Genomic DNA, 144,179 nt, shown 5'->3' with positions numbered 1-144,179 from the left:
CCTAAAAACAGATGAAAGTGAGGTGAAAGCAGCACTGCAAGACAAATTAAATATGGAAAAATAGTAATGTATGTAACATAAATTACCAAAGTGCGCTAAACAATATAATGAGAACAAAAGTTCATAGGTGATGTTTGTGATGACACCAATTAAACATATACATTCAATTCCAAAAGGTGCAAAACTGTAAAAAAGTCTTTCAATTCAAAAGATGGAGTGAAGGTTAGGGAGTGTTGAGAAGTGGGTGGGGCCTCGTCCCAAAATAGTGATCCAAAGTGATTCTCAATAACCTTGTATACACATGTGAACACCCAGTGATAGGAGTGGACTCTTACCACAATGTGGAGAGATGTGAGCATGTACTGTGTTTTGTCCAGAGGTCCCAACTGATAGGCTGGAAGAGATGGTTCTCGGAATAGACCGGATCAATCAGCTGCTTCCAAAGTGGGGGGGGATCTATAGGCTTCCAATCAGGGGATAATGCAGAAAAGAGATCGTACCCAAAGAAGAGGAGAGGACTATAGTGTATTACCTTCGGTTTATTTATGAATTAGGTGAAGAAACACTTACACAATCCAGACTAAAAAACAGCATGTACAGGGTGGTCGCGGATGTCTGCAGTACGATCCGGGACCTATGACAGCACGGCTAGCTCCCCCCGACGCGTTTCCACTGATAAGTCGGCTTCTGGGACTGGAGCTCTCCTCTTCTTTGGGTACAATCTCTTTTCGGCATTATCCCCTGATTGGAAGCCTATAGATCCCCCCCACTTTGGAAGCAGCTGATTGATCCGGTCTATTCCGAGAACCATCTCTTCCAGCCTATCAGTTGGGACCTCTGGACAAAACACAGTACATGCTCACATCTCTCCACATTGTGGTAAGAGTCCACTCCTATCACTGGGTGTTCACATGTGTATACAAGGTTATTGAGAATCACTTTGGATCACTATTTTGGGACGAGGCCCCACCCACCTCTCAACACTCCCTAACCTTCACTCCATCTTTTGAATTGAAAGACTTTTTTTACAGTTTTGCACCTTTTGGAATTGAATGTATATGTTTAATTGGTGTCATCACAAACATCACCTATGAACTTTCGTTCTCATTATATTGTTTAGCGCACTTTGGTAATTTATGTTACATACATTACTATTTTCCCATATGTGAAGGTTTACAACCACTTTAAGAACAAAACAGAACACCGGCTTCTGTGGAAACAATTGCAAATATTAGGTGCCCAGCTGCATCACACTGCCACGGAGACAATATGAAACTAACTGCTGATGCCTTCTAATTGATAAAACACCGCTACAAGAGGACTGCACTAAATAGAGGCCGCCATAAGGAAGATCAGTCCCTGACAGTTTCACATCACCTTCAAAGAACCCAAGCCACTCATCATCACCTATGACTTCTTTTACAGCAACATCAATAGCATAGGGCAGGTGTGTAGGAGGCTCTCTTGGCATTTTCAGTGTAGGTAGGTGCCTACAATGAGGGTTCTGTTTAAGTAAGTTAGTTAGCCTGCCCAGGCTGGGAAGGGGTTAATTGGGTTTGAACTCCTTTTCTGTACATTTTGTGTCATGCCTTTCTTCCCAGGGCATATTTAAATAGGGGAAGGCCAGGTCCTGAGAGCCACCACACATGGGATGCTAAGAATGGGCTGCTACGCCATATAGTCCCACAGAGCTTCAGAAGAATCTCCCAGGCTTTGGAGGACACCAGTCATGGATTTACACCTATTTAAGTATGCCTGGGCAGTCTCAGTTTAGTCAGTTAGCAATGGACTGTATTCCATTTGTATGAACATTGCCACAAGAGTTTACAGTAAAGTTTTTTAAAACATTCTAAGCATGGTCTGAATTTTTTAAAGCACACAGGGGTTATGAAGCAAGGCATCTATAAAAAAGGTTGCTACAGGTAACCATGAACTCGCAGGACGTGTATAGCAGCCCACAACCTGATATAGTCAGCAGGATACGCCGCATACACCCTACATGCAGATCTTCAGTTAGACCAGCCTCACTCCTCATGGACCACCCCTAGAGCTCCTCCCAGCCAGCCTACAACCACCAATCAGGTCAGTGGCCTTACTTTAAGCTATTTATACATCATTAACCTCTCAGATATCTTGCTCCCCTTCACACCAAATCATGTAGGTCCTGTTCTTATTCGATTGCTTTCTTTATTTCCAGGCCTATCTTTTTTCCTAGCTGGCTGGTTCTCATCCATGTACTGTGGTGTAGTGTGAAAAAGAGAGGCACATTTTATGTGTGAATCCAGCCTCTATTAATTGTTGGCTAGTTTGTGACATGCACCTCAAACATTAAACATAAAACCTAATCCACCGCACTTCCTGTCTTTGAGTGACAACATTTACTTTCAATGCCCTGCAGCAGTGGCAGCATGGCCACCCCAATCCTGTAGTGTTCTACACAAGCAGCACTGGCATGTCCAGTTTCATTCGTGGCAGACAACTGCAAGCTCCTTCCTCCAGTAGGTCCGCCTGAGAGAATCTCTAAGGTTGAATCACCACTGTCTCAGTTTGGACAGGAAGGAACATTATAGGGCTTGTAGTCCCTAAGTAGGTTGTCTCCAGCCATTTATTTTGCTGCTGCTGTGCAGGCTCTAGTGTTACATGAGGAGAGCCAAGCCTCAAATCCTAAATTCCATATTATAATTAAGGCAGATCATAAGCCCCCACAAGTTGTTCTATAGTAAGCAATGGCAGTGTAAAATTAATACAGACTGTGCCCCCCCCCCCGATTATCACTAGTGTAGAAAAGCTGTGGTGTACACGAGGTATCTTTTATTCCAGCAGAGAACTGGCAGTAAATAAATGGAGTATTGAATCTGTAGAAGACAATACCAGAGAGGATGGTTTCAAAAGTCCTGGACAGTGAAAAAGAATAAGTGAATGATAAGTGATGTATTGCTTTAACTGTAACAAATTAATTTTTACATTTTCAAGCTACATCTTCTGGCCATCAGTCTGAAAGTAGTTAGAGATCTGTTAAAAGCATAAAGCCATAAAACTGCCATATCAGCTGTGTGTTGGAATATAATGCTTCCTGGTATACTACCTTTATTTTAAAAATATTCAGTTCTGACATACTCAAAAAATGAAATGCTCACATATTTTTTTTTTCTCATAGATGTTTAATTTTATTGTAACTACTTTAGGCCATATGCCATATGAGCTGAAAGTAAATACAAGGTTTAGTAAAGTCCGAAAACTGTATGGTCCGTTTGCATTATTAAAATGCCAGCTGACAACAATCTCCATCTCTTGCAAAAAGCTGGATCAACCACAGTAGTTCAAGTGAGGACGATTAATGTACAGATTTTTTTCTTTAGGATGAAGACTGTTATTTTGTTCTTGCTCCTCCAATAACAATATAGATATCTTTGATATCTGGTAAAGTATTCAATTTAACTTCAAACAACAGCTCATAAGAAACAGCGTGACAAAACAGACAAAAACTGTGTAATGAAAGAAATCAGACTCATATTTGTTTCCTGCTATATTATTCTTTATGTGATTGCCTCAATGTGTGCTCATATTTGTATGCTGACATATCAACTCTCTTACAGATGTCTGTGCAACTTAAATAATATGCTGTTGATGGGTAATAGCAAGGGATGAGCCAACCAGGCAAAGTTTGGTTTGCAGGATGTTCGGCAAACCTGGAGAAAAGTCTGCAAACCCCAAACATAGTGCCAAACCCTAATGGAGTTTATAGGAGGGTACATTTTAAAGATGTGGGGGTTTGGGGAATTTATTGGAATTTGGAAACCCTACTTAATAAAGGGGTCCCAGATAACTGACTGGTTCACTCTAGGGGAATGAGTACAAGGTCAAACAAAATGGCCCCTGCCCTTACCTATAACTGGTCTTCACGGCAAGGATCACATAGAAGGGCAACGCATGCAAGAAAAAAACAGAAAAATTCTCAGCTCAACTCACCAACCAGTCTGCTTACCAACCAAATTACCTGACAGCATGCATTAATAACACAGGTTTAGTTAGCACACATTCACAAACGAATGCGTAAGCAGGGCCACTTCACGGCACCCTGTATTACCTTCAGTCCTAACTCCTGTAAATCTATGAGAGTCTCCACAGTGAAAACACATGCATTCTAATGGATAGATAAGGGGCAGGTGGGCCTGGAGGTAGCCCAACCTTCCCTAAAGGCACAGGGGCACAATGGATGCCCAGCACATTGCACATGGGCAGCAGAGTCCAGTGTGTCCCCTCACCAGTATATCAATAACAAACAAAATGGCCCCTGCCCCCACCTATAACTGGCCTTCACAGCAAGGAGCACATGGAAGGGCAACGGGATTTATGGGAGTTAGGACTGCAGATAATACAGTGTGCCGTGAAGTGGCCCTGCAGCTTATGCATGTGTTTGCAAATGCGTGCTAACTAAACCCCAGTTTTTAACACATACGGTTAGACAGGTTAATTTGGTTGGTAAGCAGACTGGTTGGTGAGTTGAGCTGGGAATTTTTCTAGTTTTGTCTTGCATGTGTTGCCCTTCCATGTGCTTCTTGCTGTGAAGGCCAGTTATAGGTGGGGGCAGGGGCCATTTTGTTTGTTATGGATGTATACTGGTGAGGGGGCACACTGGACGCCTTTGCTGCTCTTGTGCTATGTGTTGGGCGCCCATTGTGCCCCTGTGCCTTTAAGGAGGGTTTGGCCACCTCCAGGCCCACCTGCCCCCATCTATCCATTAGAATACATGTGCTTCCACTGTGGAGACTCTCATAGGTTTACAGGAGTTAGGATTGCAGGTAATACAGGGTGCCGTGAAGTGGCCCTGCAGCTTACGTATGTGTTTGCAAATGTGTGCTAACTAAACCCCTGTTTTTAACGCATACTGTTAGACAGGTTAATTCAGTTGGTAAGCAGACTGGTTGGTTAGTTGAGTTGGGAACTTTTCTGGTTTTGTCTTGAATAAGTACAAGGTATCTGACTACCCCTTGTTACTGTGGCCCCCCAAAATTTCAAACACACAGATCATGATAAAGTCCTTTGCTGCAAATTAAAAAAATAAACAATATCCCTCAGTACATATCCATCATCAATCATGTTGTCCAGTGGTGCACATCTGGCAGCAATCACAATGATCCAGCCACCACAAAAAGGACCTGCTACCTAAGGAAGTTGCCCCAGGACGATGATAATAGGCCACCTAATGATGTTGCCCTGACACACTACCACTACAAAATGACAGATCCCTCAGTTGGCTTTTGTCTGTAAACAAATCAGTCAGGGATCCTGGGTAACCTCATTGAGAAAATGTGGTCATGACCATATTCAGTCAATGACTTCACCCAGAAACCCCAGGCCGGTTTCTTTAAAAGCATAAGATTTCTAGGGTTCTGTTGTTGAAGTAGAGCTGTCGCCTCAGAATGAGGGATCCCTAATTGAATTGCTTACAGATAGTAGTCTGGGATTCACCTTGGTGAACTGTCCAAATATGGCCAGTTGGTTCAGTGGTTTGTCCAACTGGGAACATGTTGTATTTGACCCAAGCCCAAAGCTCATCTTTAGTAATAGCAAAGTATCTAAAACGTTGTCCTTTTTTTGAACATTAAACTGTCCATATGCATCTCAGTTGGTCATACAGTATTCTCAATAAAAGTGTGCTGTTCTTTTATATATCGAGCATACCAAATAAAATGAATATCTAAAAGTTATATCAATCAAAAAATATTTCATTTTATTTTTTTGATTGACATAACTTTTAGATATTAATTTTATTTGGTTTGCTCTCTATATAAAGGGACAGTGCACTTTTTTATTGAGAGTATTGTTTACCTCCAGTATTCAGGATTAATAAGTTGCAGCAGTCTGATACTCAATAACTTAGTGTGCGTTTTTTTTGCATTGTATTTGGTCATACAGTATATAGTCAAATTTGTATTGTATTTTGTGGCTGATTTATTAGGTACAGTAAAGTTGCTCATAAATGGTTTATTCCTTTTTTTCAGCCAGGGTGCTGAATAAAAAAAAAAAAAAATGAACAGGCATCATCTTCGGGGATTCTCTTCTTCCTTGTCTTTTTTTCTCTTCTTCTTTCTTTATCTTCTTTTCAGCCTGAGTCTTACCTCTCACATTCAACATCTGCTCCATTGATGAGCCTGAGTTCCATTAAAAGGCTTACTCCAATTTTACATATACTAAGGCCCATTGTCTCATTGTACCCTTTCAAGTATGACCCCGTAAACTCCGAGCTGTTGATTCAAAAATGACCAGTGGTATACAGGTAGTAGATGGTTAGATTTTGCTTTCATTACATGGTCTGAAGTTTAGCCGTATTTATGGTTTCCGCTCAGCTGTCAGACCACGGATAGCACTTTTACAATTTTTTCGTGTCATAGCATACTCTCTATTATATTTTATTTAGACTGTGTTCATTATTGTAACCAGTGAACTACCACTACAGGCTTTCTTAGGCTTGTTCTGTACTCTTTTTTCTGTTAACTGAATAAACAATTTGAACAAGAAAAAAATGAACAGATTCCTCTATCCACACAAGCGAGGTGGATGGAGGAATCCCGCTTGCCAAGACATTGGGGGAGATTTCTAAAACTGGTGTAGGTGTGAATAGTAACTAATCAGCGTCTCGGTTTTAGCCCCCGTTCACATTGGGCCGATTTCATTTGACATGTCAAATCGCATGCCAAATCAGGGCCTTATTGCCGGCAATGGCACCGTCAGAATCGATTCCCAAAAGTAGTTCCTGCACAACTTTTGGCGAATTTGGGGGCAATTTCAACAGAAAATAAATATGTAGAAACAGTGCAGCGCTGGAACAAATCCTAAAATCTAAAAACAATAAAAAGTCTAGGAGTAAAAGTCCACAGTAAGATAAAGGTCTAGGAGTAGTAGTCCGTGATTAGTGCAATGAATCCTGATAGCAATCCAGAGGAGCCAGGTGCAGATAGAAGTAACACACACCCTCCACCTTCCAAAGTGGCCTCTCACCTCAATTCTCTAATATACAGGCACTGCAAACACATCACACGGGCAGACAGCAAAACTCCAGCCTCTATATACTCCTTCCATACATCCAAAGCCGGTGGTGAAAAGATTCCCAAATAGGCTCAGACGTCTATAACGCCCAAGCATAATATTCTTGTGTAGATCACTCCGATATCCAGGGTAGCATAAGGGAAGAAATACCCAGAATAGTGTAATACTGACTTTTATTTGAACATAAGAAACATAGAAATGGCCTCTTACTTGAATAAGAACGAATTGCGGCATGAAACAGCGATAGACCGGAACAGCGAGACTCACTCCGTCCTGTTCGGTCTCCTCCGTATCAGCGGGTGACATCAGACGCTTCTTTCCTCCTCCCTCCGCACGCGTATCGCCTCCGTGGGTGGAGGCTTCGTCAGCGGTGATTCAACAGACATCTGTGCATGAACCCACACAGATGTCTGTCAAATCTCCCTCCAAACTCGCACTGAAATGTGGGTTTGAAATTGTGCTCAGTGTGAACAAGGGCTTATTGTCAAAGCCTAATTGAACAAGCTGAAGTTAAAAGTTGATTGGTTACTATGCACAGCTGCACCAGATTCTGTGTGCACCAATTTTAGTAAATAGCTGCCATTGTTTTTTGATAGCAGTTCCCACTAATAAAAGCATGTAGGTTGGAGTTGAGCTAACCATTGACTTCTGTTAAACAGAGAGGGTCACTTACAGATTGTAATTTAGCTGATCCCTGCTGAATAGGACAAATTTTGTTCTGCCTATGGCCAACTTTAGTTATAGATCACATAAGCTGGCTATACACTGTTAGATTTTCAAACAACTGTCCATAAAAGATTGTTCAACAGAGCATTTGTTGAGCCAACCATTGACTCAAATAACTTTCATTCAACTGCAATGAATTTTTGTTTAATTGTCATACCAATGTATAGAACTTTATTGTTTGGTATTTGATCCTTTGCAATAGTATGCAAATACAATCAAATTATTTTTACCATCTGAGGACCACACCAACAGCCAGAATTTAATTTGTTTTTTTAGATAAGAAACAATAAAAAATTTCCGTCCTGAGCCTTCGAGCATTCATCAAAAGCAACCATCAATTTTTTCCCATTAACCATTAGAAAAGAAGGAAAAATATATGTTTTCAAGCTTAATTCTACAAGTGCATGGTATAATCATCGTCACTGTAATAAGTGCATACAGCTGTTGCACATATTAGTAAGGCAAAAAGTTTGTTTGCACCAGATTGGTCCAAGCAAACGATTTTCCTTCACCAAAACATAGAGATCAGCTTTAAAGTTACACTATATCACCAAAAATATTGGGATCCCTGCCTTTAAATGTACCTAAACTTTAATGGCATCCCAGTCTTAGTCCATATGGTTCAGTATTTAGTTGGCCCACCCTTTGCAGCTATAACACCTTCAACTCTTCTGAGAAGGCTGTCCACAAGGTTTAGGAGTGTGTCTATGGAAATATTTGACCATTCTTCCAGAAGCGCATTTGTGAGGTCAGCCACTGATGTGGATGAGAAGGCCTGGCTCGCAGTCTCCACTTCTAATTAATTCCAAAGGTGTTCTATCAGGTTGAGGTCAAGACTCTCTGCAGGTCAGTCAAGTTCATCAACTCCAAAATTGCTCATCCATGTCTTTATGGACCTTGATTTGTGCACTGGCCCAAATCATTTGGTGGAGGGGGGATTATGGTGTGGGGTTGTTTTTCAGGGGTTGGCCTTGGCCCCTTATTCCAGTGAAGGGAACTCTTAAGACATCAGCATACTAAGACATTTTGGACAATTTCATGCTCCCAACTTTGTGGGAACAGTTTGGGGTTGGCCCTTCTTGTTCCAACATGACTGTGCACCAGTGCACAAAGCAAGGTAATAAAGACATGGATGAGCGAGTTTGGGGGTGGAGGAACTTGACTGACCTGCACAGAGTCCTGACCTCAACCCCGAAAGAACACTTTTGGGATGAATTAGACTGAGAGTTAGACCTTCTCTTTAACATCAGTGCCTGGCGTTACAAATGTGCTTCTGGAAGAATGGTCAAACATTCCCATAGACACACTCTTAAACCTTGTGGACAGCCTTCCCAGAAGAGTTGAAGCTGTTACAGCTGCAAAGAGTGGGACAACTCAATATAGCACTGCCCCCTAGAGGCCTGCTGAGAATTATGCTTTCTGGATTCCCCTGGGTTACCCTTAGCAACTGACAGCATATAAACAGCAATGAAACATCTTGCCTCAGTCAATAATCAGTCCAGGGGATGTCGGTTTCATGGTTTTATTGAGAACTTGGATAGGAGAAGGGATGAGTGGGATACTCCAACTGACAACTAGACTGAAGATAGATCAAATGTTCTTGCTTAAATCACTCTTCAGGGTTCTAACTTGGCACCCTCTTTCTCACTTGCTGTGTGTGCTGACAACCCATCCACTGACTCTCACCTGGAGTGGTCCCCTTCCTGGGCAGACCCCTGGCAAGCTTCCCAGTACTCACAGACACTGTTTTTCCCAAAGGTTTCTCTGCCTCCAACTCCATTAGTCAGCTTTCCTGGACCTCCTGGCTCAGCTCCACACTCCTGGCTCACAAGGCCGACCGCCTGTGACCACCAACCACAGCAGCAGAAGGAGAGACAAATGGAACCCTCGTTCTGGGACCTGGCTTCCCACCCAAAGACGCCCTGCCACATGTGCCCATGGCTTTTATAGCCTATCCCAGGATGCACCACTGTCTGTGCCAACCCACTGGGACAGCTACAAATGCCTGTATGTCACTGGCTTGGTTTCCTCCACTGTCCAACATCCCCCCCTATTGGACACAGTGGGGACACTCCCTTAGACTAGGTGAATCACACATGGACACATGCAACAGGCATAACTAATAATCAGGCTCCCCTGATAAGCTGACAGAGCAAATTATATTTCACCTGCCTAGCACCTATCTAGGAGGGTGATACATCAATATTGAACCCTACAGACTAAGACTGGGATAGCATTTAAGTTCATGTGTGTGTGGGCAGGCAGGCATCCCAATACTTTTGATAAAATAATGTATGTTAGAATACATCTTAATCAATTTAGCTCACAGTAATATAATATGTATGCTAATTTGTAGCAATGGATATACAGTACTGCTAACTAGAAAACACTGGCTACAGTGTCTGAATGCGTGACTTACAATAATCACACATAGAAAAAGCCCGTAGTGTATGTGCCCCTGGGGTGGCAGCCCAGGGGTGCCTTAATTCTCACTGGTGAGGGGAAGCTCGCCTTGAGTTTTTCGGCACCATGGTCACTGCACCTATGCACACTTTTTTAAGCACCTGCCTCTTGGGCAAGGCCTTTTGGCTTCGACCAGAGGAATTTTTATTCCGGCCGGAAGGCCTGCCTTTGTTTTTCACTTAGGCACTAATTCACCTCTCCACTTCCCCTCCCCCACCTTTTTGTTTGTGTGTGCCTTTTCTTTGTGGTTTGTCACTTTTCTATCACCTTTTTTCACTTTGCACGACTTGTAGGGTGTGGGTCCTCGGGCCCTACCTTGAGTCTTGGGAGGGGGTGGATATGGCCTTTTGGCTTGGTCCGCCCTCTCTCATGGGGTCTCCCTTCGGGGGAGCCCCACTTAGTACTCGGTGGGGGCTGTTTCGGCAGTCCCCCTGAAGAACGGGGTCAGTCTGGTTCCGGCCAGACAGACCATGAGTACCTCAAATCCCTGTCAGGAGTCTTGCGCCCCGGGGGATCGAGGCTCGGGTCCTACCTCTTCGGAGGGAAGACCATTTGTTCGCACACCCTGTGCACTTTTTGTGTTCCTCACGTTTGTGTGTGTGTGCACTTTTTTATGCACCGGGTGAAGTCTTTTGAGTGTGTTTCACACGCTACGGGCTTAAAAAGACAAAAAAAAAAAAAAAATCACACATATATTTGTAATTCATACTTTGCTAAGTTGGCTGATTGACATATGCAGAGGCACATTCATATTTACATTCACAAAATTACATGGCAGGTAGTTCCTTTAAGTTGCAGTTGTCATAAAAAGGAATAGCTCAATGTCAGTATAACAGTATAATAACACAAATGGTAATCCGCTGGGCAGTAAATAGTTAAAAAAAAGTGTAGTTTTGCAGTTTTATAGCACTATATTCTGGTTGCACCTTTCTTCTTTATCTCTTAGGTATGATCCAGCATAACTTATGCAGTGTTTGGCATTAATCATTTCTAGGCCTGGCTCACAGAAAGGAAATCTTTATTTTCTTCCAACTAAATAACCTGCCTTTAATGTAATGGCATATGTCTGTAATAAATATTAACAGTGTCATTGCCACTAGCGCTAGTAATTCACCACAATATGTTTCATTATTTCTAGCAGAGAAGGATCTCACTTGGCACCTTTAGATCCTGTTTATATATGTTTTCTTTTTGATGATTATGTGTTTCAGATTTTACAGGAACAGAACGACACCAACAACTGCAGTAGATTTAATTTTTCGAGAAAAACAATGGAAATCAAAGCGTCCTGCTTTCTTGAAGTTAATATGTGATCTCTCCACTGAAATGATGTAATGCAAATGACATCACTAGTGTGAAGAAAACTTTAACTCTCATCATTGCTTCTTGGCCCAAGAGCTGGTGTGAAAACTCCACAGGTATAAAAAGTTTAACTTTTATTCACATAAAACACACATGCTGTGGAATAATGGTTGCATGGGATTTGCAGTGTAGGAGGCCTCTGAGATAAGAACTGTTTTTGTTTCCCCACGGCAACCAATCGGATTGTTTAATCTGGTTTTAACCTTCACTGGCTGTGGTTTAAACAGTTAGAATAAAAGATAAAGTGGTTGTAAAGCGCTGAAATGAAAAATGAGAAAGCATAGCCTTCTATAGTGTGTACTTGCCTCAATCAAAATCATCCAGTGTGAGTCCTGTGTGCTCTTTCTTACCTCTGCATGAGTCCCTTCTGACAGTTTATCTCAACATTAGGCAGTCCCAGTAGATTGTCCAGCCCCCCAGAACACAGCAGGTGATTGACAGCCTCCACTATGCATGTTTTCCTATGGTAATATGTAATGGGGGTTTGTCCATTCCCTTCACTCAGGTCTCAGATTACACTAGGCCCTGTGCTGTGTGCCATGCAGTGTGTGACATCAGATCCCCACCCCCTGCCTCCTAGAAGCTCATTAATATTCTTTGATCTGAGTATTTTAAACAGCTGTAGAGCAAAGAGGGCTGCAGATAAACAGATAAAGCTTATGTAGAAGGATTTGTTTAATCTCTGTGTATCACCTAGGGCCAGGCACTTCACTGGGTATATAGAAGGGTTTACAACAACTTAAAAAAACTGACCGATTGAGCAAGTAGAGGAAAATCTGCTCTATTATCCATTTTTTCAGGTGGAATTCTGCAAATGTATCAGTTTTTCATAAGTGTATTTATTTTTATTTGTAAAGAAAACATTTTAGCTGGTGCATCAGACATCGCCTTAAGTGGTTGTAAACACGGTGAAGTGACTAGTCTCAGGTGATACACAGAGATGAAGCTACATAGGTTGTACCTGTTTATCTGTAGCCTATATTATCCACAGCCTTCCAAAACACACATTTTAAACAGCATCTCTCAGCAGCCGAAAGAGGGGGTGAGGATCCGACGTCACACACACTGCCAAGCTAGAGCACAGAGCTCTGTGAAATCTGATAGCTGGTTGGAGGGAAAGGACATACTCTTCTCTAACAGGCTTATAGAGAAAAACCCAGAACTGAGCATATGAGTCACCTACTGTATGCTGGTGGTGGTGGGGGGCAACTCCCAGGGGGCTGAGGTGTCAGCTTAAAGTTCTATCAAAGACTGATGTAGATAGCAAAGAGATCAGAGAGGAACCAGAACTGGTGCTTTGAATTCAGGCTAATACACACTATAGAAGAATGTGCTTTGTTCACTTTTCATGCCTGAGGTTTACAACCTCTTTAACCCAACAACCGAGAGATTCATGAGCATGCTATTCTTTTGCTAATATAATATTAACCTTTGGGTGGGTTCCTGACTTTCCTTGCAAAACAGCAGCAGGCACTGAGAGAGACTCTAGGCCAGTGTTGGCAAACCTTGGCACCCCCAGATTTGGAACTACATTTCCAATGATGCTCAACTACACTGCAGAGTGCATGAGCATCATGGGAAATGTGGTTCCAAAACATCTGGGGTGCCAAGGTTTGCCAACACTGCTCTAGGCTCTTCTCCAAGGCAGCACCAGTTAGAGGGTTAAGGCTAGTGATGAGTGAACTGACCAAGGTTTGCTTGGAATATGATTAACAAACCCAGCCTGAAATTCACAAACCAAGAACATAACACCCAAAAACCACCGACTCTGTGGGAGATGAATCTTGTAATTTTTTACTAGCATTTTTCTAGGACAATTTTCAAGCTTCTGGTATAAAAAAAAGCACTGGTAGCTAGGCACTGTCACGGGAGAAATGTGCCAATGCACAAAAAAATAAAATAAATAAATAAATAAATAAATAAAAAATTATATTAAAAATGAATATAAAAAAAATAAAATACCATTAAGCCATGAGGTCTTTTAATAAGCTTACAGGGGAACACTAAAAATACACAATTCCTTTAAATGACATGATTGGGAGATCCTTTAAACTTGCATGTGACATTTAGAAAAAAACTATTGGTACTAAATGAAATTTCCTTCCCTGCTGGCTTATGCTTGAAAACAAAGTGGATGGGGGATCCTAGGTGATGTAATTGACCACATATGGTCAATATGTGCAACAATCCACGCCTGGTCAACTGCATACATTGAAAGTATTTTATAAAAAGAATAAGCAGATTGTCCCTTTACCTGTTCTGAAAAAAATGTATGTAAGCCTTAACATGGCCTTTTCTATACAAACTGCTGACTAAAAGGATTAGACTGTTTTATCTTCTGAGTGGTCTCAGTGGGGAAGATTTAGGAAAACTGGAGCACTCAGAATCTGCTGCAAATGTGAATAGCAACCAATAATCTTCTAACTTCAGCTTGTTCGATTAAGCTTTGACAATAAAACCTGGAAGATGATTGGTTTCTTTATAGAGCTGCACCAGATTTTACACGCTGCAGTTTTAGTAAATCTCCCCCAGTGTTATAATAAGAAAATGAAGATCCTGACACCCCTTAAAGCGTAACTCCACTTTTGTTGAGAAAAAAAACATTCTCATCTGGGTGATCTATGAACATTGCAAGGATTTTAACAAACTTTGTTGCCGATTCCTACCTTTTGTTATTCTTGAAGAAATCATTGTTTGTTCCTCTGTGCCTCTGTGCTGAGTGGGTCTAATGGGATTGGTTTTATAGTTATCTATCAGCTGTGGCTGCTGCAGGTCTGTAATGAGGAAATCTGCTGGGCCTGCATCCCTTTAGATGTGTTCCTATTGGGAGTATCTCACCTAAAATGACATTTTTCTTACAGAGGATGCCAGAAATCTGACTTGTATCTTAGGAATACTTCTGAGAGAATTGGTGAGCCAATCACACAAGCAGGAAATGATGTTTCTGGGGTGTGGTCAGTATACACTCTGTGTACAGAACAGCTCCAGGTAGCCATATTGCATTTTCAGAAAAACAGCTGCAGATTGAAAAGGAAAGGTCATTTATAATAACAATCAATTACAATATGATTTGTGTCTCAATTGTATACGCTATATTGTTTTTTCTTTAATTGCTATTTTTTCCCCCAGGAAAGTGGATTCACCCTTTAATTTAGTTTTCCGTTTGTGGTGCTAAGATACAATTAAAGTGGTTGTTACCCTAAAAAAAAGAAAACAAATGTATCCTGTTCCTTTAAAGCATGAATTGCTCAGTTTGTTTGTATTTTTAGTATTTTAAAATCCTTACTTTTTTCCTCGTTCGCAAATCTTCTCCATACTCCTCTGTACAGCTAGAGACTTGCAGGTGTGAGACTCATCTATTGGAATGAGTAAGGCCAGAGTAGATAAATTCAGTGCTGGGAAAGGAAATAAAGTGGGCTGAGCTGTGAGAGAACAACTTGGATGACATTAATGCTTCTGCTGTAAACTTAGCGAGGCCACTGATACACTTTAACATGTTCTACTAATGTCCAGCCAAAACTTTTTCAATGTTTTGGATGAAGTGGGATAGGCTTTACTGACAATCTTTTACTGGACAGGAAATTAAGGTAATGCTCCATCAGTAACCCAGATAGGGGCTGCTGAGTGAGCGACCCCCTGTGTTCAGAGTGCAGAGGGGAAGCTGCTCTAGCAGGACCGAGAAGATGGTGGCTATTACTTTATGAAGCACAGGCTACTGCAGTATTTTTTAGCATCTCCAATGGCCCTCCAGATACGAGATCTAGATGTTTACATTATGCCAAGCTAGACCAAAGTATTTTGGCAATAAAGATACATTCTGGAGTACCTCTTTAAGTACCCAATATGGACTTATCTAACTTGGACTATGTATCCTATTAATGTACTGTCTACTTTCGAGTAAACTTGCCAGCCTTAGTTATTCAAATTCATATCAGTAACGTTCATTCAGCTAGGAAAGTAATGGGATAACAATATTTTCTTTATTTTTCCAAAGTCATATTAATGCAATTTATATCATTAATTTGTTTTTTCTCCTCTATACAAGGACATATCAAATCCATGCAGCTCATGCAAACAACATCCAAACTCTAAGGCTGACCATCAACTAGCAGATTTTTGAATGAATGTTGATATGAACAAAAATTTGTATGAAAATAATTCTTACATTTGACGACTGTCTTTCGAAAGAACTTTTTTTGTTTGCTTTTAAAGCAGAAATAAACTCTCTCAATCAACATTAACTATTTTAAATCTGTATGCTGCTGGTCTTAGTAAATAGATAGGAAAGTATGCTATAAATAATTGTTTTAAACTTTTACATTTTTACATTTTTTCAGTTAATTTCTGGTTTCTGGTCTAGGCCAAAATGATGTCATACATCCCAGGACCCTTCGTTGCATTTATTTCTTTTATCGGGATGAGGGGCTTTCTCGGCTATGCACTCCCCCTGCCTACATGCCTAACCTTAGGACAGATGGATACCAGGAAGTAAATGCTACATTAATCACGTACCCTTACTCAAGATGACCACATCTAGAAATGCTGGGGGTGGGGTGTTTTTCAAAGTAATTTCTCAACAAGAAAAAGGCATTAGGACATGGATGGATGGATGGGCAAGTTTGTGTTGAAAATTAAAAATAATTTTAAGCGTTACTCCACTTTTGTTGAGTAAGAAAAAAATCTTCCCCTCTGGGTGATCTATGTACATTGCCAGGATTATAACAACCTTTGTTGCAGATTCCTACCTTTTGGTATTCTGAAGAAATCATTGTTTGTCCCTCTGTGTCTCTGTGCTGAGTGGGTCTAATGGAAGTGGTTTCATATTTATCAATCAGCTGTGCAGCTGCAGAGTATTAATGAGGAAATCTGCTGGGTTTGCATCCCTTTGGACGAGTTCCTATTGGGAGTATCTTACCAACATTTTTGTTGCGAGGGTGCCTGAAATCTGACTTGTATCTTAGGCAGACTTCTGGGAAAATTGGTGAGCCAATCACACAAGCAGGAAATTATGTTTCTGGGGTGTCGTCAGTGTACATTCTTTGTACAGAACACCTCCAGGTAGCCATATTGCATTTTCAGAAAATTACAGCATGTGCAGATTGAAAAGGAAAGGTCATTTTTAATACCATTCAATTACAATATGACTTGTGTTGCAATTTTATATGCTATATTATTTTTTCTTTATATGCTTTTTTTTTCCCCCACGAAAGTGGAGTTACCCTTTAATTCAGTTTTCAGTTTGTGGTGCTAAGATACAACTAAAGCGGTTGTTACCCTAAAAAAAAGAAAATAAAGTGTATCCTGTTCCTTTAATGCATGAATTGCTCAGTGCTTGTGCTGTGTAATTTGTCCCTTTCTATTATCTAAAATATATGGCTGATCCTGCCTGGTGCTGCCTTCCTCTTTGTAAACTGACCATACTTATCATGGCTGCCGAGCCCTGATACCGTGGTGCCTGTTGTACTGTTGTCTCTCCTTTCTCCTCTCTTCCCTTCCTTCCCTGCCTGTCAGCTAGTGTCATTGCCAATCTGCTCCCCGCCCCTCCCCTCCCCTTTCTGCTGCTAAAGTAACTTTGTTATTTTCAAACAATCCCCTATGTTTGATTACATTATGTGCCCTGGTGGGCACATAAATGTGCCCCAGTGGGCATTGCTTTTTAAAAAATATGCCGCCTTATACCTTAATTAAGAGTGGCAAAAAAAATAAATAATAATAATTAAGAGTGGCGCTCGGCGCTCACCTGACCGCCCGCCGCTCTCCTCCTCTCCACCCCTCCTCCTGGCTGATGTCCTCTCAGCCTCTCCCGCTGTAGTTGTCAGATCGGGAAAGGAGAGCGGCGGGCGGTCAAAGAACATACACTGGGGTACATAACTTTATCTAACACAGGGAATTGTATTGATGAAAACAAAGTGGCTTTACAAACATTTTAAGTTCTGCTTTAATACTTAGTTTTAGAGCAAATGGACTTTACTAAGCAAAAGCCAGATACACTGCTAGAAATGTATTCATTCAAGAAAAATTTTCCACCCTGCACCTTCAAAATATCATCATCATATTAAAAAAATGAATGTCAACTTGACCTCACTCCACTAATGATTAGAACATTGAATGAAGTTTGGTAAAACTAAAGATTTGGGGCAAATTTCTCCTGTATGGCCTCCTTATTTTTAGTGAGGTCAAGACAACAAGCATGCTCAAGTGCTGTACCACCAGCAAAGAAACAAAGTGCTGTCTGTAAGGTTTCCTACTGTGCGCTCTTGTAGCTCATTAAATATGAAGCAAACCCAGTCTTTGTGATTTTCGCATTGCCCTTGGCACTCAGCATAACCATGCTGTTATTTTAAGGGAGGACTCCAATTCACCAGTCATCCAAAACTATATTATGTGCTTCTGCAAAAAACCCACTATCTTGGCACAGAGGTGCAGATTCTGAAAAGTAGAGAAACACAATTAAAAACGGTCTTTTAGCCCTCTGCGACTCTGTTGTAAATGACCCTTGTGCAGTATGAAAAATACACACTCACAGAACAGAGCTATAATTTTGAGTTTTATCAATGGTAGTTTGGCAGTGGAACAGTGGCTCTGCTGTGGCTTCATAAGTTTAATGTAGAGGGCAATCACATACTCTACGGGGAAGACAAGTTTAGAAATGAGCCTCCTTTTTGGACAACAACCTTAAGCCAACAAAACCAATAAACCTGTTTTGTCAACAAAAGGCCATTCAATACTGGATAGCTTAAACAAGAATGAAAATAATAAAAACCAAGTTACTGGATAACCACCAATGTTTTCTGGTGCTGATCATGGGCTGAGATGGTTTTGATAAACATTATATTAATTTGGTATGTTACGTAAATTCAATCCATCCATAGTCTGTGTTTCTTAAGGGAGGAAAATGCTGTATATGTGGAAGACAGATTGTGAATTCATTCAGAATTATGTTTTGGAAATTGAGACGTAAAGAGTCATTGCCCTGCAAGTAGGAAATGAGGGGCTTCCACAGCAGACAGAGCATTGCCAGCTTGGATGAATATTAGCAGTGTTCAGTGCAGACGAAGAGTGCTGGGCTTTTCATGAACACCAACATCAAATCTTTTGTTTTTCGTCATTATACTGGAAAGCTTTCTGCTCTGGTGCCTGTGTAAAAAAATAATGAGAGTTGTATAATCCACAAAGTGACACACTTGAATGTTTAACTATAGAATCTCTAAATGCGTTTTTTTTTTTAACTAAAATAAAATATAAAAATAGGTAACAAAATATATGTAACCCTTTCATTCTCAGACAACATTTATATGTTTTCTATTTTATTTTTTGAAATCAGAAAGATATGGTTAGAAAGGACTTTTTTAGACAGAACGATATGGTTAGGAAATATTTTTATTTTTTATTTTAGAAGGATATGATAAGAAAGGAGAAAGGACTAAAGGAACACAATAACCCTCCAATAATTTAGTGCTATACATTGGATTTCAGGTGGCTAAATGGTAATATTGAAGTGAATAGATTGTATTTATTTTACTGTACATGATGCTTTTGTAGTTAACAGCTTAAAGAACGCCCAACGTACATACAGTATCTCACGAAAATGAGTACACCCCTCAGGTTTTTGTAAATATTTTATTATATCTTTTCATGTTACAACACTAAATAAATTACACTTTGCTACAATGTAAAGTAGTGAGTGTACAGCTTTTATAACAGTGTACATTTGCTGTCCCCTCAAAAAACTCAACACACAGCCATTAATGTCTAAACCGCTGGCAACAAAAGTGAGTACACCCCTAAGTTAAAATGTCCAAATTGAGCCCAAAGTGTCAATATTTTGTGTGGCCACTATTATTTTCCAGCACTGCCTTAACCCTCTTGGGCATGGAGTTTACCAGAGCTTCACAGGTTGCCACTGGAGTCCCCTTCCACTCCTCCGTGATGACATCACAGAGCTGGTGGATGTTAGAGACCTTGCGCTCCACCACCTTCCATTTGAGAATGCCCCACAGATGCTCAATAGGGTTTTCATCCGGAGACATGCTTGGCCAGTCCATAACCTTTACCCTCAGCTTCTTTAAAAAGGTAGTGGTCGTCTTGGAGGTGTGTTTGGGGTCGTTATGTTGGAATACTGCCCTGCAGCACAGTGTCCGAAAGGAGGGGATCATGCTCTGCTTCAGTATATCACAGTACATGTTGGCATTCATGGTTCCTTCAATGAACTGTAGCTCCCCAGTGCCGGATGCACTCATGCAGCCCCAGACCATGACATTCCCATCACCACCAATCAGCAGGTCCAGTGGACCAGATGTCTGCCAGGATCCACTGACTGTTTCCAAGGCAGACAGACCAGTGGTCTGCCTATGTAAGCAAGGCAGATTGCCGTTCCGTGACAGGAGAAGACAGAGATCTTGTGTTTCTGCTAAGCAGGATCATGGATCTCTGTCTTTTTACAGTACAAGCACCTCCCCCACACAGTTATTAAGCACCCCCTAGGGACACATTTAACCCTTTGTATGCCCCTGATGTTAACCCCTTCCATGCCAGTGTCATTAGTACGGTTACAGTGCATATTTTTAGCACTGATCACTGTATTAGTGTCACCGGTCCCCAAAAAAGTGTCACTTAGTGTCCGATTTGTCTGCCGCAATGTCCCAGTCCCACTATAAATCGCTGATTGCTGCCATTACTAGTAGAAAAAAAATCCAATAAAATATCTCATAGTTTGTAGACACTATAGCTTTTGCGCAAACCAATCAATAAACATTTATTGGGATTTTTTTTTTTTTTACCAAAAATATGTAGCAGAATACATATTGGCCTAAACTGACAGAGAAAGTCGATTTTTTACATTTTTTTACTGGGTATGTTTGAAAGTAAACAATATTGTTTGTTTGTTTTTTTTTTCAAAATTTTCGGTCTTTTTTTGTTTATAGCGCAAAAAATAAAAACCACAGAGGTGGTCAAATACCACCAAAAGAAAGCTCTATTTGTGGGACATACATTTTATTTGGGTACAGTGTCGCAGACCGCGCAATTGTCAGTTAAAGTAATGCAGTACCGTTTCATAAAAAATGGCCTGGTCATGAAGGGGGTAAAACCTTCCAGGGCTGAAGTGGTTAACTGTATCCTTGTGATTTAAATTTAGTACATTTTGTAAATCACAGTTCATAAAAATAACAATGCAGTAATGACCAATAAGTGCCAGGGGTGGACAGACCTTTTGTACAAAGGTGAAAGGGTCCTGTAGGACTTAGAGGCCTATTTATAAAAACAATTGTAGTTCCCTCAGATACTGGGACCCCTCAGGCTGTCATGTAGACCTGGACACTATTATTATTATTATTATTATTATTATTATATTTTTTATATATTATATATATTATTATATTATGATTATAGGACAGATGAGAAATGGCAGGCCATCTTCATGATGTCCTAATCCATGCTCCTGATGTGTTATTTGCAGTTGGTAAACCTTTTCACTCTTTTGCTTAAGATTCTATCTGTGTGTCTGTCTGTCCATATATCTATCTATCTGTGTGTCTGTCTGTCCATCTGTCTGTCTGTCTGTCTGTTCATATGTATGTATGTCTGTTTGTCTGTCTGTTCATATGTATGTATGTCTGTCTGTCTGTCTGTTCATATGTATGTCTGTCTGTCTGTCTGTCTGTTCATATGTCTGTCTGTCTGTCTGTTCATATGTATGTCTGTCTGTCTGTTCATATGTATGTCTGTCTGTCTGTTCATATGTCTGTCTGTTCATATGTCTGTCTGTTCATATGTCTGTCTGTCTGTCTGTCTATGATAAATAGGTGTCTCCACTTGGGCAATAATTAAATGGGGACCTTATAGAATCTAATATGATCAAGCAGCTTTTAAATCGTGCTTCAGCATGATTTTAAAGCTACACATCAGTGCGATTTGCACTGTCGATTTCATTGCGGCTTGCACTTTCATTTAACAGAAGTCAATGCAAGTCGTAGTGAGATCGGTAAAAAGTAGTTCAGGAACCTTTTTCATAATCGCTGAAAAATTAATTGTGGCAATATGAATGGTTCCATTGCCGGCAATGGGGTGCAACTTGTCATGTGATTGGAACTGTCAAATCGCATGACAAGTCACACCAGTGTGAATAGGGGCTTAAAGAGGAACTTTGATCCTGTTTAAAAAAATAAATAAATAAAGGTCAGGAGCTACAAATACTGGAGCTACTGACTTTTAACAGACACTTTGGATCCTCAATGTCGCTATTTTGGATGTGGGAGCCAGCTGTGACTTCCTGATGTTTCACAGCTGGCTCCCTACTGCACATACAGAAAATCATGCTATACTTTGAGACTGGTCCTGGAGCCCTGAAGCCTCCTGGGACTTGTGACATGTCCCAGGAGGCAGCGGGCGAGAGGCAGGCCAGCTAATACTCTCCTAGGTGAGAATTGCGAAGTCAGAGCAGGCACTTGTCAGAATGAAGTACCTGCTCCCAGAGAAAAAAAACACAAACTTTGTTAAAATGGGGTGGGGAGAATGAGTGGAACCATCACTTTTAAGTAATTCACCCAGCGTGAGCTTGCTAATCCATAAAACACAATGATGACAGAATATGACAGATGACAGACATCAGTGATAGGTTTCAAAAAGTTGTTATTTTTCCAAATGCATAGAACACTTCAGATTGAGGCTAATTTAGGTGAAGGAGTTGAGAATTTTCTCTCAATAAATTGTCTGTGGCACAATAATTATCCAATCATGTGGAAAGCAAATTCCTGAGGGTTTGTATTTGTGATCGGGAACTAGGAGCCCTGGTTCATCTGATTGCTGTGATAGCCAGCCTCTGATTGGCTATTACAGCAATCATTCACTGTATAGCCCACCCCTGTGTGTGTTTTCTTTTCTGAACGGAGAGAAAGATACATTGTACCTTTTCCTCCTTGCCAGAGGAGAAAAATAAAAAGAAACAAAAGTGTTTGAAAAAATTTAAAAATAAACAAAAAATAGCTAGATCAGGGTTTGAGCTAGGTCAGCATCAGGGATAGCGTTAGAGTCAAGCTCAGGGTCAAAGGTCAGAGTCAAAGACCAAGGTTAAAGGTCATGGTCCGTGTATTTTAGGTAGGATAAAACAAAAAACATTTTTTAAATTAGTATCAGTGTCAGTTATTTTCAGTGTGTTTTAGGTAGAATAAAAAAAAAAATCAAAATGTGCACCATTATTTCTGGGCTGTACTACAGTACAAACAAAAAATAACATACGCATATGTGGTATCACTGTGATTGCCAGGAACAGAATTTATTTTGGGATTTCCTTTGGTGGTAGGTTATGGTAATAGCAAGAAATATATAGCTAAATTTGAAAAAAAAAAAATTTTTTACTATTTTGGGCCAGTTTTCCTTTTATAATAAAAAAATAATAATTGGGGGATATCTATTAAAAAATGAAAGCACATTTTGTCCTGAAACAACAAAGTATAATTCATGTGCATACACTAAGTAGTTCTGATGATATGCACAGTTTTACAAACACATGCCAAAGTTGCAAAATTGAGTTCTGGAGTTTTGATTTATCATTGTTATGAAGGGGTTAAATACCCAATCATGTACAAATGAAATAAGGAAACAGGAATTTGCTTTTCACATGATTGGATAACATTGAGCACATTTACACAATGCTGAGATTGTAAACTCCTTTAGTAAACCAATCTCACAATTAACTTTATTTATTAAAGGCAAAAAGGCTTTTCACTTTGCAAGGGAAGTTGCAGTTTGCAAGGGACTTTTCCCCAGGGCTTAGTGAATGTGATAAAATCTCACTTTGCAAAAAATACCTGCGCAAAGAAAATGAAAAAAGAAAATATAAAAGAGGCAAAACACATTTTTGCTTTCCTTTGCGAAGTGAACAACCTATTTGTTTTTAGTAAATCAACTCCAGTTTCTTGCACTGACTTACCAGTTTTTTTAAATGCACCATAAATTATTACTTAGATTTTTCAGGTTGATATAACTGCTATATGTATGTGTTTTTCTCCCTTTTTTTTATTCCATACAGGTTTTATTAGGTTTTAACAAGGTATAAAATATTATTGCCTGTTTTATTATCCAAGAAAAAAAAAACATTTGAGAACATGTTTTCTCAAATCTCAATATGTAAAACGTATAACATGGAAGAAACTGGTACGATCTACTGGAGCAAAAATGTTGAATTTTCTCTCGAAACCAGTACCGGAATGTCTTGATAAATTATTTGTATGCAAAGAGAAACCTACTTAATATACCAAGCATGGTTGAATCCTCATGCTAAATATGCCTATGGAGAAGGGGGGGAGGCTCTAACCGTAAGTCAGGTATTGAAAAGGATAGTCATGTGGAGGCACATGGTGCCACAGGTAACCTATTTAAAGAATTTAGGTTGCTAAAATAAAAGAGCACAAAGGAGGAAAAAGAAAAGACAGAAGAGGGAAAAGAAAAAAGGGAAGTGTGTGTGTGTGTGTGTGTGGGTGTGGGGGGGGGGGGGTAAAGGAAGGGCGCGGGTGGGGAAAAGTAAGAGGGGGAAGAAGGATGTGACAACCCCCTCCCGCCTACAGCAAATTTCTCAATTTTTTTTAAACTAAACTTTTATTTGAAATAAACTTTCTGTGTTGAAATCCACTAGTAAAAATCCAAGAGACATTGCAAACAAGGAAAATCATAAATCCTACTTATTTAGTAGTTTCCAGACTGTAAAAAGCAAAGACACTCGGAGATGTCCACACAAAACAAAAAGAAAGAGTAAAGAGACTTTTTTTCTTTTCTTATACTGTCAACTTCTGTCCCTGCCACATTTCATCCCTGAGCAGGCACAAGAGAACCTGGAAGGTACTTTTCCCTGAAACAGACGGGCCACTGGAGAACATATCAGCCTTTTTAGCTGCCATGCCAGCATCCTGCCCATTTACATAGATTAACACCAAAGATATCCTGACATGCATAGCTTCAAAGTAAGTGCTGCTTTGCTTTTTAAGGTTGTTTCTTACAAAAAACGGAAAATTCCTATCATACTTACCGTAATTTTCGTTTCCTGATAGTCTCCATGGCAGCCTACGTGTGGGTTAACCCCGCCTCCACTCCAAGGGTATAGGACCCCCCTCCCATAAATTTCAGCTCTCAGGTACAGCAGGTGTTCCATATCTTAGCCGAATCCAAGACGAGAGGGTGGGTACTCCGGCTGCCATGGAGACTATCAGGAAAGGAAAATTACGGTAAGTATGATAGGAATTTTCCGTTTTCCTGTTTGTCTCCATGGCAGCCTACGTGTGGGAAATAACTAGCTCACTCCACACGGGTGGGAATGCTTTAGCAAAGAAAATTTTAATTCATGCTATTTGCAGACAAAACAGTCAAACCAAAATTAACTGAGGACAGAGAAGCAGGCTCTACACAATAGTGGGTCATAAAAGTATTGATGAAGCCGCTCTGCAAATCACATCTGGAGCCACGTGCCGCGAAGCCGCCCAGGAAGTAGAGATACTCCTTGTAGAGTGCGCCGTCACCGCCTCCGGAGGAGCCAGCCCCTCAGTTCTATAGGCCTGTTGGATAGCTGCCACTATCCATGAAGCGATAGTCCTAGATGAAGCAGGTTTACCTCTGTTCTTTCCCCAGAACAGGACAAAGAGGTTGTCAGACTGCCTGAATGGTGCAGTTGCTTGAAGATAGGCTTTTAAGGATTCTCCTACATCCAACGGATGAGGATTGGACTCAGTAGATGACCGGAAAGTAGGCAGAACAATCTCCTGATTCTGGTGAAACACCGAGGTGACTTTCGGATTTGAATTCAGCATGGGTATTAGTACTACCCGATCCGGGAAAAAAGTCAAGAATGGTTCTTTACATCCGAGAGAACTTAATTCAGAGACCCTCTTAGCCGAAGTAATGGCTACCAGGAAGACAGTTCGGATGGTCAGGTCCTTGACAGAAGAAGAGGAATCTATGCCCGATTTGGAGAGGGCATTTAGGACAAGAGGTAGATCCCATTTTGGGAACCTAGGTCTTCTCTGAGGATTGAGCCTGACTGCTCCTTTGAAGAATTGTTGAATTAGTGGGTGTTGGGCCCACATGACCCCGGAGAAGGCCGACAAGGCCTAAACTTGAACTCTAAGAGTTGCCACTGAAAGGGGCATATCCAGACCAGCCTGAAGAAAACTTAGTATTTCTTGAATCCCAGGGACTGAGGAAGACATACCTTCAGGATATGCAGACTCCATGAATCTTGCCCAGATTCTACAATATACTTTATTAGTACTTGGTCGTCTAGCATTCATCAAGGTGGAAATGGCTGTAGATGGGCAGCCGAGCGATTCCAACCTTTCCCTCTCAAGAACCAAACCGTCAACCGGAGAATTGCAGGACAGGGGTGCACTGATGTTCCCTGAAGAAGCAAGTCTGGTCTGAGGGGAAGAGGGACCGGGTCCCGGTAACTCAGTTGTAGGAGTAGCGGAAACCATGGCCTGTTCGGCCAGAAAGGCGCCACCATCACTATCTCCACATCTTCCGCTTGAAGTCTTTGCAGGAATTTGAGAATGATGGGTACTGGAGGAAAGGCGTAAGCCCTGCTGAACTCCCACCTGTCGGTTAATGCATCTGTCCCGTAGGCTTGAGGACACTTGCCTCTCGTGACATACTTCTCCAACTTGTGGTTGCAAGGGGAGGCGAACAGATCGACTTCGGGAGATACTCCCAACGACAGAATCCATTTGAACGACTCCACATGGAGAGACCATTCGTTGTGGTTCAACTGGACCCTGGACAGAAAATCCGCTTGAACATTCTGTGAACCTGGGATGTAAACTGCCGAGATGTTTACTAGGTGAGTCTGGGCCCAGGACATGATCGGGTCTAATTCTCGTAGCAGAGAGAGACTCTGTGTCCCACCTTGTCTCTTCACATAAGACACTGCCGTGGTGTTGTCCATCCGAATCATTACAGATTTCCCCTCTAGCAGGTGTTGGAAAGATCGAAGACCCTGGTAGGCTGCTCGGAGTTCCAGTATATTGGAGACTGGAGTGTGTCTCTGAAAAGACCATCTCCCCTGTGTCATCTCTGTCAGACAATGAGCCCCCCAACCTGAGTAGCTGGCGTCTGTTGTGATTATAGTCCATGAGACTGGAACCAGAGAATGACAGTTGAGCAGATTCCTGCGTTGCAGCCACCAAAGAAGACTGTATCTCATGCTGGAGAAGATATGAATGTACTGATCTTTCTCTTCTGTGTTCCATTGTTGTAGGAACCCTTTTTGGAAGGGCCTCATATGCCAGAGAGCCCATTTGACCATTGGAGCCGTGGACACCATGGTGCCAATGATTTTGAGGCACTGGGAGGCTTTCAGCCGAGGAGAGGAAAGAGCCGGAAGGATTCTCTCCCTCACTACCGGTATCTTCTCTAATGGGAGAGAGATTGAATTCTCGACGGTGTCGAATTGCGCCCCAAGATAGACTAGGCGCTGAGTGGGCTCCAGCTGACTCTTTTGTAGGTTTAGCAGCCAGCCAAACTCTTTGAGGGTCGATATGACCTGATCTCTGTGTGCCAATAACTGATCCTTTTCTTGAGACAGAAGCAGAAGATCGTCTAAGTAATGATGTAGACGTATACCATTCAATCTTATAAAGGCTACCACTGCTAGAAGAACTTTGGTGAATACTCTGGGTGAGGTAGACAGGCCGAAGGGTAGGCAAATGAATTGCAGATGCTGATTCTGAACACAGAAGCGAAGATATTTGTGGAAGTCGGTTGCCACAGGTACATGAAAGTACGCATCCTTCAAATCTATTGAGGCGAGCCAATCTCCCGGCAGTACTGCCCTTTGAATAGTTGAGAGTGTTTCCATCTTGAATTTTTCGTTCTTTATGAACTTGTTCAGGTATGTGAGATCTATAACAGGCCTCCAGGCCCCGTTCTTCTTCTGGACTAAGAAGAGGGGTGAGTAAACCCCTTGAAATTTTCCTTGTTCCGGAACCGGAGCTACCGCTCCTTGAGCCACCAAAGCGTCTACATAGGCGAGCAAGACTTCTCTTCTCTCTTCTAGACAGGGTAAATGAGTTGAGATGAATCTTGGAACTGGATCTGCCAGAAATGACCATCTGTGGCCTGTAGAGACCGTCCTGACGGTCCAAAAGTCCGTGATTGAGGCCGCCCAGACATGCTGAAAATGGAGAAGACGTGCCCCCACCTGACATGCCTGGATGGGCCCAATCTCAAAAAGATTTAGTGGAATCTTGTCCAGCGGGCGCTGGATTTTTTGATGACCTCCGAGTAGAGGATTGACCACCTCTCCAGTTTCTTCGGAAATCTCTATTAGGCTTATAAGAGCGTGCATCTCTTGATCTCTCCGTGTATTGCCTCCTAGGTTGAGGCTTCTTCTGACCAAATAGTCGTCTGTCTTGCGGGAGGAAACCTGACTTTCCGCCAGTAGCCTTGGCAATGGCACTGTCTAGTTTGTTTCCAAAAAGGGAAGTACCCTCAAAAGGGATCTTACACCATGCCTGTTTAGAAGCTGGATCTGCAATCCACGGGCGAAGCCACAAGGCTCTCTTTGCTGTTACTGAGGATAGCATCGATCTGGACAGAAGACGCAGAACATCGATAGATGCTTCTCCTAAAAACACTGAAGCCAGCTTGAGTTCGTGAATAGGGGAACTTTCTACGGCTTCTTCCGAGAGACTTCCAAGTTTGGATTCTATATCGGAAACCCAGACTTCCATGGCTTTAGACATTGTTGCTAATGCCATCACAGGTTTGCAGGCCGCGCCGGCCGTCACAAAGATCCTCTTTAGGTCCAGATCTATCTTCCTATCCAAAGGGTCTTTGAAAGAGACCGCGTCATCTAGTGGCAAAGTGACATGCTTTGCTAATCTTGTAACTGCCGCATCCACAAGAGGAGCAGATTCCAGACGGGCGACATCTTCAGGTTTAAAGGGATATAATTTCCCAAGTTTGGAGGATAAGGAAGACTTACTATCCCCTTTTCTCCATTCTTCAGTAATCACCTCTTGTAATTCAGAGAGGGAAGGGAAGTTGATACGCTCCTTACCAAGGTGCTTGAAGAACTTCCGCTGCTTTTTCTGAGGAGACACAGGATCCTCCCATCTGAGAGCTTCTTTAATGGCTCTGAACAGGGGTGAAACCAGGGCGAACTCAAAGCCGCCTACAGCCCCTTCTTCTTCCGAATCACTGTCAGATGATTTTGCAGAAGTAATGCTCGGTTGAGAGGGGCCTTGATCTTCCTGCACTTCCGCTGGAGAACTAGATGTGGTGGGACCAAGTGGTGGGACTGTACCCCATTCTTTCAGGGACTGTTGTACTATTCTCTTCACTAGAGATTCCAATCCTTGATCCTTTTGCCCCCTCTCACCGGCTGCATGAGCAAAACATGGCTCACATAGGGACTTGTCCTCCGGGACATGCGCCCCACAACCCCAACAGGCTCTCTGGTGTGTGCGGTGATTCTGGTATTGTGTATGGTGTCTGGGGGAGGAATTAGAGCGTCTCCCTTGCTGCCTACTCCCTGATGGAGATTCACAGGGTTTAGATCTGGAGGATGAACTCCCACGAGGTCTGACAGGGTCTCTTTCTTGTGGTAAATCAGGCCTGGAAGAGCTGATGGAAAAAAGAGAAAATCGGGGAGACACTGGATTTAGCCATGACCTAGGGACCAGCAAGCCCTCCCCGCCCTCCCCTCTGAAAAATGCCAGCACCCACCTGTTGTGAGAGGGCTGGCCACAGGAGGGCGGTGACGCAGGATCCATACTTCAGGCCAAACAACCAGACTGATAAAGAAAGGTAATACATATCAGACACCATGTCAGTGATACATTGTGAGGTGACAACCCTCCGCCCCCCCCCCCCTCTGCAGTCAAGTCTCCATTGCACATACCTGTAGCAAGGAATCCAGAGACACTGGGAAGCTGCCGCAACGCCCACAGTACATTCCCAAAGTACAGGGGAATCGTCAGCTGTTTAAATCTCCCGCCGGAATGACGTCAGCGGTGATGCGGCCGCTAATGCGCATGTGCGAACCAAGCCTCGACTTCGCTCGCGGCGCACTGCGCATGTGCGGGACCACGAAGCGTCTACCGATTGGACGCTAGAAGCAGAGGAGGAAGAGGAAGGGTTTGTTGGAACGCAGGAAGGGTTTGCTGGAACGCAGGAAGCGTTCCAGCGCCATTGGGCCAAACAAACAGATTGTACAGTGATAGGAAAAGAGACAGACAAAGTGCACATAAATAACAAATACCGCTGCCATGAAGGGAAGCAATGCGAATCTTCAGACCCATGTCAGAGAATGCCGAACAAACTTCAGTCAACCGCAGAGAGCAGGGGATTTTAAATGTCACTCACCCGCCCGTGGCTGGGCTCTGGACATGCAGACACCATCCAAAGTATCCTAAGGTAAGGTGGACGTAGTAAGACATCAGAAGTGTAGGTCCTTGGAGGAGGACAAAAAATGAACACCTGCTGTACCTGAGAGCTGAAATTTGGAGTGGAGGCGGGGTTAACCCACACGTAGGCTGCCATGGAGACAAACAGGAAATACTCCTTTTTGCTCCTACCTGATTCATTCCATAAATATTTAAACACTACTATTTTGCTTCCTTTACCATAAGCTGGACTAATAGCTTGGCTCGCAAACAGATCTAAGTCTGATAATATGGGTTAAAATATGATGATGATGATGAAGTTGATGGTTTATGATCACTTGCAACCTACACAACCATTTAAACAGTTATCAGTATATTATTTGTATATTAACTCACATTTCTTAGACAATTCATCCAATGCACTATCCCCATAATTTATCAAGATTAGAACCATTTAATTAGCATGCAACCAATTATTTTTTAGTGATACCCATTTAGCTTTGATTTTCCCTATATTTTTAACAACCATCTTATGTCTTATTATATATGTTTTACCATATTCCTTCACTGTTATTTAAACATACTAAAACACATGCAAAGAAACAAGGAGTTAAGTGAAAACCCTGGTGTAAGGGTCTAACACAAACACCGTGTTTAAAGTGGTAAAGATTTTTGCAAATGCTTTTCTAATATTGGTGTCCTACGTTTACATATGTATATGATGTTATATTGCTGTATTTTTTTCCATTTCCCATCTATACAGGATTTGATGTCCGCATTGGAGCTCTGTATGCACATTCACTGTCCTTCGCTGCCCGCTACCCAACTGCGGGGGGCGGTATCACTCAGCACTCCCAACGGATGTGTGGTCTCTGGACTGACAGACTCACGGGGCCATGTCCCCGCCTATGTCTGATCATGTGGCTGCGTACAGCTGCTTTTGCGGTTGAGTATCACGCAGCACGGCGCGCGCCTGCGCATTGGCGAGCGCCGTTAGAGACCTGACCCGACGTGGTGTCGTCACTTCCGCCCGGACGTGCGCACACACGCCGGGTTGAGGGGACGCTCATAAGGTGGCGGGCGAACAATTCCCCTGCAGATGCCGGGGTGTACACAAGCAGACCAGACACGAGGTAAGCGCTGGGGAGCAATTCTCTGAATATGACAGATCGGCATATACCTAGACTTATGCTCTCCTAATTCATACATAACTTGCCTTTTACCATACAGATATCCAAGTGCCTCTCACCTCCTCAAAGGGAGCCTCTATCCGGAAAACCTATATATCCCTCCATAATTGCTTACATGCAAACTTGGAGTCAAAAAAGAACTACTTGGGATATCCAGATGTAATTATAGATACACTTGTATACTCCTAACTAAAGTTTGGTAAGCTCCAATTCTAATAGAGCTATGAATCCTTGCAAACCTAGAGCCCTTTTAGCTACGGTATTACATAAATATTCTTATGCTCTACAGAAAGAAGTGCCTCTTTATCTGGCCAAACAACCCCATGGGCATTCCATGACCTACCAGATACCGATACTATCACATACAGGTATTGTGACAACGTCACATATAACCTTTATTATCAAAATCACGCTACCTTAATGACCCCCTCCACATCCGTGGGTGAGGCGTTCACTGGGTGGCTACCCCTGCATGTGTTTTGGTGGTGGGAGCCCCGGACCAGTATGTGTTTGTGCATGCAAATAACTCCTCTGTATAAAACTGTTGATTACAATGTTCTCATAATATATTTCTATTACACAGGAACTCTAAGGCAACCAATATATTGTATAATCTTACACCCCTGAAGAAGCGGAGTGTTGAAACCCGCGAAACATGTTGGGTTAATGCCCGGTACCCTGGTTTGGGGTCACCGAAGCTTGCATAACATCTATACTGCCTGCAATGTTCAGAACTGTATGTAATTGATATGACTATGATGGTAATCTGTTCTGTACAATCCTTTATTTTATAATCTTTTCTCTTCACTTTGTATGTAATTTTTAATGGAACAATAAAATTTATATATTTTTATACATGGTGGTTTTTCCATCGTTGATCTAAGTACCGTTAAAATCCCACTAGCCCTCAACAATTTTTCTCTCTTATCTCTTCTTTTCTTAATCCAACTTTTCCTTTCCTTTTCTTTTCCCTCTTTCCCCCCCCCTTTTCCTTTCCCCTTCCTTTTCATTCCTCTTTTCCCCTTTACTTCCTCCTCTTCTTCCCTTCTTCCCTCCCCATTACCTCTCCCTTAGCCCTCCTGCTTTTTACTTTAATCTCTCTTTGTTTCCCTTTTTCTGTAAACTCTATATTTTCTTTTTCTCTTTCTGCATTCCTCCCTTTTTCTTTTCTCCAGCGTGTGATTCTCTCACTTCCAGGCGTCTAAGTTCCTCTTTCTATGCTCAGTTTTCTTTTTTACTCTTTTCACTCTTTCTGGATCTTTTCCACTTTAAACACGGTGTTTGTGTTAGACCCTTACACCAGGGTTTTCACTTAACTCCTTGTTTCTTTGCATTATTACCAGGGATGTTGGTACCATACTACAATTATACAACAAACATTTGATTATATATACTAAAACACATGTATGCCTATACACATTTTTATTCAAGAAGAACTGGGCAAAATGTAGTATAAAAAAAGAAAAGAAAAAGAGTACAGGTTGGTGTTTTCCCACAAGAATTAGGGAACCACAGACCCAATTGGCCAGAATGAGGAGAATTTTGAATAGCAAAGTTAAGCCAATTTGCCAGATACAAAGAACACAGGCTGGGGCTTTACTACAAAAATGTAGATACTGCAGAGAATACAGCAAAGTTGGAAAGTTGTCTGGCAGTGGGAGAGTTTTAATTAGGGAGAATAGGCCAAACCAGTGTATGTCTAAATTTTATTTTAATTCATGGGGATGGAGGTGCAGGAAATATGGGAAATAGTATGAGGTGATTTTGGTGCGCACTGATTTTGCTATTAGTTTTGTGTTAGTGCTGCAAACAAAATGGCAGGTACCAAGACAAATTGATAACAAACATTATACTGTTCTTTTGAGCACTCAAAATATAAAAAAGGCCCTATCAACACTAGATATTGATTGAAAAAAGGGCCTACAGATGAAGGTTATATAATTGATACTTTCATAATTTAAATAGATGAAAATACAGATTAGTTATATGGAAAAAGTAAATTTACTGATATACTTCTACATTTACCACCACTTCAAATCAATAAAATAGCTATGTGTTTTAGATTAGGTGCCGGTGCCAAAGATTAGAACCTCCTTTAAAAAATGTATGCATATGAAACTGCCTTATTCAAACCTCAGACACCTAGCAATTACAATGTGTGGTGTCATTGATGTCAGTGTGCAAGGTCAACAGAGCTCTCCAAGGCCCTCAGAAAGAAGGTTGTGGATGCCCATGAGTTTGCTAATGAATACAAAATGATTGTCAAAGTATTTGAAATCAATAATTCTACTGTAAGGAAAACAATTTACAAGCGGTGTAGATTCCAAACAACTGTTAATTGTTTAGGACTGGCCAACCCAGTAAATTCAACCCAAGAGCTGATTTTTTGATGCTAAAAGATGTTTCTATGAGCCCTAAAACATTCTTGTAAGGTGTTTATGTAATTCTTGCAACAGTTGAAGTCAGAGTGCATGCATCTGTAATCAGAAATATTTTGCACCAATTCAACTTGCATGGAAGCTGTGTTAGGAAAAAAACTTTGCTGTCCAAAAAGGAAATTACAGCAAGGTTACAGTTTGCAATTTAAACAAATAAACAAAGGGCCTTCTGGAAAAAATGTGCTGTGAATATGATTGTAGAAATGGTATAGTATGAGATTTTTTTGCTGCTTCAGAGCCTTGGCAGCATGCACTTATTTAATTAACTACACTATGCATCATATCAATGTGTGCTGGATGAGAGAATATGTGCCATCTGTGCTAAAAGATGAAACTGTACCAGTAAGTATCCCATGTATTTAGCTGAACTGGGGCGGCACAGTGGTGTAGAGGTTAGCACTTTCACCTAGCAGCAAGAAGGTTGCTGGTTCAAATCCCAACAACAACACTACCTGCCTGGAGTTTGCCTGTTTTCCCTGTACCTGCGTGGGCTTCCTCTGGGTGCTCCACATATTCCAAAGACATGCTGTTAGGTTAATTGGATCCTGTCTAAATTGGCCCTACTATGTGTATGAATGTGAGTTAGGGACCTTAGATTGTAAGCTCCTTGAGGGTAGGGACTGATGTGAATCTACAATGTATATGTAAAGTGCTGCATAAATTGACAGCGCTGTATAGGTACCTGCAATAAAAATAAATAAACAGACTTCCCTCAACTCCTGATAAGATGATATCAATGAATCTAGTAAGGATAATCTAGATAGGATGATTAAGAAATTACAGGATATATTCCTCAGCTTGCTTTCCATAAAAGAATCATTGGCTGGAAAAATTACCCTAATTAAGATGTTCCTCTTGCCTCATATTCTTTACCTGTTTTGCTCCATTACCATGACCTTTCTGCAAGATCAGTTGTCCAAGCTCCTGAAGTCAAAAGATACTACAAAGCTATCCTCTTAAATCAATTGAGGAGATGGTGGACCTTTTTACAGCAACACTTATGACTACAAATAGAAGAAGCAGTTATCGGCTTTCCACCTAAGCAACTCCTAGCAGCACCTATGGCTCCAAATGACTCCCCCGCAACATTATTTTGATACAAATACTGCTACAATAAGAGTGTGGAACTCCATCCTGCAAGCAACCCATGGAATACCACAAGCGCTCCTCAAACTGCTCCCCTTGAATGCAATGAATCATTTGTGTCAGGACCTGGGGATTGACTTCTGGGTGGTAGCTGGGATCCAAACAGTTGGGGACTTATATGAAAACAAAACTTTACCTCCCTTTCATACACTACAGGAGTCACAAATCAGTCACAAAGGCTTCTTTAAATGTTTACGCATCAGACATGCCCTGCGGGACACTCTTTGGTCCACCTCCACCCTGCCTCAACAGCTCATTTAATCTCACGGACATCTCTCCCACTCTTGCAAGGGGATCTCCTCTATCTACAAATTATTAACATCTAACAAAGAGCATCAAAAACTCCCCTCTGAGGAGAAATGGGAATATTACCTCCAATTCACAGAGCTGGCATCGAGCAGCAACATACCAGCTAAAATTTTCCAAATGCTTAACACAGTGGGAGTCAGCCCTAAAGATTTTCCACTTTTGGTACTACACACCAGATAAATTGTCTCATTTGTACCCAGTGCACTCAAACCGATGTTAGAGAAATTGTGGTCGCCCAGGCACATCAACGCACATTTGGTGGCAAATCACATCATTTTGGAAAGATGTAAATACCCTATTATCTCAACTCACTGACTTGCATATCTCATTAACCCCTCAAATCACTTTGCTGGAATTAGGGATACAAGCATTGGATGTACAATTCGATCCTATAATCACACACGTTTTGATAGCTGCACGGCTAGCCATTGCCCGAAACTTGAAATCCATTTACCCCCCACCTCTCAGCTCTGCAAATTAATTCTAAATCAATATCTTCAGATGGAATATATGTATGCTAAAGCACATTATACCTTATAAATGTTTTTTGCTCACTGGGCCCCTTGGTTAAAAAAGACCCCAAATGTAAGTTGGATCTCACATAAAAACAATGCATGCTTCCAACCATAATCCTGTAGGCCTTAATCCCAGCAGAGAAGACTACTAATATTATGCTTTACGGTACTAGCAACCCACCTTGCATATTGAGGATCTTTTCTGTCCCGTTGTGTCCTCGTGTAGGGCCCTACCTCAAACTTTTTTCTCTTGCCCTCTAAGAGAACAAATCCTCACACCTAGCATATGGATGCTTTCTAATCCCTATACTAGCTAAATTGTAAAATTGTAAATTGTTTCAGATTATATCGCTCCTCAACATCTGAGTCATATACCCAATGTTATTGTTTATGTTTGGAGCTCATTTCAACGCTGTTTTCTCTTTCTTTTTTTTTTCATATTTTGCACTCAGTTCCCCCTTTACTGGGGCTAGATATCATCCGAAATGATTTATTTTAAGTACTGTATTGGCATATGTGACATATGTAACAAAACCTATGCCTTTTTCTATGTAAACATTCACAGAAACAAATACTCCCCTGATATACCATTTCTGTGCAATATGTATATTTATTTGTCACTTGCAAACCTTTTATATCTCAATAAAAATATAAGTTAAAAAAAAATACAAAATGTAAAAAGATCCAATATTGGTAAAGTAATTTGTTTGCATATATTAGTCTTTACGGCTCAATGCGTTTTTTGGACACTGTCCTCTTCATTAGGAGCCATCCGATACAGTTATCAGTGACTAAGGTGAATAAGGTTTAAGGGTAAACATTAGTAGGATTTCTGTATACTTGACAAGGCAAATATGAATATATAAAAGCCAGACTCCTGGCTACTGTTAAACTTACCTATGCAGTGGGCTCCTCCCTGGGATTGCAAGGGTAAAATGCTTCTTTAGTTAGGGGGATGTGAATAGGAACAAATACCTTTTTCATTGCTCCCCTGGCAGCCAGCAGTCCTTTACTGTCAAACTCCAGGCAGGTAGTGCAGAAATGTGGGAGGGTCCTGACTCCTCACCCACCTCTTGTACAAGGCAGGACTAATGGTCCTGCATTGTACGTGATGACATCAGAGAGCTTCAAACAGCCAGCCAGTGAGGTGAATCGGCTTTAGAGAACTGATCACATGGAGAGGAGGAAGCAACCAGGAATAGGGTAAGTATTTAAATGCATTCTTTTTACTTCCTAGCCAAATGAGCATTTAACGCATGCAGTGCAAAGGGTATCCCAGTGCCTTAGTAATTGTCTTATAAGCCTGGAATGGGCCTTTAAAGGTTAACTAAACCAAAGAACAAAATGTAAACAATTGGAGCTTACCAGTTCTTAAATGTGTTTTGCTATATGTTATTTTTCAAACTTAAACCATTTTCAGCAAGTACAATTATCTGCCAGCTGATCTTACCAGAAATGCAGCATCATTTTCAATTCATGTTAGCTAAACAGAAAGCAAAACAATCTTATTTTTGTTATGTAAATTACTAATTCCATCACCCCTACATAATGTACTGTAGAGGAACAATGAAAAATATGTTTGAAGTCCAGCCTGGTTGACAGTCCTGGCATTCCTCATAGGTCCAGATATAGAAGAGTGGTATCCATCCCTAGAAAGACCATGTGTTATTTTAAGGATTACCAGGTGAAAATAAAAGGAAAAAAAAGACAAAAAAAAAAAAAGAAAATGAATACAGTCATCATCAATAAGGACTGATAATCTGTAGTATATTCCATTTTTTGATTTAGGGTTTAGATTTGCCTTAATATCTTCCCTAATTTCCCTATTCCATTACTGCTAGGTAGCTAATTACATAATGGCACAATGAATGAATATTTGCATTTTTGATGAAGTGCTGTTTGTATGTTGTCTGATTGTGAAGTTATTTGCTATCTCTTATCTGTTTTCCCTTTAATTTTCTATCAGCTTTGACCTTCTGTTCATAGTAAGATTCCACACTGAAAAAATTAGGTCAATTTTCTGTATTTATTTCCTAAAGAAAAGGCAGTTACAAACAATTGGCTATCTAGTTTAATCAATTTAACTGCTGTAGATCAATACCTGATTATTTTCATTAGAAAATTCCCATTTTAAGGAGGGGGGGGGGGGGCACAGAAACAAAAATTGGACTGAATCCTTTTTGTACATTTTCCAACAAAGGTATTTGACAGTTAATTAAGTAAGCCAGGTATGGATTGCACACTTGGAAGAAAGTTGAAGATTTTCAAAGGGTACTCCCCAAACATGAAGACTGATTTAGACACAAGTGTTCTCACTTTATCATTTATGTGGGGGTTAATTCCTGAAACCTTAAGATAAAAACTAGCACAAAACTGAGGTTGTTGTCCATGGCAATCAATTAAAATTTTCATTATATTAAAAACAAGCATTAATTTCACTTTTATGGCACTTATTTCCCATTAAACAAACCAATTAGGGTGTATATCAACTGTACCAGCTGTTAAATTAATGTTAGGATTGGTGTAGCTAGTAGGGATGATCGAACGGTTCGGATTGACCATCGGTTCGACCCGAACATTGACTGTTCGAGGTTCGGCCGAATTCCGAACTTTTTGCTGGAAAAGTTCGGAATTCGCCAACCAGAACCGACCAAAATGCAATGGGACAGGAACTGGGCTTTAAAAGCCCGTGATTGGACCAGAACCATCAGTAAAAGCCAATTGAGGGGGCAGGAGAATGCTAGGAATGTGATTGGAGTGACTAGGGGGTCCAGAGGCCAATCATTAGTGAATAGGCCACCCAGTATATAAGATAGCCCCCGCCAAATCTCTACCATTTTAATACAGGGCTGTGGAAGAGAATGGAAGCAGTTCTGTTACTTCTGCTTCAAAGTGTCATTTAGCAATTATTAGTGTGTAGCAATTATTAGTGTGAGGAAAGGGATATCTAGTGTAGTTAGGGTACTATTTTCCACTATATTTAGATTTAATAATCTAGTTTCTGTAGGGAAAGTGTTAAGTGTAAGGGGACCGTAGTGTAGTGTAGGGTTAAGTGACTCTGACTGCTATGGCAGGGTGACAAAACCCTTCCATGTCAGGGTGACCACTATAGAGAAAAGATAGTTTCTCTTAGAACACTTATAGAACCGGATAGTGGCTTCGCCCCTGTCATCCTGCTTTTTGCTGCAGGCGTTTATAGGGCTTTTTTGAGGACATGTTTGGAGTCAGGCATGACATCTGAACTTCTGTGTAGGGGTATATATACACACACACACATGTATGTATATATACACATACACATATATAGGTGTGAAAGTAGCAGAAACCTATGCTTGCGCTAATGAAATAATTAACACCCATATGGCTTCTCTGCTATAACACCTATATGTGTGTATGTGTATAAATACATATAAGTGTGTGTGTATATATACCCCTATACAGAATTTCAGATGTTTTGCCTGCCTCCAAAGACCCCCAAAAAATGCCCCAAAAAAACGCCTGCTACAAAAACACACCTGGGCGTTTTTGTAGCTGGCGTTTTTTTGGGCATTTTTTGGGTGTCTTTGGAGGCAGGCATAACATCTGTACTTCTGTGTAGGGGTATATATACACACACACTTATATGTATTTATACACATACACACATATAGGTGTTATAGCAGAGAAGCCATATGGGTGTTAATTATTTCATTAGCGCAAGCATAGGTTTCTGCTACTTTCATAACTATATATGTGTATGTGTATATATATACACATACATGTGTGTGTGTGTGTGTATATACCCCTACACAGAAGTAAAGATGTTATGTTTGCCTCCAAAGACGCCCAAAAAATGTCCAAATAAACGCCAGCTACAAAAACACCCACGTGTATTTTTGCAGCAGGCTTTTTTTTGGGCATTTTTTTGGGGTCTTTGGAGGCAGGCAAAACATCTGAAATTCTGTATAGGGGTATATATACACACACACTTATATGTATTTATACACATACACACATATAGGTGTTATAGCAGAGAAGCCATATGGATGTTAATTATTTCATTAGCGCAAGCATAGGTTCCTGCTACGTTCACACCTATATATATGTGTATGTGTATATATACATACATGTGTGTGTGTATATATACCCCTACACAGAAGTTCTGATGTTATGCCTGCCTGCAAAGACCCCCAAAAAATGCCCAAAAAAACGCCAGCTACAAAACCGGCAAGGTGTGAAAATAGCGGAGCCATATCCCTGTTCTATTGCAATTCTAATACAAACAAACTTTTTTTTCTGGTTCTGGACATGCTACAGAGCTGAAACTTCACAGGTACATTTTTTAGACCCCCAGACACTAAATCCAAAGAAATCTCATTTGTTTTTTCAATAATTTTTTCAATAATTGGCTCTCAATCAAAAATGACAATTTTTAAGAACTTTTTTTTGTGTGATTAATAGTCCCTGGGGCATGACCCAGAACCCTAGGCACTTTTTAGGGGCATTTATTGGGTTTTAGGGCTTCAAAATGGTGTTTTTTGATTACCGAAGTTCGGGTCCCATTGATTTCAAGGGGGGTTCTGAAATCCGGGCTGAACTTTCGGGAAGTTCGGGTGTTCTGGTCGAACCGAACTTTTGAAAATTTCAATCATCCCTAGTAGCTAGCATTAGCCTCCATGCTCACAAAGTTTGTGGTTCATCCTCAGCAAGCATAAGGAGGCACACACAAAGAAGGGCTGCAGTGATAAACAGTGATATGATAGGAGTGTGGCTGGGTAGTTTACAGTACAGTAGTTTGTTGAACCCATCGTAAAGTCCAAAAAACTGCAAACTTAAATCCAAACCCTATTGAAGCCCGTGGGAAGAGGGGAGTGGAATATGAATCTTGAAAAACAATTCTGCCCCTTTTTAAAGCTAATAGGGAAATGATTGTCAAACAAAGGGGATAATATATATATATATATGTGTAGTTGTAAAAACACAAATAAAAGTGCCAATGTGCAAATCAATTTTTCAATATTTCAAGTCCATGCATAAATCAATGAGGAATTTCCTTTGTGCAATAAAATATATATGAAAATTCAAAAAAAATTCCAAGAAATTATTTTATGAGAAAAACTTCCGTGCAAATAACTTTTCCTTGAAATAATGTGAAAAGTGCTCTTAATTATAGTATAGTGACTGATAAAGTGCAGGTGCTTGAAGCCTTCTTCCCGTGCAGTAATTTATACAATGGGTAACTTACCAGATGAAGTGGGTCTCACATATCTTATAATATTGAGACCAAACACGCTTAATGGTAAGTCCCCTTTAAGATCCTCCTGTGCCGTGGGCTCTCTCCTCAGCGTTTTTCGTTTTTCATAAGGCAGCTCCAGTGGAAATTGGGAAGAAGAAAAACTCCAGATGGTGTAATATTGTTAAGGTTTAGGTTTAATCCAAAGAATTCAAAAGGTTTAACAACGTTTTTTTAGCAGGTTCCGACAAGGAGCCAGTGTGCTGGTGTCCGTGACATTCAATGCAAAACGTGCAGAGTGGCGAGCGGAGGTAAATCCAGCTTGCGTACCAATGGTCACGTGACTTACGTTGTGCGGTCCACGTGCTGACGCGTTACGTCACATCCGGTGACGTTCTCAAAGGCTGTGGACGCACTTCCCCTCTGCTCTTATTTATATAGCAGATTTGTCTAAAAGCCGCGCCCACTTATCGGCGTGGTCTTACATGGGCGTATGGGTCTCCTCCTCTCTACTATTATACCGGAAGGAGATATCTGTGTCCCCGTACTAAATTATAGATTGGGGCTTCCCCAGCTAAAAAAAACTTTATTATTTTTTGTAGTTTAATACTACTTTTGCCGTGAAGGAACTCCGCTTGACACTCCATCAGCACAGTAGATTATATACAATACATGTAATTTACATACATGTAATTTACATACAAATAAAGTATGTAAATTACATGTATTGTATATAATCTACTGTGCTGATGGAGTGTCAAGCGGAGTTCCTTCACGGCAAAAGTAGTATTAAACTACAAAAAATAATAAAGTTTTTTTTAGCTGGGGAAGCCCCAATCTATAATTTAGTACGGGGACACAGATATCTCCTTCCGGTATAATAGTAGAGAGGAGGAGACCCATACGCCCATGTAAGACCGTGCCAATAAGTAGGCGCGGCTTTTAGACAAATCTGCTATATAAATAAGAGCAGAGGGGAAGTGCATCCACAGCCTTTGAGAACGTCACCGGATGCGACGAAATGCGTCAGCACGTGGACCGCACAACGTAAGTCACGTGACCATTGGAACGCAAGCTGGATTTACCTCCGCTCGCCACTCTGCACGTTTTGCATTGAATGTCACGGACACCAGCACACTGGCTCCTTGTCGGAACCTGCTAAAAAAACGTTGTTAAACCTTTTGAATTCTTTGGATTAAACCTAAACCTTAACAATATTACACCATCTGGAGTTTTTCTTCTTCCCAATTTCCACTGGAGCTGCCTTATGAAAAACGCTGAGGAGAGAGCCCACGGACAACAGGAGGATCTTAAAGGAGACTTACCATTAAGCGTGTTTGGTCTCAATATTATAAGATATGTGAGACCCACTTCATCTGGTAAGTTACCCATTGTATAAATTACTGCACGGGAAGAAGGCTTCAAGCACCTGCACTTTATCAGTCACTATACTATAATTAAGAGCACTTTGCACATTATTTTAAGGAAAAGTTATTTGCACGGAAGTTTTTCTCATAAAATAATTTCTTGGACTTTTTTTTGAATTTTCATATATATTTTATTACACAAAGGAAATTCCTCATTGATTTATGCATGGACTTGAAATATTGAAAAAATGATTTGCACAATTATTTGCACATTGGCACTTTTATTTGTGTTTTTACAACTACACATATATATATATATATATATATTATTACACAAATTTAGTTTGTTACACTTTTATACATTTTAGCAAGCGCTGTAGATAGCCTTAATATTAGGACTATTTGTTTCAATTTCTCCATTTTTATACTACTGCTGCTGCTACTCTTATAATTTTACATATAATTTCACACATATTTTTCACACATTTAAAGGTAATTTATATATTTTAACAAACATCAACTCCTAGGCGCGGGGAGTATAACCTTTTTTTAGAAAAAGGATACTTGCTTTTATAAACAAAGGGAATGGAGAACTGGACACCAGTGTGGGAGAAATGTACCAATGAAAACAACATTTTAAAAATACTGTGGGTGGAAGGTCCCACATTTTATACAACTTCAAGGATGACATGGGAGAAAACACCAATTCTTTTAATTACATGTTCGCAAAATACCTTTATGCTGTGGTGTTATGAAAAGGTGTGATTCTCTTGCACAGTTACACCCTATTATGGCATCACGTATTTTGCACAAGTAATAGTTTTTTACTTTTAGATTATTGCCTTGTTAAATACAGCAGTGGCAGCAAAGCAGGCTGTTCCATTTCACCATGACAAAAACAAGATTTCTTAGGTAGGTTTGGCTGTAACATGATTTTTTATCAAGTGGTTATAGGTCTGAATTGACCAAAAAGCAGATCTAACATCTCAATATCATACCAATTGGTCAGTGACAGAATGATTTCACAGTATAGTTTGTAAGCTTTTTTTGCAGTACCCCACTGAATTGTCCTCAAACTTTAACAAAGAGTCAAAACTGAGTGCACTAAAACATTTCAAACCCAAAACTCCACCTTCCAGAGATGATGTGTTTTAGCCTGAAATAAAAAGTAGAGTGCATTTCATAGACAATAGCCACAGATATAGTACAGTGGCTGCCCAGTATGTAAGCAGACTGGCTAGGTCATAATGTAAGAAAGAGAGACCAGGCATGTTTTTTTTTTTTTCAAACTAGAGTGTATTAGACAACTGCAAAAAAAAAAAGTAAATTTCTTGCACAGTATGTAAGCTGTTTTATTGGGCAACAATTTAGCATGTATGCAACTTTATTAGTCAGCTTTAATCAACAAATAAATGTTAGTGTAATGCAGTATTTCCCAGACAATAGCCAGAAATGTTGTACATTTTAATGCACAACATGCAAGAAGTTCTATTGGACCACAGTGTAAGAGGAAGAGATGAGGCACATTTTATCTAAAAAAACAAAAATTAAAGGTTATTATTTCTGAGACAATGCTTAGAAATATTGTACAGCCGATGCACAGTATGTACGCAGATGTAATAGGCTGCAATATAAGAGGGAGATGAAGCAGGTTTTATAAAGCAAAATACATATTAGAGTGTTTTATTTCTGAAATAATAAACACAAATATTGTACAGCTGATGCATATTATAAATGCATCTTAATTAGGTGCTAATTTAAGAAGGAGAGACAAGGCAGGTTTTATCTAGAAATTAAATAGAAAGTGTATTGTTTCACAGACAAAATCTATACATCTTGTACAGTCGATACACATTATATAAACAGCTTTTTTTGGACTGCAAAGTTAAAGAGAGAGAGGTGAAGCAGATGTATTCATTAACTAAAAAAGTAGTGTGTTCTTTTGTTAAAAAAAATGGAGACTGTGATATTTCACAGGCAATAGTCGTAAATATTGTACAGTTGATGCACAGAACATAAGCAGCTTTATTAGACAGCAATTTAAGGTTTTTGAGGCAATTAAAATCAGTGTATACTTTTAGTGGCAATAACCACAAATATTGAACATTCACTGGGGAGTAGTAACAGCTTCTTTAGGTCATAATATAAAAAGGAGAGACAAGGCAGTATTTATCTTGGAATTAACATTAGAGTTTTTTTATTTCAGACATGATAGTCACAATTATTTTGAGTGCCTGAGCACTGGACTAGGCCACAAACTAGGAGACGCAGAGCATGATTTAGCAGACATTTCAACATTTTCAGCCGAGGCAGAGCTGTGAAAACAGGAGCTGCAAGAGATGGAAATGGTGGCAAGCCAGTAGAGCTTGTAGGAGCTGGTAATGGTGGTAGCAGCAGAGATGGCAAAGTGGCAGGAACTGGTAATAGTGACAGCATAGCTTTGACGGCAGGAGCTGGTAATGGTGTAAATTCAGCAAAGTTGGCAGGAGCCAGTTAAGTGGCCAGGGAGGAGGAAGATTAGGTGAGCCACTATTCTACCACTTCCTCATGCTCTGACTGTATACCATGCACAGTGCAGGAAGAAAAGACAGATGTGCCCTGCGTCTAAAAGGTACAGGCCAACTAGTACTTTGTCCTGAAGATGCAGAACCTGCATGCCTCATACTAGCTGTGCATGTAGATTCTCAGCCTCTCTTTTTAGTCCTCCCAGACTATGTTTTTTTAGGAATCAACTCACAATGACTTCAGTGGTATTTGAATTTGCACCTGATCTTCAGTAATATTCACTAAACCAATCACAAACCAAATCCAGGTGTGTTTAGTTCATAACTAATTACTAATGAGCACAAATGATTCAGGGAGTATTTTATTTTATCACTTGTGACTAACAATTTAAGGGCAATATGCTGCATGTTACCTACTCTGACTATTGCAATGCTGCATTGTACATAGTCACCAACTATTTTCGCAAAGTTTTCCTTTAAGGTAGTCTTAGACAAAGTGTTAGCTATACGTCAATATTCTTGGGTAGAAAAAAAAAAACATATGTCATAGAAGAATTTCATATTTTTAAAATTATCCTTTGTGCTGAGGTAAATGCGTGCCTGTGAGACTGTCACTTGTGGCACAATAACTAAAGGTGTATTGTGTGGGTACAGGGAACACAGCATATGTGTGCACTGTATACAGGAAGACGCTGTCTCTATATACCCATGACCTTAAACCACATCTATTATTCAGGACAATGTAGCAAAGCCTACTTTTGCAGCACTGCAAGTTTTTGTGACCAGTGTGTCCCTCTTTCTTAAGTTCTAAAGTTGGGAGGTATGGTTGTTATATCAACAAATAGCCACATACATTTTGTACTTTCTTTAGCTGGTACAAAATGGGTTTGCATCAAACTCAGGTTTGACCCAAACCAAAAGCTCATCCCTACAAACTGCAAACAGATTGAACTCATGTTTGACCTAAACCCAAAATGTCATCCCTACTGATATATAGCTTAATTAATGTTTAGTCTGTGTTTTACCATTCTTGGTAACAGTCACTTCAATTTTAACCACTTCTGCTCCAGAAGGTTTTACCCCCTTCATGACCAGGCCATTTTTTGCTATTTGGCACTGCGCTAATTTAATTGACAATTGCATGGTCAAGCAAAGCTGTAACCCAAACAAAATGTACTGTATATCATTTTTTCACACAAACAGAGCTTTCTTTTGGTGGTAATTGATCACCTCTGGGCTTTTTTCATTTTTTATTATGTAAATAAAAAAAGACAGACAATTTAGATATTTTTTACTTTCTGGTATAAAACATATCCCAAAAAGAAAAAAAAATCTTTTAAGTTTGGGCCAAAATGTATTCTTCTACATGTCTTTGGTAAAAAAAAAACCCCAATAAGTGTAAATTGATTGGTTTGCATGGAAGTTGTAGTGTCTACAAGCTAGAGATACATACAGTACATATATAACTATATGTAGCAAGGTTTCCAGGCTTATGGCCTGATGTGGGTCTGCCATTGTTACCGAAATCCTCTCCAGGCCATGTGAGCTGAGTCCCCAGGTCTGACAACTGAAGCAGCGACAACTCCGGCATCTTTGTTTGTGGTTTTTATTGGAATTAGGGGATGGGAGAAGGGAATGAGTGGGATGCTCCTTGAGGCTTAACTAATTACAATTGGGACTTTACTTCTGAAATGCCCGTTGGCGCTTCCTTGACGCCAGCCGGCGCCAGTCAACGCTCACTGACACTGAATACACTCTGTAGAACAAAAGAAGTGCTGAATCCTTGACTTATAGTCCAGAAGATCCAAGACTGAGAACTGTAGAACTCCTGATACTGTTGTACTGTGAAAGTCACTGAATACTTTCCCCCACCTGGCACAGCTTGAGGTAGCATGTAGTACAACTCTGTATAGCTGTCACTGTAACTGGCATGCTCTGTACAATTCAGGGCCCAAACTGCAGGTGCCCCCTTTGACCTCGAACTCTTCAGGGTCCACTGACTAGGTACCCCCTCTGTAGCTTCAGGGTCCTCAACCTAGGTACCCCGCTTTACAGCTAGCTGACACTGGATCGCAGAACCTCTTCCAGAGTGGTCCCCTCTAACTTCAGGCAGACCCCTAGAGGCAATCCTCAGTACTCACGACCTGTGTTGGCTTTCTTGGGACTGGACCCCTCTCTCTCTGCACAGGCTCTCGGCACACCGGATCCCCTCAGCTCAACTCAGCATGCTCTGGACACTCAGACGACACCCTGAGACATCCACCTTCCTCAGACAGTAGGAGAGACAGCCTGACTCTCCTTCCTGGGACTCTGCTCCCACTAAAGACATTGTGTCATGTGCCACCCCCAAACTTATATCCACTCCCAGAATCCTTTGCAGCACAATCTGCCTTCTGGGGTAGTTACAAGCCTGGATGTGTCCTCTGATTGGGTTTCTTTCACCGCCCTATGAGAAGCCTCTCACAGGAGCCAGCGGGCACACCTGGAAACCATGACACCCTGACTATTAAATCACAGCCCTGCTGTTAGGCAGACAAGGCCCACTATACCTTTACCTTACCTAGCACCTACCTGTAGGGTGCTACACACACACATATATATATATATATATATATATATATATATACTGTATTTTCTGGAGTATAAGAGTACTTTTGAACCTCAAAAAAATCCCCCAAAAATGGGGGGTCGTCTTATACGCCGGGTATAATATCTCCAAGGTAACCTAAGTATCAGTATTACCGGTAGATGTAATCTCTCAAGATGCTGGCTGTGTGGGAATAAGGTGAGGGTAAGGAGCATATGGTTATAAATTGCTGTTATAGGTCCCTGTATTAAAATAATACTTGTCTGACCTAACCAGGGCAAGCATACAAAAGGTGTTCTGTTCAGGTGTCAGAACTAAGGGTAGGTTAGATGGTCAGTACAAAAAATATAGGGATTCAAACGTAAAAAGTAAACATAGCAATTTATTGTGAAATAGTGTTATCTTTAGTACATTACCGTACAGATATAGGCTCAGCCTTTTATATGTGACCAGTATAAACATAAAAAACATACATAAAAAACAAGACATACAACGTAAAACATTAAACATTTAACAAGGTACCGGCCGGTGCATAATATGACATCATTAGGGTATTAATAATCAAAATTAAATCATTCTGGCGATGTACATCGTTTTTATATTCTCCTATGATGTGTGTCTGTGGACTTGTGGGGGAAGTTATTAATCAGTAGTTTTTTGCTTGAAAAAAGCAGGTTAGGTGGGGGTCCGGGGTGTTGGGTAGCTGGAGTAATTCCTTCTCCACTTAAGGTATTTACACAATCCGAGGTTATGGCAGTATTTTCTCTCCTTTACTCCGAGTCTATTCTATGACTCGTGGTTGGATCGGCAATTGCCTTGATTTCTAACTGCTTCCCTCTCAAGGTGTAAAATGGAATGTCAGGTTTCAGCGGGTCATTGATTTGGTTTAGGGGGTTTTTTCAGAGTATATCTCCTTTTTGTGTTTGCAGCATTGGTGGAGGGGTGTCAGGTAGTTTGAATGCCCCGCCGTTTCTCGGGGACTATGCAGAGTGTGTGTCTGTGTGGCTATATTGCGGGATGCCTCAGTATTTGTCCCCGCCTCATCAGAGACACTCTGTCAGCCAAACGGCTGATTCTTCACCCCTCTTCCTGGACGGTTTAGTGTTTTTCACTTACCTGACCTCCGACTCCTTGCCGCACTGTTCTGTCTTCTGTCCTCCGCTGGGATGCCGCTGAAGTGCCTGGTCCGTACGTTGCTTCCGATCCTCCGGCTCCGAATAGCTCCCCTGCTGTCCATGTCTATGACACTCGTTTGTTGCACTGGTCGGGAGTGATGACGTCAACGCGTTTCGCTTCTCCGATTGGCGTAGCTTCGTCTGGACGTACTCTAACCCGCCCCTGTGCCCTTTTAAATACATGTCTTCACAGGTGATCGGGTTAATCATTGATTGAATACTCGGGGAGTTTCTTGTGTGAATCAAGGTTACACATCTGCTGATTTATTAAAGGATTTTACATCTTCATATATTCAAAGGCATAGCATACTCAAATAGATGGTTTTGCAAACTTATTCAATTTTTACTAGCTATATTTCTAATGTGTCTCTGTTTATTTTTAGTGAAAGTTCTTTTCCTCTTTCTCCTTATCTTTTTGGACGATATTGCTGCGTGTCTGTCCATGTATGGCGATTTTTGATTGTTTAAATTTTTTATCGTACCTTACATAGTTTTTTCCCCCCCGGGGTTTAAAAAGGGGGGACTTTGAGGAGAAGGAAAAGGAACAAACACATACTTAAACATGACTGATTATCAAGACTTATTGACAACAATGACACTGACTCATATACTGGTTTCTCTTGATAAAGAGGGGGAACATGTATATTTTTTATATTTAAATTTTTATATTTAAATATTAATTATTGTTGTTTTTAAAAAAAGTTCTAGTTTTTGACATGGGGATAGGTTTATGTTGAATTATTTGGTTCTGTTCTCTCTTTGTCGTGTATGGCTTACTTTGTTGGGATGTGATTGTTTAACGCTTTATTCACAACATTCTCTGATGGGAGAAGTTTTAATTTCCTCTTTCTTTTGATTTTGTTATACTTTGGTGGTTCCTATCATCTTTCCAGAAACACCTGAAAGTTCATTTCTGTATTTAACCCATTGGGGGTAAGGCTATTTAAATTAAATATCCACCATTTTTCTTTTTGTAACAAAATTCGGTCGAAGTCGCCTCTTCTAGGTGAGATTTTTAATTCGTAAATTGCTTTAATCTTTGTATCTTGTAAGTTTCCGTTATGGTACTGGGTGTAGTGCCTGGCTAGGGGTTTATCCGGATTCTTTTCCCGTATCTCTCTTATATGTTCTCCAATGCGTATTTTTAGTTGTCTCTTTGTTTTTCCAATGTAGTTTTTCTTGCATGGGCATGTTATCATGTAGATTACTTTTGTTGTCGCACAGTTTATTAAGTTGCGAATTTTATATTCTTTTTCTCCCGTGGCATCGTGGAAGGTGTCTGTCCTATCTATATATGGGCAGATTTGACATTTACCCCATGCGAACATGCCTTTACTTCTTGGGGTTCTCATTAGCCAAGTATCATCCACTTCCTTTGAGAATTCGGATCTAGTTAGTATGTCTTTCAGATTTCTTGCTCGTTTTGCAACCATGTTTGGGTTGGGGCCTACTATCTCCTTTATATTTGGTGTATTATTTAGGATGCCCCAGTGTTTCTTTAGGGTCGCACGTACCGCTTCCCATTGTGTTCCATATTGAGTGATGATTCTTGTTGTTCCAATGACGTCTTTTTTTTTACTGGGCTTTTTTTCATCAGAAGGTCTTTTCTTTCCCGTTTGCTTGCCTTCTCTTTAGCTTTCCTCAGTTGTTTATGTGAGTATCCTCTCTCCCGGAATCTCCTATATAGGTCTTTGCTTTCCTCATAGTAGTCATTTTGTTTTGAACAGTTCCGTTTGATTCTTAAAAATTGGCCTGTAGGTATTCCGTTTTTTAGCCATTGGGGATGGTGGCTATCAGCTTTCAGTAGGGTGTTTGCTGCTGTCGCTTTGCGGAAAGTGTTTGTTGTAAGTCTATTGTCTTGTTTGCTGATCCATAGGTCTAGGAACGATATCTTGGTTTGGTCATAGGTGTAGGTTAGATGTATGTTCCGGTCGTTTATGTTTAGGGTTTGGATAAATGTGTGTAAGGTCTCAATGTCCCCTTTCCAGACCATTAGCACATCATCTATATACCTTAACCAAGTTTGTGCATATCTTTTGTATATTTCATTCTGGTATACCAATTCTTCCTCCCATAGACCCAGGTGTAGGCATGCGTAAGCTGGCGCCCAAGATGCTCCCATAGATGTGCCTTGGATTTGTGGCTGTGTGGGAATCCTGTACCGGTATACCGTATGTACCGTAGCTTCTGCTACATACACTGTACCGTGCTGAGCCAATCAGGGAGAGTGGTGTATTCCATTATTGAATGCAAAGCCTGCTCGGATTGGTGGAGTAACATCAGCCCGCCTCTTTGACTCTGCCAATCCGAGCAGGCTTTGCATTCAATAATAGAATACATCGCTCACATGGCTCAGCGTGGTATACTGTATGTAGCCGAAGCTACGGTACATACGATATACTGGTACAGGATTCCCGCACAGCCAGCGTCTTGAGAATACATCTACCTGTAATACTTATACTTAGGGTACCTTGGAGATATTATGAGAGATTACATGTATTACAGTACTTGGGGTACCTTGGAGATCTATGAGATGTTTTTCAATGGTGTTGCCTTGCTTCGGAAGGGGGGTAGTCTTATACGGCGAGTATAGCCCAAAACCTATGTTTTAACTTGAAAATTAGGGGGGTCGTCTTATACGCCCAGTCGTCTTATATGCCGGAAAATACGGTATATACTAAAATTTTTATTTATTTATATATTTTACTAGTAATGCCAATGATCAGTGACTTATAATGGGACTGCGATAGTGTGGCAGACAATCTGACACTAATTGATGCTGGGGGAACTAACTGCCACTGACATCACCAGTGACATTTTTATAGTGATCAGTGCTAATAATATGCACTGCCACTGTGCTAATGATACTAGGCAGGAAGGGGTTAACATCTAGGATGGTTAAATGTGCACCTATCAAGTGTTTATGTGTGTACTGTGTGCTGCTTTTACTGGGGATCTAGTTGTTTTCATTCCCTGCTTAGCAGGGAATGATCAAACAATGAGATCCTCTGTTACTGAACACAGCTGTCAGGGTCCGGACTGGCGGCAGATGAAGACACTAGGGGTGGATCCTCTGTGTCACTGAGGGAATGGCGTGGACCGTATCAGAGGACCGGTTCTAAGTTGCTACTGGTTTTCACCAGAGCCCGCTGCAAGGCGGGATGGACTTGCTGCGGCGGTAGCAACCAGGTCGTGTCCTCCGGTAGCGGCTCAACCTCACTGACAGCTGAGACAGGCGTGGTACAGCAGGACAAGGCAAAGGCAAGGTCAGACGTAGCAGAAGGTCAAGGCAGGCGGCAAAGGTTCGAAGTCAGGGGCAACGGCAGAAGGTCAGATACACTAGCAGGGCAATACACAAACGCTTTCTTAGGGCACTAAGGCAACAAGATCCGGCAAGGACAGGAAGGAGGAGTGGGTTTATATAAGAAACAGGAAACAGGTCACAGGAAACAGGAAACAGGTCACAGGAAACAGGAAGGGAGGTTTGGACCAGGCACCAATTACTGGTGCACAGGCCCCTTAAATTTCAAACAACCGGCGCGCGCGCGCCCTATGGTGCAGGGGCGCACGCACCGGGAACCACGTGAGCGGGGAGCGGAGGAGGGAGCCGGAGCGGGCACCGGTGAGTGGATCTGGAACGAACGCCGCGAGCGCTCCAGTCCAGAAGCAGGGACCGGAGCGCTCAGCGTTACAACAGCTCTGTGTTGTTTACATCCACAGAGCTGTGTTTTTGGAAGTCTAGAGCAGATCACTGGGTGTCGGCAGTCAATCATTGGCCAGGACCCGATGATCGGCATATGCTGTGAAGAATCATAGTCCAGCCGGGCACATGCACGCCCCCTACCTGGAAATGCAGAATCACATATATATATATATATATATATATATATATATATATATATATATATATACATGAATCTGTGCAGCCGGCCCACATTATAGCAGTATTGCTTCAGTGCGAGGTCAGGAAGTGGTTAATAAAATGAATAGTTTTACATGCTAAAGAGGTACACGCATATAGCAATAAAGAATTTAACAATTTTACCATTCATCTAAACAAGTCCTTGATGAATATCTCATAGCTCAACAGGTTACCTCAGCTGAATCTACAGCTGACAAGTGACTAGTGAAGTAATAACTTAAGCAATGTGAAATGAAACATAATGGAAATATTTATTATAATCTAACAAAACAATTCACAGTTCCAGTGAAATGTGCCTCTTAATGCCGGATATTAACAGGCAGCGATTTGTCACTCAGTTATGAATTGTTTATTAATTAGCTGTGAGTGTGAAAACTGTATCAATGACACATAATTAAGAGATGGAAATATTTTCATTAATATATCACTCATATTTTCCTGAGATAATGAAGTGTGTAATCAAACTTGCTAACATAATACTGTAGCAATCAAAGCGTATTAACAATTAAGATATGTCTTTGCTAAAGTGCAGTGCTTCTGCACATTACTGACTAGAACAGTACAAGTACTTAACCCTATAGAGAAGGTGGTTTCAACACTTCAGTTAGCCACTTCTGGACCGGAAGGATTTCCCCCCTTAATGACCAGGCCATTTTTTGCAATTCGGCACTGCGTTATTTTAGTGGAAAATAGCACAGCAGTGCAAAACTGTACTGAAATAAAATTGATGTCCTTTTTTTCCCCACAAATAGAGCTTTCTTTTGGTGGTATTTGATCCCCTGTGCAATTTTTTATTTTTTGCGCTATAAACAAAAAAACAGCTACATTTCTACATTTCCCCACAAAAGGGCAATCAGTCTGGCAACTGGGGCTCCTACCTCCCTAGGGGAGTTGGCTGCAGGGAGAAGCTGTGTGTGAATGGACACCAGAAGTGTATGTCTGTGTGCTGGCCTGTCCGGCCTCAAGGACAGGTGTTTGATCCAGACTGCCATTGAATGAGAGTATGGGACACTGTCAGGGACAAGCAGAGACAGTGCTAAAAGAGGCAGACAGCCTGTTCAGCACACGTGGGGCAATCCAATAGCCAGCAGGCTGGGTTGCATTTGTCTGTGGGAGGCATATTGAAAGCCTGAGTGGGTCAAAGTTAGTCAAGAGGCTGAACAATTTCTCTTGTATTGATGTAATAATGAAATCCCAGTGTGGGAAACCTGTGGTAGTAGTATATTTCTTTTAAATAAAAGTGGAACAAGGACTCTTAAATGCAAGTTGGCAAGTGCATTGAATCTTTGAAAGCTCTACACTTGATGTTAAATATTCCCAATATATGTACAGTATATTGGTACATAAATATATGTATATACTCTATCAAGAATCTAGCATATGATATAAAAATAACACAAGGTCTTGACTTGCATTCTATAAGTGATGTGTTTTTGCATTTCCACTGAACTCATCTCAATTCATGCGTGCCCTATGTTTCCTGTATAAGGTTTGAAGTTCTATAGTAATTTCAGTAAACATGTTGGTTGCTAGGGTTCCTAGGATTGTTTTGTCACTGGAAACAGGCACTTTTGGGAATAAGTGACATAATCCCCTTCTCCTTGTTGACAGCTAGTTTCCAATAATGATTTGCCAGGCTAATAATGGATAGGAATGCCAAGTTCATGCACAAACTGATGTGTTGTTTGTCATTGTTAATCTGTCATAAAGGAAATACAAAGCCTCCGTTTCTAAATTTGTTCTGAAAATGCTAGTTCTCCTGGTGTTATTCTAAACCACTAGATTCCAGGCAAGGGAAGACAGAAAAGTCAGGAGTCTGTTTACCCATTACAGGTTAGTAAACTAAAACCTCTCCATTAGTGTTGGGCGAGTGGTTTGGACCCAGCATAAGTTCAGGCTGAACATCGCCCATTTACCCATTCAGAGAACACCTGAATTTGCAGGGCGCTCAGCAGGATGTTCGTCTGCCAAGTGCCCCACAATGCACTGCACTCTGCACAGTGCATTCTAAGCCCAGATTGGGCAAAGCTTTGCCCAATCAGGGCACAGTAAATAGCTGGTTGTTAAGGAGCGGGTTGTGAAGCCTGGCTTCCCCGCTGACAGCTCAATAAAAAAAAACATTACCGGCAATAGAAAAATGTAAAAAAAAAAAAATGGTGTGCGCGTCCGTTCCCAATCCATACCAGGCCCTTTGAGTCTGGAATGGATTTTAAGGGGAACCCCACACCACAAACATAAAAATTGGTGTCCCCCCCCCTCACATAATCCACACCAGACCCTTACCTGAGCATTCAGCCTGACAGGTCAGGAAAAAGGGGGGGGGGGGAGTGAGCGAGCATCCCCCTGCTGAACCATTCCAGGCCTCATGCCCTCAATATTTGGGGTGCATCTTGTTCCAATGTTGATGGGGACAAGGGCCTCTTCCCCACAACCCTGGACTGTGGTTGTTGCGTCTTCGGCAGGAGGCTTATCAGAATCTTGAAGTTCTCTTTTACAAGGGGGCCCCCAGAACCCCTCCCCCATGTGAATGAGTATGGGGTGCAAATTCACCAAAAAACACAAGCACAGTTTTGACAATTCCTTTATTAAAAAAAAAAAAACAATGTCCCCTGATGTAGATCAATCATCATTCAAGATGCCCACCGCCTGACCCAAAAACAGAAAAATAAACTCTGCCCATGGCAAAGGAAATATCAAAGTGATCATTTGGCTAAAAATACGCTAAAATCATTATTAGCAGACACAAACACAACATACAACATTCCGTTTTAAACTGAAAGATACATTTGTAAAGTTGAGTTAATAAATAAGGATCTGTGTGTGAATGAGGCCTTGGGGCTCTTTATCATGGGTGCTGTGGCCTGTACAGTGTCAAACAGTGGTTTGTTTAACCACTTGCCTACTTTCACCCAATTCCAGCCCAGGCCAATTTTCAGCTTTACAGTCATGCGACTCTGTACCCAAACAAAATTTTTATCATTTTTTGAGACAGATAGCACTTTATTTTAGTGGTATTTAAGCTTCCCTGGGTTTTTTATTTTTTGCTAAACAAATGGAAAAAAATGAACATTTTGAAAAAAAAAAAGTTTCTGTTATATAATTTTGTAAATAAGTAATTTTTCTCCTTCACTGATGTGCGCTAATAAGGCTGTACTGATAGGATGCACTGATTAGAACTGATGAGGCTGCACTGATGAGGTGGCACTAATGAGGAGGCACTAATATGCAGCACTGATGGACACTGATGGGCGGCCCTGATATGCAGCACTAATGGGCACTGATAGGCGGCACTGATGGACACTGATAGACAGCCCTTATTGGCACTGATAGGCTGCACTGATGGGCACTGATTGGCAGCACTGAAGTGCAGCACTAATGAGCACAGATGGGGCTGCACTAATGATCAGTGCCCTGATTACCAGTGTAGATGTCTCCACTAAGGAATGCTGCTTACCAACTCTCCTCCCCTGCTGTGATTGGACACAGCTGATCAAATGGTAAAGAACCTACATCATAGGCTCTTTACCGTGATTGGTGATGCGCTGTGTCCGAGGCACACAACGGACCACCGATCGCTGCACACCTTCGCGAGGGCGCATGCGCAACAAGAAAATGATAATCATATGATGTCCTCCCAAAACAAGAGTGCTCCCACCCATCCATCATTTCACTATACAGCGGGCGGGAAGTAGTTAAGCAGCTTGAACCCACCTGGACCACAGACAGTGTGCATTCCTCACCCACATCTGTCAAATTGGGACCTGCGGTTGCGGCCTCAGTGCCTGTATGACAGAGCTTTTAGGGTTTGTCCACACGTGAGGTTGGAGGAAATTAAAACCCCATGGTTGGGCTGCACTGTTACTGTCCCCAAATGATTCCCTCTTTAGCTGCAGAGACACCTGCAGGGGTTGTATACATGCCACAACAGTAATTATATTCCCTGTGAAATACGACCCATTCAGGTGAATGGTGCTGCTCTGCAAGGGCCCCGCAACTGCTACAATGATGTTATTAAATAGATTTCAAAATTATTTTCTGCACCACCAACTCTTTGGGAAAGAAAAAAACAAGTCTCCAAGGTCCTGGCTATGAAGGAGTTACAGCAGAGCAGATCTGAGATGGCACAGACATTTATTGATGAGGTCGGAATAGGGAATCATTGTTGTAGTGAATACAGAATTATTGAAATCTGTCAGTAAATGAGAAGTGTCGGCATTTCCTTGTGAATAAATTAGTGATACACAGACTATTGGAAGGCAAATTACAGGGAGCTAGGTGATTTATTGTTGAATTAGGGATGCTTCAATTATTGGTTTTCAACATATGGACACTGTATGGTGTGTTTAAAACTGCTTTCTACTGGTCTCACTTTTAATAATAAATATTGCTTACCCCAGTAAAAAAAAGTTATATTTAACCATTTTATTTTTAATTAACCATTTTAATTAAGGTGGTAAGATGTAGCCTATAAAGAATAGAATCAGTTTATAAACACTGGGGAGAGCAGAGTTATTCATACAACAATGCTTTTACAGCAAAACGATTAAATATTTTTCTGCAATAAGGTAAGTTCTGTTCAGATACTATTTATTGTATATATGCTACATACTATCCTTTTTTTTTTAACCTAAATGTTTTTTAAATCATTTAAACTTTAAAAAAAAAAAAAACAATGTAGACTATTTAAATCATTATACATCATTTTACAACTATTTAAACCATATAAACTGTTTTTATTTGTTTTGTTCATTTATTTTGTATTGCATTTATAAAAAAAATATATTCATGTAAAATAATGTCCCACAATCTCAAACAAATACATTAATATAAATGAAAAATCTCTATAATAGAAACAAAGTTAATTCATTGATAGTCCTCTTGTGTTTATGACCTTTATGTTAGAGATCTGTATTTCTTCACCTGTGGATGCAGAGTATTTAATATCGCTTCTCGGCCTTTTGGCTCAGATCAAGTGCAGTCTTTTCTGTCTTGGTCTGGGCCTTGAGGTAACGACCGGTGCCAGTCCCTCTCGGCCTTGGGGTGTTTCCTTCGGGTGCACCCCATGCTGCTATTGGGGGGGACGCCACCGGAAGTGCACGAGAGCGATCACCTTTCCCTACCATCCTCTATGGTTGGCGGTGGGATTGGCGGGCAGGAGTGATGGCGGGTGCTGCTAATGCACCAAATACTTTGAGGCTGGTCGTTGCCGAGCCTAGACGTAGTGATGTCGGTTTGTACTTCATTCAGAAGGAGTTGATTGAAGACTTTTTGGGCATGGCGAGAGAAAGCATTTTTTGCATGCAGTGTTTCCCTAGCACTGGATTGTATGACGTTACTTTCTGGAAAAAGGAAGACCTGCAAACATGCTTGTTGCGGAAGGGCGAGAAAGAAGGAGAGGAGATTCTGGAAGGGATCACATTCCTGTCTAATGAGACAAGAACACGGGTACCCCTCACGGTACATATGTTTAACCCTTTTGTAAGGGATGAGGAAATTCGGGCCTTCCTCTTGCACTATTGTGAGTCGGTTTCCGCCGGCTCCAAGATGACCAATGTCCTGGGCACCTTTAATGGGCATCGGAAATTCTGGGTGGTACTGAGGAAGGATGCTTCTGGGACAGGCGGTGTGCGGCATCCCCCTCAGTCCTTCTCTATTGGGAGTAACCGCGGCTACCTGTTTTACCCTGGGCAGCCATCCTTCTGCAGGAATTGTTATTCCTTTGGCCATACAAAAGACCAGTGTGAAAGTGGGCAGGTGTGCCGGAATTGTTTTAAAACGGGCCACGGAGCAGGTGAGCGTCCGGTGGGAAAGAGGTGCCATATCTGTGGGAGTAACGCACATCTGGCTAGACAGTGTCCTAAGGTTTCGGAAGCCAAATCAGCCGGTGCTTCAAGGCAGGAGGAAGCTGAAAAGGGCGCAGGTAAGAGGACACTGTCTTACGCCGATGTTGCTGGAGAAGCCGGCCCGGTAAGTATGGGAACCTCCAATGAAGGGGCCGTACGGCTACCTGAGGATGGGGGAGCGCGAGATGATTCTCGCCTGCCTGCGGAGGGTGAGTCAGGTCCCTCCCCTGTTGAAACTGGTAAGGTTGAAGGGACCCCTCCTCCTTTGGTGGAGGGGGATGTCCCTGGACACCTTTTGGCAGAGGGGGATGAGGCGGAGGAAGAAAGTGGCACCGAGGATATGGAGATCGGGCAGGCTTCTTTGAAGCGCAAAATAGAGATGGCAAGATCTATGTCTCCCTCCCGGGATATTGGCACCTATTCGGACTCAGTGGCTTCGGTGGACTCAGAGGCGGCAATTGAGTCTGATTCCTCACAGGCCACCTCCTACATAAGCACTGGTCTAGTTGCTAACCTGCAGGAGGTGATGGGATTCAACAGTTCTGGCCCCAGGGGGAAGCAGGTAAGGACGGAGGAGGATTTACCCGGGATGTCTGGTGTTAACCCAGAGGAGGGGCCCAGGTCAAGGTCAAGAGGAAGAGCTAGGGGGAAATCTGCTAAGAGGGGTAAATGACAGGAATGTGATCCCTTCTTAACTTTTTGCTAAATGCAGTTAAGAATCTCCTCTCTTAATGTCAGAAGTATTGGGTCAGCTTATAGGAGAGCGGCAGTTTTTAAGATCTTGGCTGGATACAATTCTGACATTCTTTGCTTGGAGGGACTGCAACATGAGGGAGGAGCCTAACATTGCCAAGTGGACCCACGGGGAATCGGTGTGGTCCCTGGACCGGAGGAAGAACAGTGGAGTATGGATCCTGTTCAAAAATCATAAAATAAAAATTTTAAGGAAAGTGGAGGTGGAGGTTGGGAGGTGCCTTTTGGTGTTTTTGGAATATGGGGGTACTGTGTTTAAGTTATTTTGTGTTTATGCTCCTACTGAAAAAAAGGAAAGGGTGGAGCTTTTTTGTAAATTAAAATTATTTTTGGGTGGTTGGGATCCTACTATGATTCTGGGTGATTTTAATTGTATTTTGCGTGCAGGGGATAGGGGTGGGGGTGGAGTTGGGGGTAGTGGTGGTGCGTTGGATAAATCGGGGAAGGAGTTGGGGGAGGTTTTGCGGATATTTGGGTTAAGGGATGTAGGGGTTGGTGGTGGTTATACTTATTTTAGGGATAATGGGCGTATTCAGTCCAGGATTGACTTTTTTCTTGTATCAAAAAATTTAGATACTGGATCCTTTGCTGTTCAGCGGGAGGCTTTCACGGACCATGGTCGGATTGAATGTGTCGTAAGTATGAAATCTGAGGTAACGTATGGTAAAGGGGTATGGAAGTTGAATGTGGAGTTGTTGAATAATGAGGAGGTGCGGAACGAGTATGTTGTTATGTTTGAGAAGCTTAAGAGAAGGAGGAATGATTTTAAGAGTGTAATTGAGTGGTGGGAGTGGGTGAAAGTTAGAACGGAAGTTTTCTTTATTAAAAAAGGATGTGAGCTGGCGGGAAAGGAACGAATGATGTATGAATGGTGGCAAAAGAGGTTGAGGTATTTGGAAGATTTGAGAGAGTGGGGGGAGAATGTTGGGAATGAATAAGTGGAAGCAAGAGAAAAACTGAGAGGGTTTTTGGAACGAAGGGGAAGAGAGATTGTGTCACAGGCAAGAGTGGTGGTGAAAGAACAGGATGAGAAATGTACAAGTTTTTTCTTTAAAAAAGTGTATGGTGGAAAAGTGGAAATGTCTGAAGTATTGGATGAGGATGGGTGTGCAGTGAGTGGGAATAAAAAATTATGTAAAGAGGTCCGTAAGTTTTATACGGATTTGTTTACTGAAAAAAGAAGGGATGGGAGAATTGAAAGTGAGGTTTTGGAACAGGTGGAGGAGTGTTTGGATGTGGAGGATAAAGAAATATTAGGTGAGGATGTGAGGAAGGAGGAGGTGGATGAGTGTATGAAGAGCATGAAGAAAGGGAAAACGCCTGGGAGTGATGGATTGCCGGTTGATTTTTATTGTGCATTTTGGGATGTGATTGGAGTGTATGTATGTGAGGTGCATAAATGGAAAAGAAAGTAGCGCACAAGATCACTGTTAAATGACTCAAGATGTTGTAAGCAAACTGGCCAAGATATTGCTTGACAAACAATCAAAAAGGAAGAGTAAGATTCAGGAATAATGTCCCTTCAGTCCATGAAATCCAAGGGTGCGTGAGGTTAGTTACTGGATCACCATCCACCACCAGGTGTCACACCAAGTAATAGTAAGATTGGCAACTCACCAGAAATCAATGCTCAGGTGTTCTCACACAAGAGCAAACAGCGCAGAAGTGTTGTATGGATATGGAGCCACAACCTGTTCACCACAGCTATTGCTTGTATAAACTCCCTCGGTATTGCGGTATCATGGAGAGAAAGAATGGCCCCACATAGTGACGTACGTAACTATAGTCACTTTATTAAAAGGTAAAAAATATTGCACTCACATGTATAGGCACATCAATAGGCGTATTGTCCCATATCTATTGGCAAAAGGAAACCTAACTCGTCCAGTCATTCGGGCTAACTCCACGCCAGCCCTATGCTTTCAGGGTAGGTCCCCCCACTGTCATGTGATGTCGGATGTGTCGTCTGGTCACGCCCCGACCGGTTTCGTCATGTCCGACTTCAACTGGAGGCGTGACCAGAGCGACAACATCCGGCATCTAAATAGCCCTGCTGGAACGCTCTACGTCCAATCGGCAACGAGGTAAAGAACCGGAAGTTTCTGAATAATCCTATTACATCAATCAGCAACAACAACAATGGTAGGATGATAAACAGTGGTTTACGTAATAAATCCACGTACAATCCACCGGTGACTAATAATCACTGTGTGGAAGTATTCAAAAGTCTGGTCCTGCGTGATCTTCAGGCCCTGGAACCAGGGTTTGGGGTCATTAAGAAGTATAAACATATACAGGAGGGCCTAGACTCGTTGGAATCTCGTAAAGAGATTATCATCCGCCCAGCTGACAAGGGCGGGGGGGTGGTTGTGATGGATAAGCAGTTTTATCACAATCAAATCATTACCATGTTAAGTGACACCGCAACTTACACCAAACTATCTAAAGATCCAACTGGTGATTGTGTGAGTGATTTGAAACGATTAGTAGAATCGGGCTTCAGGGACGGTGTCCTAACAAAGAAGGAACGCAACTACTTAACACCTAGTGCGTGTCGGATCCCGATCCTATATACGCTGCCCAAAGTCCATAAGGACGCGACCAACCCCCCTCCACGCCCTATTGTTAACGGGATTGGGTCAGTGAGTGCCAGGCTTGGTCAATATCTGGACCAATTTCTACAGAAGAGTGTGGTTCAGACGAAGGCCTTCCTTAAAGACACCACGGATCTTTTTCTCATGCTGGATGATGTTGTACTTGGGGACGACTCGCCGGTCTTTCTTGTGACGGCCGACGTGTCGTCCCTGTACACCATCATCCAGCATGATGATGCCTTATTGTCCTTAAATTGGGCACTGAGTCGAAGGGATGATCTACCACGTGAGCAAAAAGTATTTATTGGTAGGGCTTTAGACTTTTGTCTGAGCCACAATTATTTTTGGCATCACAGCCAATTCTATAGCCAAAAAACGGGTGTTGCCATGGGCGCCAAATTTGCCCCGAGCCTGGCAAACTTGTTCATGTCGGAGTGGGAGGACAAGTTTGTCTTCAACCAGGTATGACATGAACTGAGATTGTACAAACGTTTCATTGATGACATCATTTTCATCTGGCAAGGGGCAGAGGAAGATTTGGTAGCCTTCATGTAGCACCTGAATACCAATAATAATAACATAAAGTTGGAGTTCCATCACAGCCCTAATGAAATCAACTTCCTAGATGTCACTATTAAAAGAGAAAACAATAGATTGAGTACGAAGGTATTCTTTAAAATGACAGACAGGAATAGTTATTTGGCGATACAAAGTGGGCACCATCCCAACTGGCTCAGGAATATTCCCAGAGGTCAGTTTATCCGCGTAAGGCGGAACTGTACCTCTGAGGATGATTACATGGAACAAGTAGTAGTTCTGAGGGACAGGTTTGTTGCCAAAGGGTATGATGAGAGTGATCTGAATAGAGAAATCACCAAGATCAGAAATGCTCCTAGACCGCTGAGACCTGCAGCGAAACCGGTTAAGATTGATGACGACCCCAAACAATGGAGCTTCTTGTCAGATTTTTCCAACGACTACAAGAGGGTTGAGGAAATTTTTAGACAACATTGGTCCATATTACAAATGGATAAAACGCTAGGCCTCTACCTGCTAAGCCATCATTTATTTACAGACGAGCTCCTAACTTTGGGGACCAAATCGTCAAAAAAGTACTAGACCCCCCTAATGTCTCCTTCTTCCTGGACATGAAGGGGTGCTTCACCTGTGGGAGGTGTAGAGCCTGTTCATTTACACCCACCAATTTCAGGAGAAGGGACTCATTCACTGTTCGGGCCATTAACAAAACTTTTAAAATTAAAAACTTAATTACGTGTGACACCACACATGTGGTCTATGGACTAATGTGTCCTTGTAATTTAGTTTATATTTGCCGCACCAAGCGAGCCTTAAAAGTAAGAGTGGGTGAGCATATCACTAACATCTTAAAGGGAAAGCGCGAACACAATGTGTCCGCACATTTTCGCCAGTTCCACCAGAGGGACCCTAGAAGTCTTCACTTCTGGGGGATCGAGCGTGTTACCCCGTCGTGGCGGGGGGTCGAATTGGGTGAGGGAATTATCCAAATGTGAGACCAGATGGATTTTCCTCACCCAGGCCCTCGCACCGACGGGGTTAAACATTGAACTGGACTTGAATTGCTATATTAGCGATTCTTAACTTTCCCTACCTTGGCATTCCTCATAATGATATTGCATTCTCTTCAATGAGGCTTTATTATTATTTATTTATTATTTGTTTTTCGTTATGAGGTTTTGTAAACTATTGCATTTTTATCTATTGCAATTTATCCATCTAGTATTGTTTTATGATATTTTATTCTGGTTGTATATGCATTTTATCATGCATTATTTTATCATGCATTGTAATATCATTAGTGTATTACATTTTTTATTTACGATATGTGTAGATTGCTTAGTGTATGTGTAGATTGTCACTGGCAATGCGCTACAGATCCATATCGGCAAGGAGTGGTGCTGTATTATAGCTATTCCGCTCTATTTTCTCTTCCTAAGTATAGGGTTAAGATTACTCTTACTCTCTGTACTATTCTTAGAGCTAAATTAAATGTAGTAATCCTGTAAGGGATGACTCTTTGTTTATGTTGATGTCGGAAGTTCCGCGGCGTGGTGAGCTGGGTAACTTCCGGTTCTTTACCTCGTTGCCGATTGGACGTAGAGCGTTCCAGCAGGGCTATTTAGATGCCGGATGTTGTCGCTCTGGTCACGCCTCCAGTTGAAGTCGGACATGACGAAACCAGTCGGGGCGTGACCAGACGACACATCCGACATCACATGACGGTGGGGGGACCTACCCTGAAAGCATAGAGCTGGCGTGGAGTTAGCCCGAATGACTGGACGAGTTAGGTTTCCTTTTGCCAATAGATATGGGACAATACGCCTATTGATGTGCCTATACATGTGAGTGCAATATTTTTTACCTTTTAATAAAGTGACTATAGTTACGTACGTCACTATGTGGGGCCATTCTTTCTCTCCATGATACCGCAATACCGAGGGAGTTTATACAAGCAATAGCTGTGGTGAACAGGTTGTGGCTCCATATCCATACAACACTTCTGCGCTGTTTGCTCTTGTGTGAGAACACCTGAGCATTGATTTCTGGTGAGTTGCCAATCTTACTATTACTTGGTGTGACACCTGGTGGTGGATGGTGATCCAGTAACTAACCTCACGCACCCTTGGATTTCATGGACTGAAGGGACATTATTCCTGAATCTAATGCCCCATACACACGTGCAGATTATCTGCAGACTTTTGTCTGCAGACTTACCTTTTCTATGTAGTGCAAGGGCCTGCCGGATTGCATACAAATTGAAAGTGTTTAGGTTTGACCTCATATTATATGGTTTTGGTAAGTCTGCAGACAAAAGTCTGCAGATAATCTGCACGTGTGTATGGAGCATTACTCTTCCTTTTTGATTGTTTGTCAAGCAATATCTTGGCCAGTTTGCTTACAACATCTTGAGTCATTTAACAGTGATCTCGTGCGCTACTTTCTTTTCCATTTATGTATCTGCAAATATTTTCCACTATTTGTTCAAGTAGCAGCATTATTTGTTTATTATAGCAGTTAAGAGACTGACTCCTCCTTAAGCGCAAAGATATTTTACTTGACATTGGGTGTCCAAGTTTATATATATTTTATTATGTATGTGAGGTGGTTAAGAAAGTGTTAGTTGATGGGAGGGTATCTGGTTCAATGTTAGAGAGCGTGATTGTTTTACTATATAAAAAAGGGGATAAAAAAGACTTGAAAAATTGGAGGCCTATTTCTTTGCTGAACACGGATTATAAAATTATTGCCAAAGTGTTAGCAAATAGATTGCGTGCTATAGTTGAGAAATTAGTTGGGGAAGAACAGGTGTGTGCGGTGCCGGGAAGATCGATTGTTGAAAGTTTGGTGAGTTTGAGAGATGTATTATGGTTATGTAAGGAAAGAAAGCAGGAGGTGGCTGTTCTGGCTGTGGATTTTGAGAAGGCGTATGATAGAGTATCGCATGATTTTATGTTCAAGGTATTGGAAAGAATGGGGGTGCCTGGGAGAGTGATTGGGTGGATTAAGTGTTTATATAGGGGGATGGTAAGTAAGGTGTTGGTGAATGGGTGGTTAACGGAAGAAGTAAGTATTAAATCTGGTGTGAGACAAGGTTGTCCTTTGTCACCGGTACTTTTTGTTTGTGTAATTGAGCCATTGCTAAGGATGTTGGTTAAAGATAAATGTGTTAAAGGAATAGAGGTGCCTGGAAGTGGTGGGAGGAATTTAAAGGTAATTGGGTATATGGATGATGTAACAGTGGTGTGTAGTAGTTTGGCGGGTTTGAGAAGAGTAAAATTGTTGATTGATTGTTTTTGTATGGCAAGTGGATTTAGTGTAAATATGCGGAAAAGTGAGTGTAAGGTGTTTGGGGAATGGAGAGATTTTGAACAATGTGGTTGGAAGTTATGTAAGGGAAGTGTGAAGATTTTGGGTGTTAAGTTTGGTGGGGATTTGTATGGGAGAGAAAGTTGGCAGGATGTTTTGGAAAGAGTAAAGAAAAAAGTCCAATTTTGGTCCCTGAGGACCTTAACTTTAGAGGGGAAAGCTCTAATTATTAGATCAGTTCTGTTTCCTATTTTGTTATTTTTATATTATGTTTTTCCAGCACCAGATAGGGTTTTAAAGCAAATTATAAGGGTGTGTTTTGTTTTTTTCTGGTCTTCAAAGATGGAAAAATTGCGAAGAGAGAAAGTTGTGAAGAGCGTGGCGAATGGTGGGAAAGGTCTTGTGAATATTGAAACATTTCTGGTGATAAAATATGTGAGTATGTGTGTGAAATTGAGTGGAAAAGAGAATGTGACAGGGTGTATGGTGAGATATGCAGGAGGAAGTGTGTTGCGGAGGTTTAAGTTATGTAAGGTGGATTTGAGAGTGCCAGTTTGCTTTAATGCCCCGTGGTTCTATATGAGGATTGAGAGATGTATGCGTAGGTATGGTGTACATGAAGCTACGCGAGAGATTTGGTATGAGAGTAAGAAGGTGATGAAAATCTTGGAAGGGAGGGAAGAGTTGGAGATGATTGGGGATTTAAGTGGTGTGATGTGTGAAAAAGTATGGAAAAATGTGGCTTGTAAGGGTTTGGAAGATTGGTGGATAGTGAGGTGTGTCCAAGAGTGGGGTGTGGTAGAATTGAAAGAGTAGTGCATATATTTTGGGAATGTGTGTTTGCAAGGAAAGTATGGAAGAGGATGGAAAGGATGATTAAGGGTTTAACAGGTGTGGAGAAAATGTTGTACAAAATGATTTTGTATGGGTTATATAGTTTGGGGAAGGATGAGGAAAGAGTGTTATGGATAATAGTAAATTGTGTGAAAGAATGCTTATGGGATGTGAGAAATATTCTGATTTTTAGGCAAGAAACGATTAAAATAAAGGAGTGTGTGGCCATGGTCCGTGGAAGAATTTATAGTTACGCATATTCGGACTATAGAAAATGTGGAGAGGTTAATGCCAGAAGCATCTGGAAGTTGCAGGAGTGGAAACACTGGTTTTCCTAATGTTAATTTCTTTTATGCAAATAATGATCTTTGTTTTTTTCTCTTTTCAGATAAATATAGTGGACATGAAGGGACAGCGCGGAGGGATAGAATAGGATTTTGTTGTTTGTGTAGGGATAGGGTGGAGGGATAGTGTTATTTTGTATTTTGTGGGTGGATGTGGGATTTTTTGTATATATGTTTTTTCTTCTTGATATTTTGCCTTTTCGTGAACATTTGAATTTGTGGGAGGGGTGGTGGGAGGGAGGTGTCTCTGGGGAGGGTTTTTGGGTGTGTGATTAATAAAGTTTATATTCTTCATGAGGGGGTGGGTTTTGGAAAAAGGAATATGTTTTGTATTGTACATATCTTTTGGATTTTGGATTGTAATTTATGTTGGATTTCTTATGTATGAAATTTTGTTTGTAATTTTGTTGGATTTCTCATGCATGAAATTTGGATTGTAATTTTGTTGATTTTCTTATGTATGAAATGTTTTGTATGTTTTTTACTTGTTACTTTTAAATAAAAGAATTAAAAATTTAATATCGCTTCTCGGCCTTTTGGCTAAGATCAAGTGTAGTATCTGTTCTTATCAGTGTTGGTATGGAACTGGAAGGTTAGTATCGGTGGTGGCCGAAGTTAATCGGGGCGCTCTGGACGTAACTGGAGGACCGGAGTAGGCCAAACCAGAGAAAGCCGGATGGTTCCATTGCCTTCCTGATTTGAATGGGTCCGCCCCTGTCATTTTGAAGGGAGCGGGAAAGCCGGTTTCGCCAATTTTCCGGTTAGTACTGCTCCTGGATGTGATTGGTAAGGAATGGCGGATGGTGGTGGGGGAACCTTTCCTCCTGGGTTGAATCTGGCCTTGCAAAAGGCTTGTCCCCAGCTGAAGGCAGGTTCTCTCTAAGCTGTCTAAAATTCTGATGCCTCCTGATGGGATAGGGCTACACGGGGTCTGGCCGGGGGGCCGAGATAGAGAAAGCCCGTGGTGTACGTGCCCCTGGGGTGGCAGCCCAGGGGTGCCTTAATTCTCACCGGTGAGGGGCAGCTCACCTGAGTTTTTCGGCACCTTGGTCACTGCACCATCACACTTTTTCTGCACCTGCCTCTTGGGGTGGGTCTTTTGGCCAGCACCAGAGGAATTTTTTATTCCTGGCCGGGGGGCCTGCCAAGGTCTTGCACTTTGGCACTACCCTGCACTTCTCCACTTCCCTTTTCCCCACTCTGTTTTTCTTTGTTGTGTGTCACGTTTGTCCCTTTTGGTTGAGCACTTGCACGACTTGGATGGCGTAGGTCCTCGGGCCTGCCCTGTAAGTCTTGGGAGGGGGTGGATATGGCCTTCTGGCTTAGTTCGCCCTCTCCCATGGGGTCTCCCTTCGGGGGAGCCCCACCTAGTACTCGGGGTGGGCTGTTTTGGCAGTCCCCCTGAAGAATGGGGTCTGCCTGGCTTCGGCTGGGTGGACCAAAGTGAGTACCTCAGTCCCTGTCAGGAGCTTCGCGCCCCGGGGGATCAGGGTCAGGGCCCTTCCTCTTCGGAGGAGGGCCATGTGTGTACGCCTTGTGCACTTTTTGTGTGTCTCACGTTTGCGTGTGTGCACTTTTTTATGCACAGGGTGTTAAGTCTTTTGAGTGTGTTTCACACATCACGGGTTTAAAAAAAAAAAAAAAAAATTAATTTATAATAATATATTTGATTGCAAAAGTGGGACATTTTTTCATATGAATGCATTTTTATGCACTGATTTGTATGATCAGTATGACACATGGAGGGAGATTTACTAAACCTGATACACACAAAATCTGGTGCAGTTGTGCATAGCAACCAATCAGCTTCTAGGTTTTATTGTAAAAGCTTAATTAAACAAGCAAAAGTTAGAAACTCATTGGTTACTATGCACAGCTGCACCAGATTCTGTTAGGAAGATCATGTTAGGTCAGAGTGGCACCAAACAGACTGCTTAAAGTGGTTGTAAAGTCAAAAGTTTTTTTGATCTTAATGCATTCTATACATTCCATAGTATACATGATCCTGGCGCAGCCAATCGGGATGGCCAAACATTCAGGAACCAGAAGAGTCCTGGGTAAAAATGGAAGTACCAGCAATAGAGTGACAAAGGGGACTGCATCCATCACATCCATGGTGAAGGTTTCTTTACAAGAAAAGCATGTCATATTATTTAAATATGGTGAGCATACTAGCACATTATGGAAAAAGACCAAATTTGTAAATAAAATTGTTTCACTTTAATTGGGTCTATAAAGTATAAATTCTAGGGTATGTTCCCCCCACTCTTTTGAGCTGAGGAAACCACTTAGTGTGGTAGAATAATGAAATGCCTTCAATATTACAATGTCTATTTGAATGTCTCTTTCTATGCTATGATATGGATACATGTGAACTTTACCAAACAATCTAGCTAAAGTTTTTATCTACATATGTGAATGGTACTTTTTTTCTGTTGTTTGCCAACAAGTACTACTTATTGATTTTTTTCTTCAAATGAAAATTAAACTGTTATATTCCATGCATATATATTTTGATCTCTTATGCTCTGAATAACACTTTTTTGAAGTGTTAGTTATGCAGTAGGTTTTTCTCGGTCAGACAGGTGCTGAGTTTTTTGGTCTACATAAACAGCTTTTCAGTTTTCTTTCTGCTTTTCATTGTCAATCTCCATGCCTTGATTAGAGTTGTATGTGATGGTTTGCTGTGTTTCTGCTGTATTTCAGAAGGAAAAACTATAAAAGAAAAATCTTTACTGATGTAAACTTATCTGTTGATAGGTGTCCAGATGCCCCATAGTTAGGGTATCTCTGGAATGCATCCAGTGAGCATCCTGAGAGGTCACTGACTGACCCACCCTCGTCATCCTCTCTTGTCATATTAGTAATGGGACAATCAATCACAGCAGGGGGCCAATAAACCTCAAATGGAGCAAGCCAAAGCCAACTAGTATGGAAGCTACTCACTGCATTACAGAGATACCCAGATTATGGGGTACCATGGTTTCAGGGTCCCAAGGGGCTCCACATTGATGAGTATGAACCTAAAGGTTATTGCTGTTGGTGGGAAGCATCAGTTTACATGTTTCAATGGGGCCACAGATTCTTGTCAACATTTAGAGATGAATAGATTTTAAAGATTATAATTTTCCACTATTTGAACACATATTCGCAGGTAGGAAAACATGTCTTGAATACGGGACAACCTATTTCTGAACATTAAAGATCTAAATTTTGTTCATTGAATGATTATTTCTCTGCTTGGTGGAAAGGACTAAAAAAGAACCTTAGAGCGCAACCCCACTTTTGTTGAGAAAAAAAACATTCCCCTCTGGGTGATCTCTGTACATTACAAGGATTTAACAAACTTTGTTGCAGATTCCCACCTTTTGTTTTTCTGAAGAAATCACTGTTTGTTCCTCTGTGCCTCTGCGCAGAGCGGGTCAAATGGGAGTGGTTTCATATTTATCTATCAGCTTTGGCAGCTGCAGAGCTCTAATGAGGAAATCTGCTGGGCCTGCATCCCTTTAGATGTGTTCCTATTGGGGGTATCTCACCAAAAATGACACTTTGTTGCAGAATGACCAGATAACATATTATTTTGGTAGAAATAGTACATTAATCTATCTGCAAATAAAAGTCTACTGTTCTGAGCTCTTTGTCAAGGAAGTCTAGACCAGACTTTTTCAACCAGGGTACCCAGGCACCCTGGGGTACCTTGAGGTTTCTTCAGGGGTGCCTTGGCAAAATGCCTAAGAATTATATACAAGCCAGCGTGGGAATGAAGCCTGCCTTTTAGTTACTCAAAGTCACAGGTTTTATTGCGCACCATTACAACTTTCTAGCTGCCGGCATCCTAACTACCAACGGTATCCTCAGTTGATATAGAGGAAGTCAGTTGCCTGCATAGCATCCTCGTTTGACCCTCTCTTGCCCCTCTCCATCAGCGTTGGGGGTCACATTAGCTGAGTGATGGAAAAAAATTGAGGGAGAAGAGAAATATTGGAAATCTGGTACCAGTTTGCAAAAGTGTATTTGCTTTAGAAGAATAAATCATCTTTAACATTGGGTGTCTTACTTGTGTGGTTGTTGCTGCATTGTGTATTAGAATAGTTCTTACATTTTAGAATTGGGTGCCTTGAGACTGTCCATAATTTTAAAAGGGGTGCCTTGAGATTGTCTATAATTTTTAAAGGGTGCGTTGACAGAAAAAAGGTTTAGAAACACTGGTCTAGACCATTTGGGATCTGGCTATAGTCCTTACAGCAGAGAATCTAATGAGACAGGATCAAAAAGGCCTACCCAAATGTACATAAATAATTACATATATACATAAACTAGATTTTTATACCATTCCCTTATAAATCTGTTTGTACTGTATTTTGAAAGGTAACAAATTATGTTTATTTACCTATTATATGCCTTTGAACTTGCTAGAAAATTTGATGACTCCAAGAAAAGTCAGTTTCCTAGCGCAACTCCTTCTGTTTACTTCTTTCTGGGAGTGTCTATGTACTCTGTCCTGACCCAGCTCTCTGCACCTCCCTTTACCTCCCTAACCTCCTATTTATACTATATTGCCAAAAGAATTGGGACACCTGCCTTTACATGCACATGAACTTTAATGGCATCTCAGTCTTAGTCCGTAGGGTTCAATATTGAGTTGACCCACCCTTTGCAGCTATAACAGCTTCAACTCTTCTGGGAAGGCTGTCCACAAGGTTTAGAAGTGTGTCTATGGGGATGGTCGACCATTCTTCCAGAAGCGCATTTATGAGGTCAGGCACTGATGTTGGATGAGAAAGCCTGGCATGCCATCTCCGCTCTATCTCATCCCAGAGGTGTTTCATTGCATTGAGGTAAGGACTCTGTAAAGGCCAGTCAAGTTCCTCCACCTCAAACTCGCTTATCCATGACTTTATGGACTTTGCTTAGTGCATTTGTCAAATCATTTAGTGGAGGGGAATTATGGTGTGGGGTTGTTTTTCAGGAGTTGGGTTTGGCCCCTGAGTTACAGTGAAGGGAACTCTTGAGGCATCAGCATACCAAGACAGTTTGGACAATTTCATGCTCCCAACTTTGTGGGAACTGTTTGGGGATGGCCCTTCCTGTTCCAACATGACTGCGCACCAGCAAGGTCCATAAAGACATAGATGAGTAAGTTGGGGGTGGAGGAACTTGACTGGCACTGCACAGAGTCCTGACCTCAACCTGATAGAACACCTTTATAATTAATTAGAGTGGAGACTGCGAGCCAGGCCTTCTTGTCCTGACCTGACAAGTGCGCTTTTGGAAGAATGGTCAAACATTCCCAAAGAGGCACTCCTAAACCTTGTGGACAGGCTTCCCAGAAGAGTTAAAGCTATTATAGCTGCAAAGGGTGGGCCAACTCAATATTGAACCCTATGGGGTTCAAGACTGGGATGCCATTAAAGCTCATGTGCGTGTAAAGGCTGGTGTCCCAATACTTTTGACAATATAGTGTATATAGCTGCTGGTGAAGGAGCAAAGAAGACTATATAGTATTACCAGAGCTCAGAGTCTGCTGGGGCTGCTGATCTTACAATCAAGATAGCAGCGGCCAGCAGCAGTTTTTTGTCTTTTGTTTTTTTTTATGTACACAAAGAAGGCTTTTTATGGGTAAACTAGACATTAAGCCCGTTAAATTAACGGGAGCTAGAACATATGTGGTCAAACATTTGTAAAAACAGACTTGTTCCAGTAAGGCGTACTTTGCTACTAAAGTCAGTTTGCTTATAAATGTCCCTTTAATAGCGTGTCTATGTTCTGTGATTTTTTTTTTTTTTTACAGTAATGCACCTACAGTCGCAGATTTCATTCAGGCGTGTTTTGTGTCTGCAGTCTTTCTATTTGCAAATGTCCCATTCAAAACGTGTCTTTACGTTCCATTTTTTTGTAAGGTTTCGCAATCACACTCGCAGATTTTAAGTAGGCATACTTTGCTACTAAAGTCAGTTTGCTTACAAATGTCCCTTTAATAGCGTGTCTATGTTCTGCGTTTTTTTTTTTTACAGTAATGCACTTACAGTGGTAGATTTCAATCAGGCCATGTCCCTTTAACAGCGTTTCTACAGATTTGCTTTGCTGAGTGTGACAGTTTTTTTCCTCTGTTTAAATGATCCTTTTCCTGACAGCAACAGCTTTTTTCCTTTAAAAATTAATCATGGCTCTATTCGCATTTTTCACCACAATAATTACAGTCAAGTATAAGTTTCCTCATGCAATTCCAAGTATAAGTTACCTCATACAATGTCCTTTTAATATCTTTAAGTCTCTCCCTCATCAGCCTCCTTGTCTGACCTGTCACGCACTGTGCACTGCATCCCTATTGCTCTAGCAATCTAGCAATCCAATCTAGTGTCCCTAATGGAGTGCCTCCTTACATCAGTGTCCCCATCGGAGTGCCTCCTTACGTTAGTGTCCCCATCGCAGTGCTCCCTTACATTAGTGTCTCCATCGGAGTGCCTCCTTACATCAGTGTCCCCATCGGAGTGCTCCCTTACATTAGTGTCCCCATCGGAGTGCCTCCTTACATCAGTGTCCCCATCGGAGTGCCTCCTTACGTCAGTGTCCCCACTGGAGATTGCTCCCTTACATCAGTGTCCCCACTGGAGAGTGCTCCCTTACATCAGTGTCCCCACTGGAGAGTGCCCCCTTACATCAGTGTCCCCATTGGAGTGCTCCCTTACATCAGTGTCCCCATCGGAGTGCCTCCTTACATCAGTATCCCCATCGGAGTGCTCCCTTACATCAGTGTCCCCATCGGAGTGCCTCCTTACATCAGTGTCCCCATCGGAGTGCTCCCTTACATCAGTGTTCCCATCGGAGTACTCCTACCTTACATCAGTGTCACCATCGGAGTGCCTCCTTACATCAGTGTCCCCATCGGAGTGCTCCCTTACATCAGTGTCCCCATCAGAGTGCTCCCTTACATCAGTGTCCCCATCGGAGTGCTCCCTTACATCAGTGTCCCCATTGGAGTGCCTCCTTATATCAGTGTCCCCATCGGAGTGCCTCCTTACATCAGTGTCCCCACTGGAGAGTGCTCCCTTACATCAGTGTGCCCATCGGAGTGTTCCTTTACATCAGTGTCCCCATCAGAGTGCTCCCTTAAATCAGTGTCCCCATCGGAGTGCTCCCTTACATCAGTGTCCCCATCGGAGTGCCTCCTTACATCAGTGTCCCCACTGGAGAGTGCTCCCTTACATCAGTGTCCCCATCGGAGTGCCTCCTTACATCAGTGTCCCCATCTGAGTGCTCCCTTACATCAGTGTCCCCATCGGAGTGCCTCCTTACATCAGTGTCCCCATCGGAGTGCTCCCTTACATCAGTGTCCCCATCGGAGTGCCTCCTTACATCAGTGTCCCCATCGGAGTGCCTCCTTACATCAGTGTCCCTTTATGTGTCTGGGTCAGAGTTCCCCTTTAGGAGCCCTGGTTAAAGTGCCCCTGGTCAGAGTCCCCCTTTAATAATGCCGTCAGAGTCCCCCTTAATAATGCGGTCAGAGTCCACCTTAATAATGCGGTCAGAGTCCCCCTTAATAATGCGGTCAAAGTCCCCCTTAATAATGCGGTCAGAGTCCCCCTTAATAATGCGGTCGGAGTCCCCCTTAATAATGCGATTAGAGTCCCCCTTAATAATGCAGTCAGAATCCCCCTTAATAATACTGTCAGAGTCCCCCTTAATAATGCGGTCAGAGTCCCCCTTAATAATACCGTCGGAGTCCCCCTTTAATAATGCGGTCGGAGTCCCCCTTTAATACTGACATCGGAGTCCCCCTTTAATAATGTGGTCGGAGTCCCCCTTTAATAATGCGGTCGGAGTCCCCCTTTAATAATGCTGTCGGAGTCCCCCTTAATATTGCCGTCGGAGTCCCCCTTAATAATGCTGTCGGAGTCCCCCTTTAATAATGCCGTCGGAGTCCCCCTTTATTAATGCCGTCGGAGTCTCCCTTTAACCACCTCCCACCCGGGCCATAGTACATATACGGCCGGGTGGGAGTCTCGTCCTTCTGAATGGACGTTCCGGAACGTCCTTCAGAAGGAGAGAGATCGCGCCGCCGCAGGCACGCGCAGCGGCGCGATCTCGATGTGCCTGTGTCCCTAGGACACAGAGCAACAAGACTCGGCAGGAGGGCCCTGTGATTGGCCCTCCTGATCACATGACGGCTGTGACCAATCACAGCCGTCATGTAATGTCAATACAGCCGTTGTAACGGCTTCGATCTCTTCTCCTCCTGACAGATCCTGTCAGTGAGGAGAAGATCAGAGGATCGATTCTGCAGCCGGGGTGATCAGTGAGTATTTCTAATTACTCACTGATCACAGGGGGGGGGGGTTTGTGCTGGTAATCAGATGATTGATTATCAGTGCAGCCCTGGGGGGAGGGGATGCCACTAGAGCCACCAGGGATGCCCACCCATGACCACCAGGGATGCCCACCATGACCACCAGGGATGGCAAACAGGGCTAGAGAGCCTGCCAGTGGTGCCCCCCTATCAGTGCTGCCCACCAATGCCATCTATCAGTGCTGCCCATCAGTGCCCGTTATTGCCATCTATTAGTGCCGCCCACCAGTGCCCATTATTGCCCACCAGTGCTGCCTATCAGTGCCCATCAGTGCCCCCCATCAGTGCCGATCAGTGCCGCCCATCAGTGCCACCCATCAGTGCCGCCTATCAGTGCCCATCAGTGCTGCCTATCAGTGCCCATCAGCGCTGCCTATCAGTGCCCACCAATGCTGCATATCAGTGCTATCTATCAGTGCCACATATCAGCGCCCATCAGTGCTGCATATCAGTGCCCATCAGTGCTGCCCATCAGTGCCACCCCATCAGTGCCACCCCATCAGTGTCTCCTCATCAGTGCCTGTCAGTGCGGTGTCATCAGTGCTCATCAGTGCAGGAAAAAACGTATCTATTTACAAAATTTTATAACCTAAACAAAAAAACTTTTTTTTTTTCAAACTTTTCGGTCTTTTTTTATTTGTGCACCAAAAAAGAAAAAACCTGGCGGTGATCAAATACCACCAAAAGAAAGCTCTATTTGTGGGGAAAAAATGACATCAATTTGGTTTAGGTACAGTGTTGCATGACCGCGCAATTGTCATTCAAAATGCAACAGCGCTAAAAGCTGAAAATTGGTCTGGGAAGGAAGGGGGGTAAGTGCCCAGTATTGAGGTAGTTAATAATGTCGTCGCAGTCCCCCTTAATAATGCCGTCAGAGTCCCCCTTAATAATGCCGTCTGAGTCCCCTTTAATGTGCCCCGATAAGAGCTGTGTTTGTGTTCTCTAATCAGACAATATTCCCATATATATATATATATACACACAGTACAAAATGTCGGCTTCACAGAGTAATGAGACACCTCCTACTCTCTCTCTCTCTACTTATCTGCTTTGTAACCCCGATGGTGTACACAGAGCCTATGTGTGCTACTGAGCAGATAACTTCTACTGTCTGATTGGTAGGTGGGAGTGGTTTATGCAAATTACCCACAGAACTGCAGAGCTGATCACATGCTGAAGTGCAATGCTGTATTTATTCATTTCTAATATATATATTGTGCAGAATGAAATGCAAAGTCTTTAATATATATGTGCATTATGAAGTACATTGAATACAACATTTAAATGGCTTTTATTATTCATGAGAGAATTCATCACCGTAATGTGAAAAGGCAGTTGTTATGGGCTGGCAGCAGTGACTGCCAGCTATTCACACAGTTATGCTGTGGGTTGCCTCCCACAGTTTGGGATGTCCTGCCCTAACTGACTATAGTAGAGTAGCTTCTCGGCCTTTTGGCTAAGATCAAGTGTAGTATCTGTTCTTATCAGTTGGTATGGACCCTGATGGTTAGTATTGGCAGGGGCTGAAATGAACCGGGGCGCTCCAGACGTCACTGGGGGACCGGGAAGTAGGCACTGTCAGAGAAAGCCGGATGGGTCCGTTGCCTTCTGATTTGAATGGGTCCGCCCCTACCAGTTTGAAGGGAGCGAGAAAACTGGATCTGCGGCCAGTTAGTACTGCTCCTGGATGTGATTGGTAAGGAACGGCGGTGGCGGTGGGGGAGCCTTTACTCCTGGGTTGAATCTGGCCTTGCAAAAGGCTTGTCCCCAGTCGAAGGCAGGTTCTCCCTAAGCTGTCCAAAGTTCTGATGCCTCCTGGTAGGATAGGGCTACACTTGGTCTGGCCTTTGGGCCGGGGTAGAAAAAGCCCGTAGTGTATGTGCCCCTGGGGTGGCAGCCCAGGGGTGCCTTAATTCTCACTGGTGAGGGGCAGCTCGCCTTGAGTTTTTCGGCACCATGGTCACTGCACCTACGCACACTTTTTTAAGCACCTGCCTCTTGGGCAAGGCCTTTTGGCTTCGACCAGAGGAATTTTTATTCCGGCCGGAAGGCCTGCCTTTGTATCTTCACAAGGGCACTAATTCACTTCTCCACTTCCCTTCCCCCACCTTTTTGTTTGTGTGTGTCTTTTTCTTTGTAGTTTGTCACTTGCTATCACCTTTTTTTCACTTGCACGACTTGTAGGGTGTGGGTCCTCGGGCCCTACCTTGAGTCTTGGGAGGGGGTGGATATGGCCTTTTGGCTTGGTCCGCCCTCTCTCATGGGGTCTCCCTTCGGGGGAGCCCCACTTAGTACTCGGTGGGGGCTGTTTCGGCAGTCCCCCTGAAGAACGGGGTCAGTCTGGTTTCGGCCAGACAGACCATGAGTACCTTAAATCCCTGTCAGGAGTCTTGCGCCCCGGGGGATCGAGGTTCGGGTCCTACCTCTTCGGAGGGAAGACCATTTGTTTGCACACCCTGTGCACTTTTTGTGTTCCTCACGTTTGTGTGTGTGCACTTTTTTATGCACCGGGTGAAGTCTTTTGAGTGTGTTTCACACGCTACGGGCTTTAAAAAAAAAAAAAAAAAAAAGAGTAGCTTCTCGGCCTTTTGGCTAAGATCAAGTGTAGTATCTGTTCTTATCAGTTGGTATGGACCCTGATGGTTAGTATCGGCAGGGGCTGAAATGAACCGGGGCGCTCCAGACGTCACTGGGGGACCGGGAAGTAGGCACTGTCAGAGAAAGCCGGATGGGTCTGTTGCCTTCTGATTTGAATGGGTCCGCCCCTGTCAGTTTGAAGGGAGCGGGAAAGCCGGTTTCGCCAATTTTCCGGTTAGTACTGCTCCTGGATGTGATTGGTAAGGAATGGCGGATGGTGGTGGGGGAACCTTTCCTCCTGGGTTGAATCTGGCCTTGCAAAAGGCTTGTCCCCAGTTGAAGGCAGGTTCTCCCTAAGCTGTCTAAAATTCTGATGCCTCCTGATGGGATAGGGCTACACTGGGTCTGGCCGGGGGCTGAGACCGAAAAAGCCCGTGGTGTACGTGCCCCTGGGGTGGCAGCCCAGGGGTGCCTCAATCTCACTGGTGAGGGGCAGCTCACCTGAGTTTTGTGGCACCTTGGTCACTGCACCATCACACTTTTTCAAGCACCTGCCTCTTGGGGTGGGCCTTTTGGCCAACACCAGAGGAATTTTTTATTCCTGGCCGGGGGGCCTGCCAAGGTTTTTCACTTTGGCACTACCCTGCACTTCTCCACTTCCCCTTTCCCCACTCTGTTTTTCTTTGTTGTGTGTCACGTTTGTCCCTTTTTTTGGTTGAGCACTTGCACGACTTTGATGGCGTAGGTCCTCGGGCCTGCCCTGTAAGTCTTGGGAGGGGGTGGATATGGCCTTTTGGCTTAGTTCGCCCTCTCCCATGGGGTCTCCCTTCGGGGGAGCCCTACCTAGTACTCGGGGTGGGCTGTTTTGGCAGTCCCCCTGAAGAATGGGGTCCGCCCGGTTTCGGCTGGGTGGACCTAAGTGAGTACCTCAGTCCCTGTCAGGAGCTTCGCGCCCCGGGGGATCAGGGTCAGGGCCCTCCCTCTTCGGAGGAGGGCCATGTGTGTACGCCTTGTGCACTTTTTGTGTGTCCACGTTTGCGTGTGTGCACTTTTTTATGCACCGGGTGTTAAGTCTTTTGAGTGTGTTTCACACACCACGGGCTTAAAAAAAAAAGAGAAAAACTGACTATAGTAGGGTGGGGCGAAGTCTCTGCACTCCCAATGGCTGCAGTAGCGCAATCCCACGGACACAGGGACAGGGACAGGACACAGAGACACTTGGATTTTATTATGGGTAAATAACATATTTAAAATACGTTATTGCTTCTCGGCCTTTTGGCTAAGATCAAGTGTAGTATCTGTTCTTATCAGTTGGTATGGACCCTGAGGGTTAGTATCGGCAGGGGCTGAAATGAACCGGGGCGCTCCAGACGTCACTGGGGGACCGGGAAGTAGGCACTGTCAGAGAAAGCCGGATGGGTCCGCTGCCTTCTGATTTGAATAGGTCCGACCCTATCAGTTTGAAGGGAGCAAGAAAGCTGGGAAAAGACGGTTAGTATTGCTCCTGGATGTGATTGGTGAGGAACGTGGATGGCGGTGGGCGGGCCTTTCCTCCTGGGTTGAATCTGGCCTTGCAAAAGGCTTGTCCCCAGTTGTAGGCAGGCTCTCCCTAAGCTGTACATGTTCCAAACCTCCTGGTAGGTAAGGGCTACACTCGGTCTGGCCATTGGGCCGGGATAGAGAAAGCCCGTAGTGCAAGTGCCCCTGGGGTGGCAGCCCAGGGGTGCCTTGATTTCTCACTGGTGAGGGGCAGCTCGCCTGAGTTATTTTGGCACCTTGGTCACTGCACTATGCACACTTTTTCCGCACCTGCCTCTTGGGACAGGCCTTTTGGCTTGCACCAGAGGAATTTTTTTATTCCGGCTGGAAGGCCTGCCTTGGTTCCTCACATGGCACCATAGCACTTTCCCCACTTCCCCTCCCCCACTTTTTGTTTTGTTTGTCTCTTTTTCTTTGTAGTTTGTCACCTGCACTATCACCTTTGTCTTCTTTTTTGCACGACTTGTAGGGTGTGGGTCCTCGGGCCCTACCTTAAGTCTTGGGAGGGGGTGGATATGGCCTTTTGGCTAAGTCCGCCCTCTCTCATGGGGTCTCCCTTCGGGGGAGCCCCACTTAGTACTCGGTGGGGGCTGTTTCGGCAGTCCCCCTGAAGAACGGGGTCGGTCTGGTTTCGGCCAGACAGACCATGAGTACCTTAATCCCTGTCAGGAGTCTTGCGCCCCGGGGGATCGAGGTTTGGGTCCTACCTCTTCGGAGGGAAGACCACTAGTTTCGCACACCCTGTGCACTTTTTGTGTTCTCACTTTGTGTGTGTGCACTTTTTTATGCACCGGGTGGAGTCTTTTGAGTGTGTTGCACACGCTACGGGATTTAAAAAAAAAAAAAAAAAAAAAAAAACTGACTATAGTAGGGTGGGGCGAAGTCTCTGCACTCCCAATGGCTGCAGTAGCGCAATCCCACGGACACAGGGACAGGGACAGGGACAGGACACAGAGACACTTGGATTTTATTATGGGTAAATAACATATTTAAAATACGTTATTGCTTCTCGGCCTTTTGGCTAAGATCAAGTGTAGTATCTGTTCTTATCAGTGTTGGAATGGAACCTGAAGGTTAGTATCGGTGGTGGCCGAAGTTAACCGGGGCGCTCTGGGCGTAACTGGAGGTCCGGAGTAGGCCAAACCAGAGAAAGCCGGATGGTTCCAATGCCTTCCTGATTTGAATGGGTCTGCCCCTACCAGTTTGAAGGGAGAAAGAAAGCTGGGGAAAGACGGTTAGTATTGCTCCTGGATGTAATTGGTGAGGAATTGGGATGGCGGTGGGAGGGCTTTTCCTCCTGGGTTGAAACTGGCCTTGCAAAAGGCTTGTCCCCAGTTGAAGGCAGGCTCTCTCTAAGCTGTCCACGTTCCAAACCTCCTGGTAGGTAAGGGCTACACTCGGTCTGGCCATTGGGCCGGGGTAGAAAAAGCCCGTAGTGTATGTGCCCCTGGGGTGGCAGCCCAGGGGTGCCTTAATTCTCACTGGTGAGGGGCAGCTCGCCTTGAGTTTTTCGGCACCATGGTCACTGCACCTACGCACACTTTTTTAAGCACCTGCCTCTTAGGCAAGGCCTTTTGGCTTCGACCAGAGGAATTTTTATTCCGGCCGGAAGGCCTGCCCTTGTATTTTCACAAGGGCACTAATTCACCTCTCCACTTCCCCTTCCCCACCTTTTTGTTTATGTGTGCTTTTTCTTTGTAGTTTGTCACTTTCTATCACTTTTTTTTTCACTGCATGACTTGTAGGGTGTGGGTCCTCGGGCCCTGCCTTGAGTCTTGGGAGGGGGTGGATATGGCCTTTTGGCTTAGTCCGCCCTCTCTCATGGGGTCTCCCTTCGGGGGAGCCCCACTTAGTACTCGGTGGGGGCTGTTTCGGCAGTCCCCCTGAAGAACGGTGTCAGTCTGGTTTCGGCCAGACAGACCATGAGTACCTTAAATCCCTGTCAGGAGTCTTGCGCCCCGGGGGATCGAGGTTCGGGTCCTACCTCTTCGGAGGGAAGACCATTTGTGTTTGCACACCCTGTGCACTTTTTGTGTTCCTCACGTTTGTGTGTGTGCACTTTTTTATGCACCGGGTGAAGTCTTTTGAGTGTGTTTCACACGCTACGGGCTTTAAAAAAGAAAAAAAGGAGTCCTGCCCTAACTGACTATAGTAGGGTGGGGCGAAGTCTCTGCACTCACAACGGCTGCAGTAGCGCAATCCCACGGACACAGGGACAGGACACAGAGACACTTGGATTTTATTATGGGTAAATAACATATTTAAAATACGTTAAATGCACATATAATCTTATAGTAAAGTTAATTCTCTAGAGACAGGTTCTCTTGAAATGCATGTAGAATTTTAAATGCATACTACTTAGTGATTTAACCATTTATTGGCAGTAACACCTGATTTAAAATGCTGATATAATTTGAGTTATGGTAGTGCAAGTGGAGAAGTGTAAGGCGATCCTTTTCTCTGTCTTGGTCCTAAGGGCTTACTCATATCTTTGCATTTCCTGAGTTATAGACAGTAAGAATTAAGAATATGTAATTGAACAGTTTGCATTTCATGGTTTGTACTTAACTATATTTTACAGAGTCTTTTTTGTGTCTGATGTGTGTGGGATAGTGCTGGACCAAAAGAAGTGAGGCTTGGTTTTGAGTGAAGTACATCATCATTCAAAGGAGCTGATATGTAATGAAGCTATAGCGTAGATGTACCTTGTTCTGGTCATAGGCTGCTGCCTCTGTGATTGCATTAAAGAGAACCCTCAGGAAATAATAAACTCTGGGGTGGGTTATGAATAAAATGTTTAATAGGAAATAAAAGTATACTGTATATATAATATATAATTATGTATATATAATATTCAAGGGTACATGTGAATATTAATTAAACTTAGGCACCCACACAAGATATTCCAAACTACAAATGAATAATCAAAAAATAGACCAAATGTTAGTTAAACAGAATTCTCAATGGCCAGTTTGCTTTATTATGTACAAAATTGGAAAAATCCTCAACAAAAGCTTTCCTATCAAAAACTGAGGAGAGTCAAGTACAAAAGTTCATATCTCTCAGGAGTCTTTTTGAAATTATTATTGGTTAATGGCATTAGGTGAAAGGCCTTCCCTTTCCTCAGGGCGTAAGCAGTGGATGTTATTAGAATCATGAAGAAATGCTTCAGGAGATTAACAATAGTGCTTGCTAAAAACTGTCAAATCTTGAACTGCCAGCAATTTCAAAAAGACCTCTGATAGAAATGAACTTTTGAACAAGGCCCTTCTCAATACCTATCCCAAATTTTAAAATCTTTCTTTTTTCCTTTTCCCGAGCAGAGAGGCGAGCACGATGGGCCACCAGCAGCTGTACTGGAGTCACCTGAGGAAGTTCAGCTAGGGATCCCGCTCCTGCCGCGTGTGTTCTAACAGACATGGGCTGATTCGCAACTATGGACTGGACATGTGCCACCAGTGCTTCAGGCAGTATGCAAAGGACATTGGCTTTATCAAGCTGGACTAAACGGATGCTTGGTTTTTTGGACAAGATATTTGGCTATAAATTAATACTTCGAATGAGATGTGCAGTTTGTACACAAGACCTTAAAGAACATACACATGTGAATTATGTTGGTTTACATCTTGCAGTTGGTACCCAAGACTTTGAAGAACAAACACGTGAATAAAATTCTTTATACCTTAAAAAAAGAAAAAAAATATATATATTTTTTTTTGTAGAGCTTTGGTTGTGTTTTGCATAGAGTGCAGTGTGAGGCATCCTCCTAGGTCAATTAATTAATGCAATTGTAATAGTAGGGGTCTTTTTGACTTGGATTTGTACATACACAGGTCTGAACAAAGCCTAAGAGCTTTGAATAACATCAATTTTCAGGGAAACTCTTATATTAAATGCACTTAAAATTTACATATTGTGCATTGGTAATGCTTTTACATACAGTTCCATTCATCTCTATGTCAAATATATTTTAGTCAAAATGCAGTAAAAATATTGTTTACAATAAAATAAAAGGAACCTAAAAAACACACAAGATGAAAATGCAGAGATGTTAACACCCCTATGCCTACAATGGCACATATCTAATCACGCATTTCAATTTCACTTACATTTAACAGCATCATACAGGGCTTAAAGAGTTAGAGCAATTTTGCCATGTAACCCGGAGCATCACTGACAATGAGACCTTTTTTCTTAAAAAAAATAAATTTGATATTAAAATTTAATAAATAACAATAAATAATAAAATATGTTTGAGGAAGTAATTACTTACTCCCTGTTTCACAAAAGCCGCATGTACAAAAATGTATGTTTATGTATAATACTCATACAAAAAAAAACTATTACAATAGGAACCATGTTGTGGATGGCTTATTATAGCACAACTATGTGGAAAATATGCAAAGAAAAAAGAGGAAAAATAAATACAGACAAATGTAAAATTAGTGGAACAAGAATTGCCTCCTAAAATCTAAAATTATTAAAAAGATTAAAAAATGTTTAAAACATTTTTACGCTAAAACATATTTAATAAGAGCAGTGTGTAAAGAAACCATGAAAATGCGTATCTCATTGTCCTAAAATGATACTGTAGTGTGAGCACTTGATCACCAGAGCACAGGGTGATTCTCCAGTATGTAGGAAAAATGTATGTATCTCTCCTGCGGGGCCCCAAAGTATGTAGGGCAAAATGTATGTGTATGTGGGGGCTGTCACTTATGCATTTTAATTTAATTTTATAGTACAAATATAGCACTGCATGCTGTAATTTAGAAATCATTAGGCGTTCAGTTAAAGAGTCTCACCCCCCACTAAACTACGCCTGATATGCAGCACTTTGTAGCCACACATAATTTCCACTACGGTGAATGAGGCATAGGTGCACAGTAGGGGATGTCAGGAGTGCCTTATGCCTTTACCTGGTGGGCACCTGCAGTCAAGTAACCCCCGAAACAGTCTTAATTCCACCTTTTGACTCATTTTACGTATATCTTACCTACAACCTAAAATGCAGTTCTGTAATGGCAGAAATATTTGTATCAGCGCTGGTAGCTTACCTCCCAACATTCTGAGCTGAGAAAGAGGAACATCTTTTAGCACAAAGGACACATTCCCTTCCATGCCCCCTAGTTACACAGATGATGAACATTTATTAGATTGGATATATCCAAAAAGCGTTAATTTACACCACTACTTCCTTTAAAATAGTTTTCTAAATGAGCAAATTTAGAAATATAGGTGATCGATAACGACTTTAATACAGTATACCTTTTTTTTTACAGTATTTTTTTTTTTTTAAACAAGTCTGTAAATCGGATCAAAAACATTGACAACTGAGGAAAAAATTGACAGAGGGATTTGGTTTCAAAAGATGGGGAGTTGAGAACTTTACTGCCAGTCCTTTTTTAAAAAAAAAAAAAACTAAACTCAACAAAAATGTAATATATTGCAGTAATATATTTTTATTTTTTTTAGTCTGAGAATATTTTTAGAAAGTACAGAAATTGTCCCTCCACTTTTAGGCTCCTTTCATACTAGCTGATTCCAAAGTTGCATAATTTTCAGTGCAACTTTGAAGTAACTTTGATAAGACTTTTACACTCTCTGGCATTTAAGTTGTGTCAAAGTTGGATTAAAGTAGAGCAGGAAGCTTTTCTGAAGTTGTAGCAACTTCAGTAGTGTCAATTAGAACGGCTCTCATAGAGATACAGTGGGGATCGAAAGTTTGGGCACCCCAGGTAAAAATTTGTATTAAGTGCATAAAGAAGCCAAGGAAAGATAGAAAAATCTCCAAAAGGCATCAAATTACAGATTAGACATTCTTATAATATGTCAACAAAAGTTAGATTTTATTTCCATCATTGACACTTTCAAAATTACAGAAAACAAAAAAATGGCGTCTGCAAAAGTTTGGGCACCCTACAGAATTTATAGCATGCACTGCCCCCTTTGCAAGGCTGAGACCTGCCAGTGTCATGGATTGTTCTCAATCATCGTCTGGAAAGACCAGGTGATGTCAATCTCAAAGGTTTTAAATGCCCAGACTCATCTGACCTTGCCCCAACAATCAGCACCATGGAATCTTCTAAGCAGTTGTCTAGAAAACTGAAACTGAAAATAGTTGACCCTCACAAAGCTGGAGAAAGCTAAAGAAGATAGCAAAGCGTTTTCAGATGTCAATATCCTCTGTTCGGAATGTAACTAAGAAATGGCAGTCATCAGGAACAGAGGAAGTTAAAGCAAGATCTGGAAGACCAAGAAAAATATCAGACAGAACAGCTCGCAGGATTGTGAGAAAAACAATTCAAAACCCACGTTTGACTGCACGATCCCTCCAGAAAGATCTGGCAGACACTGGAGTTGTGGTACACTATTCCACTATAAAGAGATACTTGTACAAATATGGTCTTCATAAGAGTCATCAGAAGAAAACCTCTTCTACGTCCTCACCACAAAAATCAGCATTTGAACTTTGCAAATGAACATATAGACAAGCCTGATGCATTTTGGAAACAAGTTCTGTGGACCGATGAGGTTAAAATTTAACTTTTTGGCCGGAATGAGCAAAGGTAGGTTTGGAGAAGAAGGGGCACAGAATTTAATGAAAAGAACCTCTGTCCAACTGTTAAACATAAAAAACAAAACACAGAGCGCTACGAAGACCTCCAGCATATGAAGGGTGGATGAACAGAACTAATAAGCAGCTGAATCCAGGGAGGGGGGGGGAGGGGAGGGAAGGGAAAAAAAAAAAACACAGGCAATAAAAAAGGTTGTAGCTGCAAATGGACATAAGCATAAAATGGTACCATACAATAGGGGACAATGGGATACCATAAATAGGTTGATGATCCTAAAAGGGATAAAGTCCGTGGGCACTGAGCTGCTCTTCCACAGATGAGGAGGAAGAATCTGTACAGACAAAAAGAAGAGGGGAGAAGCGCTCTAAGTGCAGACAATTTATTGCAGATAACAAGGCAGGTGATATACACTCACTAGACATGAAGACTGAAAAGCTGTATGTGTCAAAGCAATCCTGATGAAAGAGCTCGCCGGGTGCAGAGGACCCCGCGCATGCTCAGAAACGCGTCGTGAATGCCGTAACACATCGGACAGATCCCACCATCCCTGTGGGTGAGAGTGCCTCCATCCATCACTCGCAACACGGAACCGCAGATCCGAGCCGCTTGACCGCTCACCGCTGATGTTGTGGGAGACAGCCGGCTTTCTTCCCTCCCACCGCCAGTGACAGTACTGCATACGGCTTCCTGTGACCAGAGGACACCTTCCAGAGGATGGCTGCAGGATTGCTTTGACACATACAGCTTTTCAGTCTTCATGTCTAGTGAGTGTATATCACCTGCCTTGTTATCTGCAATAAATTGTCTGCACTTAGAGCGCTTCTCCCCTCTTCTTTTCAACTGTTAAACATGGGGGTGGATCAATCATGCTTTGGGTTTGTAATGCAGCCAGTGGCACAGGGAACATCTCATGAGTGGAAGGAAAAATGGATTCTATAAAATTTCAGCAAATTTTGGATGGTTACTTGATGCCATTTCTGAAAAAGCTGAAGTTAAAGAGAGGATGGCTTCTACAAATGGATAATGATCCTAAACACACCTCAAAATCCACGGGGGATTACATCAAGAGGCGTAAACTGAATGTTTTGCCATGGCCTTCACAATCTCCTGACCTCAACATAATTGAAAATCTATGGATAGACCTTAAAAGAGCAGTGCGTGACAGACAGCCCAGAAATCTCAAAGAACTGGAAGACTTTTGTAAGGAAGAATGGGCAAAGATACCTCAAACAAGAATTGAAAGACTCTTGGCTGGCTACAAAAAAGTGTTTACAAGCTGTGATACTTGCCAAAGGGGGCAGTACAAGATATTAACTCTGCAGGGTGCCCAAACTTTTGCAGATGCCATTTTTTGGTTTTCTGTTATTTTGAAAGTGTAAATGATGGGAAAAAAATCTAACTTTTGTTAACATATTATAAGAATGTCTAATCTGTAATTTGATGCCTTTTGGAGATTTTTTCCATCTTTCCTTGGCTTCTTTATGCACATTAATATAAATTTTTACCTGTGGTGCCCAAACTTTCGATCCCCACTGTACATGGCATTTCACATGCCCTGCAACTTGGGATCTCACAAGTCAGATCCTAAGTTGCACAAGTGTAAAAGGAGTCTTAGTGGGATTAATTGGAAGCAAAAAGGTTGTTATCTTTTTGTGTAAATCTCAACCCATCCAACCCCCCCCCCCCATGTAATAGATATTAACTAAGGCAGACATGTTGGAAGTGCAGCCTGGGTGGTAATCACAGCTCCCTCCATAGATACAATACATTGGATGAGTTAGCATTGCCACCCAGGGACAAGATGTGTATCTTTGTAGAATTACCAGGTGCATATAAAGAATAAAAAAGTGAAAAAAAGCAATGTTTATTTTGCAGCTTTAGATGAGGTGGCAGCATACCTCATCTAAAGCTGCAAAATAAACATTGTTTTTTTTTTTTTTTTAGTTTAGACACACTTTAAAACATGGCAGGAATATAGTGGCGCTAGAGGGATATATTACATATAGTCTCATACATCAGAAAACATCATGATATTTGAGTCCAATTTTTAGAGTCTATAGGGTTATCAAATAACCAGCAGCACCTGGCTGAAGCACCCTTAGAGCGAAGCAAGCAACTCTGTATAGTGGAAGAGAAAATCAGATAATAATTTAAAAATAATAATTTAGGAAATGGATAAATTATATGCTGATAAATCAAATCAAGATTTATAATTATAATCTATATGTGTATACCTAAGGAAATTAATCAATAATTCTTAAAATAAATATTGATTCATTTACTTAGGTGTGCGCATACAGATTATAATCTTGAATCTTAATTTAATTTATTAGCATATGTTTTATTAATTTCTTAAATTATTATTTATATAAAATTATTATTTATTTATTTTTCCTTCTTACAATCTTGCTGTTAGGTTACATAATTAATTTATCTAGATTTATACCAATGTATTATGAATGTAACAGTTGTACTAGGGCTCCCATATATCTGCCCGAGTCCCGCTTTACATATTAGATTACTGAGTAAAATTCCAGGCCCGCCTCTCCACTTGTTTCCCTATATCAGACTGACATGTCTGTCAGCCAATCAGGTCTGAGAAAGAAACCAAAGCTTTGAAACGCGTTGCCGCCCACTTGCATGTCAGCACAGCCTCTGTAGTAACATCATGTTCGGTCGGACGCCATCTTGCGTGTCATGCTGGTTACGGTGGCGATCGGCCGCTTTCTACAATCATCTGTCTGCACAGCCACAGACTAATGCTGCCACCCTACCATGACCATCCAGAGAGGCCCAGAGACTGACTGCCACTATGATATGTGCCTGTAAAATGTTTCCATTTGTGAGTTGCCGCTTGTCTTACCCTAAATTAAACTGTTGATTTTAATGCTGAACTTAGTCTGGTGCCCCTCTGTTGTTTTCCATTTTGCAAGAATTCAAAAGTACTGCTCTTTATCAAACAGGCAAATTATATTGCTAGCATCAGCACGAAGTAGCAAGTAGGTGTAGAGGGTTGAAGTGCAGCCTACCACCCTCTACTGGATGTTATAGTTTTATCCACTATAACCTTTTTTTTTTAGTCCTGTTTTTATTTTTTATTCTGTTTTTTGTTTTTTATTGGTTGAGCCAGATAAACTTGTGTCTTTTTTCAACCTGACTAACTATGTAAATAAGTAATGCTTATGCTGTAAAGACCATTTACAATTCTTAGGTTAGAATTTGGCACGCAGGATGCTTGTGAAATATCCAGTTATTTTTTTTCCCAATTTTTACTAAAATAAAAAATGACATCACAAAACGGTTTGAGAACGACTTAACATCACAATCAATTTTTCCAGATGACTATAATGTAGCTTGTTATGGTCCCCGAATACAGAAGTTAGAAAACACATCTTGGGCTTGAGATCAGCGGTAATGAAAGAGTGTCAGAGGTGAAAACCGTATAAGCTGTGATGCAGTAAAACAGGAAGGAGGAGGGGGGGTGGGGGGAATAAAATAAGAAAGACAAATTGCCTAATGCCAAATACCAGCAAAATGGTTTTTATGGATGTCCAGGAAATTATAGCTTGTGTCCATTAGTCCTTTCAGGGTTAATATTGATGTAGATATTATTTCTGTCTGCAATACCATTTCTATGAAATATTATGACTGGGATAAGCTGCCGCACTAAATCAAATCAATTGATGGAGCTGTTAGGAGCCGAGACTTTATACTGTGGACTGAGCATGAAATATCATGAAGATTGTTCCTTAAAGTGATCACTTAATCATCATTTGTCTGCTCCCTGCCCTATGCCTTCCACACATCTCTCTCCCAGCTGATTTCAGCTGTCATAACTCAATCAGCTGTATAATGATGCGGCGCTCGCCAGTTCTTACCTGTTACTGGTCTTGTAAAGGCCTCGGAGGAAATTATATTTATCCGCGCTGACAGCTGTCAAACGGGAAAAGGCAGGTTCATGTCAGGTTTTATATGTGGGATATGTATCTCTGAGATGTAATTAGGGGTTCGCTTATTGGAGGTGTATTAAAACGTTTTAAGTAAATATTCAGGCTTCTGTGGTTTCCGTACATAGTAGAACATGTCTTTCAACATGTCTAGTGTTTACTAAGATCTGCTGTCAGCCACATCATAAATAGCTGTCACTTTTGCTTATTCAAGCAAAGAGACTTAAAGCCATATGGGAAAAGTGGAGTAGCCGCTGCTAGAGGATACGTAGATTCTATGACAGTGAAATATGTAGTGATGTTTAAGCAATCTAGGAAATGAGATTTGGTAGGTTGTATTTGTTTTAGCATATTTCAGAATAACATGAGTTATGTTTGTAAAGTATGGCGGAGAATAGCTACATTGATAAAAATAACAGAAAAAAGTAAATGCGAGTAAAGTTAGTCATTTATTACATTAAAAATAAACTCATAGAAACATAGAAGAGTGACAGCAGAAATAAAAAAATGTAGCCTTCATTCAAACTGAGCGCAGCTTTGAAATCGTGGGACTTCATCTGAACTTGCACGATATCAAAGCTGCATTTCGGTCCGACTTCCGGAGCGGCTTTAAAGACATCTGTGCGGGTTCATGCACAAATGTCTATTGAAGTCGCCCCCGAAGTTGCCAAAAGTACTGCAGAAACTTTTGTAAATCATTGCGGCACCGCATTGGCATCGCATTGATTGGGTTGGTGCCATTGCGGGGAATATGCTGCGATTTGTCATGCGATTTGACCTCAACAGGGGCTTAAAGTGATTGTAAAGTCTCATTTTTTTTTTAGTTAGAATTTACAAACATGTTATACTTACCTGCTCTGTGCAGAGGTTTTGTACAGGGTGGCCCAGGTCCTCCTCTTCTCGGGTCCCTCTTTGGTGCTTCTGGACCCCCCCTCCTGTTGAGTGCCCCCACAGCAAGGAGCTTGCTATGGGGGGTACACGAGCCAAGCTGCAGCTCCCTGTGTCCATTCAGACACAGAGCAGCAGCCCAGCTCTCCCTCTCTCTCTTGATTGGCTCACTGAATTTTTTTGATAGCAGCAGCAGCAGCCAACAGCCCCGTGCTGCTGTCTCAGCCAATCAGGAGGGAGAGTCACGGGCAGCCGAGACACTCCTGCAATATCACTGGATTGAGGGGATCAGGTAAGTATTAAGTATTAAGAGGGGGAGGGGGGTTAAGGGAGGCTGCTGCACTGAAGGCTTTTTATCTTAGAAAAAGATAAAATGCATTAAAGAGGAAGTAAACCCTCCTCTGTAACTTTTACCTATAGGTAAGCCTATATTAAGGCTTACCTATAGGTACTGTAAATATATCCTAAACATGTACCGTTTAGGAGATATTTACCTTACATGCAGCCAGTGTCGTCACTGGCGCATGCGCTCTGAAGGAAAGGCCGCTGGTGCCGTTCCTTCAGAGTCCCGTGCCGTGACTGTCGGCTCCCGCGTGCGTGCACGGGAGTGACGTCACCGCGGCTTCGGCCAATCAGATGGCCGGATGCCGCGATCCCGGAAGACGGGCGACTGAACATGTCGCCCGTCATACAGGTGAGTGAGCGGCACAGCGGGGGCTCATTGTAAGGTAAGTATTTCATAATGAGCTAGTATGCGATGCATACTAGCTCATTATGTGTTTGTCTTTCAGGTTGTAAAAAAAAAAAAATTGAAACGAGTTTACAACCTCTTTAAGATAAAAAAAAAAAAAAACCTTCTGACTTTACAACCACTTTAGGCACCGTTCACACTAGTAGTTTTCTTTTTGTTCAACCCAGCAGGGCTGAATGAAAAAAAAAACCTGACAGCTCAGGAGGAGCTTCTGTACTAACTATCTGATGTTAGTATAGCAATCTCCCCTGCTGTTGTTTTGTGTTCTGACAGGGGGAAGGTCCCCTGCCAAAATACTCTCTCAGCAGTCTCAGCCATAGGCTGAAAGCAATGATTGGGAGAGGATCGAGAGACCTTTCTTGGTCTTGCCCTTCCAACAGAAGCTGGCGAATGGCCGGGTTCTGTCAGACCAACTCCAGTACACACGGGCCGAATGTCGGCCAGTTTCTATTAAGCCTGGCCATTGCCGCCCGACATTTAGCCCGTGTGTACTAGGCCTAAGTGGTCCATCGAGACTTCCCCAATTTTTATGTATAGGTTTTTTTGTTTTGTATAAATCTATATTTGTCTCAAACATGTTTGAATCCACTTACTGTTGACTGACTCACTACCTTTGCTGGAAGTCTATTCCAAGCATTGACTACCCTTTCAGTAAAAAAACATTTTTTAAGGTTAGTTGTGAACTTTTCTCCGTTTTTTTTTTAGGTCATGTCACTGTGTTCTTGATCCTAGCTTCATACTAAAAATACTGTCCTTCTCAACCTCATCCATGCCCTTGATTTATTTAAAGATGTATGTCTCCCCTTGGAACCTTTAAATACATCCAGGCAGACAGCTAAATACAAATACATATACCAGAGAAGTTTTACCTGCCAAAGGAATTGTATTTCTGTACATCCGGTCCTCAGGTTTTTGCTCTGCCACACAGCACAATTATGCCTCACAAGGCAGGAGACCTGACCTTTCTTAGCTGCAGTTTCACTTTCACTTGCATGTCTCCTCTCTGCTGTCAGCCTGTGACTGGACAGTAAAAAGTGAAGCAGTGAGTTTATGAGCCTACTCTCTCCTCCTATCACTATCATCCTCTCCTTCTTGCACTGTACCACACCAGGATTCCTTGTGCAGCTTTTCCCTCTCTGAGTCTGAGAACTGATGCACATGGACTTCAAGAAGCTGGTAACAAATCACATTTAGGTACTTACTTAAGTAATTCTTTAGATTAAAACAATATTAAATGGTATATATTAATGATTACAGAGCTGCATTCGTTTGCACCATTTCTATCTACCCAAAGTTCAGGTTTAAAGTTGCCTGCTAGAAAGGTAAGTACATAGTAGTTAAACGAGAGTATTGGGTGGAGGGGAAAACCTGAATACAAAATTCTGGCACTGTCCCCTAATAGAATGAGAAATTCAAAGTGTATTCCAGGTCTCACTGGGGAAAAAAAAGGGAAAGGGAAGGGGAGGGAAGGGGGGGGGGGGGAGACAGGGAGACACTGGAAAATGGGGATTTGGAAAAAAAAACAAAGCTAAAAAAGATGATAGCTAAAAACCATGAGTTTTTATTTTTTTGTCAAGAAAGGATTAAAGTAGCAAACATATGTTGCATATAAAAACTATTTCATGTTCTGAATATCAACATACAATACAAATATCTTAAAGTTGGGTGATCTCAATAAAGAGTACGGATTGACGCGTTTCGCCCACAATGCGAGCTTCTTCAGGATCCAATTTCCAATTTGTATATGCCTTGTAATAAGTAAATCAATATGAGGTAAGTATCAATTTCCAATATGTAAAAATAAAATAAAGGGACATTACATATATGTCGGAAGCATCATACTAACAAGCCTACAATCGGCCGATCGGTCGTCGGCCTAATGTTTATGGCCGACAATCGGTACGTGTGTACGAGGCTTAAGGCTGGCCATACATGTTCCAATTTTCTTACAATTTTCTGTCCAATTTTCTTGAAATTTACCTTCAAGTATGTAGTACAAAGGCCTGCCTAATTGGATACAAGTGAATGTGTTTTTTAGCTTTGACCTCACATTATGTGGTTTGTGGTAGATCTACCAGAAAATTGTACAACAAATTGTACATGAATGAACATGTATGGCCAGCTTAATGGGCCATACACACTATAATGCCTCGTACACACGTACCAATCTTCGGCCGTAAATATTCGGCCGACGACCAATCGGCCGATTGTAGGCGTGTTAGTATGATGCTTCCGACAGCCGACAGTGCATTTTCGGCCGAACAGAATCTGTCGTGCAGGCATTAAAATTTTTGTTGGCCAACACCAGAACGGCCGATTGTTCCCCAGTCAGTACAGAATTTGGCCGACAATCGGCTGATTTGCAAGACTGGGCATGCTCAGAAAAGGGCCTGCCAGATTGCATACAAATTGAAAGTGTTTAGGTTTGACCTCATATTATCTGGTTTTGGTAAATCTAAAGGAAAAAATCTTCAGAAAATCTTATAGTGTGTATGGCCCATTAGTCTAAATAAAAAAAGCCACTTTGTGCTCATTCTGAGATTATTGAAAGCATTTCCTATGTGTGTTGACTTGATGTAGTAATTTTTTATATATATATCTATATATCTTTTTTTTTTTTTTTGGGTTGTTGAATTCTGAGTTCTGGGTTTGCACTGCATATGTTCAATCAATTTGCAAATTCTCAGATTTGCAAGCTCAAACACTGCTATTTTTCAGAGTGTAATGTGGCTCTATATAGGAAGCAACGCTAATATGGCTCCCCACTCAACAAATATATTAATTTCACACATATACAATGTTTTATTTTTGGGGTGTTGCTTGTCATATATAACAACAGACAGTTGTAGGTAGTTCAGGGATTTGAACACCCAAATACATTGTTGCAAGGCAGCTGTGCTAACCACTTAGATATATTGGTCAGTTTATTTAATCAAGCTCAAGCTCAATACATATTTGCAACATTTTTGCAAAACACAATTTACACAAACATAATCACTTTGTTACATTTATTTCATAATATATGCCACTGATAGTTTCTTAGCCTATCAATTTAAGTTTAAAATACTAATTTTTCACAGAAATAAATGTTTTAAACACCTATATATAATTTCCAGCATGCAGGATTATTTTTAAAAATGTGTTGATTTTATACAGTTTCACTAAACTAGGTTAATTATTTGGGAATTGTGGTCTCTGAGGTTTTTTTTTTTTTTGTTTCTTGTTATCTTTATACCAAGCATACATGCACTGGCACCTTAAGAGCCCATTCACATTGAGGCGACACGACTTCGGGGGGTGACCTGTGAAGTCGCGTGCACCGCTGTGCACTGCGACTTGCAGAGACTTCACATACTGGAAGTCTATGCAAGTAGCTCCGAGGTCGCCCCAAAGTGGTACAGGACCCTTTTTCTAAGTCGGAGTGACTTGTGTCGCTCCTATTAGAACGGGTCCTGTACTACTCAATGGACCGCGACATACCGCGACTTGTCAGGCTGACAAGTTGCCTGACAAGTCGCGCTAATGTGAATGGGCTCTAAAAATTAATATAGTTTGATTCAATTAGTCCATCAAAAAATTTTAATAAATAAAAATTATTTGAGCTTGAATTGGGTCATTAGCTTTAGGTAGTTAAGTGGTTAGCACCGCTGCCTTGCAACAGTGTATTTGGGTGTTCGAATCCCTGAACTACCTACAACTGTATGTTGTTATATATGACAAGCAACACTAATACGGCTTCTCCCCAAAAATGAAACATTGTATATGTGTGAAATTAATATATTTTTGGGGTTGGTTAGATATAGGAAGTAACAATAATATATAGTTTTTTGCATATATATATATATATATATATATATATATATATATATATATATATACACATATGCAAAAAAACATATATTATTGTTACATTCTATGTCTAACCAACCCAAAAATATATTAATTTCACACATATACAATGTTTAATTTTCAGGGAGGAGCCGTGTTAGTGTTCCTTTTCATATATATATATATATATATATATATATATATATATATATATATATATACACACACACATATATATATATATATATATATATATATATGTGTGTGTGTATATATATATATATATAATATATATATATATATATATATATATATATAATATATATATATATATATATATATATATATATATATATATATATATATATATATATATATATATATATATATATTTATGTATAGATATATATTTTTTTGTGATTCATATATATATATATATATATATATATATAGACATACATAGATATGTGCAAAAAAAAAATTAAAAAAAAAAAAATTTATTAGCGCCGGAATAGCGCCGTTTTACCACGAATTTGCGGCGGTATTTGCCGCAAATTCAATAAAACTCCCACTAACGTTTTCAAAAACGTTATTTTCAGCCTAGTTTTTGGTTTGGAGCATGCTCACATGGGCTATCTGCCAGAAATTGACTCTGGAGCTATTTTTGCATTTTACACTTTTATTAATATCTTTTTTTCTACTTAACATTTTCACACAGTTTAAAAGCAGTTTAGCTCAAAATCATATAACACATCTTTCCCACACATTTTTTATTTTTTTCCTGCCATATTTTGTGATTTTGAAAAAATTAGTCCACCTTTTAGCTGGACTGTTTTTAAGTCCAGTCCTGACATTAGTTGATCTTAATGAATCTCACAGTTGGCGTTATTTTCCGCCCGCCGTTTTTTGAATACCAATTTCAGACTTAAAAATTTGCCGGTTCGCAAAATCCCGCCGAAACGCCAATTCGCCGTACTATGAATCAGGCCCTAAATTACAATTAGATGTACCACAAATGAGGGAAGTGAAAAGAAACAGGCAAAAATAAATAAATAAAAAAATCGTACACCAACCTGTACCTGGGGGGGTTGGAGTGCTGACTTTTTTCTTCTGAGTCTCTTCTGTGGTATCTCTGCAACATTGATACACGAGGAAGATACATCAACAATATTTTTATTTTGTGGTCTGGCACTGATGACCTCTTATAATAAAACGTAAAAGTGTAGCGCTAAAGAAAAAACATTGATAATCATAAAAGTAATAAATTAGTGTCCAAATGAATAAATCACTAATAATCACAATAATGTGTTTAAAAATGTCCAATTGAGTGAGTCCCCAACAAAAGAACTGATGTGGAGAAAAAACATATATCCGCAAAGTGCAATAATCCAAGGGGGGGAGGGATTCTTCCCGGGACACCAAGGGTACGTGAAGGAAGGGAACACCTCTGTGATGAAATATGATAAGCAGCTTACCAGATTTCCATGGCTGCTCAGATTAGTGAGTCAGCCTCTCCCAGCTGTTTAATCCAAACCACTGAAGGTCAGAAATTATATAGGTACTTTGTCAGCTCCAAGGAACCACCACTCAAGATACAGGAGGATCAGTATAGGATTGGCACTCATCAATATATGTCATCAGTCATAAATGAATCTACTGCTTTGGATTCCCCATCATTTTTTGTGTCAGTGAGAATGATCACCAGGACAAATCGAGAGGGTGCATCAGGTGATTTAGCATATGCAAAAGCCAAGTTTCAATCCAACACCAAACATAGGGACATGTTGGTTGATTTTGTGTTGGCTGCTGATATTTATTATTCCTTTTTATTCATTATACTAGCGCGGAAATTTTATTTTTTTATTCTTACTGATGACCTCTTGAGAGATTTCATTCAGGAACTCAAAAACAACACTTTTAACCTACAATTTACCTTTACTTATGACACTCAACAAATCTCTGTTTTGGATTTAAATGTATATAAGGGGCCTAACAACATTCTAGCTACTATCCTCTACCTGAAACCTACCGCTACAAATTCTTTATTACATGCTCACAGCAGTCATCTGAAACATGTGATTCAGGGGATTCCAATGGGACAATATTGTAAGATTCATAGAATTTGCTCCTACTTGGAAAATTATGAGCAAGAGGATTTGTGACAATGGTGTCTAAGTAGAGTTTATAGCAAATAAAGTGTAAAAACAGCATATCGGAGAGCTAAAACTAGCTCTTGTGATCTGCTACTATTTCAGGGAGAAAAATACATATCTTCCAATAAAACAAGACTATTACGTGTCGATCTGTACCCTTTTTGGGTTCACCCAACTTTCAGATATTTGTATTGTATGGTGACATACAGAACATGAAATCATTTTTATGTATAACATATGTTTGCTATTTTAATCTTTTCTTGTCATAAAATAAAAACTCATGGTTTTCAGCAATTTTCTTTTTTAGCATTTTTTTCTTTTTTTTGGGCACACTCAGATTCCCATTTTCCAGTGTTTCCCTGTTATTCCATTCCCCCTTCCCTCCTCTTCCTTTTCCCTCCCCAGTGAGACCTGGAATTCATTTTATTTTTCTACCTTTAGTAGGTATTTAGAGGCTTCCTCCCTTTTTTGTTTTGCAGAGCCAAAAGGTCACTTTAATGTACACCCAATATCTGTCTCACGTCCCAATGATCTATTTGACAAGTAGGTTTGCAACACTCAGGTGCATATTTATAAAGCAGTAAATGTAATTTTCGCCAAATATTCACTGGTGGTGAATCAGTCACTGTCATTTAAAACACATCCACCTGGAAGATTTACCCGCAGTGAATGTTGAATGACAGATTTGTTGCTTTATATATATACCCCTTTAAGTGGTATTAAAAGCAAACATTTAAACTATTGAAGCTTATTAATCTTTAAATGTGGTGACTGCATTCGTTTTTTTTTTCCTTTATATTCCCCTCGTGATAGTGACCAGTATCACACTTGCTGTCTTAAGGTGTCTCCACTCTGGATGGAGGAACAATAGTTTTATGTAGTGTAGTGTTATGCAGTAGTGTTATGCCTCGTACACATGATCAGATATTTGGACTACTTATCATTCGCATTTTGATGCATGATACTAATATCGAATTCAACAATGCGTACTAAACGTATGATTTTTTTGGACGGTTCTGGAAAAGCTTCCTGGTTGCATAGCTACATATCGGATAGTGCAAAACAAAAACGATGGCAGCCAGGCTTTTACCGGGTTATTTTCGTGTTTCTGATCATGCGTGGTCTTTGTCTATCGATTTTTAGCGATCGCATACTGAACTGATTAAACGATTGTCATTCGCTAGGCTATCGTACGACAAAAGTTTTCATGTTTGTCCCTTCGGATATTGTTGGACTAAATGTGATCAGCTGTCGAAAGCTGTGTACTAACATTCAGATTATCGTGTGATCAATTAGAAATAATTTTTTTTTGTACAATTATCTGATCGTGTGTACGAGGCATTAGCAAGATTTAGATGGGCTTGGTTAAAAAAATTAAAGCTGCACTACAGAAAACACTGTGTAAGCAGTTACATCAACCATGTCTTCTCTTTTGGGATAAAGGTTTTGCATAAATGAACAAAATCTGACCATTGTGAGCATCCCTGTCAGTGTTAAATGGTTTGTCTCAACCCTCCAACTGCCACTTTTGCTGGCCAGCCCATTCTGTTGAAACAAATTGAAAAATAGCAGACTTAATTGAATGAATCACTAGTTGAAAATAAAGGAAAAAGCCTAAAAAAGAAAATGAATGCAGCCATCAAATCTAAGAATTGGTAAGCTGCATTATATTAAATGTATTGTTTGTGGGTTTTTTACAGCTTTAACATATATAGTATAACCACATTTTTTCTTTTAGCTTTGGGCAGAATGGGGGAAATGTCAAAATCTCTTATTTGTCAGGTTTTAATTGCTGTCTGTATTTTCGATGAATAGATTCACTCTTTATTTGTTTTTGGTAACCCTGTCATTGGGAAAAAAATTGATGAAATTACAAAATGTTAGAACTGTCACCCAAACAGGCATAGAGGGTAAATCCCCAAGCGTGGCAACCTCTTCTGCTGACATCCAGCTAAGAGGGGATTTATCATCACTTTAAAAATATTTAGTTGGTTCCTATTGTGTCTCCAGAGTAGGAAGTGAAAGGGTATCTTGCACATGGGGCATAATCTAACCAAAATAACAACGTAAGAAAATAGATTTGGCTATGGATATTCTTTAACCACTTAAAGACCACTTAAATACCTAAAAATATTAGTATAGTAACAGTGCATATTTTTAGCACTGATTACTGTAGTAATGTCACTGGTCCCCCCAAAAGTGTCAAAAATGCCAGTTAGGGGTCCGCTCTGTCCGCTGCAATGTCGCAGTCCCGCTAAAGATCGCTGATCACCACCATTAATAATAATAAAAAAAATCTTCCCCTAGTTTGTAGACGCGATTTTGCACAAACCAATCAATATACACTTATTGGGATTTTTTTTTTTACCAAAAATATGCAGCAGGATACATATTGGCCGAAAATGATAAAAAAAAATAGATTTTTAAATTTTTTTTGATTGTGAATATTTTATAGCAGAAAGTAAAAAATATATTTTTTTTCTCAGAATTGTCGCTCTTTTTTTTTTATAGCATAAAAAACGCACAGGTGATCAAATACTACCAAAAGAAAGCTCTATTTGTGGGGAAATAAAGTCATCAATTTTATTTGAATACAGTGTCGCACGACCGCACAATTGTCAGTTAAAATAATGCAGTGCCATATTGCAAAAAGTGGCCTGGTCATTAAGGGGGTAAAACCTTCCGGACCAGAAGTGGTTAAACAATTGAAAAATTAACCAATAAATCAATTAGAAATGCACTCCCAAAAATAGGATTTGGGTGAGGGACTAATCCAGTATATAATCAGGCCAAAGACTAGAGAAATGTCCGGACTATACCTCACCAGAGGCATGGGACTTTAAAGGTATGGTGGTAACAATTATCTACACAGAGGACCACAGTGTATAAAAAATTTAATTTTTATTATAAATGCAATTGGTTTAAAAACATCAAAAAAGGTATAAAAACTGAAAATTCAGACATGTACATTTCAAAAAATGAGACAAGTGAATCAAAGGTAATAAGGTGGATCACAGAGGTCATACATGTTTCGGGAACACGGTGCACTTAGTCACCTTTATGCGCATGAGTCCTTTTATGGACAATGGATTCATTATAATTTTCTTGCCTGCACCTGGTACTGTTAATTGCCAGCCCAATACCCCATCCAAGAGTATTAGTATTCCTCTGACCACACTCTTGATACTTATTATTACTCTTTCGTCTCTCTCCCTTCCCCGTCCTTTGCATACTCTCCTTCCTTAGAAAATTGGATATATATCTCCTTCCTTCCCCCTGGACATTGCATCTCTGCTGCTGGTTATAGCTCGGTCCAGTGCTCACCCATCGGGAGGTTCCCCGTTATGCGTCAGAAATCCTTTTGACCATTGCCGTACCATTGTTATGCCTCACTTTCTGCCATGGAGCTTTGCCACTCTCAACAGATATAATCTTTTGTTAAAATAAATGGTAAGCATAATGTTATATGAATATTTTGTGTCTTCATAGGGAGTCATTACCATTGTGCTAAATTGCATGTTTGGATTTTTATGACTTTCATGATACCTTTATGTTCGGTTCACTAATGTATGTTATGTCTCACTATTTAGAATCAGTAAAAGGGTCACCTACACTTTGGGTCCCTGAAGAAGCCAAACATTTTGGCGAAACATGTAGGACCTCTGTGATCCACCTTATTACCTTTGATTCACTTGTCTCATTTTTTAAAATGTACATGTCTGTATTTTTGGTTTTTATACCTTTTGTGATGTTTTTAAACCAATGGCATTTGTAATAAAATTTATTTTTTTATACACTGTGGTCCTCTGTGTAGATAATTGTTACCACCATACAATCTATGCCTTTAAAGTCCCATGCCTCTGGTTAAATATAGTCTGGACATTTCTCTAGCCTTTGGCCTGATTATATGCTGGATTAGTCCCTCACCCAAATCCTATTTTTCAATTATAATTAAGGGATGTGGCAATGATTGGTGGTCTTATGTGAACCAGTGTTCCTCTTTTCTTTTTCTAGAAATGCACTCCCATTACATTAACGAGAGCCTAGGTTTATTGCTTTCCCATAATAACATGTCATATGAAATAATTAAAAAAAAAAAAGAAAGAATCACCTCCAATCCCTCACCTGCCAACACAGATCCAGCAGAAAAGGAGAGAGTCAGCAAAATACAGCTGGACACCCTCACAAACGAAGTGCACATAATTAGGGTTGAGCGGACACCTAGATGTCCGTGTTCGACGGGTTCGGCCGAACTTTAAAAAAAAGTCCGGGTCCGTGTCCCGGACTTTTACCGAACTTTTCCCGGACACCGAACCCCATTGAAGTCAATGGGGACCCGAACTTTAAGGCACTAAAATGGCTCTAAAACACCAAAGGAAAGGGCTAGAGTGCTGCAAATGGCAGCAAAACGTAATTAAGAGCATGGCAAGTGCTCTGCAAACAAATGTGGATAGGGAAATAACTTAAAACAACAAAAAAAAACAGAAAAATAAAACAATGTTCTTCTTCATCTCTGAAGGACGAGGCCCATATGGAGTAGGAGGGAGGTTGAGGTGGTGGTGGATGTGGCGGTGACATAGGCGTGCGCACAGGGTGTGCTGGGTGTGCCTGGGCACACCCTAATCACCTAGGGCACATAGCATTGCCAGTGAGGAGATGGGAAAGATCTCCCTGGGACCTGCTCTGCTCTATTTCTCCTTGCCTACAGGTACATGGCCCCGATACATTACTCTCCCTGCTGGCAAACACATGCATGTGTATTTCAACTTTGGGGTGCACACCTTAATGCAATAGGCTGCGCACACCTATGGGCGGTGTAGGTGGAAGCGGCGGTGGAGGAGGACCAGGGCCGGATTAACAGCATCATGGGCTTGGTGCTGAGGATTTTGAAGGGCCTTAAGGGCCGTGCCTTGCCATGCACCCAGAGGAGGAAGGGTGCAGCCATGCATGCCTAATTCAACATGGGATGCTGTCTCTGAAGCCCATAAACACATCCATGCATCGCCAACTGTCCCTCCTTGTCCGGCCTTCACGCTGTGTGGGGAGGTTCTGAGGGTGCTGCCTGGGGAAGCGAGCATAGAAGCCAGACTTCTGTGTTTACAAGTGACAGAAGAGCGGTAACAGTGAATATGGCCAACCCGGGGCCTATATAAAAGGTAGGGGCCTGGAGCTGCAGCTCCAATAGCCCCTACATTAATCTGGCCCTGAGGAGGAGGACGAGGTAGCCAACACTGCTTCTTTTCAAAAATTTTAAATGAGGGTACACCCCAAAAGAGTGAGAAAGAGCAAAAATGGAACAATGGGTGGGTAAGGTCGGTATCCATTGCTATTCTGCATAAGGTACGGAAAAGTCCCGTGGGATCCATGCCTGGTTCATTTTAATGAACGTGAGCTTGTCCACATTGTCTCTGGACAGGCGGCTGCGCTTGTCTGTTATAACGCCCCCAGCCGTGCTAAATACCCGTTCAGATAATACACTGGCTGCAGGGCACGCCAGCACCTCCAAGGCGTAAAGGGCAAGCTCAAGCCATGTGCCCAATTTGGAGACCCAGAAGTTGAAGGGGGCAGACCCGTCATTCACTACATGTAGGCGTGTGCACACATACTGCTCCACCATGTTGGTAAAATGCTGCCTCCTGCTAAGACGTTCCATCTGAGCTGCTGGTGCTGCTGTTTGTTGTGGCGTGCTAACAAAGCTTTTCCACATTTCGGCCATGCTAACCCTGCCTTCTGAGGTGCTGGCGGTGCCCTGGTTGCGTTGGCGACCTCCTCCTCCTCTATTGTTTGTACCCCTAAAAGGCTAGATGAGGAGTAGGGGGAGTATGGAACAGGCAGCACCCTCAAACCTTCAGAAGTATGAGATGAACCCCAACAACTTGGAAAGGTGGATCTCTCTCACACGTACCAACACAGACTATCCCCCAATTTAACTGATCCCCAAAGGTTTTTGATTAAATAGCGGAATAGAAAATATGATCCAAAAAAAGTGTATGTATATCACACGTACACAACCACACTAGGCCCCAATTACTATTGTTTGTACCCCTAAAAGGCTAGGAGTAGGGGGAGTATGGAACAGGCAGCACCCTCAAACCTTCAGAAGTATGAGATGAACCCCAACAACTTGGAAAGGTGGATCTCTCTCACACGTACCAACACAGACTATCCCCCAATTTAACTGATCCCCAAAGGTTTTTGATTAAATAGCGGAATAGAAAATATGATCCAAAAAAAGTGTATGTATATCACACGTACACAACCACACTAGGCCCCAATTACTATTGTTTGTACCCCTAAAAGGCTAGATGAGGAGTAGGGGGAGTATGGAACAGGCAGCACCCTCAAACCTTCAGAAGTATGAGATGAACCCCAACAACTTGGAAAGGTGGATCTCTCTCACACGTACCAACACAGACTATCCCCCAATTTAACTGATCCCCAAAGGTTTTTGATTAAATAGCGGAATAGAAAATATGATCCAAAAAAAGTGTATGTATATCACACGTACACAACCACACTAGGCCCCAATTACTATTGTTTGTACCCCTAAAAGGCTAGATGAGGAGTAGGGGGGGTATGGAACAGGCAGCACCCTCAAACCTTCAGAAGTATGAGATGAACCCCAACAACTTGGAAAGGTGGATCTCTCTCACACGTACCAACACAGACTATCCCCCAATTTAACTGATCCCCAAAGGTTTTTGATTAAATAGCGGAATAGAAAATATGATCCCAAAAAAGTGTATGTATATCACACGTACACAACCACACTAGGCCCCAATTACTATTGTTTGTACCCCTAAAAGGCTAGATGAGGAGTAGGGGGGGTATGGAACAGGCAGCACCCTCAAACCTTCAGAAGTATGAGATGAACCCCAACAACTTGGAAAGGTGGATCTCTCTCACACGTACCAACACAGACTATCCCCCAATTTAACTGATCCCCAAAGGTTTTTGATTAAATAGCGGAATAGAAAATATGATCCAAAAAAAGTGTATGTATATCACACGTACACAACCACACTGGGCCCCAATTACTATTGTTTGTACCCCTAAAAGGCTAGATGAGGAGTAGGGGGAGTATGGAACAGGCAGCACCCTCAAACCTTCAGAAGTATGAGATGAACCCCAACAACTTGGAAAGGTGGATCTCTCTCACACGTACCAACACAGACTATCCCCCAATTTAACTGATCCCCAAAGGTTTTTGATTAAATAGCGGAATAGAAAATATGATCCAAAAAAAGTGTATGTATATCACACGTACACAACCACACTAGGCCCCAATTACTATTGTTTGTACCCCTAAAAGGCTAGGAGTAGGGGGAGTATGGAACAGGCAGCACCCTCAAACCTTCAGAAGTATGAGATGAACCCCAACAACTTGGAAAGGTGGATCTCTCTCACACGTACCAACACAGACTATCCCCCAATTTAACTGATCCCCAAAGGTTTTTGATTAAATAGCGGAATAGAAAATATGATCCAAAAAAAGTGTATGTATATCACACGTACACAACCACACTAGGCCCCAATTACTATTGTTTGTACCCCTAAAAGGCTAGATGAGGAGTAGGGGGAGTATGGAACAGGCAGCACCCTCAAACCTTCAGAAGTATGAGATGAACCCCAACAACTTGGAAAGGTGGATCTCTCTCACACGTACCAACACAGACTATCCCCCAATTTAACTGATCCCCAAAGGTTTTTGATTAAATAGCGGAATAGAAAATATGATCCAAAAAAAGTGTATGTATATCACACGTACACAACCACACTAGGCCCCAATTACTATTGTTTGTACCCCTAAAAGGCTAGATGAGGAGTAGGGGGGGTATGGAACAGGCAGCACCCTCAAATCTTCAGAAGTATGAGATGAACCCCAAAAACTTGGAAAGGTGGATCTCTCTCACACGTACCAACACAGACTATCCCCCAATTTAACTGATCCCCAAAGGTTTTTGATTAAATAGCGGAATAGAAAATATGATCCAAAAAAAGTGTATGTATATCACACGTACACAACCACACTAGGCCCCAATTACTATTGTTTGTACCCCTAAAAGGCTAGATGAGGAGTAGGGGGAGTATGGAACAGGCAGCACCCTCAAACCTTCAGAAGTATGAGATGAACCCCAACAACTTGGAAAGGTGGATCTCTCTCACACGTACCAACACAGACTATCCCCCAATTTAACTGATCCCCAAAGGTTTTTGATTAAATAGCGGAATAGAAAATATGATCCAAAAAAAGTGTATGTATATCACACGTACACAACCACACTGGGCCCCAATTACTATTGTTTGTACCCCTAAAAGGCTAGATGAGGAGTAGGGGGAGTATGGAACAGGCAGCACCCTCAAACCTTCAGAAGTATGAGATGAACCCCAACAACTTGGAAAGGTGGATCTCTCTCACACGTACCAACACAGACTATCCCCCAATTTAACTGATCCCCAAAGGTTTTTGATTAAATAGCGGAATAGAAAATATGATCCAAAAAAAGTGTATGTATATCACACGTACACAACCACACTAGGCCCCAATTACTATTGTTTGTACCCCTAAAAGGCTAGATGAGGAGTAGGGGGGGTATGGAACAGGCAGCACCCTCAAACCTTCAGAAGTATGAGATGAACCCCAACAACTTGGAAAGGTGGATCTCTCTCACACGTACCAACACAGACTATCCCCCAATTTAACTGATCCCCAAAGGTTTTTGATTAAATAGCGGAATAGAAAATATGATCCAAAAAAAGTGTATGTATATCACACGTACACAACCACACTAGGCCCCAATTACTATTGTTTGTACCCCTAAAAGGCTAGATGAGGAGTAGGGGGAGTATGGAACAGGCAGCACCCTCAAACCTTCAGAAGTATGAGATGAACCCCAACAACTTGGAAAGGTGGATCTCTCTCACACGTACCAACACAGACTATCCCCCAATTTAACTGATCCCCAAAGGTTTTTGATTAAATAGCGGAATAGAAAATATGATCCAAAAAAAGTGTATGTATATCACACGTACACAACCACACTAGGCCCCAATTACTATTGTTTGTACCCCTAAAAGGCTAGATGAGGAGTAGGGGGGGTATGGAACAGGCAGCACCCTCAAACCTTCAGAAGTATGAGATGAACCCCAACAACTTGGAAAGGTGGATCTCTCTCACACGTACCAACACAGACTATCCCCCAATTTAACTGATCCCCAAAGGTTTTTGATTAAATAGCGGAATAGAAAATATGATCCAAAAAAAGTGTATGTATATCACACGTACACAACCACACTAGGCCCCAATTACTATTGTTTGTACCCCTAAAAGGCTAGATGAGGAGTAGGGGGGGTATGGAACAGGCAGCACCCTCAAACCTTCAGAAGTATGAGATGAACCCCAACAACTTGGAAAGGTGGATCTCTCTCACACGTACCAACACAGACTATCCCTCAATTTAACTGATCCCCAAAGGTTTTTGATTAAATAGCGGAATAGAAAATATGATCCAAAAAAAGTGTATGTATATCACACGTACACAACCACACTAGGCCCCAATTACTATTGTTTGTACCCCTAAAAGGCTAGATGAGGAGTAGGGGGGGTATGGAACAGGCAGCACCCTCAAACCTTCAGAAGTATGAGATGAACCCCAACAACTTGGAAAGGTGGATCTCTCTCACACGTACCAACACAGACTATCCCCCAATTTAACTGATCCCCAAAGGTTTTTGATTAAATAGCGGAATAGAAAATATGATCCAAAAAAAGTGTATGTATATCACACGTACACAACCACACTAGGCCCCAATTACTATTGTTTGTACCCCTAAAAGGCTAGGAGTAGGGGGAGTATGGAACAGGCAGCACCCTCAAACCTTCAGAAGTATGAGATGAACCCCAACAACTTGGAAAGGTGGATCTCTCTCACACGTACCAACACAGACTATCCCCCAATTTAACTGATCCCCAAAGGTTTTTGATTAAATAGCGGAATAGAAAATATGATCCAAAAAAAGTGTATGTATATCACACGTACACAACCACACTAGGCCCCAATTACTATTGTTTGTACCCCTAAAAGGCTAGATGAGGAGTAGGGGGGGTATGGAACAGGCAGCACCCTCAAACCTTCAGAAGTATGAGATGAACCCCAACAACTTGGAAAGGTGGATCTCTCTCACACGTACCAACACAGACTATCCCCCAATTTAACTGATCCCCAAAGGTTTTTGATTAAATAGCGGAATAGAAAATATGATCCCAAAAAAGTGTATGTATATCACACGTACACAACCACACTAGGCCCCAATTACTATTGTTTGTACCCCTAAAAGGCTAGATGAGGAGTAGGGGGGGTATGGAACAGGCAGCACCCTCAAACCTTCAGAAGTATGAGATGAACCCCAACAACTTGGAAAGGTGGATCTCTCTCACACGTACCAACACAGACTATCCCCCAATTTAACTGATCCCCAAAGGTTTTTGATTAAATAGCGGAATAGAAAATATGATCCAAAAAAAGTGTATGTATATCACACGTACACAACCACACTGGGCCCCAATTACTATTGTTTGTACCCCTAAAAGGCTAGATGAGGAGTAGGGGGAGTATGGAACAGGCAGCACCCTCAAACCTTCAGAAGTATGAGATGAACCCCAACAACTTGGAAAGGTGGATCTCTCTCACACGTACCAACACAGACTATCCCCCAATTTAACTGATCCCCAAAGGTTTTTGATTAAATAGCGGAATAGAAAATATGATCCAAAAAAAGTGTATGTATATCACACGTACACAACCACACTAGGCCCCAATTACTATTGTTTGTACCCCTAAAAGGCTAGGAGTAGGGGGAGTATGGAACAGGCAGCACCCTCAAACCTTCAGAAGTATGAGATGAACCCCAACAACTTGGAAAGGTGGATCTCTCTCACACGTACCAACACAGACTATCCCCCAATTTAACTGATCCCCAAAGGTTTTTGATTAAATAGCGGAATAGAAAATATGATCCCAAAAAAGTGTATGTATATCACACGTACACAACCACACTAGGCCCCAATTACTATTGTTTGTACCCCTAAAAGGCTAGATGAGGAGTAGGGGGGGTATGGAACAGGCAGCACCCTCAAACCTTCAGAAGTATGAGATGAACCCCAACAACTTGGAAAGGTGGATCTCTCTCACACGTACCAACACAGACTATCCCCCAATTTAACTGATCCCCAAAGGTTTTTGATTAAATAGCGGAATAGAAAATATGATCCAAAAAAAGTGTATGTATATCACACGTACACAACCACACTAGGCCCCAATTACTATTGTTTGTACCCCTAAAAGGCTAGATGAGGAGTAGGGGGAGTATGGAACAGGCAGCACCCTCAAACCTTCAGAAGTATGAGATGAACCCCAACAACTTGGAAAGGTGGATCTCTCTCACACGTACCAACACAGACTATCCCCCAATTTAACTGATCCCCAAAGGTTTTTGATTAAATAGCGGAATAGAAAATATGATCCAAAAAAAGTGTATGTATATCACACGTACACAACCACACTAGGCCCCAATTACTATTGTTTGTACCCCTAAAAGGCTAGGAGTAGGGGGAGTATGGAACAGGCAGCACCCTCAAACCTTCAGAAGTATGAGATGAACCCCAACAACTTGGAAAGGTGGATCTCTCTCACACGTACCAACACAGACTATCCCCCAATTTAACTGATCCCCAAAGGTTTTTGATTAAATAGCGGAATAGAAAATATGATCCAAAAAAAGTGTATGTATATCACACGTACACAACCACACTAGGCCCCAATTACTATTGTTTGTACCCCTAAAAGGCTAGATGAGGAGTAGGGGGAGTATGGAACAGGCAGCACCCTCAAACCTTCAGAAGTATGAGATGAACCCCAACAACTTGGAAAGGTGGATCTCTCTCACACGTACCAACACAGACTATCCCCCAATTTAACTGATCCCCAAAGGTTTTTGATTAAATAGCGGAATAGAAAATATGATCCAAAAAAAGTGTATGTATATCACACGTACACAACCACACTAGGCCCCAATTACTATTGTTTGTACCCCTAAAAGGCTAGATGAGGAGTAGGGGGGGTATGGAACAGGCAGCACCCTCAAATCTTCAGAAGTATGAGATGAACCCCAAAAACTTGGAAAGGTGGATCTCTCTCACACGTACCAACACAGACTATCCCCCAATTTAACTGATCCCCAAAGGTTTTTGATTAAATAGCGGAATAGAAAATATGATCCAAAAAAAGTGTATGTATATCACACGTACACAACCACACTAGGCCCCAATTACTATTGTTTGTACCCCTAAAAGGCTAGATGAGGAGTAGGGGGAGTATGGAACAGGCAGCACCCTCAAACCTTCAGAAGTATGAGATGAACCCCAACAACTTGGAAAGGTGGATCTCTCTCACACGTACCAACACAGACTATCCCCCAATTTAACTGATCCCCAAAGGTTTTTGCTTAAATAGCGGAATAGAAAATATGATCCAAAAAAAGTGTATGTATATCACACGTACACAACCACACTGGGCCCCAATTACTATTGTTTGTACCCCTAAAAGGCTAGATGAGGAGTAGGGGGAGTATGGAACAGGCAGCACCCTCAAACCTTCAGAAGTATGAGATGAACCCCAACAACTTGGAAAGGTGGATCTCTCTCACACGTACCAACACAGACTATCCCCCAATTTAACTGATCCCCAAAGGTTTTTGATTAAATAGCGGAATAGAAAATATGATCCAAAAAAAGTGTATGTATATCACACGTACACAACCACACTAGGCCCCAATTACTATTGTTTGTACCCCTAAAAGGCTAGATGAGGAGTAGGGGGGGTATGGAACAGGCAGCACCCTCAAACCTTCAGAAGTATGAGATGAACCCCAACAACTTGGAAAGGTGGATCTCTCTCACACGTACCAACACAGACTATCCCCCAATTTAACTGATCCCCAAAGGTTTTTGATTAAATAGCGGAATAGAAAATATGATCCAAAAAAAGTGTATGTATATCACACGTACACAACCACACTAGGCCCCAATTACTATTGTTTGTACCCCTAAAAGGCTAGATGAGGAGTAGGGGGAGTATGGAACAGGCAGCACCCTCAAACCTTCAGAAGTATGAGATGAACCCCAACAACTTGGAAAGGTGGATCTCTCTCACACGTACCAACACAGACTATCCCCCAATTTAACTGATCCCCAAAGGTTTTTGATTAAATAGCGGAATAGAAAATATGATCCAAAAAAAGTGTATGTATATCACACGTACACAACCACACTAGGCCCCAATTACTATTGTTTGTACCCCTAAAAGGCTAGATGAGGAGTAGGGGGGGTATGGAACAGGCAGCACCCTCAAACCTTCAGAAGTATGAGATGAACCCCAACAACTTGGAAAGGTGGATCTCTCTCACACGTACCAACACAGACTATCCCCCAATTTAACTGATCCCCAAAGGTTTTTGATTAAATAGCGGAATAGAAAATATGATCCAAAAAAAGTGTATGTATATCACACGTACACAACCACACTAGGCCCCAATTACTATTGTTTGTACCCCTAAAAGGCTAGATGAGGAGTAGGGGGGGTATGGAACAGGCAGCACCCTCAAACCTTCAGAAGTATGAGATGAACCCCAACAACTTGGAAAGGTGGATCTCTCTCACACGTACCAACACAGACTATCCCCCAATTTAACTGATCCCCAAAGGTTTTTGATTAAATAGCGGAATAGAAAATATGATCCAAAAAAAGTGTATGTATATCACACGTACACAACCACACTAGGCCCCAATTACTATTGTTTGTACCCCTAAAAGGCTAGATGAGGAGTAGGGGGGGTATGGAACAGGCAGCACCCTCAAACCTTCAGAAGTATGAGATGAACCCCAACAACTTGGAAAGGTGGATCTCTCTCACACGTACCAACACAGACTATCCCCCAATTTAACTGATCCCCAAAGGTTTTTGATTAAATAGCGGAATAGAAAATATGATCCAAAAAAAGTGTATGTATATCACACGTACACAACCACACTAGGCCCCAATTACTATTGTTTGTACCCCTAAAAGGCTAGGAGTAGGGGGAGTATGGAACAGGCAGCACCCTCAAACCTTCAGAAGTATGAGATGAACCCCAACAACTTGGAAAGGTGGATCTCTCTCACACGTACCAACACAGACTATCCCCCAATTTAACTGATCCCCAAAGGTTTTTGATTAAATAGCGGAATAGAAAATATGATCCAAAAAAAGTGTATGTATATCACACGTACACAACCACACTAGGCCCCAATTACTATTGTTTGTACCCCTAAAAGGCTAGATGAGGAGTAGGGGGGGTATGGAACAGGCAGCACCCTCAAACCTTCAGAAGTATGAGATGAACCCCAACAACTTGGAAAGGTGGATCTCTCTCACACGTACCAACACAGACTATCCCCCAATTTAACTGATCCCCAAAGGTTTTTGATTAAATAGCGGAATAGAAAATATGATCCCAAAAAAGTGTATGTATATCACACGTACACAACCACACTAGGCCCCAATTACTATTGTTTGTACCCCTAAAAGGCTAGATGAGGAGTAGGGGGGGTATGGAACAGGCAGCACCCTCAAACCTTCAGAAGTATGAGATGAACCCCAACAACTTGGAAAGGTGGATCTCTCTCACACGTACCAACACAGACTATCCCCCAATTTAACTGATCCCCAAAGGTTTTTGATTAAATAGCGGAATAGAAAATATGATCCAAAAAAAGTGTATGTATATCACACGTACACAACCACACTGGGCCCCAATTACTATTGTTTGTACCCCTAAAAGGCTAGATGAGGAGTAGGGGGAGTATGGAACAGGCAGCACCCTCAAACCTTCAGAAGTATGAGATGAACCCCAACAACTTGGAAAGGTGGATCTCTCTCACACGTACCAACACAGACTATCCCCCAATTTAACTGATCCCCAAAGGTTTTTGATTAAATAGCGGAATAGAAAATATGATCCAAAAAAAGTGTATGTATATCACACGTACACAACCACACTAGGCCCCAATTACTATTGTTTGTACCCCTAAAAGGCTAGGAGTAGGGGGAGTATGGAACAGGCAGCACCCTCAAACCTTCAGAAGTATGAGATGAACCCCAACAACTTGGAAAGGTGGATCTCTCTCACACGTACCAACACAGACTATCCCCCAATTTAACTGATCCCCAAAGGTTTTTGATTAAATAGCGGAATAGAAAATATGATCCAAAAAAAGTGTATGTATATCACACGTACACAACCACACTAGGCCCCAATTACTATTGTTTGTACCCCTAAAAGGCTAGATGAGGAGTAGGGGGGGTATGGAACAGGCAGCACCCTCAAACCTTCAGAAGTATGAGATGAACCCCAACAACTTGGAAAGGTGGATCTCTCTCACACGTACCAACACAGACTATCCCCCAATTTAACTGATCCCCAAAGGTTTTTGATTAAATAGCGGAATAGAAAATATGATCCAAAAAAAGTGTATGTATATCACACGTACACAACCACACTAGGCCCCAATTACTATTGTTTGTACCCCTAAAAGGCTAGGAGTAGGGGGAGTATGGAACAGGCAGCACCCTCAAACCTTCAGAAGTATGAGATGAACCCCAACAACTTGGAAAGGTGGATCTCTCTCACACGTACCAACACAGACTATCCCCCAATTTAACTGATCCCCAAAGGTTTTTGATTAAATAGCGGAATAGAAAATATGATCCAAAAAAAGTGTATGTATATCACACGTACACAACCACACTAGGCCCCAATTACTATTGTTTGTACCCCTAAAAGGCTAGATGAGGAGTAGGGGGGGTATGGAACAGGCAGCACCCTCAAACCTTCAGAAGTATGAGATGAACCCCAACAACTTGGAAAGGTGGATCTCTCTCACACGTACCAACACAGACTATCCCCCAATTTAACTGATCCCCAAAGGTTTTTGATTAAATAGCGGAATAGAAAATATGATCCCAAAAAAGTGTATGTATATCACACGTACACAACCACACTAGGCCCCAATTACTATTGTTTGTACCCCTAAAAGGCTAGATGAGGAGTAGGGGGGGTATGGAACAGGCAGCACCCTCAAACCTTCAGAAGTATGAGATGAACCCCAACAACTTGGAAAGGTGGATCTCTCTCACACGTACCAACACAGACTATCCCCCAATTTAACTGATCCCCAAAGGTTTTTGATTAAATAGCGGAATAGAAAATATGATCCAAAAAAAGTGTATGTATATCACACGTACACAACCACACTGGGCCCCAATTACTATTGTTTGTACCCCTAAAAGGCTAGATGAGGAGTAGGGGGAGTATGGAACAGGCAGCACCCTCAAACCTTCAGAAGTATGAGATGAACCCCAACAACTTGGAAAGGTGGATCTCTCTCACACGTACCAACACAGACTATCCCCCAATTTAACTGATCCCCAAAGGTTTTTGATTAAATAGCGGAATAGAAAATATGATCCAAAAAAAGTGTATGTATATCACACGTACACAACCACACTAGGCCCCAATTACTATTGTTTGTACCCCTAAAAGGCTAGGAGTAGGGGGAGTATGGAACAGGCAGCACCCTCAAACCTTCAGAAGTATGAGATGAACCCCAACAACTTGGAAAGGTGGATCTCTCTCACACGTACCAACACAGACTATCCCCCAATTTAACTGATCCCCAAAGGTTTTTGATTAAATAGCGGAATAGAAAATATGATCCAAAAAAAGTGTATGTATATCACACGTACACAACCACACTAGGCCCCAATTACTATTGTTTGTACCCCTAAAAGGCTAGATGAGGAGTAGGGGGAGTATGGAACAGGCAGCACCCTCAAACCTTCAGAAGTATGAGATGAACCCCAACAACTTGGAAAGGTGGATCTCTCTCACACGTACCAACACAGACTATCCCCCAATTTAACTGATCCCCAAATGTTTTTGATTAAATAGCGGAATAGAAAATATGATCCAAAAAAAGTGTATGTATATCACACGTACACAACCACACTAGGCCCCAATTACTATTGTTTGTACCCCTAAAAGGCTAGATGAGGAGTAGGGGGGGTATGGAACAGGCAGCACCCTCAAATCTTCAGAAGTATGAGATGAACCCCAAAAACTTGGAAAGGTGGATCTCTCTCACACGTACCAACACAGACTATCCCCCAATTTAACTGATCCCCAAAGGTTTTTGATTAAATAGCGGAATAGAAAATATGATCCAAAAAAAGTGTATGTATATCACACGTACACAACCACACTAGGCCCCAATTACTATTGTTTGTACCCCTAAAAGGCTAGATGAGGAGTAGGGGGAGTATGGAACAGGCAGCACCCTCAAACCTTCAGAAGTATGAGATGAACCCCAACAACTTGGAAAGGTGGATCTCTCTCACACGTACCAACACAGACTATCCCCCAATTTAACTGATCCCCAAAGGTTTTTGATTAAATAGCGGAATAGAAAATATGATCCAAAAAAAGTGTATGTATATCACACGTACACAACCACACTAGGCCCCAATTACTATTGTTTGTACCCCTAAAAGGCTAGGAGTAGGGGGAGTATGGAACAGGCAGCACCCTCAAACCTTCAGAAGTATGAGATGAACCCCAACAACTTGGAAAGGTGGATCTCTCTCACACGTACCAACACAGACTATCCCCCAATTTAACTGATCCCCAAAGGTTTTTGATTAAATAGCGGAATAGAAAATATGATCCAAAAAAAGTGTATGTATATCACACGTACACAACCACACTAGGCCCCAATTACTATTGTTTGTACCCCTAAAAGGCTAGATGAGGAGTAGGGGGAGTATGGAACAGGCAGCACCCTCAAATCTTCAGAAGTATGAGATTGTGTTCACTGTACCCCACAAAGATTGAGTTCACTGCACCCCACAATGATTGTGTTCACTGCACCCCACAAAGATTGTGTTCACTGCACCTCACAAAGATTGTGTTCACTGTACCCCCCAAAGATTGTGTTCACTGCACCCCACAAAGATTCTGTTCACTGTACCCCACAAAGATTGTGTTCACTGCACCCTAAAAGGATGTTGTTCACTGCACCCCACAAAGATTGTGTTCACTGCACCCTAAAAGGATGTTGTTCACTGCACCCCAAAAAGATTGTGTTCACTGTACCCCCCCAAAGATTGTGTTCACTGCACCCCACAAAGATTGTGTTCACTGCACCCCAAAAAGATTGTGTTCACTGTACCCCCCAAAGATTGTGTTCACTGCACCCCAAAAAGATTGTGTTCACTGTACCCCCCAAAGATTGTGTTCACTGCACCCCACAAAGATTCTGTTCACTGTACCCCACAAAGATTGTGTTCACTGCACCCCAAAAAGATTGTGTTCACTGTACCCCCCCAAAGATTGTGTTCACTGCACCCCACAAAGATTCTGTTCACTGCACCCCACAAAGGATTTTGTTCACTGCACCCCAAAAAGATTGTGTTCACTGCACCCCAAAAAGGATTTTGATCACTGCACCCCAAAAAGGATGTTGTTCACTGCACCCCAAAAATGATTTTGTTCACTCCACCCCAAAAAGATTGTGTTCACTGCACCCCACAAAGATTGTGTTCACTGCACCCCAAAAAGATTGTGTTCACTGTACCCCCCAAAGATTGTGTTCACTGCACCCCACAAAGATTCTGTTCACTGTACCCCACAAAGATTGTGTTCACTGCACCCCAAAAAGATTGTGTTCACTGCACCCCAAAAAGGATGTTGTTCACTGCACCCCAAAAAGGATGTTGTTCACTCCACCCCAAAAAGATTGTGTTCACTGCACCCCACAAAGATTGTGTTCACTGCACCCCAAAAATGATTTTGTTCACTGCACCCCAAAAAGGATTTTGTTCACTGCACCCCAAAAAGGATGTTGTTCACTCCACCCCAAAAAGATTGTGTTCACTGCACCCCAAAAAGATTGTGTTCACTGCACCCCACAAAGGATTTTGTTCACTGCACCCCAAAAAGATTGTGTTCACTGCACCCCAAAAAGGATGTTGTTCACTGCACCCCAAAAAGGATTTTGTTCACTGCACCCCAAAAAGATTGTGTTCACTGCACCCCACAAAGGATTTTGTTCACTGCACCCCACAAAGATTGTGTTCACTGCACACCAAAAAGGATTGTGTTCACTGCACCCCAAAAAGATTTTGTTCACTGCACCCCAAAAAGATTGTGTTCACTGCAGCCCAAAAAGATTGTGTTCACTGCAGCCCAAAAAGATTGTGTTCACTGCAGCCCAAAAAGATTGTGTTCACTGCAGCCCAAAAAGATTGTGTTCACTGCAGCTCACACACAGAAAAATGGATGTGGATCACTGACACCTGCCTATCTCCAATCCCACACCACACAGCAATATCGATTGTAGTTTGTAGAACACAGTTTCCCTAAAATTCAGCAGACTCTGTCCCTAACAGGATTGAGAAGAGATCGTAGATCAGGATTGAGTGCAGATTCACCCCACCCCCCACACAGCAATATCGATTGTAGTTTGTAGAAGACACTGACCCTATAATTCAGCAGACTCTATCCCTAAAATGCCTACAACTCGCCCTGCCTAAACACTCCGACCTGTCCCTCAATTCTATCCGGACACAAATGGTTTTTTCCTGCCTATCTTTCCCTAATCAGCAGCCAGCACATTGATGTGTGCTCTGTCCCTTAGCTAAGCAGCAGAATGACGCCGCTGCGGCTGCCTCGAACTTATAAAGACTTGGTCACATGCTTCAGACGGCCAATCACAGCTACTAAGACATTTGCAGGCATGGCTGGGATGGCTTAAGGCACACCAGTTAAACGATTGTTGATTGGCTGTTGAAAGCCCGCCATGAAAAGAGCGCCAAAGCATGCAAAACCCGGAAATAAAACGACCGAACACGGATTTTTACCCGAACATACAGTAAAGTGTCCGTGTCCGTGTTCGGGTAAAAAAAATCCAATTATTCGGTACGAACACGAATAATACAGTCCGTGTTCGCTCAACACTACACATAATGTCACAATTTGAGGGATACACACAATGTAATTTCCTCCTCCAACAGGCAGTGTAGCAAACAAGCTATTCACAGCATGCCAGACAACCAATGATGACCTATAACAACTTAATACAACTGTTTGGAAAATAGCAAAATATTTTAGGTCTTATAAAGTATCCAAAAATGCAAAAATGAGCAAATAATCAATAAAAACAAGATTGGATATGTTTTATAGCAGAGAGTAAAAAAAATATATATTTTTGTCAAAATTGTCAGTTTTTTTTGTTTATAGCGTAAAAAATATAAAACACAGTGGTGATCAAATACCACCAAAAGAAAGTTCTATTTGTGGGAAAAAAGGACATCGTTTTTATTTGCGTACAGTATTGCATGACTGCACATTTGTCAGCCAAAGTAACACAGTGCCATATAGCAAAATATGGCCTGGTCATGAAGGAGGGTAAATCTTCTGGAGGTCAAGTAGTTAAACCCCAACTCTGTAAAATCTAAAAGTTCTCCCTTACAGTGGGGCTGTGCCCAAACTGCAACAGTTAACTACTCGTTTATTCTAGGGGAGAGTTAAGGCACTTTTACTTACCCAGTCCTAAGCTCCTCAAGCAAATGGGGTTCTCTATGCTATGTCAATGGGCTGTCTCTTGGCACATAATCATCCAATGTAGGGCTATGGACTCTGCATCAGTCTTGATGGTGTCAGGACCTTAGACCATTAGAGCATGGGAGAGAAGATGCTGGGAGACCAATCTAGCAGCACAGAGAAGGAAGTACATTTTTCTCTCTATGCCCCCTAGGTCCAAACGAGCAGGCAAGCCTTGCAACGTGGGCACAGCCCCACTTCAAGGGATAATTTTTTAAATTTCTTGGAGTTGGGCTTTAAAAAAATATTGCAACTTCCTATAAGGAGCAGATATTTAGCATCATTGTGCTAGTTTTATGATATATTATATATATATATATATATAATTTTATCTCTAGGAATCATACCTTGGAACTAAAATGTTATCTTCAGAGAGAAGATTCTGCAAAGAACACTAGGAACTTAAAGCAGAGCTCCACCTTAAAAGGAAAGTTCTGCTTTAAGGCCTCCTCCCCACTCTTCTTCTCTAAATTGCACTTTTTTTTTTCGGGGGGGGGGGTAACTGGTTTTGACAGGTACCCGCTCCCACTTCTGCCCAGATCACCAAGGTGATCCAAGCGGAAGTTCCCCTTCCCTCCTCCCTCTCCGCAGTCATCTGGGACAAGTCACAGGGACTCTTCACAATGCGCAGCTGTCACAGCCGGGTGCCCAGAGTTGTGTTCCCGGTACTGGGGAGAGAAGACCGAGAGAAGGGCCAGCTCAGATGAGCACATCGCTAAATCCTGCAACAGGTGAGTGTGGGGTTATTACAGGTTTGTAGCTGCTGACTTTTAATAAAAACAAAATGACCGGAGCTCCTCTTTAAGCTGGCCATAGATGGATCGTCTTTTTTTTATTCAGCCAAACAAAAAATAATAAACAGATTCCTTCATCTACACATTTGAAGTGGATAGAGGAATCCTCCCCATTGGAACATTGTTATCTGACAGTGGGGACTCTCCGCTGTCAGATCACCAGTCCATTGGCTGCAGCTGGTGATCGAGAAAGATTTTCCAACAAGTCCATTTGACAAAAGTTAGATCGACTTCTGTCAAGTGGCCACACATGGATTGAAATTCATTCTGTCCCTGCCGAACGGGCTAAATTTTGATCCATCTATGGCCATCTTTAGTTACTTGTTTCTGGTTGGAACTTTATGGTCCCCCTAAAATGATGAGTGTTATCAATTTCAGTGCAGTTAAACCTTGATTCTGATGGATTGAAATGATTTAGTTCATGCTCCCGTGGCAAGGAAAAAAAAAATTCAGTATGATCATAATACAAGCTGCATGATCCCCATTGTAGTTCTGTAGAAAGATGTTTCTACCATGCAGCCCATTTTGGTTTTGTCATTTGAATGTTATTCAGAATCCTTCTGTTTTGTATCTATACATTTTCATTGCATGTCTTTTATACTGTATTATTGTTTTCTCAGTTACATTCACCCTCATTTATATAGTTACTGTATATATATATATATATATATATATATATATATATATATATATATATATATAGGGATTTTTTTCAGCTGGAACTTGGTGAAACTCAGTTCCACCACCTCTGGTTCAGGCCATGTTCTCCATGCTCACCAGTATCACTTGTAAAAACACAGAAGTTTGGCTCCTGTATTTACAAGTGACAGCTTGTCTCCCAACGGCTCCCACAGGTCTGATCTCTTGAGCGGCTCTCACTGAGTTCAGGATGGGCACAAGGGAGATGCAGGTGCCCAGAATGGAACGTGGATGCTGATGCCCCACTGGATAATCTCCCTGCAAGAGGAGAGAGGCAGAGCCATCTACAATGTGTGGTGGGGTATTAGAGCCAGCTTTGTGCTTCAGCTTAATACAGCAAAAAAAGTAAGATATGGACGATGGTGGAACTTTTAAAGAGGGGGAGAAGATAGGGGCAGTGAAGGGAGGGTTGCATGCAGAGGTCAGAACTGAAGAGGGGTGGAAATTAGATGTGAATGGGGGATGCAGGGGAAAGCAGCTGTGGAAGAAGGCTGAACTCCACACTCTGTGTGTAGCGCACCCCTGAACTCTGCACTCTGTATGCAACACACTCCTAAACTCTGCACTCTGTATGCAGCACACTCCTAAACTCTGCACTCTGTATGCAGCACACTCCTAAACTCTGCACTCTGTATGCAGAACACTCCTAAACTCTGCACTCTGTATGCAACCCTGCACTCTGTGCAAAATGCATTACTGCCATTTAGTGCCCCTTTAAGACCCTCTCACTGTTAGTGAAATTTGATCACACCCACTATTTGCTGCAGTTTGGAGGGTAGGTGTGTGTGTCGGGGGGGGGGGGGTATGTTTCTGGGGGCACCTATTTTCTGAGAAAAAAAGCCCTGTGTATATCAATATATACATACACACACACACATGCAATCATATATATATGTATATATATATATATATATATATATATATATATATATATATATATATATATATATACTAGTGATAGATCAATATCGTATATTATTGCCAATACCGATACCGATATTTTGGTCATCGCATATCGGCATCGGCCGATATCTGCCGATATTTTCAGACATTTAAAAAAAATAGTTTTTATTTATTTTATTTATTTATTTTTTTTAAAGGTACTGTTGTGGAGGGATCTGGGGGACTAAAAAAACCCCAAATTCCTCCTCTGCACTTAAAAGCATTCAAAACGCCAAGTTTGGCTGTTTTGAATGCTGTCATTTTTTTTAATTTGGCGCAGAGTACCCGGAAGTGATGTCATGTTTTTACATGGAGACCCGTTCAGAGCCGAATGTGGCTTTGATCGGGTCTTCAGCGGCTGTTCAGGTAGGATGCCCGTGTCTCCCAGTAGGACAGGAGACCCGGGCGAGCAATGGAAGGCGGCGGGAGGGGGGGACGTCCCCTCCCGCTCCTTGTAATGACAGCCGAACGGCTTCTCAGCCACATCGGTTGTCATTACAAGACAGCCGACTGTCAGCTATAGACGCCGGTACCGGGATGATGCCTCTAGCTGCAGGCATCACTCCGGTAAAGCACTTTCCTGAAATATAGGTAATATCGGTAACCTCAGGAGCCGATTCCGATATATCGTGGAAAGTGCAGATCGGCGCTCGATATATTGGCTTTGCCGATAATCGGTCGATCCCTAAGTTGATCCAGAGGAAGGCAAAGAGACCCCAGCAAAGCAAGATCCAATATGTTCCAGCAAGGGAAAAAAATCCTTCCTGATCCCTGGAGAGGCAATTGGATATTTCCTGGATCAACTTTACCTATAAATATTAGTATCCAGTTATATTAGGTGTATCTAGGAAAGAATCCACCCCTACCCACCCCTATTGAGCTGATGAGTTTATTCATCATGTGTGCAACAATAACACTGAATATGAAAGTGCGTCAACTAAACTCCCATTAGTTTGGAGCAAAATTAATAACTTACTTTTAATGAAAATAAAAAAAATCTTCTAAGCTCCTCTAAGGATCACAGTGTGCCTTGACTGTTAAGTATTTTCCTCCGTTTAACATGGATTTCCTCATTTTAGATTTTACTTGTGTGATTTATAGCCCGGCGTCATTATTTGTGACACATTCTGCCTATTTACCATCATTGCTTTCTAAATAGCTGTAACTCAGGACTTCAAATTTGTATACCTAAGTCAAAATGATTAATAGCAATGTGAGGGTCAGAAGGAAGCCTATAGGGCAACCAGTAAAATACTAGGTTCAGCTGCAGTGAAAACCAATATTTCATAAAACACATGAACTTGTTACAAAGATAATCCACAAGATCTGATATTCATTTAATTTATTTTTGGGCAAGTCTCTTCACATTTATGGCAAATATAATTGTATGGCCTACTTAAACCATTAGCCCTTTTAGTACAACATAAATTGTTGGCGCTATATAAATACCTGTAATAAATAAATAAATAATAAATAAATAATTCTATATTAAACCGTTTGATAATCCATTACAATTGCTTAACAGAACCTGGAAGCCATTGTCAGAATGGCCATTAAAAGAGCAAGGAACACAATTGTGTCAACCACACCTTCAGGGGTGTCAAACTCCATTTCATCGCGAGTCACATTGGCATTATGGTTGTCCTCAAAGGGCCGGTTGTATCTGACAGACTAGATATCTGTTGCCCCCCCCCCTCTTACATCAGATGTCAAGTGCCTCCCCACCATCAGAAGGCTGCTGCCTGGAAGAAGCTCGGGGCGGAAATGGGAAGCAGAAAGTGCAGGGTCTGAAGGAGGACCAGAGGTGGCTGGGAATCAGCTGCCTGAGTGTATTGAATGCTGAGACCAGGGGAGGCGAAGATAAGGGGGGGGGGCGCTGTGACTGCACAGAGAGGAGCAGGATCTATAGGAGGAATTCTGTCCTCCTTTCTGCTGACAACTTCTGAGACCAAGGCAGAGAGGACCCTCTCTGAAGCTGCACAGAGAAGCACAAGATTTGGCAAAGGAGTTCCGCCCCCCCTATCTGCTACTGTGCTTAGACAAGGAGGGGGACAGAGATAAAGGGGGTGCTGCAGCTGCAGGATAGGTGTGAGGAGAGGGGCCACAACGTTCGGCCCATGGGCCTTGTAATTGACACATGTGCCTTAGTGGATTGGTCATGGTATTTTATTATGGTTCCACCTGCAGGCTTGGTTTCAAAGATAAGTGCAGTTTGTCACATGAGTCTAAAGAATTACCAAGCCTTGAACTATTTCACCCAAGCATATTAAGACTTTTTGAGCGTTGCTTTAAAGCTGAATTCTATCTTTTGACATACTTTACATAGCATGGAGGCATCAAAAGACTGTGGATTCATAAGTATATCTTTCTTGACTATCAGCAGACACTGTCACACTGCTCTGAATGGTCAGGTGGTAGTATATCTTTAAAGCTGAACTCCAGCTTTTAATACACTTTACATACAGCATACTGCACTGTGTTCCGAGTTCGAACCGACTTCCTGTCCCATACCCCACACACTATGTAAAGTATATCAAAGGCTGGAATTCAGCTTTAAAGATATACTACCACCTGCTCTTTCAGAGCAGTGTGACAGTGTCTCCTGATAGCCCAGAGAGGTATACTTATAAATCCACAGTCTTTTGCTGCCTCTATGCTACTGATGGAGTGATGGAGTAGACCATCAGTAAGCCCTGGTTTCTTCCAGTCTGAGCTTTACTGGGTAGATGAAACCCCTAAATCCCCCATATGATAGTGGGGGTTTACTATCTGGTGCACACAGAATCTGTTGTAGTTGTCCATAGTAACCAATCCGTTTCTAGATTTTATTGTCAAGGCTTAATTAAACAAGCTAAAGTTAGCAGCTGCACCAGATTCTGTGTGCACTAGATTTAGTAAATCTTCCCCAGTGCTTGGGCCTGGAAATTGACCACTGGAACATGAAAGCTCTCACATGGAGTAGTTCACATGGCAGCTCCATAGTGAAAAACCCCACTTCATTTGAGTGATGAAGCATGCTCGGAAACTTAGTTGCATTCTTGGATTAAAGCCCTGGTATGGATTTTTAGGGGGGCCTCACACATTTTTTTTCTTTCGGGTGAGGTACCCTCTTGCAATCCATATCAGATTCAAAAGATCTGGTATGCATTTTGGGTGGAACTCCATGCTTTTTCTTTTTCATTCTAGTCGTAGGATGTGCTACAGCAAGGGTGACATTTAGGATGTAGGCATGTATTATATTGCAGCATACTGATTCTTAGATGTGGTGGCTGCATTTGTTATTTTTTTAGGCTTTCTTTCTTCTATTTTCACCTGGTGATTTGGCCAGTAGGTCTGTTGGTTTTTAAAAGAACAAGCTCTCCTGTGGATGTATAAGTTACAGGGATGAGAAAAATATTTTATCACTAACAGGGGTGCTTGCAATGACCAGATTTTATTTATTAATGTAAAACCTTTACCCCAAAGGGAACAAAACTGTTTTCTGTAACTGCTTATAAAGTGTTAGCTGAAGTCATACAATGGCTAATAGCTATTCATTGGAAATCTTCTTCATTCCCACCTTCCCAACCAAAATCAAGAATAAACTCTATCAACCTCATGGAAACAAATTTCCATACTATCTACAATTCCATACATTTTTATAATAATATATGGGACCCCTGGTTTAAAGACTCTTATTCCAATCCATTACCATTGGATCTTAAAGAACAATAGTTAGAACAAAGTTATCTGTTCATAGACAGACGATTCTATCAATCTATACGTAGTTAAGAAGAGTTTTTCAGATTTAGATGATTATACTTTCTATATAATTCCATTCCATGTACAATCTAGTATTGATTGCATAATTTTTAGTTGTTTCCCCCCCTATTTCTGTTCAATGCAAAATTTGTTAGCAAAACTGATATGTACAATTTGATGTACCAAATTTGTTATGTGATACCGTATTTTTCCCTTGTACCCCCTATATACCTTTAACAAAAACATTTGTATACAAAAAAATAAAGTGTTAGCTGTAGTTTGGCTTCAGTTTGTTATAGACAATACCGTTTTTTTCATTTAACCAGCGGGTTGAACGAAAAAATTAAAAACTGACTCGGTTCCCCATCCAAACACTCTATGTGGATTGGGGAATCTTCCCCACTGAGCCTTTTGTATTCTGACAGTGATGAGATATCCCCGGCATCAGAATACACTGAACAGCTTTGCCAGCTATAGCCTGCAGAAGTGATCAAGTGGAGAAAATCCTACAGGGCAGTTGTACATAAGTCAATATGTAGATCGACTTTTGTACAGCCTTTCTGCCCATGCATGTACCAAAATTCAGCTGGTCCTCGTTGAACTTGCAAATTTCGATCCACGTATGGCGGGCTTAAATCTGCTAGTCCATTTAACACTACCCTCCCCTAGACTGAAAATGCTGCTGTCCAAATGTGCCCCCTGTGCTCCTTCATCCAATCTAATACAGGAGTTGTGTTACTAGTGTAGCACCCTCCTAGGTAGGGGCTAGTGAAATAGTATAGTTTTTGGCTCTGTCTGCCTATCAGAGGAGCAGCAGGGAAATCTATATTGCTTTCTGCCTACCAGAGAGCAGGATCTGTGAGTTAGGTTTGCTCAGTGTGCTCAGTGTGTGATGCATTGGGTCTAGATAGTGTTTTTACACTGGTCCAATAGGGAGGTATATTGGACAGTGGGAGAAAACCTGACCAATGAGTACACAGGCCTTGATACAGTCCCAGTGATTGGTAGAGACTGGCTGCAGGGTTTTTGGCTAGTGAGCAGAGTCCCAGAGAGAGGGAGGTGGCTGCCTCCTTCTCTGTAGAAGTGGCACGTGGTCACAGGCAGTAGGCCTGGGGACCAGAGGAAAGGAACTGAACCTAGAGGTCCAGGATAACCGACTGGAGGGGTAGAGACACCGGAGACCCTCAAAAAAAGTATCGTGAGTACAGGGGATCGTGTCTAGGAGTCTGACCTGATGGGGGCCACCCCAGTGTAGGATAGTCAGAGCACAGGTGTCAGTCTGTGGAGTGACAAGGGATACTAGGCAGGTATCCTGAAGATAATCTACTCAACTGAGTCATCTGTAAAGAGACTTAACCCAAATTCATCTAGTGGCAATGTGAATCTGCAGCCTGGCTGCATCTTCAGACAGGAGTCCTCATCCATTGTGAATAGTTTAATTTGGAGTATCCCACTCTTCCCTTCTCCCATCTCGATTAAAAATAAAACACCAAAAACAACTGCATACCCCTGGACTGTTCATTGACTGAGCCAAGGAGTAAAGTATTAATCTGTGAATGCCAGTGTTGCTAACAGTAACCCAGGGAGAACCGAGAGTGTATTATCCAGCAGTCCTCAAGGGGGCAGTGCTACACTAACTAGAGGTGTGTTATGGGAAACAGAGGGCAAAAAGTGTAAAATAAGAAAATGAATATAGCCACCACATGTAATGACTAATAGGTTGCAATATATTTCTAAAAAAAAAAAAAAAAAAAGCACACAGAACACCCAAAGGTCCCTCAAATATTTTATCGGACCTTTGGAGGTGTCTGTGGGCCTTTTTGTTTTAATTTGAAGCCAGAAGAGAAATGTCATTTTCTGCCATTTGAAAACCACATTTATTTTTATAAATGTCACTGTTTAAAAAAAAAATAAATCACTGCTCCTAGCCAAATGTAATTTTTTCTGTTTTTGTTTTCACTAGTCCATGTTTCCCCACGGCAGTGCCCATTTTTGTGCTTTTTTTGACAACCTTTTGCATATTAGCCCAGAAAATGGGCATTTTTGACAGATTTGGCTTACATTGATTTTAATGGGGTTCGGCACCCAAACTTATTTGAACTTTGCTGAACCCTGCTCAAACTGAACTGTTGGGTATGTGAGGTCATCTACCACACCTCTCCATCTTGGCCAATCAGATTCATTGATAAAAATACAAACTTCCCGAATGGCCGAGGTGCCATAGCAGCGACTCCGGCGGTAGAAGGGAAATTAGTCCCACTCTCCCGGAAGAGCACACAGTTTACTGTATGTAGCAAATTGCTACTACAGTGTATTGTGGCATCCCTATTTAATGTTTCTCTTCTAAATAAACTTTACTGTGAGCAGAGGTGGTTAATTTCCTTATTACAAGACACAACATACAGCTGAACTCTAGGTTTACTGTGAATTTAAATAGTTTGTTTGGGCCAAGATAATTACATAGTTACATAAAATAAACGGGTCTGATGCTCATTTTGGGGCTCATGAGCACTGTACAATTTGCCTGTGCTGCATTCAACAAATCCTACATGATTAAAACTTGGGAAAAAAGAATCAATTTTAAAGGCACATAACTAAAATAATCACATTTATTAGTCTACATTAAAATATTTCTTGCACATAATAATACAGTATAAAAAGTAGAAAGGGTTAAAATATGATTTGGACTAAGTATAGATCCCCAAGAGGATAGGATATTGTATATAGAACTAGCAATGAATAATACATAATACTTGTCCTGATGAGTTCCACTCTACATGTTTCACAACATTTGTCATTTCTTCAGGAGATTTAACCATTTGTGTTTTGTAAACTGCACAATCAGTGCTCACCCCTTGACCCTGAGCGGACACCCTAAAAGGTCTATTGAGGCTCATTTGTCAGATTGTGACGACACACAAAGAGATACATGAATTGGAGAACAGTACATAGTTACATAGTCTGGTTGAAAAAAATACACAAAGTCCATCTAGTTTAACCAATAAAAAGGGGAAAACAAAACAAAACATGTATTTTTTACAATCGTATAGATACATGATCCTATACCCAAAGTTGATCCAAAGGAAGGCAAAAAACCCCAGCAAAGCATAATACAATTTGCTACAGCAGGGGAAAAAAGTCATCTGGATTTCCCAAGAGGCAATCGGATGATCCCTGGATCAACTTTACCTATACATGTTAGTGGCCAGTTATATTATGTACATTTGGAATAGAATCCAGGCCTTTTTTTAACCGCTTCCATACAGAGCAGTTAGACCCCCTTCCTGCCCAGACCAATTTTCAGCTTTCAGCACTCTCACAATTTGAATGACAATTGCTCAGTCATGCTACACTGTAACCAAACAAAATTTTTATCATTTTTTTCACACAAATAGAGCTTTCTTTTGGTGGTATTTGATCACAACTGGGGTTTTTTTTTTTCGTGATATAAGCAAAAAAAGAGCAAAAATTTTGCAAAAAAAACACTTTTTTTTAGTTTCTATTATAAAATTTTGCAAAAAATTTATTTTTCTTCATACATTTGGGCCAAAATTTATACTGCTACATATCTCTGGTAAAATTAACCCAAATTAGTGTATATTATTTAGTCTGTGTGAAAGTTATTGAGTCTAGAAGCTATGGTACCAATTACTGAAAATTGATCACACCAGATGTACTGATGGCCTATCTCCTTTCTTGAGGCCCTGAAATGTCAGGACAGTACAAATACCCCCCAAATGACCCCTTTTTGTAAAGTAGACAGTCAAAGGTATTTAGTAAGAGGCATGGTGAGTTTTTTGAAGTTATAATTTTTTCCCACAATTCTTGGGAAAATGAAGAAAACATTTTTTTTTCTTTTTTTTTCCCAAAACGTTGTCAATTTATAAGCTATTTCTAACACATAGCATGTACACAGCAAAAATGACACCCCAAAATTCATTCTGCTACTCCTTCTGAGTATGGTGATACCACATGTGTGAGACTTTTACACAGCCTGGCCACAAAAAGAGACTCCACGTCCAAGTAGCACCATAAGGCGTTTTAGGAGCATAAATACACATAAAACTTTCTTACTACCTATCACACTTTTCAAGGCCCTAGAGCAACAATACAATGGAAAAGTCCACAAAATGACCCCATTTTGGAAAGCAAACACTCCAACGTATATTCTATGAGGCATTATGGGTCCTTTGAACATGTCATTTTTTTCCACAAGTTTTTGGAAAATGTGGGAAAAAAATAAAAACTTTTTTTTTTTACACAAAGTTGTCAATTTATAGGATATTCCTAACACATAGAATGTACATCGCAAAAATGACACCCCGAAATACATTCTGCCACTCCTCCTGAGTATGGCAATACCACATGTGTGAGACTTTTTCACAGCCTAGCCATATAGAGGGGCCTAAACATCCAAGGAGCATCATCATGCATCCTAGCCACTTGCCTAGGCCTATTTTTGACATTTGGTGTTTACAAGATAAAATCAGTTGTTTTTGCTAGAAAACTACTTAGAACCCCAAAACATTATATATTTTTTTTTAGCAGAGACCCTAGAGAATAAAATGGAGATTATTGCAATATTTTTTATCACACCGTATTTGCGCAGCGGTCTTCCAAACGCAATTTTTTGGGAAAAAAATCACTTTTTTTAATTAAAAAATAAGAAACCAGTAAAGTTAGCCCAATTGTTTTCCATAATGTGAAAGATAATGTTACGCCGAGTAAATAGATACCCATCATGTCATGCTTCAAAATTGCGCACGCTCACAGAATGGTGACAAAGTTTGGTACTTAAAAATCCCCATAGGCGACATTTTAAAAATTTCTACAGGTTGCTATCTTAGAGTTACAGAGGAGGTCTATGGCTCAAATTATTGCTCTTGCTCTAACGATCGCGACGATACCTCACATGTGTAGTTTGAACACTGTTTACATATGTGGGCGGGGTTTCCGTATGCGTTCGATTCTGCGCGCGAGCTCGCGGGGACACGGCGCTTTAGTTTTTTTATTTATTTTTTTTTTACTATTTATTTTATTTATTATTTTTTATTTTTACACTGTTTTTTTTAAAAAAAAAATTGATCATTTTTATTTCTATTGCAAGAAATGTAAACATTACTTGTAATAGAAAAAGGCACGACAGGACCTCTTTTTTGTGAGATCTGGGGTCAAAAAGTCCTCAGATCTCACAAGTACACTAAAAGATAGAAAAAAAAAAAAAAAAAAATAAAAAAAAAATTAAATAAAATGAAAAAAAAAAGGGACCTTTAAACTGGTTGCTAGGCAACGACGTTTGCCGTAGCTCCGGTCCTCCAAGACCATAGAGTCGAGTGAGGGCAAGCTTGCCCTCACTCGACATCCTGTCTGTGAGGATCTGGGACCGGATCGTTTTCCCCGCTGCAGCGGGAGGGGGGGGGGCACCTATTCCGCCACCCCGGAAGGGTGATCCCGCGGCGAATCCGCCACTGGGACCACCCTTATCGGAAAGCCAACCGTCCACCGTTTAAAAAAATACCAGGGTTATGGCAGCTATCTGCTGCCATAACACCGGTATTTAGGTTTAAACGGATGACGTATGTTAACCTTTTTGGACTTAGACATGGTGGCTGTATGAAGGGTGACAGGTACTCGGCTACTTTGCTGGGCAGGTGACAGGTACACTGGTACTGATGAGCAAGTGGCAGGTACTCGAGTACTCCGATAGGCAGGTGACAGGTACTCGGGTACTCTTATGGGCAGGTGACAGGCAGGTGATAGGTACTGATGAGTAGTACTGATACTGATAGGTGATACTGATACAGTACTGATGGGTACGGATGATCAGTACTGATACTAATAGGTGATAGGTACTGATGGGTACTGATGAGTAATGATGAGTAGTGATGGGTAATGATGAGCAGGTGGCAAGTACTCGGGTACTTCAGGTGTCAGGTACTCTGATGAGCAGGTGGAAGGTACTCGGGTACTCTGTTGGGTAGGTGACAGGTACTTGGGTACTCTGATGGGTAGGTGACAGGTACTCGGGTACTCCGATGACGGGTACTCGGTTACTCCGGTGACGGGTACTCAAAGTACCAGAGTACCTGTCATCAGAGTACCCGAGTACCTGTCATCAGAGTACCCAAGTACCTGTCATCAGAGTACCCGAGTACCTGTCATCAGAGTACCCGAGTACCCGTCATCAGAGTACCTGAGTACCCGTCATCAGAGTACCCGAGTACCCGTCATCAGAGTACCCGAGTACCCGTCATCAGCGTACCCGAGTACCTGTCATCAGAGTACCCGAGTACCTGTCATCAGAGTACCCGAGTACCTGTCATCAGAGTACCCGAGTACCTGTCACCAGCCCATCAGAGTACCTGTCATCAGAGTACCCGAGTACCTGTCATCAGAGTACCCGAGTACCCATCATCAGAGTACCCGAGTACCTGTCACCAGCCCATCAGAGTACCTGTCATCAGCCCATCAGAGTACCCGAGTACCTGTCATCTGAGTACCTGATGGGCTGGTGACAGGTACTCGGGTACTTTGATGGGCTAGTGACAGGTGCTCTTTATTGGGGGGGGCAATCAGTGTGTTTGGGGTGCACTATGATTGGTAACTAGCTGTTACCACAATCTCCTCCTCACACAGGATCAGTGTGTGAGAGGAGAACACGGTGACAGCTAGTTACCGTGTTCTCTGATGACATTTGTGACCGGCTGTGATTGGACACAGCCGGTCACGTGGTGGATGGGGGATGGGCTCTGTCCGAGGGACGAGCCTCTTCCCCGATCGCAGCGCTGCGCGCCCCCGGGGGCGCGCATTAAGGAAGGAACGAGCGGCTCGCGCTGGAGCCGCTCATGTGATCGGCTGTGATTGACACAGCCGATCACGTGGTAAACAGCCAATTTCATTGGCTGTTTACCTTGATCGGGGTTGGGCTCAGTCCGAGGGACGAGCCTCACCCCCGATCGCCGCGCTGCGCGCCCCCGGGGGCGCGCAGTAGCGGGGAGATCCGGGCGCCGTCATATGACGTCCGCCCGGATCGAGAAAGGATTTGTGCCGACGTCATTTTACATGACGCGGTACGGAAGGGGTTAAAGCAATATACTGAGCTGGACAGAACCAGCTCTTGATAGAGTCTATTCCACATTTTCACAGCTCCTTCTGTGAAGAAGCCTTTTTGTATTTTGAGATTAAATATCCTTTCCTCCAGACCTAAAGAGTGCCACCTTGTCCTCTGTGATGATCTTAAAGTGAATAACTCAACACCAAGCTCACTATATAGACCCCTTATGTATTTATATACGTATGTTGATCATATCCCCCCTTAATCTCCTCTTCTCAAGAGAAAATAAATTCAGCTCTCTAATATTTCCTCATACTGTAGCTCAGGTCCTTCGTGCCTCTTATCAGTTTGGCTGCCCTTCTCTGCACTTTCTCCAGTTCCCCAATATCCTTTTTTGTGAACTATTGCCCAAAATCGAACTGCATATTCCAGATGAGGTCTTACTAATGATTTGTACAGGGGAAAAATGATAGCTCTCTCTCTGGTCTATACCTCTCTTAATACAAGAACGGATTTTGCTCACTTTGGAAACTGCAGCTTGGCATTGCATGCTATTATTAGGCTTATGATCAACCAAAAACCCCAGATCCTTCTCCACCATTGATTCCCTCAGTTGTACTCCTCCTAGCATGTATGATGCATCCAAATTCTTAGCCCCCAAGGGCATAACTTACATTTATCAACATTAAACCTCGACTGCCATGTAGTTGCCCAATGAAACAGTGCATTGACGTTGGCTTGTAAGATATAGACATCCTTTAACCGCTTGCCGACTGCGCACAGTATATTTACTGCGGCAGTCGGCCCCGGCCAGGCAGAGTGACGTAGGTCTACGTCGCTCGCCTGTCACTCCTTCCAGAGCCAATAGCGGGCGGGCGCGCGCCCGCTGAGGCGCGCGCCCGCCTCGGCTCGTTCACGGAGGAGTGCGGGAGTGTGACTGGCGGACCCGATGTCCGCCGGTCACACTACGATCGCCGGTACAGCGGGAGAAAGACAGAGCGGCTTGTGTAAACAAGCCACCTGTCAGTTCTCCCTGTGTAAAAGTGAAGATCAAACAGTTCTACTATGTAGAACTGTTGATCTTTGTTTTTACACTAGTAGACCTGTCCCTGCACAGTTAGAATCACGCCCCTAGGACACACTTAACCCCTCCCTGTCCAATACTGTTAACCCCTTCCCTGCCAGTGTCATTTTTGCAGTAACAGTGCATATATATAGCACTGATTACTGCAATAATGTCACTGGTACCCCCAAAAGTGTCAAAAATGTCAGTCAAGGGTCCGATCTGTCCGCCGCAATGTCGCAGTACCGCAAAAAAAATCGCAGATCGCCGCCATTACTCGTTAAAAAAAAAAACACCAAAAATGACAAAAATCTTTCCCTTTGTTAGTAAACGCGATAACTTTTGCGCAAACCAATCAAAATACGCTTTTTGCGATTTTTTTTACCAAACATAGGTAGCGTAAAACAAATTGGCCGAAAATTTTAAAAAATTTTGATTTTTACATTTTTTTTGGGGGAATTTCATATAAAAAAAAGTGAAAAATATTGTTGTTTTTGCAAAAATTACGCTCTTTTTTTGTTTATAGCGCGTGATCAAAAAATCGCACAGGTGATCAAATACCACCAAAAGAAAGCTCTGTTTGTGGGAAAAAAAGGACGTAAAATTCGTTTAGGTACAGCGTCGCACGACCGCGCGATTGTCCGTTAAAGTCACGCAGTAAAAAATCGCAAAATAACCCCTGGTCTTTTAGCAGGAAAATCCTCCGGTGGTAAAGTGGTTAAGGACGTTTTCCGCTGCATAGCTTGGTGTCATCTGCAAACACTGAAATGGTACTTTTAATCCGAGACCCTATATCATTTATAAATATATTAAAAATTAGGGTCCCAACACTGATTTTTGGGGTATACCACTAATAACCTTAGACCATTCAGAGTATGAATCAATAACCACTACTCTCGGTCTTTTACTCAGTTTACTCTTTTTTTACAAATTGATTTTTCCAGGCCTGTAGACTTTACACATTAGCCATCAGTGGGGAACTCTGTTTAGTGCTTTTGCAAAATCTAAGTATACTAAGTCCACAGCCACTCCTTTGTCTAAGGTTTTACTTACCTCCTCATCAAAAGAAATAAGATTTTTCTGACAACTTCTGTCTTTCATGAATCCATGATGTTTGTTGCTTAAAATATTTTTTTTTCCAGCAAGAACTAATTTATGTGATCTTTTATTAAACTTTCCAGTATATTCCCAACTATAAAAGTTAAACTAACAGGTCTATAGTTACTTGGTAAAGACAATACAGACAATACAGGCACCATTCCAGTCCTTAAAGAGTCCGTAAAAATTTGAAACAATGCCTTTGGAATGAGAGAGCTCTGTTCTTTAAGGAATCATGGTTGTATGCCATCTGGACTCGGTGCTTTCTTCACCTTTATGCTGTCAAAATATTTCTGGACCATATCAATTTTGAGCCATTATGGATCATTTGGGGCTGTGCCAATACCATCCCCATTATGGCCAGGAGCTCCCCCAGGCTCCTTTGTATACAAAGAGCTGAAAAAGGTATTTAATAAATTTGCCTTCTCATTGTCCCCAGTCACCCACTCCAGATTATTTTGTAAAGGGCCTACAAGCTCAGACCTGACCTTTTTACTATTAATATATTTGAAGAATTGTTTGGGGTTGTCCTACTATCTTTTGCAATCTGTTGTTCATTTTGAATTTTTGCAGCCTTGATTACCATTTTACATATTCTGTTCTATTCTTTTCTGTTCTATTCATTTAACCAGTTGCCGGTCGGGTCATAGCCAAAAGACGGCTAAAGCGTGGTCGTCTAGTTCTGGGAGGGCGTACATGGACGTCCTCCCAGAATCGCGCTCCCGCGCGCCCCGGGGACCCAACTCATCACAGATCGTGGTAAAGGGCCAATAAGAGCGGTCCTTTACCACGTGATCACTCCGCAACAAACCGGCGCATGCCCGGTTCATTTCTCTCCTCTCCTCGAATGCTGTACACAGCAATTGGTACAGCGTGCGAGGAGAGAAACTGCTGCTGCACGCCTCCTCTGCTTCAACCATGCCCCATCCATGTCTCATCCGTGCCTCATCCGTACCCCATCAATGCCTAATCTATGCCCCTTCCATGCCTAATATGTGCCCCATGCATGCATCATCCATGCCCCATCCATGCCTAATCTGTGCCCCATCCATGCATCATCCGTGCCTCATCCATGCATCATCCGTGCCACATCTGTGCCCACCCATGCCACCTCAGTGCTCATCAATGTGACATCCATGCCCACCAATGCCACCTCAGTGCTCATCCATGTCACATCCGTGCTCATCCATGCCTCATCCGTGCCTCATCTGTGCCACATCCATGCCACATCTGTGCCTGCTCATGCCACCTCAGTGCTCAACCATGCCACATCCATGCTCATCCATCCCACATCTGTGCCTGCCCATGCCACCTCAGTGCTCATCCATGCCACATTCATGCTCATCCATCCCACATCTGTGCTCATCCATGCCACGTCAGGGATCATCCGTGCCACATCCATGCCATGTCAGTGCTCATTCGTGCCACACCCATGCCACTTCAGTGGTCATCCGTGCCACGTCAGTGGTCATCCATGCCACATCAATGCCACGTCAGTGCTCATCCATGCCACATCCATGCCATGTCAGTGCTCATCCATGCAACATCAATGCCACATCAATGCCACATCAGTGCTCATCCGTGCCACATCTATGCCATGTCAGTGCCACATCCGTGCCACATCAATGCCACGTCAGTGCTCATCCGTGCCACATCCATGCCATGTCAGTGCCACATCCGTGCCACATCAATGCCACGTCAGTGCTCATCCGTGCCACATCCATGCCATGTCAGTGCTCATCCGTGCCACATCCATGCCACGTCAGTGCCACATCTGTGCCACATCCATGCCATGTCAGTGCTCATCTGTGCCACATCCATGCCATGTCAGGGTGCTCATCTGTGCCTCATCCATGCCACATCAGTGTTTATCCATGCCACATCCATGCCACGTCAGGGCTAATCCATGCCACATCAGTGCTCATCAGTGCCACATCCATCCCACATCAGTGCTCATCAGTGCCACATCCATGCCACGTCAGTGCTCATCCATGCCACATCAGTGCTCATCAGCGCCACATCCATGCCACGTCAGTGCTCATCAGTGCCACATCCATGCCACATCAGTGCTCATCAGTGCCACATCCATGCCACATCAGTGCCACTACAATGCTTATCAGTGCCCTACAGTGCCACACAAAATTGTAATGGGAAGTCAGGAAATGATGATGTTCCCTGCATGTTGGGCCTCTGTATTTGGTCAGGCTGTGGAAAAGTGTCACATATGTGGTATTGCTATACTCAGGAGGAGTAGCAGAATGTATTTTGGGGTGTCATTTTTTGCCATGTACATGCTATGTGTTAGAAATGTCTTATAAATGGACAACTTTGTGTAAAAAACATGCGTTTTGGTTTTCTTTCCACATTTTCCAAAAACTTGTGGAAAAAAATGACATGTTCAAAAGACTCATTATGCCTCCTAGATTATGTGTTGGGGTGTTTTCTTTCCAAAATGGGGTCATTTTGTGGGCGTTTCCATTGTCCTGGTGCTCCAGGACCTTCAAAAGTGTGATAGGTCGTCAGAAAATTATATGTGTAATTTTTGCTTCTAGAACGCCTGACGGTGCTCCTTGGATGTTGGGCCTCTGTATGTGGTCAGGCTGTGGAAAAGTCTCACACATGTGGTATCGCCATACTCAGGAGGAGTAGCAGAATGTATTTTGGGGTGTAGCTGCAAGTATGCCTGTACAGTGTGTTCGCAATACCTTCGTAATATGACCATTTTGTGAAAAATATATATATTTTTTTTTTTAAATCTTCATTTTGCAAAGAATTGTGGGAAAAAATTACAACTTAAAAAAACTCACCATGACTCTTACTAAATACCTTGGAATGTCTACTTTCCAAAAAGGGGTCATTTGGGGGGTATTTGTACTGTCCTGACTTGTTAGGGTCTCAAGAAATGTGATCTTGTACGTCAGTACATCAGGTGTGATCAATTTTCAATGATTGGTACCATAGCTTGTAGACTCTATAACCTTCACAAAGACTAAAAAATGTATACTTATTTGGGTTATTTTTACTAACGATATGTAGCAGTATAAATTTTCGGTCTTTTTTCATTTATAGTGCAAAAAATAAAAAACCCAATTATGATTAAATACCACCAAAAGAAAGCTCTGTTTGTGTGAAAAAAAGGACGAAAATTTCATATGGGTACAGTGTTGCATGACTAATTGTCATTCAAAATGTGAGAGCACTGAAAGCTGAAAATTGGTCTGGTTAGGAAGGGGGTTTAAGTGCCCAGTGGGTAAGTGGTTAAATAAAAAAAATAAAATAATATGTAGCAGCTTTTCCAGGCCTGTGACCTGATGTGGGTCTGCCATTGTTACCGGTTACCTTTCCAGCCCATGTGAGCTGCGGCCCTGGATGTAGAGACTGAGACATGGACAACTCCGGCAACTTGGTTTTGTTGTTTTATTGTAGATAAAGGGGATGGGAGAAGGGAATGAGTGGGATACTCTTTAGGCTTCAACTATATACACTTGGGACTTGGTTCCTGAAAAATGCCTGTTGGCGCTTCCTTAACGCAAGCCAGCACCAGCCAACACTCACTAACTCTGAGGATACTCTGTAGCTTAATAGAAGTGCTGAATCCTTTACTTAAAGTCCAAAAGATCCAGGACTGTGAAATTGTAGAACCACCGACACTGTTACACTGCAACAAGTCACTGAATACTTCCCTCCCACCTTGCTCTGGCTTGAGGTAGTATGTTGTAAAACTGTAAATCCCAACTGGCACACTCTGTACAATTCAGGGCCCAATAGTAGGTGTGCCCTTTAACCTTGTATTTTTTGGGGTTCACTGTCTATGCACCCCCCTCTGTAACTTCAGGTTCCTCAACCTAAGTACCCCCTTTCAGGCTAGCTGGCACTGGATCCTAGAACCTCTTCTGGTGTGGTCCCCTTTAACTCTGCCAGACCCCCAGGGGCAATCCTCAGTACTCACGACCTGTGTAGGCTTTCCTGGGACTGAACCCCTCTCTCTCTCCGCAGGTTCTTGGCACACCGGATCCCCTTAGCTCAACTCAGCACTCTCTGGATTCTCAGGCGACACTTCGAGAGATCCTCTTTCTTCAGACAGGAGGAGAGACAGCCACACTCTCCATCCTGGGACTCTGCTCCCGCCAAAGACATCGTATCATGTGCCACCCCAAAACTTATACCCACTCCCAGAATCCTTTGCAGCACAATCTGCCTTCTGGGGTAGTTACAAGCCTGGATGTGTCCTCTGATTGGGTTTCCATCATCGCCCTATGAGAAACCTCTCACAGGAGCCAGTGGGGAGACTCCCCCTTTAGCAGGCACACCTGAAAACCATGACAACCTAACTAAATAAATCACAGCCCTGCTGTTAGGCAGACAAGGCCCACTATACCTTTACCTAGCACTTACCTGTAGGGTGCTACAAATAAATAATAATATACAATAATAAAACTATATAAATAACATTTAAAAAAAGCTCTTTTCTTGTTATTTATAACTTTTCTAACTTTGGCCATGAGCCCTATAGGTTTTATTTTTGGCCTTTTAAACTTGCCCATGGTAATATATTTTGCAGTGAGTTCACATACTGTCTTTTTGAAGAATTACCATTTCTGTTCTGTGTTCATCGATGCCAGTATTTCCTCCCATTTTAAGAGCAGCCATTATCCTCTAAAAATTTGCTCTCTTAAAATTAAGTGTTTTTATGCTTCCAGTATGTGTTTGTTGTTTACAGCCAACATTAAAGGAAATAATTGAATGGTCACTGCTTCCCAGATGTTCTTTTATATGAACATTAGTGATAAGCGCTACAGGGTTTGTGATTACCAGGTCCAGCAGAACATCATTACTAGTCAGGGCCTCTATGAACTGGACCATAAAATTGTCTTGTGATACATTTATACAGTTTTGCCCTTTGACTGTTCCTGCAGTGCCGTTACTCCAGTTAAAATCCCCCGTTATTGAAGCCCTTTCTATCTGTGCAAAGAGCTGAGTCTCCACCTCCTCATTAACACTGGGTGGCCTATAACAAACTCCAATGGTAACCTTTACAGTACACACACCCATGTGCAGTTCCACCCATAATGTTTCAGCCTCATCACACTGTCCATCAACTAGGTCCAAACAAACTATTTCCATGACAAAAAGATGCGTCCACTGGGATTGCTTTATAAACTGTTTGTAGAATCAGCTACATACAGTATACAGTGCTGTGTTTCAGAAGGGGGACAGGGACTTCCATCCTGTTTCTGGAACAAAATCAACTTGGGCTGAGCACTGCTAAGCCATTTATAGGAAACCTTGTATTTTATAAAAAAATTCAAGGCTTTCTCTGATTGGCTGAGGTGGAAATATTGATGTAGATGGAGAATGGCTTAGGTGGAGATTGTGATGTCTCTTAACCTTAACCAATCAGAGCCAACTTGAACTGAGCACTGTTTAGCCATTTATAGGAAGGCTTCCTCTATTTGACTGAGGTAGAAATTGCAATGTCAACCGCCCATCTCTCCACCTAAGCTAATCAGAGAAAGTCTTACATTCATTCAAAAAATACAAAGATTCCTACGAAAGGTTGAGCAGTACTCAGCCCGACTCAATTTTGTTCTTGAAATGGAACAGATCCCTGTCCCACTTCTGGAAAACAGCACTGTATACTTCATGTAGCTGATGCTACATACAGTTTATACAGTGCTTCCAGCGGGCACAGTTGTTAGTCAAGGAAATGGGTAGTTTGGGCTAGCTTAGCCCAAACAACTTATTTCAACTCATAATAAACCTGTAATGTGGCTTTTAGCTCATTATATAGGTATGTTTGTAGAATTTTCTTTAGATTTGCCAAAATTATGCAATATGAGTATCTGCCTGAAGCTGTCCAATCTTGCAACTTAGTAGGAAAATTGTAGTTCTAATGCCACAGTAGTTGTAAGAATCTATTATCATGACCTTTTAGGTAAAAAATCTAGCAACATAATCACCATGAACCCTCTAGAAATAATCAACAATATGTTGTTGGTAGGTGGGCACAAGAAATGTGAGAAAAGACTGCATGACACAATGTTCCCGAAAAGGAGCACTAAACACATAACATATATAGACATTTAACCACTTTACCACCACCCACGCGCAGGCAGCCGCTCCTGAGCAAAGTGACGTTGGTATACGTTGCTCACTCTCAGGAGGCTAGGGGGCAAGCGTGTGCTACCGATGGCGTGCTACCGCCCCTGCTCATCAGCGGGGGAAGCCGATGTGAGTGTCAGGTGGCTCCAAATGCTGCCTGACACCCGCGATCGTTCCCCGCTGAGAGAGAAGAACGGTCAGCTGTTGTAAACAAAGCTGACCGTTCTTCTCCCTGCAATGATTATAGAGCCCATGTGATTCTCTATATAGGATTTCTTTTTTCCAAAATATATAGGATTTCTATGTCTCTATGATCATTTCAGAAGCCCCGCCCGCCCACAGTTAGAATCACTCCCCTAGGCTCACATTTAACCCCTTGATCACCCATAATGTTAAACCCTTCCCTGCCAGTGTCATTATTACAGTAACAGTACATATTTTTAGCACTGATTACTCTAATAATGTCACTGGTCCCCCCAAAAGTGTCAAAAATATTTGTCAGTGGTCCGATCTCTCCACCGCAATGTCACAGTCCTGCAAAAAATTGCAGATTGCTGCCATTACTAGTAAAAAAAAAAAAAAACAATAAAAATTACATAAATCTTTCCCATAGTTAGAAGACGTGATTACTTTTGTGAAAACCAATCAAAATACGCTTATTGCAATTTTTTTTACCAAAAATATGTAGCAGAAAACAAATTGGCCTAAAATGTTAAAAAAAGTTTGATTTTTAAATTTTTTTTTTGAGAATGTCATATAGCAGAATGTGAAAAATATTGTTTTTTTTTTTTTTCAAAATTGTTGCTATTTTTGTTTATAGCGCAAATACCACCAAAAGAAAGCTCTATTTGTAGGAAAAAAAGGACATATATTTTATTTGGGTACAGTGTAACACGACCGCACAATTGCCTGTTAAAGTAACACAGTGCCAAATCACAAAATAGGGCCTGGTCATTAAGGGGGCAAATCCTTCCAGTCTTAAAGTGGTTAATGATTATAAAATGCTTACAAAAATATAGTCAATTCCAAATGTTTTGCCTTTAATGTATTTAGAAGCACTATTGTGTGAGAACACAATAATACTTTATGAATTTTGCATTCAACTACTCATGATATGCTGAAACACTGTAAAACTGTATTAAGATGAAGAGAATACATTAACCCATTTAGAAAGAAAAATAGGAAAAACGTTCTATGGCTTTATACAAAACAAACACAAAAAAGAAGGAAAATGAGGAACTGACATTATCTATAACAATTATTTAGCTGTTCTACACTTGGGATTTATAGATGGCTACACAAATATATTATTTGTAGAGGAAGGCTAATAAAACCTAACAGCACAGTGCAGAGATAATCTGTGGGCTATCCTGTGCAGTGTCAGGGCTAACTGAAATGTTTAAAAGCCACTCTGCTCTGCAGATGTCGGAGATGCATGGTCGGGAAGCATATTTAGACCATTTCTTTGTCTTAACTGGATATATATTACCAGTGTTTATCATCGTAATTTCAGCCCAGGCTCTTTATTGTCAAAACCTTTGAACAAAGGGCACTTTATAATTGTAGTCCCGCAGTCATGATAATAGCTGCAATAATTTACTGTTAAAAAGGAAAGGGCAGTCGCTGGTAAAGATGTTTAGCCTTGTTCTGGGATGCGAAGTAATGATGAAACCACATTGAATGAACTGTTATGTTAAAGTGTTACTCCTAGTTGTAGCTAAGCAATCTTTAGATTTTCTTGTTTTTTTTTTAACTTCTCTTTTGTTTCAAAAGTCTTGAAGAATATAGAAGTGTTAATAAAGTTATTTTATTTATTTAAATTAGCAAGCAAAAAAAGTTTTATTTCAGGAAGGAACATTTGCTTTCATTGAGGTTGTAATTGCAATGACCTCACTGCAGTTACAGCATCATGGCAAGGTGCACATTATCCACTTGAGCTCCAAAAAGTTTTATCCCCTTTGTGACCAGGCCAATTTTCTGTTATTTGGCACTGCGCTACTTTAACTGGCCATTGCGCGGATATGCAACACTGTATCCAAGACCTGCCTCTATTCCTTGGCATCTCCCCCTCCCCTGTATGTTCTCTGTTACTCTGTCTTTTTCTGTCTTTTTCTCCCTCCTTCATTCCTGCTTCCTCTTTCCCCCCTCTTTCCTAATCTCCCTTCCTCTTCCTACTCTTCTTGAGCGTTTAGCCCCTTCTATTCATGGACCTTCCTGTAGAGGGGGGCCTGGCCAGACACCATATTTGGTTTATATACACCCAGCGAGCTTTGTGTGATTTACTGCATATTCCCATATAATGCTTTACTGCAGGCGTTAATACTTAACGGTTCAGCTATTGTTACCCTACCTATCATACCTTTGTGGGCTGCTTCCTGACTTCATCAGTGCTTTATTATGTACCCTGTTTCATCTTCTTCCTCAAGGGGTTAACCCTCAGGAGTTGTTCTGTTTTGAATGTTACCTTGCTTTCTGCGCCAATAAACTATTTGAACAAGCAATTTATATTATTTTCACGCAAATACAGCTTTCTTCTAGTGGTATTTGATCACCACTGGATTTTTCAGTTTTTATTATATACCGTAAATGAAAAAAGACCCAAAATTTAAAAAAAAAACTAATAATAATTTTCTTCTTTCTGTTAAAAAAAAAATATCCAATAAAGTAGATTTTTTGCATAAATTTACACCAAAATGCATTCTGCTACATGCCTTTGGTATGAAAAAATCCCAATAAGTGTATATATATCAATTGGTTTGTATGAAAGTTATAGAGTCTGCAAACTATGTTATATATACTGTATTTGAAAACTAATCAATCCTGATGTATTGAACCTTATTTCTCATTTCTTGGGGCTTAAACCGCCAGGACAGTTCAATTACCACCCAAATAACCTTTTTTGGAAAGCTGACAACTTGTGGTATTTAGCAAGAGGTATGGCAAGTTTTTTGAAGTTTCAATCTTTTGTCAATTTTTTGGGGAAAATGAAGAAATTAAATAACATTTGTTATTTTTTCAATTTTTTTTAAAACAAACTGTCACCAGTGCAGTACAGCATCATTATATCACTGGTGTGGCAGTGATGAGGGATACTTTCTGATGACAGTATGTAAAAAAAAAAAAATATAAAATTTTTACCTTTTTTAATATGTTTAACGTTTTTTTTCTTGTTTAAAGATTTTTTTGAAAGGTATAAGTGTTACAAACAAAGGTCCAAAAAAGGACTAAAAACATGTGAATAAAACAATGGTAGCTGTGCATGAATGCAGTAAGGAGATCCGGATAGACAAAAGTAGAGAATGGATCTTATATAGGAGAACCTTAATGACAGTTGGATAATATCTTACAAGTTTAAAGTGATTGTAAAATTTCATTTTTTTTTCTATAAAAATACCAAACATGTTATACTTACCTCCTCTGTTCAGTGGTTTTGCATAGAGCACCCCGGATCCTCCTCTTCTCGGGTCCCTGGCTGGAGCTCCTGGCTCCTCCCTCCTCTTGAGTGCCCCCCCCCCCCCAGAGCAAGCCGACCTGCAGCTCCGTGTATACATTCAGGCACAGAGCTGCAGTTCAGCCCAGCCCCCTCTCTCTCTCCTGATTGGATAACTGAGTTTGTATGACAACAACGGGAGCCAATGACGCTGCTGCTGTGTCTCAGCCAATCAGTAGAGAGAGTTCCAAACGGCTGAAGCACTTGTGGACATTGCTGGATAGAGATGGGGCTTAGGTAAGTATTAGGGGAGCTAAGGGGGCTGCTGCACACAGAAGGTTTTTTATCTTAATGCATAGAATGCATTAAAATAAAAAACCTTCTGATTTTACGACCCCTTTAAGGTGTGTAGGCGATATCTAAACATTTTAGCAAATAGATCAGGGTTTGGTAGGATAAAATGGAGGAGGGATTTCACATAGTGTAGTAATAGTGGAGTCAATACTTGTATATTGGAGTTTTGTATGACAGAATACAACTTTGGAATTGATTTAATGTGTTGTATTGTATTTTAATACATTCTTTCATTTCCAAGCATGCGTGGCCTTGCTCTTCTGATTTTTTTCAAGCAAATACTGTGCTGATAAAATGAAAATCGTACAATCTGATATTGTGAGAGAAAAATTTTCGTGTTTGTCCCTTCGGATAATTTCAGATGAACTGTCACGATCGGCTTTTGAAAGCTGTTTACTAACGATCAGATTATCGTATAATTGCTTCGAAAGTGGTATTTTTCATCAGATTTTCTGATTGTGTGTACTTGGCTTACACACACAGAATAACACAGGTTGGACTAGATGGACTGGTATTTTCATCACATACAGGTTTTAATTTGTCTTTATGGTACAAAACCGTTAGGATTTTTACATATGTTTCTCTGTATATTTTCTCATATTCAAAACATGAAAATATTATGCAAAGACAAAAGTGCTTGTACCTGCAAAATAAAATAACATGGCGTGTACTGTAAAAGTGGTGGAGGGGTTAGGAGGTGGGCATGGTGTGGGTAGGGGTAATCGTGAAGGGGGATCCTGGGGGTTTTAAAAGGGTGGATGGACCATCATTGGCCAGCTGTCAGTTGTGACACTCAGCAGAGAGAGTAGGTAGAGGGGACTTATTCATCATCACCCAGAGTTCATATCAATATTTTTAAAGTCCAGATGAAGCGGTTGGCTTAATAATTACATATATATATATATATATATATATATATATATATATATATATAGAGGTTTGGATTAAATTTACACTTTTTGGACTCTAAAAAACCTTTTGTGTTGTGCTTC

The sequence above is a fragment of the Pelophylax lessonae genome (assembly GCF_965119305.1).
Source record: "Pelophylax lessonae genome assembly, chromosome: 10".
In the NCBI taxonomy this organism is placed as follows: Eukaryota; Metazoa; Chordata; class Amphibia; order Anura; family Ranidae; genus Pelophylax; species Pelophylax lessonae.
The sequence above is the reverse complement of the archived record's forward strand: the minus strand, read 5'-3'. Positions refer to the sequence as shown.